The following is a 144,179-nucleotide window of genomic DNA, read 5'->3' as shown; positions in this document are numbered from 1 at the left end:
GTGCTGGGAAACAGGTGACTGGATCTGGACGGGCAGGAAAACTTGTTAGTGCTCTCTGAAGCTTTCACGTAGAAATCCCTTGGTTAATGTGGGACTTGGTAGAGGCCCTGGCTGTTTACAAAAAGAGGACAGATTCACAACATGCCAAGAAAAAAATGATTATTAAATACTTGAAAAATTCTGGTTTGAGGGCAAGTGGGAATTGCTTTTTTTTTTTTTTCTATGATACTTGAGACGATCTTAAACTGCCACTCTTTAAAGTCATGGTTAAATGGGGACACAACTAGGAAAAATATTATCTGAAAAGTTCTGTAAATGATATTACACCAAAACTAGATGAGTCCAGGTGATGACAAATGCATTTTTATTCCCATCATAAAATATGGAGGACCTTGTTAAAACTTCTTAAAGGCCTTTTCTAGATCAAAGGTTACTGAGAAAAGCCCTTTGTGATTAACTGGTTAGTGCTGAAGTAGCAATAACAGGCACAACTCTTCAGATCCTGCTAGTGGTGAGGGTCTTCCTGAAACTGAAACCATCACACTGCCAACTCCACAAAAATAAAAAACTGCATGCAGTTTGTATTTTGGGACTTTTTGGCGGAGATTATTAATTTTCCCTGTCTACTGAGGTTTTGATGGAATTAATGCAAAAGGACAATTGGTGCCACTTGTGAGTTTGAACTTGTGAGTTTTGTTTAAATTCTCTAAATTACCATCCCCAAGAAAAAAGACATCTATAGAAAAGGTTTTAATCTGTGGGGCTTCTAAGAGATTCCTGTCCAGAGATTTTGGTATGTTTTCTCCCAGTTTGGTTTGACCCCTCTTGTGGCACGGAAGTACAGTCAGACACAGGAGAAAGGATGAATACCTGTGTCTTACCTGCTGTTATTCAGGAGGAGACACAGCTTCAGTTGAGGGGTGGTGGGTACATCACACACACACACACAAAAAAAAAAAAAGAGAGAGAGATTATACCAAATGCTGACCTGTACAGAAACACTAAGTGCATGTTCCCCTAAGAAACAAACAAAACCACCTGCCAGTCAGACAAAACCACATTCCCAAGTTTCTGTGGCTGTAGTGCTCAGGACAGGCTGACTTTTAGTGGCATGGAAGAACATTCCTGTGAGGATTGACGTTGTCTGTATTCTGCTCACACAGCTGACTGCATCCAGCTGAAAGTGCCAGTGATTCAGCAGCTGTACCACTGGGACTGCGGGCTGGCCTGCTCCAGGATGGTGCTTCAGTAAGTGGCTCTCTTAGAGCAGGAAATCCCATTCCATGGGGAGGGGCAGCAGGAAGCAAATCCCAGGGAAGTGTGTTGAAACAACCAGTCTTAGGAGAGCAGCACTTTTTGAGGTACCCTTGGACAGTGACTGCAGCTTGGGCCTGGCCCAGCTCTCCAACAGGAGCAAGGGAAAATAGAAACTGAAGTGAACTTCAAACCCTTCTGAATTGTTGAATCATTAGACAGATGCAGAATACCTAATCAGCTCTGTGATTGCAGGCTGGCATGTATAAGCTCATAGAAAGTGTTGCCTCTTTCCTGCTGTTACAATTAGCTGTGACTCACCTGACTCCTTTCTGTGTTTTCAAGTGATGGGTAGGTGTATCCCAGTTTATGAGTGTGTGCTGTACCTGTACTACCTCTGTCCTGCTGAGCCCCAACCTGTGGGATGAGTGTTTGTGTTCCAGGAGTAGTTTCAGCTTCAATATTGTGTTGCCCTTTGGGGTTTTTTTTGGTTTTTTTTAATTTTGGTTTTACCTTTTTTTGAACTAGTAGCTGTCCTGCTGAACTCCTCTTTCCTTCCACAGAGGAACATGAGCTTAGGTGCAGGAGAAATACCTATTTAGATGTCCACTTAGTAGATATGAAGCAGAAGATTTTCATTTCTCTCCATCCCTTCTGCCAAGACGTTAGTCCGTGTTCTGGTAATTTCCCATCTTGACTACTGTAACCTCTATTCCCTTTACCTCTTTGCCACTCCAGTCTGCCCAAAGCTCAGCTTTCAAGATTAATCTTCTCACCCTGCTGGTGTGACCTTGTTTGCCCTGCATCCTCAATTCCAGTTGCTTTTTATTTTTCATCATTTACTTCCATTTGTTTTTTTTACTTTCACAACTCCCTGTAACTACCTTGCCCCACCTCTTTGCAGCCTGTCCCAAGCTTTCTCCTGACTTCATCTCCCCCTTTCTTCCTTTTGTGTCATCAGTGCCTAAGACAAGCTTCCTTTGAATATTTACCAAATTACTTTATGGCTCCTCCTTTTGAAATCCATCTATTGTGTGAAGGAAGTTTTAGTCTGTAACTCCTCTTTCTGTGTTGGCTCTAATACACTTGTACATTACACTGTAAACCCTTCAGGACAGAGTTCTATACCAGCTTGACTCTGGTACAGCACCTGTACACTTCTAGCACTCTAAAACAGTCAAGGCACCACATGTTTCCAATTTTAAAAAGTCAGCAATAAATCCAGTTGAATATTCCCTACTTCCTTCCCTTAAATTTCTGTCTTCTTTGTGGGTTGGTTTGGTTTTTTGGGTTTTTTTTTTTTTTGGTTATTTCTTAGCCAAGCCCATTGTTTCAGTTTTTATGTGCTGTGGTGTAGAGGCTTGGCTACAGCATGCATTTGGCTTCTCCTAAGATCTGTGCTTCCCTTCCCCTGCCTTTCTTGATACCATAGGTACCTGAATCATTTGGACAATGATGAGTTTCAGAAAGCCATCCAGGAACTCCAGTTAACAAAGAGTATCTGGACTATTGACCTGGCCTACTTAATGCGGCACTTCGGAGTTAGGCATAAATTTTGCACCCAGACACTCGGAGTGGACAAGGGCTACAAAAATCAGGTCAGTATTCTCATCTACAGGGGGAAAGCAGGAAGCTTTAAAAGCCTTGAGTCTCATGCTGTAAAAGCTCTGGTGTGTTACTGGCAGTCAACCATGGTTAATTTGACCTGCTGCCAAAACTGTCACAGATCTGTTCCAAAGGCAGTATGATCCCATATTCATTCCATCTTTTGAATTTAAAAAAGTTTGCATGTAGTGTTCATGAAAGGTTCCAACCTATTTGCCAGCCTTGGAGACTGAAGCCCTGTATTTATCTACAGAACAGGTACAGCCTGGGCAGCAGCAGTGTTTAGCTTCCACACTTTCCCCACCACCGTGCCTCAGCCTTGACCTGGAAGATCCACCTCTAGAGGTGAGAGGGGAACTCAGCCTCCCACCCAGCGAGAGCCTGGCCTCTCCAGCACTGCCAACAAGGGGCCAAGGAGGGCCTGCAGCAGCAGTGACTTCACTGCAAGCTCCTGCCCAGTTTCCCCTGGGAACAGACAGGCTTCTCTCATGTAGGCAGCTGAACAGCCACTGGATAGAAACTGCAGCAGTAACTGACCAGGAGCAATTTAATTTGTAATCCAGGGTAGAAATCCTTGTCCTGTTTGCAGTGAACTAAGGGAGACATCTTTCATCCCATAGCAAGATCTCCAATTTATCAGGCCCTTGCTAGCAGACTAAGAGGTGGATTACCCAAGGTAAACACCATTCCAGTTCAGAACTTCTGTTATTTCCCCAGTCATTTTACAGGAAGCACTTTGACACAGAAGAGAATCGAGTGAATCAGCTCTTTGCACAAGCCAAAGACTGCAAGGTGCTGGTGGAAAAATGGTAAGCTCACTGTTTTCTTTCTCTTTGGAGATTATATGGGCCCCTGCTTTTCTTGGAGGCACCAAGCTAAACTGCTGAAACAGAATGAAATCAAGCCCTAAGCTTTTTTTGCCAATTAGTGTCTTTCTGCTATATCTGTCTTTAGAAAACCCATGCACATCAAGAGCTAATATTGAAGTTTGAAGAAAAATTAGCCATGATGCACAATAAGTGACATGAAAATGGTGATAGGAGCTGACTGTGTTTTGAATTTGGTTATCCATTACACTTAGGCAGTAGGGAGTGTAATGGATAACCAAATCCAGCACTTTAATTTGCCATTGTTGGAATTAAAGGGAATGCTGTGTGGGTACAGAACTCATTGTTCCCAAAGCTGTGCAAACATGGATCTCTGTTCCCAGACAAGCATGCAAAGTACAAGTTAGCATAGGAGCTTTTGCCAAGGGGACCATGAAATAAGGAACTCCATGAAAGAACTATAAACCCAGAAGAAATGGAACAACTGCAGAATTTTCATAATCAGCAGTGAAATTCTATTGGGGAATGACTAAGCATCCAGCTTGAGCTGCATCCTTTTTTATATAGGGAAGCTGGATTTGGATGCTTGTTGTCAGAGTGGGGTAAATCAGATGGGGTAAGCAGAAAGAGGGGATATGGGGCAGCCACAATAGCATTTGAATGTAACTTACATTTAGCAGAATCAAGTGTCCTTTCTAACACATGTGGAGTCACCATCACTTCAATTACAGCTGTGACAGGACAGAAGGGACACTCAGTCCCTCTTGCTTTTGCAATGTTAAGATTGTGGCCTTGATCAAGGCAGGGACAGAGGCCATATCTACCTGTGCAGTACTGAGGCTGAGGCATCAGAGTTGGCAAGTGACACTGGGAAGGATTAAATGAAAAGCACATGAGTTCAGTCAGATGGTGCACACAGCACAGACACCTGGAACAGATCCAAGTGGTGAGTTCTCACGCGTATGGAACACACCATCTGCCTTGGTGAAGGACAGCTTTTAACAGATGAGGTTCTAGGTTATGGTTGGTGGATACTTACTCTCTGCAGAAATAAAGCCTCAAGAGTTTCAGGTGATTCAAAACTGCAGCTGAGAGAAACACAGTCCTGTGTGACACAGGCAGATTTGGGCACATCTTAATTTGGTTAGTGGTTACACAATATTTAACCACTCAGTCAATAAAGATTTGGTGTGTCAGAGATAAGCTTTTCTAACAGCAAGAGTGAACACTTCACTTACCATTTTCCCACAACAGAAGTCCCTCAAGTTACTGAGTGAGTTGCCAGCTCCTTGACTCTTCTCTGGGGCATCTCATATGCCATCTCAGAATGTGTTACTGCAGAATCCAGAGCCATTGCCCTGCGCTTCAGTAGCACCAATGAAATGAAAAGGCCTTGAGTGCTACAGGTTCTCTCAGGCTTTGTCCACAGCAAAGCCTGCAGGGTTCAACAGCAAAGAGTTTTCCTGTGATGTAGAAGTTTATCTATAGTTTATCTACAATGTATCTATACAAGTGCCAGCTGCACTGTCACCATCAGGCACTTCCTTTACACCAGCCTCTTTCAATAAGCCATGTCTCTTTTTTCCTTGCAGCACAGTAACTGTCCAAGACATCCAAAACCACCTGTCCCAGGGTCACGTAGCCATTGTCCTTGTGAATGCAGTCCTGCTACTGTGTGATCTCTGCTCAAGTCCTGTCAAGTACTGCTGCTTCCTTCCCATTGGACAGAAGTGCTTCTGCAGGAGCCCTGACTACCAGGGCCATTTCATTGTGTTATGTGGCTACAACAAAGCCTCAGGGAGTATTTACTACAACAACCCTGCCTATGCTGACCGTGAGTAGCCTTGTCCCTGTTGGATTGATTCTCAGCCAGTGCATTACTGAGTCTGACACAGAGCCACAACTGGACCTCCCCTCACAGTGCACAGGCATTTCAGCATGCACTACCCAATTTGTCAGAAGGGGTTTTGCCACATTAATTACATCAGTGCTGCATTTTGTGGTGTGATTTAGTTGAAGCATTCAGACAGGCATTCTACCAATTGGCTTGTTTGGCTTTCAGATGGGTTAGAGAGATGCTGAAATATCTACGTGCAGAATATAACAGAAAGGCCAATTTGGTACCCATTTGTAGCATTACTTCAGTGAGCTCTTCAGTAAAGCTGTAACCTAAGCTGCTGGGTGTAGTCTCTGTACTAGTTCGGTTTGTGGATGCTGTTACATCCAGTGCAAATCTTCTAAATTTTTGTAACACTTTATTCCTCCTTCCCAGGAACATGCTGCACCAGCATCAGTAACTTCGAGGAAGCCAGGACAAGTTATGGCACTGATGAAGACATTCTGTTCATCTACACAGACAGCTGACACTCAGCAAGGACACTCCTGCTCCTTCCTGCACAGCCTGCACGGCAGCTGGCTGCTCGTCTCAGGACTCCCCTGCACACACCTCGCTCCTGACCCGCAGCGGGACCTTCAGCTAGGGAGGCTTTATAGACATTGACAGGACTATATTGCAATGCTGTCTTATTTTTTTTTTTCTGATGATGTATCTGATTTTGCAATGTCTGTCTCTGTTTTCTTGGTTTTGTTTTTTTTTTTTCCCTAATTTTCAACATTGCACATTTGAACAGCAGTTTGAAATACAGCCCCCAGAGCCTGTTCACTTTCAGCTTATTTTCAAATCAAACACCTAAGAAAAAAAGCACCAAATTTATGAACTTTAACACTTAGTAATATTTGCATAGGTTTAGGTAAACAAAGAAAAAAACCCCAGAAAATACCTGTTTCTCTCTCTGTCAAAGCATCAAGGGCTGCTCTTCATCCAAACTCTATGGATTTGAAGTTCAGCAGAGTATTATAAAAGGAAAAAATGTTAACTATTTATAAATAACAAAAACTTGCTGGCTCATCAGTATTGTCTGCAATGTAGGAAACATCCCATGTACCAAATTCAGAGATTTAGCATTTATGCAACTGCAATACTGGAATTGCTCCCTTGCACTACACACTCAATCTTTTCTGGTTAAATCCTCTTGGATGACTGCTCAGAGCTCTAGATTGCTCCAGAACTTAGGTGGAAAGATTTTATTTGCACTTGAAATCTCTACTGCTCTTCACAAAAAGCTCTGAATGTTATTCCACCCACGTGTGCCAGTTTCTGCAGAATCCATTCTTAAATATGAATGTTCTAAACATTTAAACTTACTAAGCAAATGCAGAAAATTATCATCCACACTAATGGTATATATTTTGTGTGTAAAGTGTAAATATCTGACAGCATCTACTGCATTGTACTAAAATGCTGAATCATAATTTGAGCCAAATTTTGCTGTTGGTATTAGTCATTGACTTTCTAAGAAGAGCTAAAATCATGCAAGAAAAAAAGAAGTACAAACATCTCTGCTATAAGTAAGAAGGCAGGAACTTAGATTTTTCTAGCTCTTGTACTACAACTGTATTTGGATTAAGTTGTTGCTGTATTGAGACATTAAGTGAAATTGGTAGCAGCCCATTAATAACCCTTTCCTCTGTTACTAGAGGAGCACTCTGAAGTGTTAAAAAAGCCACTTCAGCTTTGTTCATCCTAACTTCTTCAACATCTCAATCTTCAGTCTTGCCTATATGAAAGTGAGTAGGAAAATCAGCACAGATGTAAAACAAGGAAAATTTGCCCTTAAGACAGAGATCCAATATCTCTGGTATGGGTTTAGGAAAAAAACTGTTGAAGTTATGGAACTATGTGGAATCACAGTAAAAGGATACTGTGACTTACTGGTGGCTATAATAAATAGGAATCTGCTTTCAGCATAGAAAGATTTTTTACCAAGATACACATTTTGTCAGTTGTTGACTAACTGAAAAGGATACAGTGTTGACTAAGTAGAATCAAGAGTGCTCCTTTGTACAAAGGCAGAAAATAGTAACAGACATGTAAAATGCAGTAACCCTTAAAAAATTCCAAACAAAAGTGCACAACAGGAAATTTTGTGTGTCAAATTTTGCTTATGATTGGTGAAGTGTAAATACATTCTGGCACTGATGAGAACAGGTAGGATGTGATTTGTGTAGAACTGGTCCATTCAGTGCCAGCAGCAGAATCCCTCCAGAAGAAAGGTACAAAACCTGTTGCAGAGAATACCTTTCAACTCCTCCAAAGGAAGGAACCAGAAGACTCCTGATCTGGGAATTTTTATGTCCAGGGCCAAAATTGTGATGCTTGATTTTGAGAAAGTGTATTAGCTCTGTTAATAATTAACAGGTATGGAAGCTACAGGCTGTTAGAGTACTTCCTTAACCCATGCATTTTCAGGTAGGTAGTTCAATACTATTAAACTGCCACAGGATTTATCTTAGAGCAGGCTTGATTAGTTTAATAAAGACAATTCTTACAAAGGCTTGTAATTGACATTTAGCATCTGCTGTTTCCATTGCCAAAAGTGAATCCTGGGCATATAGGAAATATGAATTTAAGGGCAAGCTTAGTGTTCTGAAGTGCACACACAGGTGTAACAATGTGGACTGGTAAGTGTTGGGTACCCAGGCTTTAAATGCTTCAACAGTGAAAGACAAACAAAGCTGTCTGAGCTAGTGCAGACAAAAGGAGAGGTCGCTGTTGCAACAGGATCTCACACAGCTGCCAAATGGAAGATGGATATGAGATGAAAACATGAGGAAGAAGCAAAAGCCAAGTGAAAAGACTGAGTATGACACAAATTCAGCTGAAAACTCAGCTCACTGCACAAGCATCCAGAACATCTGCATTTTCTGAAACTTTTTTTCCTATTACAAGATTGTCTATCAAAACTCTCACTCTCAAAATGTTCTGTTGCTTTGTTTCTGTCAGGATGTCAATAGCAAAGGAAGGGGATTTTACATGCAGGGATTTTATACATAAATATATTTTTATTTGTAATTAAGCCATTCTCAATAAAGTTAAACTCACAAATAACCCTGTAACATAATGTAGCAAGTGCATTTATTAACAAGTTTATTAGGAAGAATGTTTTTGAAAATCTGAAATCGTAATTCAGAAAAACAGAAACAAGAGTTCAATGTTTATTACAGCTATAAATTCATAGTTGGGGGGCTGTAAACTGTATTCAGTCTGCATTGCCTGTACACCTATTGCCATCACCCAAATCATAAGAAGCACAATTTCAGAATACAGTACTAGCTAAGAATAGCAAATGTATCATTACCAGCTTTATTCCACAGCTGGTTTGTGCACTCTGCAGCCACCACCTCTCCTGCTGGAGTGCACCCCAGAGTTTTCCTTCCCCATCCTGAGCTTTCTGTTCACAGTGACAAGCACGCAACTGCCCCAGCCTGTGCTCTGGCCAGGGTCTCTATTTCTGCTTCCCACAAGGGCACTGAGCTTTGGAAGATACCAAAGCATCTCTCTGAGCATGACTTCTCACCTTGAAGGGCCCAGCAAAGACACTGCTCCAGCTGTGGTTGTGTCAAAGGCAGCAGAACCAAAGTGGTCTTGCTTCACAGCACCACAGACCTTGGAGCAACTGGGATGTCTGGGACATGATTCAGCTGTAACAGAACTGCATCAGGCAGTTTTAAGCAGAAAAAGAAAACAACCCAGATGAAAACAATTTCTTCCTCCTTTCTCCCTAAATTATGCATTTGGGCAGAGGGTAAAAACTGGAAAGTGGAAATAGATGTACAATGCAAAGTTTAGGTAAAAATTTTCATGTCCTCTGATCTCAACTATATCACAGTGCACTCTGTGTTTCTACTCTAGGAAAACACTGGATGTACTTCTAGCAAGGAACAAAACTTTGGATCCATTACTGTAAATAACATTTCAGCCATTTTCAATTATTTTACATAATGCAGTTTTGAATCTTATTATTTAAAATTGGTTACATGAAATTAAACTGACATTAAAGAGCATTAAAAAAGCACCTTGTGATTCACAGTAATTCCAACAGTAAGTTTGAATTTGTCTTGTAACATTTGAGTGTAATGAGATGCTCTCTCTTACTCTTTGATGATATTGGGTATAAAGAAAGGCTGGATTGCTTCAGCGAGCTTTTCTGCATACATTTCGTATCTACCAGTCATCTGGGGAAAAAAAAAATCAAAGCTTCAGTTCTTTCAGTAAGCTACAGAAGTACTTCAGTAGAAAATATTTATATCCACTGGTTGTTTTTTTCTATGACAATATATGATTTAATTGTCCCAAACATCAAAACAATAATTCCCTTATAATTCAAGATCTCCAGTGCCTTAGTACAAACTATTTTTTATAAAAACCCTCCATATTATGTTGCCTAGGACTGTATTTCTATACAAAAAAGAAGCACAGTTCCATCCTGAAAGGTCAAACTTTTAAATGAACACCTTCCTGTTTTGCAGCTCTCCTTCAGTGACAGTCATGTCTGCTGACTTACTACTTATTATAGCTGTTCTGGAGAGCTGAAAGTTGAATGTGAAAGGACTTGCTTCAACAATTTTTAAAGTTATGTCAATGAAGGCAAAGGAGTGTCTCTGTGAATTAGGGCTTCATGTCATGTCCTTGACAACCAAAGAAGTCTGCTGCCAGCAGTAAGTTTGCATTTATGCCACTGACAGTGTTGGGGTTACTCTTACTTCACCCATTAATAACATGAAATATCAATGGTTTGGGCAACAGAGCAAGTGCTGGAAGTGTTGCAATGCAGCACCTGATGTAATGCTGTCAAGCTCTTCTGAAGTGCACAGCCCACAACACTGGCTCTGGGAGGGGCAAATCACATCTTTATTTAATTTGTTTAACCCCTTTGCTGCTCCAAGTTTAGCAAAGACATTCTACTGAACGTCCCTTTCAGGCATCACTGGGTGCAAGCTGCAGATACCAGATCAGGTTAAATAGGTCCCTAATGGCTGTTAAAGGTTTTCTGCAGTGGGGAACCTGTGACCACTCTCCCTCAGTCCCCTCAGCAAGAACCACCTCTGTCCCGGCCACAAGGAAAAGGAAACAGCTCTCCCCATCACATAAACAAAACCACAGCTGTGCCTGACACACCAAAACTCAACAGCACTCCACACCATCACAGGAAATGAAGGTGCTGAAAGCACAGGACTTGAAGACAACAAAAAATGCACAATTCTACACACATCAGCCAAAGGGCAGTGTTTTGCTTTTACTGCTTGTTTTTCCCAATCCATTCAATTGCTTTTGTTCAGATACCCCTCCTAAGCTGGCAGGAGCAATGCTCCATGTGCCTCCTCACACACCAAGCCTCCACTCTGCAGGAAGGGCCTCAGCCCCTGGTGGCAAAGCAAAACTCAGTGCGTGCCTGACTTAAACTAAGATTCTCTCAGCACAACTTAATTCCATTATGGCAACAACCACATGCCTAGCACAGGCATCTGTAAAACAACAAATGCAATTCTGTTCCAGATGACCTGAAATTATTTCTTGATTTTAGTCCCTCTATATGGATTAGCAGTATTAGCAAAGAAATCAAGCTCTAAATAAGAAATTACTATTTTTTTAATCAGAAAGCTTATTCAGCATTTCAAATCCACAGACTTTTCATTTTTATGTCAAACTGACATCAAAACATGTTGAGTTTTGCACCCTACTGTAATGCACAACAGGCAAATAAACCAGCTCCATAAAATAAATGTCTGCTTGCAGCTGCATGATGTTCAAAAATTGACACTCCTTGCAAATAATTACTTATTTTAAATACTAGGTGATCACTGAAGAACCTACATATATTGTACAGCTGCTAGCCAGGCATTCTGGTCTGTTTTCTTAGGATTCAAATCATGCTGATCTTAAGAGTGACTAGTAAAAAATTTAGTCTTTAGCAGAACTGAGGACTGGAACAAAAGATCTGTCTCCACAGAAGCAAGCAAGATGTTTTCTTCATCAACAAAGTCTATTACCAAAGTTGCCACTTCTTTTCTTTTTTTGTTTCAACAGGATCTTTGTGATGCTGTCATAAACTTGATCAGAACAAAAAAGGAGGTAGAATGTAATTTGTTTAAAAAAAAAAAAAATCAATCTGGTAACTTGACTAAATCAATATATAATATAGCATCCCACATAGCTTGTACTGGCCCAGCTGAAAGGTTAGTAGCAAGCTGCTATGCTGAGGCAGCCATTTCTTCAACCAGCACTGCTGCTGGACAAATTAAATCCAATTATGCCCTCTGGAAAGATGAACCAAATTAGTTTTACCTCAGAATACAAAAAAAATAGTAATAAATAAGGTTTGTTAAAGCCATATGGAGTGGCTTGCAGCTATCTTAATCTGATTTAGATAAAATCAAAAGTGTGTTAAGATGCTTCAGAGATGAATATATACAGTACACAGCTCTTTCTCTGCAGTTTCAACATATCCACAAATTCAGGAAGTCAACAATTGCAACAATTTTGCCTTCAGAAAGTTCCCAGAAGCTTGTGGGTTTGAGTTTTCACTAGTGTCACCAAAACTGACAATTAAGGCCTTTAAGAATACACCTTAGTACCATGTTAGAGAGATCCAATGCCTGGCTCAGCTCAGCACAAATGCCTGCGTTCACTGTGTAAGGAAAGCACAAACTCTTCCCCAGCAATCCTCAGAGCTGCTGGCAATCCACATTAAGGTCCCCAGGCTAAGGTTTTCATTTGAAAGCTACTGGCCTAGTTTCCCTGAATTTAGCTACTCCTTTTCCAAATCTGCTTATGCCTCTTGGCCTTCATAACATCCTGTTAAATTAATTCAACAATTTAAGCTCTGACCTGCTAAAAAAAAAAAGAAAGGCTGCCTTTTAACTAATGTAACATCACATTATCTAAGCTTGCTATAATATTGTATATTCTTTATAGTGAGGCTTACCTTAAAATTCCATTTGTCACTGACTTGCCTGCAGAGGTTGAGGTCCATCTCTGCCACCAGCAGCCCATCCTGAGTGCGAGAGAGCCCCGGGGTCCTGCTGCCGTCTGGCGCAGCCACGTAACTCGAGCCGTAGAAATGGCCCAGCTCATGGTGTGCTTAAAGAGATTTTTCAAAAGCATCTATTGCCATCTGCAAATAGGTATGGAACTTAACATACAGTGTCCCAGAAAACCTGACCCCACTTCTTGGGGACTCTCTGTCCTTTAGGCAAGATAATCATCTTGAAGAGTCACAGCAGGATCCTAAAATAACTGCAGTTTTGGCCAGTTATAATTTTCATGCACAGTACACTGTCCAATTATCAGCAAAATCTCACTGCATTGCCTTTCAAATAATGTACCATTCTGCTTTCCCATTATTAAGTCTCTGAACTAAAGGCTTTTCTTTCATTGCTTTTTACTTTAAATGAATTTTAATTGTCAAATCATACATTTTCAAAATAGTTGACAGAGATGCACCCATTCTATTTTCAATAAGAGGTCAGAGGTGAAAATACTGGGATTTGAGACACAGGAAAGATGTTATTTCATATTGCACAACTCTGAGCTGTGCCAAAAATCAATCCCATCTGTTGTACTACTAAGCAATGGATACCACTGACCTTTTTCATGCAGCTGCTAAAAACACTTAGCTCCGAAACTGGCTGAAAAAGGCTCAGGTGTTCTCTGGATGGAGCCACAAGCAGCCATGGTTTTCACAACATCAATTACTGTGTTTGAACATATAAGTGTATACAAGAAAATCTCCTCCTCCTCACTGATTGTTCTCTCACTTCCAGCAAATCTGGGAACTGGTACTGAACGTGGTTTCTGAACATACCTTTTCCACCATCTCCAGAAGTAAAAGCGTTTTTGTAGTACTCCTGTGAAACAAGAGGAATCCATAGGTGGCAGTATAATTCTGTTTCACTCAAGAAATCCTTGCTAGTCTATCATATTTGGGAAGTTTATATAAAGCTACAAGTATTTTTTTCTGGCACACGATCAGCACTGTCTAAAGGGACTCATCAGAGAGGCCTAGTTTCTGTGATGGATAGCATAGGACACAAGGCCTTTTTGTATCACTGCCTGTTGTTCATACACTTAGGGGAACATGCCTCATATCCATTTCACAAGTTCAAAGAGGCAAAAGAGGAGATATTTAACCAAACATATATTTTTGGATCACAAAAAAAGGCAAATATATTCACCTAGCAGCAAGGACAAGTCTGGAATTTTGCAGGGAATCTAATTTTAAAAATCTACACGTAGCATAATCGGACTGATCTGAAGGTAATAATGACCTATTGCATGCACTATTAAATTTGATTATAGAATTTTACAGCCCAGAAAGAGGTAGTGTCTGTGCAACAGCCACAAGATGTGTACCACTGACTCGAGGATATATTAAATTTTCAGCCATTTTGGCTAAAAGAATATTGATTTCACCAGATAAAGTGGGAAAGTTATCAAAAGGGCGGGTGCCTATTACAAAGATTCAAGGACAGGAAGCAGCTGTAGGCTGCAGCACAAGTAGGCTGCCAGCAACAGCTGTCAAACTCCTCATCACTGTACATCTTCAAATCACACCATAAAGCCCAGTACAGTGGTTACACAGCAGAGGAACCCATGCCCTCTAGTGCTACCAGGCCCTGCCTTGAGGGAAGTCATGCCCCAAGCCCTGAGTGATGGGAAGAGAAGAGACAAGGGAGACACCAACCGTTCCTACTCTGTTGATGGGACAGGTGAAGCAGTGATTGGCGATGGCCGCGTTCCTGGCTTCGATGGGCCACAGCGCCTCGCTGCAACACAAACACCCAGCAGGGATTTGTTACTTGGACACCTCAGTGCTAAAGCTGCACTTCACTGTCTCACACTGCACTTCTGCTGTCAAAGAAGCCAAAGTTAGCTTTTAGGAAATCAAGTCAGTAGGGTGCAATTAATGTTAATCTGCAGATTAATCTCAAGGGACAGTTTATGTTGGTCCAGCCTGGTTCAAGAGGCTTGATAATAATAAAACTGCCAACAGTTTTAAAAAAATGGTTCTGAAAACTGCAGTTTCATACCACACTCCTAGGCAGACAATGCAAGCTGGTAAAATAAGCCTGAATATGACCACTACCTATTATATAGAAAAAACATTACATAAAAAAATCTAAAAAAACTCTCAGTTTTCAGAACACCAGCTGGATGCTGGTTAATGCTGTCTCAAAGACAGGAGAGCTGCTGATGTACAATAAAGTTCTGAAAGAGAATCAGTTACTGAGAGGAGATTGGAGACCCAAAATTCCTGGTGGAGAAGGCAGGCTCCTTTATGAAGACAAAACAAGGAGACTACACTTCCTAGATCTCAGCAAGGTGCCTTTTAGGCCCCAGTGAGAGGCTCAGGGGTTCAGCTAACCCAGAAAGGGAGCAATGGGACAGATCAGTTTGTATTTTACCTGAGTGAGCCAATAGTGGCTGAAGGGTTAAAGATGATCTCTGCTCCATTCATGCTATACATGAGCCAGTTCAGAGGGTGGTGGCGCCCATAGCAGATGTTCACAGCAATTGTCCCAAACTGTGTCTGAAACACTGGGTGTCCTGTGTTTCCTTCCATGTAGTAAGTAGACTACAAACAAACAAAAGAAAAAACCAACAAACAAAAAACCCAACCAACCAACAAAACCCACAAAGGCAGAGTTCTTTAAAAAGCGCAAAGAAGTACTTCCAACTAAAAGCTAAAATAAGCCTTTATAAAATGCTAAAAAAGCTTTTTAATCTACAGATGGAAGGCTGAGGATAATATGATGAGATTTACAAAACCACTTAGGCAGTACAGAAATGCCAAGGCAGCAGCAGAAGTGTGTATTCACTGAAATTACACTTTTATACCTGCTTTCAAACAAAGGAGCTCTTTTTTATGCAGCAGGCAGTGCACTTCCAAAAAGTGCTGCTTTCTGACAGTACCATCACCAGGTTCAGACAGGGACAAAGACAGTGATAAATACCCACAGATAAGCAGACAAAACATGGCACTCAACATTCCTTGTACAATACTGATGATCCCAAGGGAGTACAGAGTTGCAGTGGCCAGGGTGGTTGCTGACAGTGTCCTTAGGTGTCAGTCTGAGACAAGAACAAGGGACACAATCCACCAGCCTGACACTACAGGACATGTCTCTCATCAGGGAAGCAGACTCCTCTCTATTGACACTATCTGATCCTGAAGGAAGTAAAAACACCTGAGGCCTAAAGCAAACAGGTACAGCTGAGGAACAAACCTGGGCCTCCTGTAAGTGTGGTACAGGAGGGTCACCTTCTGAAACCAATGGCTACAGGTTCAGTATGTCCAGTAAAATAATCATCTCATGTTTCTTATTTATTATCAAGTCTCATGAAATTACACAGTCCCTCGGGTACTGATTTATCTCCTTCCATGTCTGTAGACAGCAGACCACATGGTGGGTGCCTTTTTCAAAACAATTCTGCTGAATGAATATATTTCCATTTTTTCTCCTATTCTCAGTTTCTTTTCTTACAATAGGAGGAGAAAAACAAGAATGCTGTTGCTTCAGGGAATTTATCAGTTCCTATTTCTTTATTTCACACCAGAGGTCATAATCCTCTCCACAGCAATAAACTGTGATGTCTCAAGAAGGATTGATTTTTGTTTACATGGCCTCCCACACATGGCTGAATAGGCCACAGACCAATCTCTCTGCCCTTTCCATTTAGCTCTTACTGATTCAATGGACACGATTTTAACAAGGCTCCTTTCCCATGTGCCCTACAGAGAAAACCCACAAGAAACAATTTCAAATTCGATATTTCCTTGAGGTTTAACTTTGTTGATAAAGAAAACAACATTAAAGTAACACAGATGAATATAATCCTTTCCTGTAGCCTGGGTGGTTTCTGGAGTTGCTTTATCAGAATTGTTCAGCTCAGAACAGTGGACTTAACGCTTTTCTAACAAAGCCAGCTGAAGACAGGGCTGTCTTGGGTAAACACTACTTGATTCTGTACAAGATAGATACAAAAAGAAATGACAGACCATTGTAGTATATCTGGAAGCTATAAACAGATTGTTTTGTAGTAATTCTGGATTTAGGATTCTAAGAACTAACTTATTTTCATGAAAAACTCTTAATGAAACTCTGTTTATACTTCACATGATAAAGTAAAAATACTTTCTTTTTTTAGGTGTCTCTTGTTACAGTTTCATAGGTGGAAACAATGAGTTTCTTGGAATCTGATGATTCTCCACTAAACACTGTCAGGAAAACTGAAAGACATACTTTAACACAAGCAACAGGAATTTACTTTTTGTTGGATTACATAAGGAACAAATAAAATATGGAAAGTAACCAATGGATTCATAGTTACCACTTTTGCTAGCTAAAGGACTATGAATAATTTTTTTGGATAAAAAATATTAAAATAATTGTTAAAAATACAAATTAAAACAGGTGATTGACAGACTGTGCCAGAAATTCATTGTGTAGAACTCTATTAACAATCTTCTTTGGAGAAACTCAAACCAGGCTGACCAGGTCTGGCAGCAAGGTCAAAACTTCAAGAGGTCTTTAAACACAAAGTTTTAAGACCCAAAAGAACTTTTTACATTAATAAAAAAGCACTTTAGTTCTGAAGCCTCAGTCTGATGACTGGAATAGTCAGGGAACAAAAGCAACTGCAGGTATACAGCAGCCTTCAGTGCTTAGAAGAAATGCCTCTGTTAATTACTCACTTTAGCTGACAAGGAGAGATTTAGTTAGGAAAGACAATGTATTTTTAGACTTCAGTTAATTTTTAATCCTGATCTTTCTGCTTGTGATAATTCTATGGATGGATAAACACATTTCAGATCTACCAGTCACTGCCTTTACTGCCAGTTCAGTTTCTGATTCTGGAGGATGGCCCAAAACCTGCTGGGGGCTTCAGCTGCAATAATGTGGTTAGTAAACAGAATATGCCATAAACCAGCAATTCAGTCAGAGGCACAATGAATTAAGGGATTCTGCTCGAATAAACACAAGCAAAAGAGCTGTCATTTCCAAGACAACCTCACAGAGAAACAGAGAAAGGCACTAAGTAATGTTCATGCTTGAACCATGAAACAATTGCCCTGCAAATTAAAGTAAGTTCAATGTGCACACATGACAAAACTACCCAAGCCAATCATGCACAACAAACATAACACAGCTGTAACTTAAACAATTCTTTTAAAGGACACTTGATACTTCTGAAGTTTCACTGGGCCAAGGAAGAGTACCTAACAAGATTCAATGTTATTTTTCCTTTAAGACTCATCATCTCACAAAAATTATTCTCTCCTGATAAATTAACTTACTATCATTTAATCTCAGAAAAACTGATTTGACAGTAAGTAAATCACATTTTCTAGAAATACATTGCATTTCCTGCCACTGAGAGGCTGACACAACACATGCTGGCATAAACAAGAGCTGCAAGGCAAGACTAACTTGATTCTCACAATACTGCATCTTACCTCATTGAAATCTCCAACCCTTGGAATGTGATTTTTCCTACTTTTTCCAAGGAGTGCTCCAGAATTAGAAATGACCACTGCAGTATTCCACAGAATTCCACCATGCAGTTCATCTCTCTCCAGGATTGGAGACACCACAACCATATTGTACTTCTTTGCAAGCTGCACAAATGAACACAATTCCTCTATTACACACCAGCCTGCAGTGCCCCAGAATGACAGACAGCACAGCCAGCTGAAAACAGTTAATTAAAAGGTAAAACAGCATTACATGTTAACTAGAAATGCTAAATAGCACAGGTATGAGTGAGAAATACAGCAAATTCTGCCTGCCAGTTCACTGGTGTATTGTCTTTTCCTTCAAATTATATCTCTTGGTCTTCTTCTTGCTTGGTTGGTTTTTTACCTCTTGACAGAATTTTGTTGTTGGCCCATCCTCTGCTGACTCAGCAAATTCAGTCCAGGGAAGTTTCTCTCTTGTACAAAAAGCAAAGGGCATGGCTGGAAAACACCAAAGGCAAAATGTACAAAATGTTCATTGTCACTCAAGAAATACATGCTATTTTCATGAATACAGATTAAAAATTAAGCAATTAAGAATGCTTCAGCTGTTTTTCTTGTTTAAAGGCAAAAGCTATTTAAAAATATTTTAGCCAGGGCAAGGAGCTTTGAGCCCACACAGGGCCAGAAACAGAAGAGAATGGATGCACTCGGTGAAAGTCTCAGCAGGGGTAAAAAGGCAATATACCCCAGCCACTAGTGCACACTGTGAATAACCTGTTTGCACAGGTATTTAATGAGCCTTCAGATGCCCATGAAAGTGAAGGGGTTTGATTCTATTAAGCCTCAAACGCCCCATGTTAATTAAAAACAGATTTTTAAATTTTTATACCTGTCTAGGAAAAAAACCCAAAGTTTTAGGAGATAAAAAAATGAGGAAAGGATCATAAAGGATGCCATGAGGGAGCTCCAAATGGCAGCTTTCAATACAACAGACCCCTCATGTCTCTTCCATACAGCTCTGCTACCTCAGACTCTTTGGTTTTTCCTTTAGGAAGCAGATCACTACAGCCAATTGTTGTGTCTTGGAAGATTTCTACACTTTACTTACAAGACATAGTACAGGACACCTGTTAAAATAGAAGGCACTTGACATCTGACAGCCTCCAGGAAACCACAGAAAATACTCACTCCAAGCCTCCTGGAAACACACAATGTTGACCCCACACATTGCAGCCACTCCCACCATGTCCTCGATGCGTCTGTGCAGAGCAGCCACCTGATGGTGAGAAATGTCACACCACTGAAAAAGCCACGTTCCAACTCACCTCTGTGTTAGCTGCCTGCTTTTACAACCCCTGTTACATGGAGTTTATCTTGCTCTATACTTAGTGCCATTGCTTTTAGGGGGAGTAACTCGAGGTATCATTCCTGAGCACTGATAATAGAGTCAGATATAGATTTTTAAAAGCATTTAGATGCTGAAAATAGAGAAAGCATTCCAATGGGATTCTAATTCCATGGCTGCAACGTTTATATAGCTGGAAACTCACTGCTGCCTCACTTGAAAAATGCTGAAAATCTAAACAGAATCAACAAAAACTGTAACTTTGCTGCTCATTACAAACAACCTACAGGATGATATTAAGCCCTCTGCCCTAAGAGCTAAGTAATTATTACCAAGAAAAATCATCAATACTTAAAGATAAGCATAGGTGTAGTACTTTGCATTGTTACTCTGAGGTATCAAAAAAAAAAGAATAAAGACAAGACTGCAGTAACCTATGAAATCAAAAATTGTATACTGATTTACAGAAATAGTTAACTAGTTATTCATAAAGTAAAATCATTGATATAGCTGGTACTTTATTCAACAGCTGTTACAAAGAATCCACAAACTTGATCCATTTACTGAATTAATGACTTACATTTGTGATAGGTAATCCTTCCAAAACAAACTGCTTCAGAAATGTTCTGTCCTGACATTGTACAAAACCACTACTCCAGGAGATTTTATAAATGCAACATTTTCTTTCCCTTTTTAAAGCTACTCTCAGGAGTATTTCCAGATACATATAGAAATACGTACTTCTATACATTTTTGTCACTTCAGTGCCATTGTGTGCAGGATGTTAAGAGATGATGATTTCAGAATCATTAATGTTGGAATAGACCTCTAAGATCATCAACCAAGTCCAACCATTAACCCAGCACTGCCAAGTCACCACTAAACCATGTTATCTTGTAATAAGATTTCACTCACTGCTGTACAAAGAATAATGAACACAGCTTTATTAATCTGTTTCCTCTAATGGATTTTCCTGTAATGGAACATTTCTCAATTAAAACAAGAACTGCACCTGTGGTTTCCACTGGTTGCTATCCCTTTTGATTCTGTGTAAATGATTTTGTGTTTCATCTTGGAGGTAAAGGATTTTCATGTACAAAATGAGCTACTGAATATTTAGCTTTGAACAAACTGTAAGCAGGTTGAGCATGCTAGGTAAACACAAGAGATGTTTCTGAGAAACAATAAAACCAAATGTGTCATTAGAGTATCTTACAGGATGCTCTGCTGCAGTAGTGATGGGTTCTGTACTGCCAGACAACTGTTAGACATGTCATGATACAGTTCCTAAAATCAACAACTGAACTGTGTTATGTCTCAATCCAGCAGAAGAGGAGTTACAAACAGCCCCAGTCCCAGTTTGTACCTGGACTGCCACTGCTGTGTCTGTGGGAAGAGGAAGTTTATTCTGTATCAGTCCCACTCGAACAATACGTGGCCTTCTCAATTGCTCCGGAGCAGCTTCAAATCCATAGCCCTGCAGCTCAAAATCCTTTTCCTGAGCTGCTGACAGTGCAGCAGTTGGCAAATCAAGTTTTCTGGATTGAACAGGAAACAAAGACATTTCAGGATGAATGTTCTCCTTTTGTGCTGTGAATGCAATGGAACACGGGGATGACAGTTCTGTCTGACCCCAAGCTCCAGGCCCAGCGCTGACCATGAGCCCAGGACGGGCAGGTCGGGCTGGGCGCTGCTCTCACCGTGCCCCCCACACCATCTCCCACCGCCCGCTGCTCTCACCGTGCCCCCCACACCATCTCCCACTGCCCGCTGCTCTCACCGTGCCCCCCACACCATCATCTCCCACTGCCCCCCTGCCCTTCCCAGACACAACTCCTTGCTGCACAAACCAAGGAGCACATACGCACAACTTCCACCTGCCACATCTGGATTATAAGCGCTTTCCCTCCAATGTATTTCCTCAGGTTTTAACCCTACTTTTCAGGCTCCATCACCCTGATACCACCATTCCCCTCCGGTCCTCCAGCCCTGTCCGTCACCTTCTCACACTGCCCTGCTCCCCACACCTGGGTCACATCCAAAATACCCCAGTCACCTCACCGCAACACCACAAGCCCTACTCTCCCTTTTTCCCGTGTCCCGCACATCGGCCCTCACACTGATTCCTTCCCCTCACTCCCGGGCTGGCATCGCAGCGGGGCCGGGGGAGAGGAGGGACAGAGACCCACAGGGAGCGGGGGGCGAGCCCGTCCTGCTGGCGCACCTGGCCTCGCCCCCATAGAGGATCCGCTTCACCTCGGCGAGCTCCTCGGGCGGGATGTGCCGCTCCAGGCACGACTCCAGCGACTCCAGCGCTCCGGCCATGGCGGAGGGCCCGCGCAGCCCCTCAGGCGCTCGGCCGGACTCTGCCCCGGGCGGCCCCGTCGGGCACGCCCCGCTCCCCTCACGGGCTCTGGCGGGACGGGCCCGCGCTGCCCTCGGGCCGGGGCTGCGCCATGGCCCAGCCCTGCCGGAGCCTTGCCCGAGCTCTGCCCGAACGAACCATGGCCGAGCCCTGCCTGAGCCATGGCCGAGTCCTGGCCGAGCCCTGGCCGCTCCGGCAAAGGGCAGGGGGGCGGCCAGCACTCGCCAATGCTCGTGGTCCAAAGGAACCGCTAAAGTAGGGGAGTCCTCAAAAAGTCACTTGGCGTGGAAATCTGTTATGTTCGTCCCTGACCTAATATGTGAGCACAGAGTAGAAAGAAAGAGAGAAAAAGGGGGGAAAGAGGGAAAGAAAAATGGAGAGAAGAGAAGAGAAGAGAAGAGAAGAGAAGAGAAGAGAAGAGAAGAGAAGAGAAGAGAAGAGAAGAGAAGAGAAGAGAAGAGAAGAGAAGAGAAGAGAAGAGAAGAGAAGAGAAGAGAAGAGAAGAGAAGAGAAGAGAAGAGAAGAGAGGAGAGGAGAGGAGAGGAGAGGAGAGGAGAGGAGAGGAGAGGAGAGGAGAGAAAGAAGAGAAGGAGAGGTAAGGAGAAGAAAGGAAAAGGATCTCCAGCCCTGGATCCATTGGTGCAGCCTGTGGGATGTGGCCCTTCCTGGCTATTTGCCACTTCTGGACAGAACATCCTTAGGAGGTTTTTATAATGATACCTTTCCAACAAAAAGGCTTGGAAATAGGTGATAAAATGGCAGTGGTTCTCATGGATGTGCGTGTTCCCATCAAAGCTGCAGTAAAACTGAGCAGGAGCCAGTAATAAATAACTTGGAGTTTAACATGGATTTTGAGCCCCATTGTAATTGGAAATCTATCCCAAAACCAGACTTAATGTCAGATAAAGGATTGAACCAATTAAGACCTTGATCTGGGACAAAACAAAAGCGCATCAAATCAAGGGCATTTCCTTCTGCAGGTACGAGGCAGACCCCAGGTTTGATCCCCTGCACCACTGGCTGTGCCTTCTGCTTCAAAACACAGAAATTCCCAGCACAGCAACCGGCTCCTGGTTCAGAACACGGAGTCCAGGGGTGCTACACACCTCTAAATATATCCCACGGAGTTTAAGCACTGCTCTATGTATCTGCTGGAGGATGTAACAACTTTCAGCACTTAGCATTTGCAGTTGTTAGGTATTTTGAGTTAAATATTAAACCTTTTAGACTAAATTAAAAAAAGAATGTCGGGGAGAGAGTGTCTAATATTTAACTTGAGGCAGAAAGTGTCCAGCAGTAGTCTGGCTTTATCAAGGCATTTGGAGACATGTGATTCTTTCTCTCTAATTCAGCTTTTTTAACAAAAAAAAAATCAGTGAAATTACTTTTTTTCCCCAACATGTTTCTGAGGGGCAATAATAAGCAGTGACTGATATATACATTCAATTTTTCATTTGATGATCCTAATTTCCTTTAATGGCTGATTTTAAGGGTACCTATCTGTAACATTTTGTTCTGTTCATGGCAGATCTTTAAACATTGCGGGGATGGAGATCAAAAAATCAGCTGACAATATAGGGAGAAAATGAGGAGGCCAAGTAATTTCATTTCCATATCAGCACAGCCAGGATGTCAACAGATAAAGCATTTCTGGAGGATTCATAGAAACAAACAGAAGGGCCTGAGTTTCTCTGGGAACTGTTCAAGTTCTTTTCTGCCTGGACTGCAAATTGAAGGGAAAAACAGCAGGTCTATTTTGTATCCAGCTCCTGAAGAAGGTCACATAACTGAACTTTTCTCTTCAAGTTCTATTCTTAGTGTGAACTTTCACTGACTTCTCTATTGGTGCCTTGTTTATTTGTAATTTAGTAAATTGTACTACATGTAGGAAATGGACTTTGTGGCAATAAAACTGAAGCCCCTGAAAAGAATACTTAGGAACAGTGGAGACCTGAAAAAATAGAACATTTCCTGTGCACCGTATCAACCATCCTGCAACAACGCCGTGAGGTCCAGACTGCATGAATAGGAAATGACAAGCCTAGAATTACTAATAATGATGAAAGGAGATCAGCTATTCCATAGGGACTGTGTGTATATAAAGGTATAACTCCAGCCAACACAATAAACCTTCAAAGCACGAAATGTTAATGTTGAGCAGGAAAGTAACCTAATAAAGGAAGATGCCTTCCATATCCCAGACAAAGCATATTAGAGGGCTTGGATTTAAGTCTGAATGTTCTACCTCAGTCATTGCAATTATCTGTTAAGTAGGATGCTTGAATCCAGATCCCAGTTCTGATTCTGACTTCTTCAAACCTCTGCATTTAAATTTCTCCCCAGTTCTGCATTACCTGGACCAAGTAATTGTTTTGGGAAACAGCTAAACCTTTTGGCATGAACCCAAATTGTAATAACCGATTTAGAGGAAAATAAGTATTTTATGGAACAAAAGCACTTCAAAAGGAGGGAAAATTCCTGCAAAACAGTTCTGAAGTGCACATGCTTTCCATCTCTGCTGCCCTCAGTCAGGGTGGTCCCTAAAGTCAGGACTGCACAGTGCAATCTGTACAGAAACAGTTCTGAAACTGTGCTGAAACCCTGCCTTGCACAGAGCCATTGCACAGACCTCAGAGCTGAAGCTGGGCTTTGGTAGTGCTGGCCCACAGCTCTGTGCTGCAAGGCTGTTCCCAAAAGTTCCTATAAAATCCCACAATAGCACCCTGGCATTAGTCAGAAGCACCCTGGAGAATGAATTTTAAGAGCCAAATATCTGGAGTTCAGGCTAAAATTGGGAAAGACCCAAGAAAAGATTTAAACAAACAAACAAAGTCTTTCCACTGTAGCCCAAGATAGGAGGAAAGGCTGAACAGCATCACAAGTCAGTGCTCATAGGCAGGATTAGAGGCAGCATTTCTGTCTGTCCTTCCTGAGGCAGTAGCAGGTACATGTATTCCCTCTGAAACAGCCAGCTTCCTACAAACCCTGCTGCCATCATCATGTGAATCATGTTTCTGACACTTTCTTCACCTGTCAGCCCTTGAAATTGGTCAGAGTTCCCCAGAGCAGCTAAATAAAATATCTCATGTCCCTAATCCAGTAGCTGTCTCAGATATGCCCAGTGTCATGCTGTGGTCATTAACATCTATTGAGGGATTTGGGTGGACACAGATGTGTCCTACACATGATGTTGGTGCTCTGTCTAAGCTTGCTTTTTTAATGCTGCAATACCCTTTAAATTTATCTTCTACAATGTCCTTTTCCAGTGGCCACAAAATAAAGTACTGAATTCTGCTGCAATCAGGTCTCTACATTGCTTCACCTCAAATACAAATTCCCTTGCTTCATGTGGAAATATAACACAATTATCTTGAAACACACCTGATTCAAAACATTTCAAGTGTAAGAGACAGGCAGTGAAGGAGAATTAGCATAATAGAAGTGTAGGAGAGGAGAAGGTCTAAAAAAAAAAGGCAAGATAAAACACTATCTTCAGGCTCCTTAATACACAGCTAAAAGAAGGGAGTTGGTAACCTTCCTGTCTCTCCTGCTTTGGTTTAAGGGTGCTGTGATGCAGGAAAACCAAAATTCTCAATTTTAAAGTCACTCCTTTGTACCATGACCTCTTGCTAATAACATTTTACTCTGGTGAGGCTTTTGGGGGTTGGGTTTTTTGCCTTTACAGAGAAAGCTGTCTTCCTAATTCTACTTAAATCCTTACAAGCATGGTCACCAGTTTTAGAAATGAGTCTGTATGTAAACTTAAGCCAAAGTGAATTTAAGGATTTTGATATGGATGGAAAATTCCAGCCTGCATTTAGATTACCTGTCTTAAGGTGAGCTCTGCAACAGCCAGAGGTACAATCACCTGCAGAGCAGCAGAGCCAAATCATAAACCTCATCCAGTTGGCTTGGGATCCTCTGCTTTTGGCTTCCTGCTGTTCTGAAGGCTGGGTGAGGGGAAGTGGCTGAAAACTGAGGAAGTTTATTGTTGACAATACACTTTGTCTGCTCTCAGGCATGCCTGGGGCCAGAGCAGTCCCCAGGCAGCCCCAAATCTGGGCAGTGAAATCTAAGTTTTTAGCCACTCTCCCCTCCCTCCCACAGGAAAAGCCCAGCTCACAGTTTTCAGAGTTAATATATCCTTGGAAGATCCCTTCTGTATTAGTGCTGTTGTCTTTCTAGCTGGAAACATTTTCCTTGATTGCTTGGACTGAATCACACCTGAAAATGTATTTTTAAAGCAGAGGAGATTCACGAATTGGCTACTTTGCCAATTAAAAACTTCATCCTTCCCTGGAATATGGCTGTCTCCCTGGTGCACAGGAAGTGCATTAAAGAAGTAATAAAGTCTCATAAAACACATTTAGTGATCTAACATTTAAGAGCAGAGTTCTTGTTCATTACTGTAACTTTCTGCTAAATTACCACCAACAAGATTCCTCATGGGCTCAAAAGGTCAATGTTATTTTTGCTGTTGAAATCATGGAGTCTGGGAAACAACTGTGTGTAAATTGCTGATAAACTGGAACAAAGACAGAAGAGAAAAACACTGAACATATAAGAATGCAAGTAAACCAGCAGGAAAGGAGGGGAGGGGAAGAATCTCACGGACAGTTTATTAAAAGAACAAAAGAATAAAATCTGGCGCATTTGTTTTCCACGGGTTCAGGAAGCCCGGTTTTAAGCACTGCTATAAATAGTGCTCTAATCCTTTATCAAAGTGGGTAGTCTATACCAAAATGAAGGAATTTTAGGTATAATCTGGGAAGAGGAAGATGTCCCTCCCCTCGCAGGAGGAAAAAGATCTTTTGTTTCAATCCTTGAAGAAATTGGGTATTTCAAAGTGTAAGAGCTGGAGAGGTGAGGAAGAGTCTGGAACATGACCTTTCTATACTGCCTGATTCCTGTCAAGAGTGTTGTTAGATAATGGAATTAGCAAACATCTAATCTGGAATTGATTGATGTGATTTTGAGAAAGATGGGCTTGACTTTATCACAGGGCTAATTTCAAAAGCCTCAAAGAGTTCCCCTCTGAGTGTAAGCTCTATGTGAATTGTATGAACTTTGGAAAAGCTTTTGATAGAGATATCATATTGAGAGGAACTTGTCTGAAATTCCAAAAAGGACAATTTTCAGTCATTTAACCCCACATGAAGGTTATGATTGTAATGTAATCCCAACCATCTACCTCAGAGCCATCCAAGTTAAAACCAAATGCAGAATACAGGAGCCTTCTTTGCCCTGGAGGGCAAAAAAGTAATTGAAAAATTATTCCATGCAAAAAACTGCAAACTGTTCCAGGAGAGCTTATTAGGTGGCCCCAAGACCCATTATTTTCTAGGTGAGAGCTTTGGTTAATAGCTTGGTCAGTGGCAAAGTGGTATTAAATGATTCAGTACGCTGCCCTGGCTCTTAATTGCATGGTTTGGGGTTTGATTGTGTTCAAAGCCACTCAGTGAGGACCTTGAAGAGGTTTGTTTCTAGAGCTGGCCCACTGAACTGAGCACTAAATGGGTAACTTTTAGGATAGGCACTGAATATTTTTCAGGCAGGTCAAAACCTGCACAGAGCAGCCAATACAGTGCTGCATTAATCTTTAGTTTCACACTTGGCAGCACAAAAGGAACAGCAACATCTACTAACAGTTGACACCTTGCTTTTCTGGGAAGGCATTCATGCTGAGATTGAGGAAATTACAGTAAGGCTCTCTTTCACTGAGGATGAGACCCTTCCCACCACCAGAATTATTAGGGAAAATGTGTTAGATCTCTCATACAGACCCTGTATAAAAGGACCTCCAGTGCAGGCTGCACAGTCTGCCCCAAAATCAGGACATTCTCCATATTAAAATACTTCTCATTAGTCTCTCACCAAAGCCATTCAACTCACAGCTCCCACTGACCAGAAGGAACTAGACCTGCAGAGCGATTTCAGTGGCAGGAAAGGGAAGAAAAGAGGGAGTATCTGTGGGATCCATTTGCTGCACCTTGATGTGGGAGCACGATTTTGTGCTATGAAGTGACAAAAAGGCTTCAACCCTTCAACTGAATTGGAGTTGTTCCATGCCCCTGGCATCCTCTCTCAGGATTTCAGAGGTTTTATACACTGGGACTTACACTGACACTCAGCCTGGAAACTTCTGCTTGAGAATAACCTGATCTGCTGTAGAATTTATTTCTGAGTAACATACTCTTACTCCACAGTGAGAATATCTGTGGTATTGCTGAGAATACAGGGTGCTAACCAGAACCAATTTCTCACTTGAACTACAGACTCCACTGCAACCCAAATCAGTTGTTCAGTGTAAACAAGCCCTGGTTTCAGAGAAGTAGGAAGACAACAAACCTTGCCATGTTTTAAGGACAGCTCATGGAAAGGATGCTGTGAGGCCTCAACAGAACATTTGTGTAGTAAATATCTCTGGCTCAGAGCAATGTGTGGAATTGGGCTGCAGCTGCTCTTGGCAAACAAACAGTAGTAACATAAGCTTGACATTCTAAATGATGGTTATTGAACTGGTGTCTTCATGAACAGCATAGGTGCTGGCAAAAGGGCATGAGGAAGACAAAACAGAAGTATAATTAACTTAACAGGAAAGAAAAAGTCTCCTAGATAAAAGGAAAAGATCCATTTCTGAGCCAAGTGTTCACAGGGTTCTCAGACCTTCCCAGGCCAAAGAGTGTCTGTTGTAACACTGACTTCCTTCCAGCTCTGTCTGTGCCAGAAATAACTCGTCAATGGAGTATATCTTCTTAGTGTACCTTTTATCAAAGTGATTCCTGCACAGGAAAGTGATCCTTGCTGCTGACGTGCTGCTGGCACATGAGGAAGAAGGGAGGTGTGTTTATGAAGAGTGTAACACGCTCTGCTGTCCTTCCTGAGCCCATACAAATGTCTGCAGACTTGTAATGGCACAAACCAAAAACTTCCAAACGACAGACAGCACCTGTGCACCAAGGCAAGGGGGGATCTGCAAGGATTGACTTTCCTCTGCAAGATCATTTTCAGCATCTTTGAAAGGCTCACTAGCAGTTTATGTCACTGCATTGTCATCGGTGACACCTTCCCAGCCACAGCAGAGAGAACCCACAGTGGTGAGAGGGATGTCTCTGGGTCACCATGTCACACTCTGAGTGTGCCTGCCAGGTTGTGCATACAGAGACACAACCCATAACTTGAGCGACACACAAGTCGCTGGAATTTAAACCGGTTGGACAGAGATGAGAAGACAGGATGTGTTAGAAACTCAAAGGCAGTAGAAAGAAGGGAAGGAAGAGATTGTGGATGACCTACTGGTGGAGATAATTTCCCTGCTGAGCAATGGTTACCATACCAACAATTTCTGAGCAAATTTCCAACAGTAAGAAAGATTTCCAACTGTAGGAGGATTCTTTGTTTGGCTTTGGGGATTTTTCTGTTTACCAGCTTGACTCCATGGGAGACCTTTGGTCCAACCTCACAGTGCAGAGTTCTGTGGGTCCAAAGGAGATGACAGTACTAAATTTATAGCCCAAGTATCATTAAGGACGGAATGTGGTCCTTTCCAGGAACGAGTGAGACACTCTTCCCACAGCCAGAGAGGGGCTTTTATCTCTTCCCTGCTACACACAGGCACCCTCCTGCCCCCGCCACTGTGCTGCATGCATATAGCCATTTCCTGAAACATTTCAAATTTGTTTTCCTTAGGTTATTTGTGTCTACAGCCACCAGATGGTCTGTGTCAAAGCTGATATGTTCAACATATTATTCCATTATCCTATTAGGTTGAACATGTCCTTCCTCCCATGAGAGCTGTTAAGATACCACCCTTAGAGAAAAGAGGCAGCTTTAGTCCCACTGTCACCTCCTTTCTCCTTCTGAGTAACACACTCCTCAGTGATCCTGTAGCACATAGCTAACATTTTAGACTATCTTGATATTCTGTGTTCATACTTCCAAGAAATAATATCTGGCCATTAATATCCAGTTCCCTCAATGAACAAGCTGCCCACATGTATCAGGTGTGATTAAAAAAAGGCTCTGAGGCTTGAAAAAGACAGTGATGATGCTTTCTTCTTGTCAAATAAAAATCTCCCATATTGTTTTATAGGATTCTATAATTTGAAATGATCCTCCATAAAGATACCAGTTACATTTCCAAAACTGCTCTCTTGATCTTAAAAAGTCTTGGAAAACATCTGCAATTCAGGTCAATGACATTTAAACTGAGGAAATGGTCACCTTTGGTTTTCCTCTGCGGGCTCCTCATGCCCCTGGGAATGGGAGAGCAGAAATTCCTGGCTGGTTTCCATGACCCCAAGAACTGAACTTTCTTTGCTTGAGGAGCCTTCCCAACCCCTGCAACATCTACAACTAAGACAGTTTGTGTCAACAAAGATTATTCAAAAGATGTTGTTTCAAGTTGGTAGGCAGAAGGCAATGGGAGAAGAGAGAGGGAGAGGCAGAGAAAGCATCATGGATGGGGATGGAGGCAGCCAGCACACAAAGGAATGAGCCTACGTCAAAGATACACAGAATTCCTGTGGGAATTCTTAATCACTAGCAACATGAGCACTAGCTCTTGCTTTTCTCCAAGGTGCAGCTCTGGGTGAGAAATACCCTGAACAAAGGACCCTTCTTTTTACATACCAATTTTTAAAATTTTTTTTTAATGCATACCTCCCCTTTCATTTGCATGCCTGAAGATTTTTGCTATCTGCTCACTCACCCTTTGTATCCTCTGTTCCACAATGGGAAGCAGTCAGGAGCGTGTCACTCACAAACATGGACACAGTTCAGCTCCTCCTGGGCCTGGCATAATGACAGTCACCAGCATCAGCTCAGTTCCAGGAACTGAATAAAAGTAGACATTTTTTAAAAGCCTCCCTCAAGCCAGGCTGTGCCCTGGGAGGCCCCTCTAGCACAGCCTCCTCCTGTGTTAATGAGGAGCAGTGAAGAGCACAGATCTGCCTACCTACACATCCACACTCCTCGCCCTGACTCCACAGGCACTTCAGGCAGAGGGACAGATGTGTGAGTAGGGTACCTAGGGCTCCTTCAGGAGGCACCAAAATTCATGAAGAGACAGTGGTCACCTTTATTGCTGTTGCATCCCCTTCAGCTGTAGAATTTTTAGATCTTGTAACACTTGGGTTGTATGTTCTTCCCAGAGCAGTGGCAGGTGAAAATTAACCAACATACACCTAAAACATACAAAGGTAATTAATAAATTGATATTAGGGCAGAATGGTAGAGGCTGTTATCAGTAGTTCCTACTGAAAGTGGCTGATGGATCACCATGGAAGAGGAGCTCTGAGATATATTTTGGCTGAGGAGCCATCCCTGTGAGCACTGTTACTGGGGATGGAACAGCTGGGGGATGCCAGAGAGTGTCTTACATGTGCTGTAACTCAGATTACATCTAGTATCTCTTCTAATCCACAGGGGTACCACTGCTCATTCCCTTTCTTGATGGATTGCTTCTGTCACCATAAATCCAGATGTTCAGGCTTTGGGAAGGAAGGGGCAATTACACTGAAGGGCTGCTCAGCATTGCAAAACATCCGGTTAGGCTGTGGTTCTGAGGAACTGCAACTTCAGAAATTCACTTGGACCTTCCATTCAGTGTACAATAAAATGATACACTGACTATCACATCTAATGGTCTGTGCCTATCTGGTCACCTCATGTGCCTAATTTCATGTTAACTATTACAGGTCTTCAAAGCTTCCTTCTAGCATAGTGTAATTTTCCACTGCAGGCAAGATCTCTTCAGAAACCACATCACTGGGAAGCTCTGTATTTACAAAGCTGGAGTTTTCAGAGTGGAAGCTCTCCCCAAGGATATGAGCAAAATCTGAGTGGAAAGATTCCTCACTTCCTACAGGTACAAAGAGCCATGCTCTAGTCATGATGAATTACAAGATCTTGAACTCCCAGTCCTAGAGGAATGCTTACTTAAGCAGTGATTTAGCAGAATAATACAATATAAAGGTGAGAGGAGCAGCACCACACAAATACTTTCTGTCTCACCATGGTTTCAAAATCCAGCCCTTGGATTACTGGACAGAGGCTGGGAGCAGCAATAAGAGCTGCCTGCAGATGATATTCCTAAAGCTGCTGCAATTGAACCCAGCTTTCTGAAGATGGATGGACGCAGCATGCACACGTACTGCTCCACACAAGGGCTGAAATTGGGCAGGGGAGGGAAGACATGGTCCAATTTGCAAATAACTAATATGCCTGTGGCCTTCCTTCACCTCTCCATCTCCTTAAGCATTAGACAAAATATTCATATCCCAGGCAATAACCCCTCCCAGTCCTGACCTCTCCATCCACCTCTTTCTTCCTGTCTTTTATTTGCCAGTGATTCAGCTTCCCTCAGCCACATGTACTTGGCCTATAATATGTTCTCACTTACTTTCATAAACTCGAACAAAACTTCTAAAATTACCACCATTTTGTCTTTCAGCTTCCTGCTTACAATTCACAGCTTCCATATGGTCTGGATGAACTCAGATATAGGATCAGATTGCTGCTTGTTTCTGTTACTCCTTTGTCTTATTTCTATATCACTTTTTTTTAATGCTCTATTTTATTTTAGCTTGTTTAATATGCACAGCTGCTAACAAATCAAGGGCTAAACTTAACAATAAAAAAGATATTTAAGGTGACTTCCTTTCTTAAATGTACAAAACTATCTAATATCCAGCCTCACAGGATGACTTGCCTTGCTTAACAATGAGCCCTTTGGGTTATTGAACCTCTACATCTTGTGCATGCAGGGACATGTTTGCAGTTTAACCAAGGTGAAGAAAAATAGCACCTTTATTAGTTGCCAGGCCAGTGAACAATCACAGCCAGAAAACCTTGTTGCTTCTGACCACAGGTGCTCATCCTTCAGGGGCACCCGAACTGAGTGAAACACCATGACAAAGGATCTGTTAGGTTACAGAGAAACACAGGAATGTCTTCCTGAGCACAATTCCAGAATGTGGTTTGCAAACAGAGAGTGCTGAGGGGCCCAAAAAACCCACAAAGCAAGCAAACAAAGGGGGAGACCCTCCAAAAGCAAAAAGAGGCCTCATAAACATGAAATGAGAAGCCACCCAAGTCCAATGGAAGGGGAGGGGCTGGCCCCAACTTGCTGCTGCTCCCTGGCAAGGCACTGCCCCGTTCAAATAGCCAGAATGTTTTCTGTCTTCACCCAAACAAATAAGGACCAGGGTTAATAAGCTTAATAATCCCAACATTCAGAGTAATTTAGAGGCACTTCCCTCTCAAATTGCTTAATTGCTTTTTAAAATCCTTTTATGCTTGCCCCATTCCCCCTTGATTTCTTGGCATCACCCTAAGGCCTTAGTTTTGATGCTGAGTCAAGTCATGTGTCCTGGTGTGAATCTCCACCATTCTCTCCTTTAAGAGTGAAGAACCTGCCTGATAGACACCATCAGAGAAGTGCACAGAAGCAGCTGTTTTACAGACCTGAGATTTCTACCCAAAATTGAACAGGATTTTATTTCCTCTTGTCTCACACAGGATGACACATCACAGGTGTCACCTCCTCAGGTAAAACCACTTGCATGAGTGTCCCCCAGCCCAGTCCATCCTCAGCTCAGTACAAAACTGGCACATCTATCCCTTCTCATTGGGATATTACACTCGGATATAAACCCTGAATTTACAGTCACAGGCTGTGAGTCACACTGGGCCTTGCATATAAACAGCAGTAAATGTATTTGATGGGTCCTTTCCAGAGCCATCTGCAGCCCAAACAGCTTCCAGTGTCATCTGCAGCCCTGCAAATCATTTAATCTGAGCAGGGACCAGATTAGGCAGGAGCCTGAAAGAGCACAGACAGCAGAGGGAGCACTCACTGCTCCTGTCCTCAGCTCCAGCATCCTGTCCAGTTCAACAATGCAAACAAAAGCGAGAAAGACTCTGGTGGCCACCTGGAGAAATGGAGGTACCACTGTACACATGCTGCACTTGTGGTTCAAATGCTGCTGAATTATTAGACCAATTTGATGCCCAAATCAGGTGCTTAAGAAGGGCAGTGTTTGGAGGATGCACAGTGATCACAGCACACATTTAGTCCTGATTGTGGTTTGTATCCAGGGTTTCACTGGACATGTGGAGATGGAAGTGAGGTCTGGACTGGACTGCTGGAGCCCCTGGTTTTGATCCCACCTTTCCTGCAGTGCTGCTGGAATTTTCTGTGGAGGCTCCATCCCATCAGATCCCAGCATCTGTCTGGAAAGTGGAGGCAACTCTGAGCTCCCCAGTAAAGTGTGGAGACCTCTCATGACAATCATTAGAGAAGAAACGTTTTGTGAGCTGAATCCCATCGATTTAGTGGCTGAAACATTCCTGCAAGTACCAAACATTAAGCAGCTAAAACAAAGGAACACTCAGGGGTTAAATGTCAGGTCTACGCTATTGAAATGCAGGGCAGATGGTTCCTAGTCTGTTTACTGGCATGTTACTGGTGGGTTCTTGTCAGCAGTTCTGTCAATCCAGGCTTTCCAGATGTGTGAGGAAAAACCCCAATCCCTGGGCTCCAGAAGTCACCTTTCCCCCACCATGTGCTTCCCAAGGTGTAGGAACAGCAATTGGGCAAATCAAACTTATTCAGATAAAACACAAGCCCTTTATACAACCCTTTCTGCTCCCCAGCAAGCAAAAGGAAATGCTGTAAATAATTTGAAAGGGTCAATGCTGCCACTATTTCCTGACTCCCAGCACCAAATGAGAGCACAGGGGTCTGTGATCAAGGAGAATATTCCTGATGAGAAATTATCTGCAGCCTTTTGAAAATTTCTTATCACAAGGGCCCCATTTGCACACCCACCTCAGCCTCTGATGTGGTTTCTCCCAATGATGCTATTCTTTGCTCCCTCTTCCCTTCTTGCTGCTATTTGGAACATAGAAATATCAGGGAATCAGCTAAAGTCTATCCTTGGATTCCAGTGTAGAAAGCAATGGCCAGCCTCAGGCCTCTGCCTGACACACCACAGCACACAGCTTTTCAGGAAGCAGGAGAACATGAGGCAGAGGAGAAGAAAAACAGCAAATAAACAAAAAGCTAGAAATGAAAAAAGTGCAGAACAGATTCACAAGATGAAATGAAAAAGAAAAAAGTGAGGAGGAGAGGAAGAGTGCAACCACCTTCAAAACACAACACAAGCAGAACTTGGGGAGCATAAAATAAATTTTCTTCTATTCATCCCATGATCTCTGCCAGCAGTGCTGCTCTGTTGCCCCCACCCACCCATGCAGAGTCAGCTTCAATTACCTTACCTCAGGAACATTCATTACAGGAAGATGCCCTGTGTGTATCAAATTAGTGCCTTTAGAAATCCCCTTCAGGAAACATCTATGTGCTCCTGATTCAGTTAGCAGGGAGGGATGGAGTGGGGATGCCATCTGAGAAGGGGATTTTATGCAAACACAGGACTCATGGACAGGGACATGTCCTGCCTGTGCTGAGTATTGGTGCAGCCTCTTAATTGCTTTTGTGCACAAAAACAATCATATTATAGAGTTGAAAAAATTCTAATCTTAGATGGAAAGTACTGGGATGAGCAGCTGGGTACAGCTGGAGGTACCTACAAGGGATATCACCTTTTAACCTACATAGGAGACCAAGGCTGATGAGTCTTAGGTGCCTTTGGAAGGTGTTTTAATCTCAGAGTTTTGGTATGAACTTATAGCATGGAAACAAGCAGCCAAGTCACTTGGAGCAACAACAAAGACAATACCAGTCCAAAACGTTCCTCTGTAGCTGGGGTTGGGAAAAGATGAGATTTCCATGTGCAATACACAAAGGTCTTATATGCTGCAAAATCTACCAGTCAGCTATTGGAACAGCCTCTGACACACTGGTGCGAATCTTCAGCACATTTCCTAAAGTGCTGAACAGAGATCTCAGAGGACATAGCCACAGACTAACACCTCTTTCAGGGCCATGGTGTCTCACAGAAATGTCCCATTCTCCTGCTTTTGTTGCCCCAGGGAAATGGGATGTAACATGCTGCCAACAGCTGCGAGCAAACAAGACTGTCCACATGGCAGCTGGAAGGCAATGGGACTGAGGAGAGATAAATTTCTGTCTCTGACAATAGCTAATGGGCTCCAGGCAGACTGGCAGCTGCAAAGCACCCAGTTCCCTGCTCTGGTCCTGCTGACCAGGCACCTCTGGGACTGTACTTTGAGCTGGTGAAGAAAAGAGGCAGAACAAGTCTGCTTCCATCTATTTTTATACTGCAGATCCATCTGCTTCTCTCCACAGCTGGCAAGGCCTGGAGCTCAGTTTAGATCCTCCCAACAAAAGGCTCTTTATGAGGCATGGGAATCCCCCAGCACTATCAACACCATTTGGAGTGGATTGCCCAGGCATGGGCTATTTTGGGCACCACAGGTGGTTTCTCCATCTCACTGAGCACAGGGATGGAGCCAGCAGATGCCTCACCACAGCACTGCTCTGCTATTCCACCAGGGCTAAACTGAGCAGTGTGAAGGATCTGATGAGCCCATTGCATCTGGGGGGATGGGACACAAAGGGAAGAGTTCAGGGAATGGGTTTCTCAGGTGAGACAGAGCAGAATTTCCATCAACACCGAGGCTGAGAACTGCTTTTGAGACAGAAAAGCAGAGCAGAGCTGATCAGAGTCTGCCCTGAGCAAACACTAACTCACCCCACATCTAGACCCAAGATCTTCATTTCACAGATGCCATATCCCAGAGAGCAACTCCTTCTCTGTCATGGCAAAGCAGAAACCTCCTCTCCTCTCCTCTCCTCTCCTCTCCTCTCCTCTCCTCTCCTCTCCTCTCCTCTCCTCTCCTCTCCTCTCCTCTCCTCTCCTCTCCTCTCCTCTCCTCTCCTCTCCTCTCCTCTCCTCTCCTCTCCTCTCCTCTCCTCTCCTCTCCTCTCCTCTCCTCTCCTCTCCTCTCCTCCCCTCCCCTCCCCTCCCCTTCCCTTCCCTCTCCTCTCCTCTCCCACCTTCCTTTTGCTCAGGTCCAACATCTGCTTGCTCCTGTTGGAGAGAGTTCCAAGCTCTGGATTTCCCCCTACACACAAGCAGCAGAAAGCTCTCCCAGCCTCTCCTTTCTCTGTTATCTTATTGCATGGATGTTATTTCCTGTGTTTATTTTTCTTGTCTGCTTAGCTGGCCTGGAGGGTCTCACCTGCTGGAAAACTGCCATTACTTCTCTAGCTGCAACACTGGCCAAGGGTCAGCAAAAAAAAAAAGAGTTTTAGTCATTTCTAGTTTTCTTGGGATGCCTGACTACCAGCAGAGGCCAAAGGCCACAGATGCTGAGGGAGAGCAGGTTCCTGTGTGTCCTTACCTGGAAGCTGACATCAGCAGATGCATCTCCTTAGGAAGAACAGGACACATTTCCCAGCGCTGGGATTTATCTGGCGTGGGGAGAACACAGCCACCTGGAAAACACTGAATTCATGGCTCTGTCCTCAAGGAGCTCCCTTTGGAGCCTGTGAACGTGTCTGTGCAGCAGACAGAGCACAGCTCTTCCAAGACCTGACTGACACACAGGCCTCAGTGCTCAGTGTCAGCCACATGTCACTGACATCCCGACCCCAGGACGCAGCCCCGAGCTTTTGACGGGAAGAAGGCATTAAACTCTCCCAGGGAGGACTGAATGTCCCACACAGCGTTTCCAAATCAAATGCTGATGGAAAGATCCTCCTGCAAGGGAATCTGGGACTTCTGTTAGCACAGAGAGCACGTCCTCCCACAGCCACCCAGGGAAAATGGACAGGAGCAGGTTGCTGCAGTCCTTGACAGTGCAGGTGGTTCTGAACCATGGAAAGGCACAGGCAGCCCCTGCATCCTAGATAAACTTCTTGTGCATTAGGTCTGGTGTATGGCAGGAGAGGAGGGATCATCTGCAAACAGAGAGTTTAGGATGGGAGAGAAATTGCTTGGGAAGCAAGTGCTCAAAGAAAGCAGGCTAGAAGTGTTTCTGATGAAAAGACTGATTCCTATGCACTGGCTCAATCCATACGGAATGGGGGATCTTGGGTTTCATTTTGTTGCAGATAAATGCTGGCTGGGTTAGTTCAGCAGACTGGAAGGCCTCAGTGCAAGTTAGGGATATTATTGTGTATTTCCTCTGGAAGGAAACCAAAATGCTGTTTCTCATGACTTCAGAAAGGACACAGCTGTAGAACAAGCAGCTGAGTTTCAGCTTTACTTGTGGCATTGAGTTACCGATGGTGGGAGAAAAGACTATTTCTGTTTTTCCAATGCAACCTTTAGCATTTTGATCCTTCTGGAATTAGAGGAGGATCTTGAGGAGGGTCTGAGATTTTTTTTGTCTCCACCCTATTCTGTTAGTACTTTTTTGGCATGGATATAAAGAAAGGCAGGAAACACTTGGAATACTGGACTGCTCCCAAATGGCAGGCACCTCAGAAAGGAGGCAGTCAGCTCTCCTTTAAGGTGCTGGCTGCCACACAGCCCAGCACCCCTGTACTGGTGCTGGGTGCTCTCCCCTAGAGACTCTGCCTTTCAGTCAGTCACAATCCTTGTGAATTAGCTGCAGCTGTCCCCCAGTAGCCTCTCTGGGACTGGGAATGCAGATACTAGTCCTCCCCAGTGTCTTCTGGATCTGCAGAACAACTTCACAATCGGATGTGTTACCAACACAGAACAGCTTCAAGCCAGCAGCACGATCTTCAGTTGCCTGCAAGGAGCTTTGTGTATCTCAGGGCTGGATCAGGAAACCTGTGATTGCTCACAATCACATTAACAGAGAAGACAGGATGTCAGGGAGTCACTCAGCAAGTCTCAGAGCTACCATTCCTGTCACCTGTGAAACCAGTCAAATCCTCTGGATGATGGAATGGTTTAATATCACAAGATCCAGTGTGTGTGGCAGGGCTGCTCAAGACATTAACACAGGAAGCAATATTGTTCACTGTCCATTTAACTGCCTGGCAGGTTATACAATGATGTGGAAAGATGGGAGCCCACTTGGGCCCAGGACTCAGAGCCCTGCAAACAACATTTCTCCTTGGCAGGACTCTTTTTTCTAGAGCTCAGTGGTAAAAGCTTGTATGAGCACCGAGTCAAAACAGCCTTCACCCAGCCCAGGCCAACATGGGCACAGGTGCCAGGCCCAGCACACCTGTCTGCAGGAGGTTTCAGCATCTGCCACTGCTCAGCCCTTCAGCAGCTCCAAAATAGGAACTTGGCAGACAAAGCCAACAGAGTGCATTGCTAAGCAGAACATTGTGCCGAGTCCCAACACCAGGACTGCGTGTTATAGGGCACTTGCCAATTCCTGAGTCAACTTTATTTATTATACACAAGAAAGGTCATGACGAATCTCAAAAGATAAAATCTGTGTCTGTCAAGTCACCTTCCTTATTTTCATTGGCCCAGACCCTCACGTTCCACACCAACAATAACAGGACATGGGTTCAGGAGGCACCATGAGTGCAGCTTACCCTGAGATGGCCCAGGCTTGTTTTGCATTCTTCATAGAACTGATCCAGGCTGCTCAATTCTCTTTATTAGGAGGTGATTTTTTTTCTGGATGCAATCACCACACTGCAGAAGAGCCCTGCATCCATGGAAATCCCAAAGAACAGGCACAAGCTCTCACAGCCCAGATGATGCCAAATACCCAGATGATGCAGCTGCAAGCTCTCCAGCAACATGAAGTACCCGAGATATGCTTAACTCCCAATTAGAAGAAATATCCTGGAAATATTCCAGCCCAAAAAAAATCCCCATGATCTCATCAACAGCTGGGGCAGCAAGATAGCCCATGCACACAGATTTCTTCATTGTCACTATGAGCTATTACCTAGGAAAAGTAGAAGATTGGAGCTGCCTCAGGCTCTGGGTAAATCCTTGCCTAAACCCGAGCAGTTGCAGCTCCAATGCTGTCAGTGTCCAAGCTAGCAGGTTTAAAGACTTCCCTGGGATCTGTAGAAATTGAAGTCACCTCTCTGGATTGCAGCAGAACACTCCCAGAAACCACAGTCCCTGCTTTGGAGTTCAGTGTAAGAGTCTTGGACCACACAGTATGGATCTGCACTCCACATAACCTCATCTTTGTACAGCTTACTCTGAACTTTGCAGATGGAAAGTTCTTTTCCCATTCCTTGCCTTTCACTTGCTGAAAAACCACCACACTGCTCTCAGACCCAAACTTGGTTTAGATTAATTTCTTTGATGTGTTGCAAGGACTCTAATTCTTGAAATGAAATTCTGATTTTCTGAGATCTAGCCAGGACTTTCTTGACACTGCAGGATCTCAGCAGTGACTGCTGCAGTCCCAAAACAGAGAAATTACTGCATCTTACAGCCAAAACTCCTCCCACAACTCTACCCACTGAGTGATTTCTGAGGAAACCTCTCCAATATCCAGAGATGCCCCTCTTTGTTATGCAAACAACATTGGAGAGGAGATTGGGAAGTCAGGGAGGAACACAGGCACTCTTACTATTCAGTGAGACCAACCTGCAGTGAGTCACACCATCTAACCTGATGTGCTTATTTGTGGAATCAGAGAAGTTGATTCCTCAGAGCAGGCAGAAGTCTGACTCCTTCCCATGAACACACAGAGAATCTCATTTCTCACATGGTCACAGTCAAATGCAAGACTGAAGGAATCTTTCCTGTGAAAGTAAAAAGACCTCAGAGAAGGTGCTCCGAGCTTTTTACCTACCTGAAACTTCCTGAAACAATGCAGACACTTGTGTGTATTATCCTTAGCAGCAAAGTCTTCCTGTTTGGGTGCAAAAGTGACAAGGAAGATTCTGCTGCTTTAAATACTGGGAAAAAAAGCTCTTTAGCCAAAATCATTATCTCCCACTCCTATGGAAAACCTACTAATCCTCCACATCCTACTTCATCACTCAGAAATGTCAGCAGTCCCCCGTGCTGCAGCCAGCTCTTGTCTGGAGCAAAAGCCCTGCAGGGTCTGATTGCTCCAAGGTGTGGATCTCTGAGCAGAGATTTCTGATCAGGCCAATTGTGTTGTTCAGCTGGGAGCTCTCTCTGTTCTTCCAAGTTCTCTTTCTTAGGTAGGAGCATTGTTCCCCTGGGCTCCTGCAGCCCATTGTTCCGGAGCTCCCGGCCTTTGATGCTGCAGAACAAAACGCTCAGTGTTTGTGAAAGGAGGGAAAATCAAAAACTTCTCAATTACACACTTGGGTGAACAGCTGGGACAATTGGCTGCAGAGCACCAGGGTGCCAGCACCTCTCCAAAACCAGGGCTTCCCCTGTGGAGGCCTTGAGCACAGCTGCAAAGTGACCCAAAAGAGGGAATGACCAGTGGTTGATGGTATCTGGTGAACTTTCATTTCAGAACCTCCCAATTCCATCTGCTCCTGGATTGAATAGACTTCTATTAACCTCCTTAGACACACATTTAGTAGCTGCCAGCTGCAAGAAGCTGGAAATTACTCCTGCTTCAGCATCACTCAGATTTGACAGGAAAAATACCACAGCAGCATCTAAATTTCCTGCCTCCATTTCCAAACTAATTTGTCTGGCAAGAACTGGGCAGAAGCTGGAAAGGGTGATGGTCTGAGGTCCACCAGCAGGGCCACATGGAAGGAGAGCCAGCAGGGTGGGATGGCCCAGTCACAGCTGGCAAAGCTGCTGCATGGTGCAGTTATGGACCCTCAGTCCTGCTCCTTCCTGCCAGGGCAGAGGTTTGTGTCCCATACATAGCTGTGAACAATTTCCACTGCCACAATGACAGATCCTGGGATGTTAGAGAGGAATCTTCCAGTCCATTTGGGTCTGTCACTTCAGTCCATACTGATCTCTTCTGTGGAAGCACAGGCAGCACCAGGGGATGAGCTCTCCAGAAGGATCAATCAATGGAGAAAGCTAATCAGATAATAAAAAAATACTTGCACACAAGATCCAGCCAGCCGGATCTTCCTGGGACAAAGGCACTCACACTCTCTTTTACAAATATATTTTATTATTTTAATGCTTATTAAGAAATGTAACCAAGACAGACTCCGCAGCACCGGCGGCTCCTCACTGCCCAGCAGTCTGATGACTTCACAGATAAGAAAACTTCACAGATTCAAAAAAACCTTTGGTCAATGCACTTTAAATACATTTGCATGCACAGATTCTCCCACTCCCTTCCCACCCCCCTCCAATGGTAACTGACAGAGGGAAAATAACACCTATATCATAAAACATTTAAATTAAAAGAGTAATTGTTTCATACTGACAGCATGTGCAGCAGGGAGTTCATAGTGTCTTGGTTTGCAGACCACAGAGAACCTCTCCACAGGACAGGGCAGGAGCAGCTCCTGAGACTGGGATGTGAGACAGTGAAGGATGTTCTCAGATCAACGGGTTCCAGTCTTGATTTTAACACATCCTTGTGTGAACAGCCCCAGCAGGCAAGGTAGGGAGTTACACACAGCATTGCCCCAGCCTGGGAATTCTCATCTGTCAGGGATAGTCACCTCTCATGCAAACGAGGACTGGTGATTTTTGTTACTCTTTATGTGTTTTGCCATAAAGACAGCCAGAAGCTCAGGGCTGGAAACTGAAAATGCTGAAATGACTCAGTGCAATTTGATGACCAAAACAATTTGGGAGAGAACTATTAGGCAGCTGAACTCAGCAAACACCACCAGAGTATTGCATGCAGGTTTAAGGAATTGCAGCACCACTGCAGCCTGTTTGTCCTTCCACAGAACTTGGCTGGAAGGATTTGGTTTTAGGTAAGGCCCATGCTCATGAAGCAGAAGGGGATTTGTTATACCTGGATGTGCTCATGAAATGGGACAATGTATCTGGAAAGGACACAATCCATAAGAACCATCCCTCTCAGTCAATACAGCCCCTACAAAGTCAACCCAGGAAGGGCTGAGCCTTGCAGTGACCCCAGGAGGGCTGTAAGCTGCACATCCCTTCCTGAGTCCTTCCTCAGCAAGTCACACCTTGATCTCAAGCCAGCATCATCTTTACACCCCACAGCACCTCCCAGCACATTCCTGCTCCCCTGAAATCCTCCCAAGCACCTGCTTTACAAATGCTCCTTCACTAGCAAGAATTCCTGTCCATCCTGACCCTCCAGTCCCTAACCTTAAAGACTTCTCTGGATCCACCAACATCTCCTGACACCTCTTCAAAAAATGATCAAAGGCTCAGATTATTCTATATCTACCAGCAAGTCCACCCTAGCACCAGCTGGGACCAGTGATAAATCCTTTCTGTCTCCAGTATTACCAGCTGTCCCATCATGCCAAATTGCTTCTTGGTTCAAGAGCTGCAGTTCAAGCTTGCACAGAGCTTTGAAATATCACTGGTCCAAAAGGGACTCTGCAGGACACAGCTCCAAGTGCATTTATTTGCACACACCAAAAAAAGCAGTGCCCTATTGAGGAGAGAGCCCCAAGAACTCTTGGTTAAATTACTCCTGGCAACTGATCAAACTTTGCTTTCTCCCAAACTCTTATAAAGCAAATAAACTCTGGAGCCTAAGAGTCTTCAGGGAATGGTGAAATTCATGGAATGCCCTCATGCCAAATGAGGCACTACATCTCTCTATGCATCTCCAGACTTTTTTTAACAAGAAGTTCTCATTCAATGAAATTGGTCTCTGCTGACCCCAGCTCCTCCTCTCTGTGCCCCCTGCACCTGGGATTCCCAAGTCTTCTCCAGCCTCTCCTGGCAGTCACCTCATTCTTCCCTTTGTCTTGACACCATCTTTGCTTATCCAGAACAGCTGGATCAGCTAAACGTTCTCCAACTGGAATAAAAATGGGGATATGAGTGGTCCTAGGAAGTTTGAAAGGTAGGTATGTCTCTCAAGAGTGGGGAGCTGCCAGGAGAAGGAAAGAGCACACTTTGTTGATGGAACCTATTGCTTCTTCTTTTTTTTAAGGAAAACAAACCAAAAAGCAGGAAGCCCTGAAATTATGATCCCTAGGAAACAAGAAATTTGAAGTCCTAAATTCTGTTCAAAAGGCTCCTGCTCCCCTCAGCAGCTGCTTCAGAAACATTCTGTAGGGTCCATCCCAGCCATATGTTTGCCAGAAGGACTAGCTGTGTGCAGCTGCCATCCCTTCCTTCCTGTGACTGCTCACAGCCCCACAAACCACACTCTCTGTACCCTGCCCTTCCTCTGCACACCCCCTTCTCACACCCTTTTCACTTCAAGTCTGGATCACTAACATTGAAAGGGACTGGATACACGTGGGGGCAGCTCCAGCAGCAACACAAAAGCTGAATTCAAGACACCTGCAAAGTCAGTAAGCTCACTTGGTGATCTGGTTGGGCAGGAAAGTTTTCCAGAGCAACCTGGAAAGCAAAACAATCCTAAGTTTGTCAATCAACATAGATCAACTTGATTCTTGGGACAACCAAGCAAGAAACTGCCATAAGTAAATGTGGAGATGCTCAGGAAACAATAGAAAGCAACCAACCCACATCAACTATCCAAAATCTGACCCAATGCAGTGCAAACCATCCTCTCAGAATGCCAGCTAAAGCTCAACACTCATGTGTGTCCCAGCCCACGAGCAATGCTGGTATTTTCCCACACTTCCTTCCCTGCTCTGGGTCTTTGTGGACCTAATTGTTATTGACATGAGTGCCGGATGTAATCTTGTGTTATTCTTAGAAACGTTTCAGCTCCCAGCTGAGGCCTGAAGAGAACAGCCCCCCATTTTCCTGAGTTCTTCTGCCACTGTCACAGGAGGTCAGAGAAGCCATCACACAAATAACCTACAGAAATATTCCATCAAGAAGGATCAGGAGTAACGAGATCCCGAGCCGCCCTACCGAGGAGCTGCCTGTGACGTCAGCCCCAGGGAAATGGCTCAGTGCTCTCAGTGGTGCTGCAGTGATAATCCTCTCCTCTCACGTCACACTACAGGGGAAGAGCCCTGCCAAGAAAGCAGCAGTTCAATTAAACCATGAAGTCTATTGTTTTACCAACTGGCCTGTCTTTCTGCTAAGGACTGTGGTGGCAGCCACACCTTTTTATCCATCTCACAGTGAGCTTTGTGCTAAACCAGAGCAGCTACATACTCAAACACATTCAGCATCACAAACTTCTCCCCACATGTGTGTAGAGAAACTGGCAAAAAAAACCCCATTCTCTCCTCAAAATGAAACTGATTTTTCATTTCAATAGTTCACAATATATAAAATAAACATGGAATAAGGACACATAAACCTAACCTCTTCTTTCTCAAGTTTGAAAATCCAGTTTCCCTTGGCTTCTGAAATGTTAGTGGACAGATACGAGGAGGAACCAGACTGGGGGAGGATATTTCTGAAATTTTCAGCTAGGGAATAACCTTCAGATCCCTGGAATTACCAGACTTTGCATTTCCCAGTAGCACCACTACTGCCTGTCTCTCCAGAAGGCTGGTAGTGCTGGACATGGATTATTTGTCTGAAAAACAAAACCCAGACAATCTTCAGGTAGAATTCAAGCTGAAGTGATTTTTGGCTGTCCTTGATGTGTCAGACTTCCTGTGACACAGAAAATTACCAAACTGCAGTGAAACACCTCTGCAACAAACCACAGCAGTGTGTACACTTGCTGCAGCACAAATTTGCCTGTTCTCTTCAACAGAAAGTAGAAACTGTTGTTTCTAAGCTGAGTTCCAATACTACTGACACCTTTCAGCTTCCCAGAGCAAGAGCATCTTCTAACCAGCTCTGTTGGCCTCTGCACCACAGGACACATCAGGCTTCGCAGGAAAAAACTGAAATCACAGGAGAAAAGGCTCTTAATAGAGCTCATTGGAATTCCAAAATTAGGTCAAGGTATGTGTGTGGGTTGCTCTCTATCCCAAGAAAGAAGAAAAAAGTTCCTCAGCCTGTTGAGTGAGGATGAGGATGACTGACATATGGAATATTACCTCCCCTCACACACATCTGGGGCCATGGAAAGAATTTGCATTCTAGGAGCTCAGGAGGAGAAGCACAGAGACAGGGGGAAAGCAGAAAATGCCTGCAGCCTACAATGAGCTCCCACAGCCACAGCCCTTCACAGCCTTGCCCTGAGAACACAGCCACAGCCCTGGCCCACAGCACCACATCCTGCTAACAGCCCTTCTGCCAAGGGAAATCCTTGGCAAGGCTCAGCTTTGGTGATTTGTTGGACAAAGTGAGCACTGGGAGGTTATGTGTGCCATGTGGAACACTGAGCACTCAGGGAACAGATACGAGTTCTTGCCCATCTTTTATAACTTAATGTAAAGTAACCTTATCACCACGTGGAAAAAAACAACATCTGAGCAACCTGTTGCAGTATAAGCTTTAAAAACACCAACTGAAAGACAAAGTGCCATGGTTGAAAGTATCCAGAGTTCCCATCAGATAAATTCCTTCCCTCTCCAAGCAGCTCCTGGCACCCTTCCTATAGATTTTGCTATCCCCCCTTCTGCTTGTTGCAGGACCACAGTACTAAGAGGCCCTTCCCAACTGATTTTTGTTATCCAGGGAACACTTCCAGCCACGCTTCTATTTCCATTGGTAAAGACAGTGAAACCAACACTCAACCACAGGCACAGTGCAGGACAGTGTCCCGAAATCCCTGCATCAGCAGTCTCCCAGTGCTGAGCCTGCAATGCCATCCTGGACCCTGGCACTGCTCTTGGTGACAGGTCATTGATGGTAACGTGTCCCTCCTTCCTCAGTCCACTTCCGTGGTCTCTTGGCTTTTCTCCAGTCTGGTATTTAGGATCATCCAACGTCCTGCACATGGACCCCTTTCTCCACAGCCATCTGGATATACTGCTCTCCCCCCGCCCCCCAACCTCCCTTTCTGCCATGGCAGAGGTCACCAATGCAAAAAAAAAATAATTCTACCAGGAAAACTTTGAGAGTCTCATCAGGAAACATCAGCTGCAGCAAAGGCTGCTCTTTCCAGATCTGAGTAAGACACCTGGGCATCAATTAGCTCTTCACTATGAAGCTCCCTGTTCAGGCATGCATCTGAGAGAATCCCATTTTTGCAGGAATGCAGGAGATGCCCATTTGTCTCCAAGTCAAGAGCATTTCCATTCTGGTGCCATTCCAGGCCAGCTTTGCATTTGTTGAAGTCCTGCTTTTCGGGATCCCTGTGGATCTCTCCGTTGGCGTACACCTCCAGCGCGTACTCGCTGATCCGTATGCTGGCGTTCTCGGCGTCCCCGCCGTGGGTGGAAGTCCTGGAGCTGGCTGCTCCCGCCTTGAACGGCTCCTTCCGGCCCAGGATGTGCTGGCTGATGATCTTTCGGAAGGTGTAGCGGAACTCCCTGATGCGGTACGCGTAAATGAGGGGGTTGACCACCGAGTTGGCGTGAGACAGGATAATAGCCAGATACATCAGCCACAGGGGAGCGTGGGCACAGCTCGGGCAGAAGAGGGTGAAGCAGTTAATAATGTGCAGTGGAAGCCAGCAGACTGCAAAGAGCCCAACAATGATGGCTAAAGACTTGGCTGCATGGACTTCCTTCTGCAGCGTGGAGCGGGAGCGTTCCCCGTGTACCATCTTGTTCTCCATCTGCTTAAGCTGGCGCCGGGCTGCCATGAAGATTTTCAAGTAGATACCAAACATGAGAAGGAGGGGCAGGAGCACACAGGCAAAGAAGTTGTAGTAGACCATGTACTCCATGGTGACCACGGCCTCGAAGAGACACGCCACCATGCTGTTGCTGCAGTTGATGGGAGAGGACCAGTTGGACTCCGTCTCCTGGTCCTGGGCACGCTTGTGCCAGCCCAGCATGGGGGTCAGGCCGATGATGAAGGACAACACCCAGCAGATGGCAATGATGCCCTTGGCTCGAGAGCCGGTCACCAAGCCATTGTACCTGCAAAGCAGAGAGATGGGAGCTGTGTCAGTGTCATTCAACAAGCCTCTGGCACTCACGCACCCTCACCATGGCCCCATGTTCCAGAGGACAGTGAGAAAGGCCCTTGCTTCATCAGAGGGGCCTTGGCACTGATGTGCAGAACCCATGCAGCACACCAAGGACATGGGGATGCTGTCTGCCACCCACTTCCCTCCCCTTTCCTTTAAGCAGGGAGTGATTGACAGAAAAGCAAGGAAACTAATTCCATTTTCATCTGTGCTCCTTCACTCCACCATCCACCTGGGCATACACATGGATCTTGCAGCCTGGATAACCAACAGCACTGCTCTGATCCTTATAGTGGAGACCACTGTGGGTCTCTTACCAAAGACTAAGGCAGTGTCTCCTTCCTGGCAAAGGAGCAGCCTTTCAGCATGGAATTGTCAGGTCTGTCTTGCAGTAGATCTGTAAACCAAATAGCACAAAAGAACCTGGAGGCACAGTGCCACCAGCCCTGCATCCACATTCTGTGCTCCAGGAAAATCCTGCTGGCTCAGTTGCAGCAGTTTCCTGCATGGCACCTCACTCTGCTCCTCAGTGGCACTTTCAGGAAGACCAGCACCACCAACCTCCTTGAAATAACTGAGTCAAGTCAGCAGTTTTCCTCACCAGCCCAGCTAAGCCGACCTCATGTCTTTCTCAGAAAGGAGGAATTAAGCTGAGGACAATTCTCTGACTACAGGTGTGCCATGGACTGCACTGCACATACCAAAGGGACCTCAGTGGTAGCAGTATTGATGCCTGGCTGAAGCTAGAGCTCTTAAGGATAAACTCTCCAAGATCTGTTGAAAGAAACATGGTAAGACTCTGACAGTGCAGTGGAGACCTTGGTTTGTCTGAAATATCAGCCAGTTTCCAAGGCCTCACAGGTTACTGCGAGTCCTGAGCTGACTCCACCAGCTCTTCCCTCTGAAAATGTAAATTAGGGCAGCACTTTGACATTTCAATGCAATTTCCTTCCCTGGGTAGTGCTCAGCATGAGAAGTAGATGGCTGGGTTCCCACATTGTGCAGCGTGGGTCCCACACTGTGTTTGACCCCTGTGTCTGATCGGACAGCAGCGCTGGGCTCAGTGTTTACCCTGTGCTCCTTCTCCCTCTGTCCCCAGAATTCTCTCTGAAAACAAACATTACAAGAAATAATACAACAAGCCACAGAAATCTTTCCATGTCCCAGTGAAATAATTACTCCCACAGGTTCATGCTCCTATCCCAACAGAAGTTCAAGACAGTGGAGAAGAGTGGCTGCTTTTGCAGTAAAGAATGGAGATCCTGCACATGCTTTAAATCCAAGTGGGCCTTGGAAAAAAGAAGACCCATCAGGCTTGAATTTCCCTTTCTCAGTTGCATTTCGAAACCAGAAAAGAGTGAGTGGTAAGGGAGCTAACCACACAATTCCCAGCATACAAAACGCACCTAAATTGCACTTCCAGAAATGAGGAAGAAATTCAGCTGATTCTGAGGGAGAAAAAGGGTTTTTCCAGCAATTACTGGATCCTGCCAGTGCTTAAAGGATGCAAAGGGCACAGCATGAATGGTAGCAGAGAGCTGCTCCATTCAGACCTCATCAACACATCAAAACAGCATCTGTGCTTTGAAATGCACACTCAGGGAGCAAGAGAGTGCCTGGATGCTCTTAAAGCTTGGAAAAACAACAAAACAAAATAAACAAACAACACAAACAAAAAACAAACAAAAAACAGACCAAAAAACCCAAAAACCAAACAAGAACAAAAAAACCCACAAACAAACAAAAAAAAATCCAGAAAACAAAAACAAAACAAAACACCAAACAAATAAAATAAAATACAAACAAAACAACCCCAACAACCATCAAACCCCTGCAGCCCTGGAATTAGCTACATCTTGTCAGAGGAATTTTGAAACTGTGCAGCTGTTATCCCACGACTAGAGATGTCCCTTTCACTAAAAATACATTCACTACTGCTGCAGACAAACACCCCCCACACTTCCCCTCCCTCTCATCCTCTGGGATTCCTGTGGCAGGAGCTTTGCAGGCTTCAGAGCAGCGCTCATCCCCAGCAGCTCCCCAGCTGCAGTGCCCTGTGCTGCAGGGCATGCCCATAACCCCTGCTCAGGGGCTCCCAGGGCCAGGACAGAAAGCTCACAGCATCTCCTGACATGCCATGGCCCTGTGGAGCCAGGGACCCACTGAGGGGTGTTAATTGCTTGATTTCTGGGCTCCACAGGAGCACTTCTGTCTGACTTGGCTGAGGTGGTGTTGTAGTTCAGATGGGCTTTCCTGGACTCTCCTCTTATCCACTTGGACATGTCATTGAAGACTTTGTGTACATCTTTGTGTATTTTGTCTCAGGATCTTTCCAGGCTCACAGCAGCCAGGCCAAAGCCTCACACCATCCCCTCAGAGCTCTACAGGGTGAGCTCAGGGCTTCCCAGACACATCCCCTGTCCTGGCACCATGCAGGAGACACAACCTGCTGAAAGGAGATAGTCATGTACTGTTCAGCATGTCTGATGTGTCCAGACATCTGGATTGTCTGTGCACCAGCAGTTCTGCTTCCTGGAAACAACACACTTGCTGGACAAGTGAAATTCCAGACACAAAGGAAGTGAGTGCAGAGCACAGGGATGCTCATGGTGGTGCTGGGTGTGGGGATAAAGTCACCTGCCTCCTCTAGAAAGCTAAACCAACTTTTGCAAACACATGAAAATGTGCAAGTTTTCCCCAAAATAGTTTCACCTGCTCTGCTGCTCTCCCAGCCACCTAGCTGGTAAAACGACTGTGGGAGAACAGCTGCCCTTGGTGAATGCACAGCTCCTCTGGGTGCCTGCAGTAACCTGGCTGTGATGTGCCACTTCTGGGTGCTTAGACTCAGTTCTGTGCCATGAAGACAAAGATTCGTGCACAGAATCTCTGAGACTGGGTGGAGACAGAGCTGGTCTGTCCAGAGTGTCTTCAGGGAGAAGTTAAAATCTTTCAATACATTGGGTGGTTTATAGCTGGCCTAACTCACCATCAGAGTGTCCAGCCCTCCTGCTGCCTGTCTCCAAACCCTCCTTTGGTGAGCAGCCTGCACATCCTCTGTCAGGTGTGAAGCATTTTTCAGACACCTTTACTGCATCACCCAGAATGCTCAGAGGAGGGCTTTGATCTGAACTCCAGCACTGCTCAAAGGTGTTCAGCAAATCACATCCACTCAACAGCCACACCTCAGGCAGCTGCAGCCATCAGGGACAGGACCAAGCAGGATATTCAATCCCTGTTACATGAATGTGGAAATGAAAGACCTGGCAATCCCAGATCATCCAGAAAATCTGTGGCAGGGCAAGAAATCAAACTGAGACCTTCCCATGTACCAACCAAACAACCTTTCCCAAACCCCTCAGTCCAGAACCTTCCTCCTCTATTGCCAGGTACCAACTGACCTGATGCTGTCCCTGCTATGGCAATGGGGGAGGTGGGGTCCCACAGGCTGGCACAGGTGCCCAGCATTTTCTCTTCTCTAACCAGCAGAAGCAGAAATGATGGGCAGGCAGTTCTGCTCATTACCTGATCAGCTTCCTGAATAAAACCTTGGTAACAGCAGGTTCTGTGCAGGCCATGGAGGCACTGCTTTCAAAGCCATGCCCATGTTAAAAGAAGGAGGGAATTACAGGCTGAAGCTGCCCTAAATCTATTTAACATGAGCATATGTAGCAAATGCCTGCCATAAAGTCAAAAGGTTTATGGTGAGCAGGGAAAGAAATAAGTCCACATATGACTCAAAGTGACAATAAAACATTTTAACCCTGATTCACTAGTTTAGATGCTCACACATGATTATTTCAGAAGGAAACCCTGGGGAATTAAAGCAATGACTGAAACAGGCTGTTCTCAGCACAAAGGTCCCTTGCACATCCTATGCTTTATTCAGGGTCGGTGTTCATCTCCCTTATTCTTCCTAGACTTTGAGAAGCCAGTTCTTCATGTCCTCTGGCAGAAAAACCTCCCAGTGCCACCTCAGAAGTGCAGTTTAAATCACATGGGATGAATCAGTCCCAAAGCTCCAAACCTCAGGGAGCTGCACCTTGATGATTGCCCAGAGCAGCCCTGCAGCAGCAGGAACAGCTGTCAGCAGAGGAAAGGCCTGGACCCAGCACAGGGAGCCAGCAGCAACCTCAGTAACCTCAGCAAACTTTCCTGTTTGGCTGCAGGAAGGAGAAGTTCCCCTCTCTTGGCAGTGTGGTGGAGCTACCTGTCCTTCCCTGGGAATGCCTCACCCCAAAGCTGCCCAGAGCGCGCGGCTGGCACGGAGCCCACGCTGCCTCTGCAGCCTGGAAAGCAGCAATTGTTCTTGGCCCAGGCTTCATCCTGGGCTCAGACTCACAGCCAGGTTTGTTCAGAGCACCTGGGGCTTTGGCATTAGCCAGTGCAGGTTTTCAGGTACCTGCCAGTGTGGGAGACCTCATTTTGTCCAAGAGTGAACAATGGCTCGGGCTCCCTTCCTTGGGAGTGCCTTACTGCCACTTGCAGAGTGTTACATTTGTGTAAAACCTGTCAGAATCCAGCAAAATGCTCGAGAACTTGTGGAAAAGTGACCCAATTCTACAAAACAATTAAATTGTTTAAAAGGCAGAACACATGAGATATTCACAAATTAGTTTTTATCCATTTTAAAATTTTACCTACAAATGTCTTTTCTCATTGCAGTTTTTTGGAGGAAGGTCTCTTCTCCACAGAAAAATAATTTCAAAGGTAACTAATAATGTACTGAGAGGTTCAAAACCAATCAGTATCAGAAAACCCACTCACTCTTCTGCCTTCTTAATACTGATAATTTATTTCTGTAGGAATGCACATCCACATGTGCATTTACCTTCCTTAGGACAAATCAGACATGAAATATTTAAAGAGAAACAGAAGAATAAAACATGGTTTTGGCCCTCTTTGGTTTCACTAGAGTGAAAGAAGTCTAGTTTATGAATGATTCAGCTAATGAGTATTAGGAATACCTGGAGGCACCTTTCATGTCCTGTGAGGAGGAGAAGGGGCCTTCCCAGGTGTTAAAGGATGGGGTGAAAACTAACACTGTTAGTGGCAGAACTTCCCTTCAAGTTGTTTGAGAAAAACAGGTATTAGAAAAAGAAAAACGTGAGGATGTGGGCAACCTAAATTATACCACATTTCCTTCTTCAGATAACCAGCTTTCACTTTCTCAGCATGCCTGAGGGTATAAATCAATGCTTATTCACCCATAAATTCTAAAGGGGAAACACAACTGACAAGTTCCTCACTCCTGCTGTGAACAGACAAACCAGCAGAGGACAGGGAGGAGGAGGGACCCATGGATTTACCTCTGGGTTCTGCATCCAATCCGTCCCTCTGTTCCTGGGGCAGAGGAGGGTGTGCTCTGTTTTTTCCAAAACAAGATAGTGAAACCGGTGTCATGTTCTGCACTGATGTACTCTGGCTCTTTTTGAAAAGACTCTGTACCTTGGCTGTTCCAGGAAATTACATTTTCAAGACAATGTAGTTACAGTGATAGCCCAAAACGTGGGCAGAAATCCAGATTTTTAAAATCCCTTTCCTGGCAAGTCATCCTCTAGCAATGAGTGCTTAAACTGTCAGCAGACCTCCTCAGAGTCAGTTCATGAGAGATGAAATCAAGACATCAGCCCTTCTCGAAATCATTTCAGAGGCAGCTCCCAGGGGCTCCTTGACATGTTTCCTTGTACCATTTATCATTATTTTGGTTTATAAATTGAAATCATCTCCAGCAGGACTGTAGAAAAGCAGAGATATTTGAGGTTATAGGTAACTATTATCCCCAGAGTTTTCTCTGCAATGGAATGGAACAGTTATTCCTTACATCTCCATCCCAGCTAGAGGCTGTCCCAGGTATGACCAACAGGCTTTGGAAAGTACCCATTAAAGAGTTAGAGCAGCACAGACTTGCTGAGGCGAGGCTTCAGGAAAGGCTTGGCTGCCCTGGCCCACATGGAAAGGCAATTTCTGCTCTCCAGGGCTCCCATTCTGGTTTTGAACAGGAGGTTTGTGTTAATTGACAGAAGTGCTGCATGACCACAGTGCTCAGAAGAGACAGAACTAAATTGTACAGATCAGCACAAATGGTTTAAGCTCAAGAAAAGTGAGGATGTCCAAAAACTCAACAGCACAAAAATCAGAAAATTGTTGCATTTTTTCAGCCACATTGGTTGTTCAGGAGGTGAAGGGAATCTCTCCATTCCTGAGAGCATGCTGCATCCTCCTAAGGTCAAGACAGGAAGGAAGGAGAATCTTACAGCTCTCCTGCACCAGCCTCTCCAGGGGCTTCCTCTCTGGAGCTCAGTGAGTGACTCGGAGCATTGTCACAGCAATGGTGACACACACACAGCCCATCCCAACAGTGTGCTCCTGCAAAACTGAACTGGGCAGCAGCCCCTGTGTGTGGGGCAAAACTTCCCCTTGTCCCATGTCAGCCTCCCTGGTCACACACCAAGAAGCAGCCAGTCTTAGCCATTAAAATGTCCTTTTCTTTCTTTAAACTGCACAGACCACAAAATCCCCATCTGCCTCCACCTTGACCCAACCTGTGCTGTGCTTCCAGAGGCAGTGCCTGAGCCAGTCCAGATCTTCCCAAGGCCCATCTCTTTGTAGCCTGCTTCTCCCTTCACATTTAATGGACCCCTGAGAGAAAATGCCACCCAGCCCTGCTGGACAGCTTCAGGCAGAGCCCTCCTCCTCCCCATGGGGAGGGGACAAGCTGACCTCACCCCCTTTCTGCCCTCTGCCATCCTCCTGGTGCCTCTGCCTGCAGCTCAGGGCACAGTTTGCCTGAGTATGGAGTGGCAGCTCCTGGGGAGCCCCTCTGTGATGCCATGGACACCCACCAGATGAGAACAGAGAACAGCAAAAGGAAGCAGACAGAAAATCCACCAGCCAAGACTTCAGGACCTAGAAAAATTGCTTTCAAAATACAAGAGAAAAAGCACTGATCCTCCTTTAACTTTTCCCTCCTTGATTCATCTCCAGACCTGTGGATTTTAGGGATGTGTGCCCTGCCCAGCCAGGCCAGCTTACCTGAGGGGAATTCGGATGGCAATGATTCTGTCGATGGCGATAGCGAGGAGGCTGAAGATGGAGCTCTGAGTCAAGACCAGCACGAAGCAGGCAATGAAAAGGCAGCCATAGAAGAAGGCACAGAAGCCAGTGCTGATGGTGATGGCAAAGGGGATTGCCAGCACACCCACGGCAATGTCAGCAGCAGCCAGGGACACCACGAAGTAGTTGGTGACGTTCTGCAGGTTGCTGTTGAGATAGACGGCCCAGCAGACCAGGATGTTGCCCAGGATGGCCAGCACTGCGATGATCAGCTCCAGGATGATGTAGGCTATGTCTGAGAGGAAGTCGTCCTTCCCATGTACTAGCATGGTGAGAACAGCCAGGCCCAGAGCTCAGCGTTCATATCTGCAGAGCACTGAGCAGCCAGGACGCCTCAAAGCTGCCTGGGCTCCGTGCAGGGCTGGGCTGCCAGCCTGGCAAGGCTGCTCACACACACGTTTTTCTCCCCATAGCTGCTCAAGGACTTTACAGTAGCTGAGTGTCAAGAAAACAAGCCTAGGGTTTGCCAGCTCCAGCCGAGTGGATTAACCAGGTGCAGAACGATTCAAACTCCAGCGGACAAAGGGACAGGAGAATCTGTCTTGGACACAGGCAGTGCTCCCCAGGCCTCAGGGTGCAGCAGGCAGCAGGGCACAGCAGCTGTACTGTACAGCAGTGTCACATCAGCGCCGCTGCTTTGTTTCCTGTTGACAATCCCCCTTCTAGTCATGGCTTCCTGTCATCTCCATACCTACTAGCAACATCCTCTGGTCCTCTATTTCACCTTTTCCCACCAGGACTTGGGAAATATTCTCTTCAGCTGAAGCAAACATTGAACTTCTTCACTCGCAGTTTCCTCTAAAAAGAGAAGAAAACAAAACACCAACCACATACACTAAGTAATCAGCTCTGTGGAGGAGATGGAGAAAGCAAAACCTCATTAAAGCAGCACATTAAATTGATAACGGATATTAAATTGCCCTAGAAGAATACATTATTGGCAAAATTCTCACATTTTGTCTATCCTGAAAGCTGCAGGGCCAAACCCAAGTTCAGGAAGCATTTCAGAGTGGTGATGAGAAACAAGGGACGTTTTGTTTTCGAGGCTACCAACTGAGCTGGCACTTCAGCAGCTGCTCCATAGCCCGCCCTGAAACACGAGAGCCTCACTAATTATGTCCTGGCAAGTGCTGAGGCTGCACAGAGGAAAGGTGGAGGAGCCTTTCACACACACCTGTCTCACCCTGATCACAAACACCAGGTTTGAGCCATCACGTGCTGCCCACCCTCGGTGCTGTGCCACAAAACTGCAGCCCCAGCCCTGCTCTGCAAGGACAGGAGCCTCATGGACAGGAGCCACACTGCTGCTGTATGGCCACACCTGTCTGCCTGCACAGAGCCAGGCACTGCAGCAAGATCCATGCAGGGAGAAGTGTTCAAGGTGTGCCAGACAGGGACATCCTTGGGGACATTCCTGCTCACCATGCCCACTCTCTGCAAGGGTCCCCTCCTGCACCTCCATTGGTTTTGTTCGTGTAAATCTGTATCCTGTAAGCAAACCATTTGTCATTATACCTGCACTGTCCACAGTGTTTGCTGCATCCAGGAGAGCATCATCCTTTGCCTACAACCAGCCAGAAACACGTCTACCAAAACACAGAAATACACACCAGGCACAGTGCCAATGGCTCAGGGCTGCACTGGAGCTCCTGGCACAGCTCTGGGACTAAAGCTGGTGCTGCTGGTGAGGAAACAACCCTGCAGCTGCACTTCATACAGGCAGACACACATCACCTGCACGCCCTTGCAGGTCACCTTGTACCTCTGATTCAGATATGGGTGCATTTCAGCAGAGTTTCAGCTAAAAATACAGAAGGGGGAACACAGTTCCCTGAGCTTTGTGCCACAGTCAAGAGATAATTGCCTGCTGTCCTCGCCTGTCACTTCCAGAGTGGGCTGCAAACCTTATTTAGCAAGCTTTAGCAATAATATTTTCTCATTAATTTAAGAAACAGCTTGATACATCAGAGGGCTAGGAGAGAGAGGAACACAGCACTAAGTGATAAATCACTGAGCTCAGTTTTGGATGCAACATGAACCTCCAAAATACAAGATTTTTGAGCCCCATCCACTGGTGAACTGGCATGGTCTCACCCATCAGGGTTCGATGCCTTCACAGTTCACTCTGTTTTCAAGTCAGAAACCTAATTTCTCAGGATAAAATAAAAGGGTAAAGACAGTGATAATAAAAGAAAATATGATTAACTTGTGATTCACATCTGATCTCAGGAATATAATCTAATTTTAGACCTTTCATTGATTTAGAGCTCTATTGCTAATGCTGCATTTGAAAGGAAAGTGAATGATTCTTGGTGGTTTGGACGTGCTTCAAAACCCTTGCTTTTCTCTACCTTCAGCTATCTTGTTTCTGTGTTTTGTTTGGTTTTAGAGGAAGAAATCAACAGAAGAAATCAGTGTGTGATCTAGCAATTAAGAAGATGATAAAGATCATCCATTTAATCTTTTTTAAAGAAGAAAAACCCCAAGAAGTCTCTATATTGTCTATGCTCCTACAGCAAAAGCTGCAGTTTTTCAGTGACCTCCTAAAGATGGCTTTTACTTTCTTGGATTTCAGGGATGTCAGTGATATGCCCCTGCAAGCATCTGCTTGTCCATTACAAATCCCAACAGGTTTGTTTCAAAGCAGTGATATTGAAACCTCACCCCTCAGCTCAGCTTCCAGGGAAGAGGATTAGAATTAATATAAGATAGAAATAATGATCTGGAGGCAGAGAGAACAGAAGGAGCAGGATGAGAAATAAACAATGCTTTGTGCATGTGTGTGAGCAAGAAGGGAGGAAAAAAACACAGGAAAAAGCTGGTAGGAGGAAAAAAAACAACCTAACAGAGGAAGCAGTGGGTAAAACAGGCTCCTGAGAGGAAGGGGGGTGCAGGACACGTCTGTGCCTGAGACTCTGAGGTGGGTGTGAGCCCCTGAGTCCCCCAGCAGGACAGGCCAGCACAGGGTGGGAGCACACAGCTCTCCCACAGGCTCACACCTCCCATGCAGGACAAGAGCACGTTCAAACTCCACTGCCAGGCCAAGTTTAGAAAAATCTAACCATTTACTCTGACAAACTGCTGCTAAACCCACAATAATCCCCCACAGGCTCCTCTGAGATGGAGTCAGAAGAACTGAAGGAAGCCCAGTTTGAGAGGAGCCAGCCTGAGAACTGGGCACCTTCATCTTGATGCTCAGAGGACAGACCTGAAGTCTGCCATGCTGCTCTTGCCCATCATGTTCACAGCTCACACACCTCAGAGAAGAGGATCAAAGCAAAATTCCTGGATATTCTTCCCCATTTGAGAACTCCCTGGATGCATTTTGTTTAACCTGACTCTTTCAACTCTCACCTCAAACTCCAGCAGGACATGGAGGAAAAGTTACAAACTTCACTGTGGAGGTTCCACACCTCCCAATGGCTCAGCACAAAGCTGAAATTTCCTACACCTCTGCCTGAAGCTGCAAAAGCACAGTGCTGGAATCTGAAGTTTAATGACTGCATCACACAATGTGTCCTGACACAACAGGGCTTTCAACCTTCTGCAGTGACTGTTTCATGGCCTGATGTTAAATTTGAATTTTTTATCTCTGAATTTGTTTGTCCCTGGCTTCCCACCTCTCTACACAAACAGTGGCCTGATTCTTCATCCCAAGCCCCAGCCATTTACTCTGAAGCAATGGGAATGTTCTGTCCAGAAAAGGACAGCCTGTCCTCTGCTCAGACGGGCCGGAAAACACTCGGAGTTCTGCAGAGCCAGCACATCTCAGGGGAGAAATGGCTGCAGCTGAGCAGGTGTCCCAGCCACCACAAAACAACATTTTGTGTCTGCTTCAGCGCTGCTGAGCAGCCACTGGCATTGGGAAAAACAATTCCTGGCCACACAGCCCCAGCCTCACCTGCTGCTGGCAGGAGGTGCCACAGCCTAGGAGGGTTCGTGTTCAGCCTGAGCTCTCCCACCTCCCCTCACTGCTCTCCCACTGTGTCAGCTGCTGCAGTGCTCACACAACAGCTCTCCATCTCAGGAGTATTTGCAACTTGCTTTAACACAAGAACAGTCTTTCTGCTTATACAGCTAGAAATTCACTGCACAGGGACAAAATGAAATAGAGACCACCCAGAGAAGAAGACATAGACTCAGAGGCAAAATGAAATTTATGGTAGAATTGTCTACTTCATGCAAGACCCAAAGGCTCAACAATCAGGTCTAATAAGAAAAAATTAATTAACAATCTGCTTTACTCACTGGGGAAGTGTATATTTAACATCTCAGCCCTTGAGGGATCAGCATGGCAAGCTTCTTGAAACTTCAGAAAAATAACCTGCATCACCCAACAGGCTGGACAGCTACAATTAGTATTTCTTCATCAGCCCTTGTTTTATTTTGTTAATTCCTTCTTGGTACCCCGGGCTATGTTCCGGCCTTTCCCCCATTATTAAATAAACCTTTCTTGTCATTCACAAACCTGTAAACCTGGTGCTCTGTTCGTTTGTAGTGACTTGGAACACTCTGTTCTCTCTCATATTTCAGTCCCAATGAGAAACTCCTCCTTGAAAATTCAATAAAGCATCTGCACAGCACGTTCCCATGAAGCAAGGCACCAGCAGAGCCTAAGCAAGCTTTAGTTTGGCATCTCCAGTTGACTTTGGACCAAGGTGCTGCCCCTTCTCTCTCCTGAGTGCCAACAGCAACGAGCTGAGCCCTTGGCCCCTGCTGGCTTCAAATCACCCACCTGAGACAAGCTCACCTGCTGCTCTTGGCCCCTCCAGGCTGATCCATCCTGCTTTGGGAGCTTTGGCTCTGTCAGCTGCTCCAGAGCAGACACCCTGTGTGCCTGCCAGGCTCTCAGTGCCTGTGACACTTCAGTTTGACAGCTCCTCTCACGGATTAGCAGAACCTCCAGCAGACCAGCAGCCCTCAGGGCACCCAAGAGAGTCTGTGGGCACGTAGGTGACAGACTGCAGCTTCCCCAGGCCCCACAGGGCTGATTTCTGTGTCTGCTCTAGGATGGGCAGCAGGCAGCTTCAGGGGGCCAGGGGGGCTGTTCTTCAAGGCTCATTCCACAGATCACAATCTTGCATCTCCTTTAGACAACATGACCCTTCCCATGTATCAGCCACATGCAGATTACTTAATTCCCTTAGGAAAAATCCTTGAATTCACATATGGCCCTCAGCAGAAAAATTGGTGCTGCTAAATCATTTGTTTCCTACTTTCCAAAGCCTGGAGGGGGAGATGCTTGTCAGTTTTTATCCTCTCTTTGAAATCCCTTCGGCTCAAAGAGACTCTCCCTATCTTTTAAATCAAAGACTCCAAGAAATCTTGTCTCTCCCCACCACTTCAGAGGATCAAGTCACAATAAACGAGCCAATGTGCTCACAGGCAGAACACAAATTTGCAAAACAACCGGGGCTGTAAAACATGATGAAAACAGGTGTCCTTTGGGGAGAAGGACAGGGAAGGCAGCAGGAGCACTACCCTGTGTTGCTCACGGGTTTGCAGTTTGGCATTTTATGAATACTTCAGGTAGAGCAGCTTCCCCAGGTCCCTGGCTGCTCACACTCAGCTGTGGGCAGCATCCCCAGCTATCCTGTGGAAGGATGAAGAGCTGGGGCTGGGTGGGGCAGAAAGGAGGAGGAAGGAGGCATCACCCACCTGACCATACATTTTCTGATTCCTCTCTTTGCTTTATTATTGGCTGCTGCCTAAATGATCTTTTAGGTCATCTGCTTACAGTAATAGGAGGAAATTAAATATTAATAATAGACTATTTCCCTCTAGACTGCTCTTTGTTAACAAAGGATGCAAGTGAAACAAAGCAGGCAAAATTATCAGCACACCATGGCCTTGGTTTCAGGTACCTGGAGCACTTGCACTTTCCCTCAGCCCTCCTTCACCCCTGCCTGTGTGGACACCATTGCAAGTGCAGAACACAGGCAGGTGTGGAAATTTCTGTTCTATCAAGGGACTCCACAAACCAGTCTGACCCTTCCAGGCACGTTTCAGATTTTATCCAAAATATCATCTGAGCCACTGGTGCTCTGACTGCAAAAATGCAAGGCCAAGGATTTTTGGAAGCACGGACTTTGTCTCCTCTTGGGAAGTGTAGTGTGCTGTAACATAAACCTACAGTGGGTAATGAGCTCTCTGCATAAGCTTTGCAAGTTCTCCTGGAATAATAAGTAAAATGAGAGCTTCAGCTTTGCTAAATTTGGTGTCATCCCCTCTTACAGGAAAGCAACAGCCCTCCAAGATTTAAAACCTTCCCTTCACATACTTGTGAAAGGCAGAAGAAATGGCCCCTGAGAGATCTGCACTGTGCCTGAACTTTGTCTATCAGTTTAAAAACGGGAAAGAGGGGCTGCAACTCAGTTTTGCATTTCCATCCCTGCTGCAGTCCAGGCCCAGAAAGGAGGCTGTGCTCCAGCAGCAAGCATTGGGTGCAAAGCCTTGACTGATTTACCAGACACCCAGACTGCTGCCTCAGTGACAGCAGCTGAAACTGTGACAAAACCACGCCCTGCCAGCCTGTCCTGTGCCTCTCTTCTCCTCCTGTTTATGCCCATTAGAAAAAAAACTAAAAACCAAAACTGCCCCAAAAGTGAAATCCCACTGGACAGCAAGCAAAGGTTGTTTGATAACACATTGGGCTGGCTGACAGGAATGGCTAATCCCAAACCAATATTGCAGCTTTGCCTCCTGCCCTCCAAGTGCTGCAAGTGGATTAATTTTTATTGTGGTAGCGGAAGATTAGAACAGAACACATTTGACCATATTTTTTTTCCTAAGTGGATGTTATAAATGTTTAAAAGCAAGGGAAAAAAACCTCACAGTAATTATTTCAATTCTAATGGTCACAAAAATCCAAGGAGGGCAAAACCAAGTAAGGATGAATGACCCGCAGTTAAATTAGCCAGATCAAACAACAGAAGGGAAAACAGCTCCCCTCTGCTCACCAGTCTCACTGGGTAGCAGACATCATGATATATTGCCAAAAGATACCAAAATATGTTGGATTTTTGAGCAAATTATTTGTATTCAGGATGGCTGATGTTCATTTATCTCTGGTGGCATTTCTAAAAATATTTTTTTTAAAAATAGAGGATTTGGATGGGCTTTCAAAAGATAGAGAAGTTTAAAAGCCTAATTAAAACCAGGTACCATGGCCAGAAACAAGTTACTACTGCCAATCTCATCCACAATGTCTGTGAGGAGCCAGTTTTCCTTTCCTGTGTGAGGGAAGAACTCAAACTCTGCCTCCTCAAAGCCCTGCTAAAGCCAGCTGTGTTCACACACAGGGAGCATTTCCTTCAAGGACAAAATAAGAGAAATGAGGAAACAGAATATAAAGAAGAGGTGACCCACTGAGGAACACAGGCAAAGGAAGAATTTACTCTGAAGATATTTGTCTTATTGCTAATGCATCCATTCTGGTCTATTTTAAAATAATGGAGCAGACTTCACTCCAGATGTGACTCTGCCTCTTATTCCTGTACCAAGTTTCCAGACAGGCAGTTGAGAATTGGGTACATCTGTTAGTTTTCTTGCATTTTTATCCAGTTATTCCCAAACCCTATTTGCCTTCTCTTAGTACAGGTTTTCTCTCCACCATGCCCTGTGATCCCTGCTCCTGCAGCCTGCCAGGAGCGTTTGCATAAACTCTGATGGTGAAACAAAAACTCACCCCAGTGAGGGAGAGCTGTTGTGGCAAGTCACCCAACTTCCTTCCACAGCAGAAATAATGCAACTCTTACTGTCTCCTTCCATGTAACTTAAAATGATTCCCCAGCTGTCCTGATGAAAGCATGGTACAACACTGTTCATCCCAAAAGCCATAATAACAATTTTTCTGTCCCGGAGTTTGTTTCCAGCAACTTTCCCTCTCCATTTTGGAGGGTACTGATGGTACATTTTGTGGCTGCTGATGCTGATTTGCTCAGTGTCAGCCTCACCATCCTGCCAGCGCTTCTGTCGCAGCCTCAAGGCCATTAAAGACATTTTTAGGACTCTGCCACCCTCTGTGGATCAGGAGTTGATGCTCTCTGAATGATGCCCCGAGGCCTCACGTCCTCACTTTGTCGTTCTCTCTGCTCTTTGCTGTGCCTTGCACCACGCTGCTGTCACCCTTGAGAAGTGACTTGAATTTCCCTGCAAACCTTGCACTGCCACTCTCACCGACACCAGAGGTGCTCAGAGGGACTGGGTTTTCCCCCAAGTCCCTGACTACAGTGCGATTTATGAAGAATTTCCAGTATCACTGCACTGATCCCAGCGTGTCAGTGTTCAGCTGGTGCTCGGAGCACTCTCAAGTCCTTTTGTCATTTCCTCAGCCCCTGCGCTGCGGTCAGACCGCATCCGCTGCACGACAGCCCCGAGCCAGCGGGGCAGGGAGCACAGAGCTGCTGGGAAATGGCAATTCTCACTCTGGGTTCTGTCCTTCTGCATCAAACCATCACTGGATGGTGAGCTCTGAGCACAGAGCTGCTGGGAATGGCAATTTTCACCTCTGGGTTCTGCCCTCCTGCATCAAACCATCGCACTGGAGAACCAGCAGCCTTTCATAAATCAGAATTCAGAAAACATTTCACTGCATTTGCTGGCTGCTCTTGTCCAGAGGGAGCAGAAAGGAGAGAGAGCAGCTGTCAGGACCCCACTGCTGCAGACACCTCCACCAGCCTGGGAACAGGCCCTTCTGTCCTGAGAGAACTTTACATATTTTACAGTCTCTGCACAACAAGATATCATAGAAAAGGTCCATCTGTAAAGAAACTTGTGATCATTTCTCAAATGCATGACAGCCATGATCCTCACACCTTGCTAAACAAGGATAAACCAAAAAAGACCCCCAAGGCAAACTCCTTAGGGACTGTGACAATTGACTCCAAACACAAAAGATGTTAATGAAGCAGAGTGGATCCCGAGGAGGGGCTCAGAACAGAAACCCCCGAGCCTTTGGGATGGTTTCTGCCCTGTGCACTGTGTGCATCCCTTGCCTGCTGTAATCATAGCTGGGCTGTATGGTGACTACGTGGAGGAAAAGGAAGATTTCCCTCTAGGAATGGGGTAGGAAAGTTAACAAGAGCCCTAAATGAATCATAACGGTCAAGCAAAGTTTGGATCAACATTCCATAAGACACAGGATGACATAAAAGAAAGTATTAATGGTTTTTAGGTGTTTGACAAAGTTAGGGGCCTCAGTTTTAAAAAGAGGCCTGCATTTTGGGACTATCAGAAACAGTCCCAGATTAACCCTGACTAGGCAGCCATCAACACAGGTCATTTTTTTTTGCTAAAATCCAGGCTGCAGAATATTTTACAAACTTTTTAGATGTCAGAGTGCTTCCTCACATGTGCTCCAGGAGCTATAATGGTGCTGGTGCCAGCCCAGGTCAGTCTGATGTGATTTTCCACCATTCCATTGAACCTGGGCACTGATCTGTGGATTGGACGTATGTGGAAACTGTAATTATTCCAATCAATTTCAATTACGTGCCTCTCTCCTGAAAATTTTAGTAAAAAGACCTCTTAGCTGTCTTTTATCCAGTGGAATGTTTCCTATGGAAAATCCCAGTCTGTTCCCAAGTATCTGGATCTCATACTGAAACCAAAGTTGTTGTCTTCACAGAATATGACATTTAACCACCTACTTCCCTTAGGTCCTTAATCTCAACAGCTGATTCATACCAGGATCTGACAATCCTGTTCTATAGGGGGAAACTCAATAACCAAAATGATAGGGCTGTTTGTAGAGGACTTTCCCAGTACAAGAAGGGGGATTTGTATGAGAGGCCAATATAAGAGAACAGGCAGAGAGAGCAGAAACATTTCTGCTGCCCTAGTTAGGGAAAAATAAGAGGGCGGGGGGGGAGACAAGAAGCAAGAGGAGAAGAACACAACAGTGCAAACCCAAACCAAAACATCTCCAACAAAGCAAAGCCGGGAGAAAACCAGAGGAGACTCTGAAGTCTGAGTACTAAATGAGGGAAGTTCTAACAGGAAAACTGCAAACCTCACCATTCCCGAAGGGATCATTCAAAGCTCGCACTCCGCTCCGCTCCTGCCCTGCCCGGGGGATGCTCAGACGGGACCCGAGGCTCGGGCTGGGCTTCCCGAGGCTCCAGCAGCCAAATTCCCCCGGGGAGCTGTGGAACAAGGGCCACGCTGCAGCTGGGAGCCGCAGACACCGGGCACAGGGCACAGGGAATGCCTGCGGCAGATAGCACAGCCCCAGGCTGCGGTCCGGAGTGCCTTCCCCTGGAGCTGGGAGCAATCACAAATGCTAATGGACACACAGACAGGAGCCCAGCATGTCACCCGGCACGTCTCCAGGGCTCCAGGAAAACCCCCCTTTCCTCCCCGTGGATCAGAGAGGGACAGGAAGGTTCCCTCATCCCCTGCATGCCTCTCCCTCCCCCTGCCCCGGCTCGAACCATCCCTGCAAGAAGTTTCCCTCCCTGCTAACTTCGCCATTGTCTCAGATGCATTGTTTGCAAATGTTCCCTAAAAATGCTTTGTAAAGCATTCTTTATTCCTGTTTCAAGTCTTTCCACATCCCTGTGTAACACCTGGGCTTTATCTTGTTACCTGTCAGATAGTGATAAACCTACTGCAACCCCTGACTTACCATCTAAGATAAATACAATTTGTCTTGTAGCTGTCATTTCTTTTCAAACCCTGCCTTCCACAGCTGCATTTGTAGTGGTAATAAAATTACTTTATTTGGGCTTGAAATGTGTAACTTTTAAAGAAATAAAATTTTTAAAATCCCCATCAGCAAGAACCCCAGGAGGAGGAATGAAAGAGATCACCCTTTGCTCACTCACATTTACCAAATACCTGCATTTGGTGAAGTGCTTTGAAATACTCTGCAGATTGTCTGTGGGCTGCCCACTGTGGTCAGGGTGAAGAACAAGTTAAAGCACAGGAGTTTTAAGCTGGATATCTGGGTATTTCCAGCACACCAGGAAAGTGAGGAGTCCCCACTGCAGGTCTTTAGGAGCAGCATAGAGAAAGATGTCAGGAATGGCAAATCCATAGCTGGTCCTGCCTTTGGGCAGAGGTCTGGGTTAAATGACCTCCAAGTGCCTCCTAAGGATGTTTTCCATAATTGAGAATTGTATGTGCCATCTGTCCATTGCGATCTACAGAGATTTACTGCAGAAAAAAAAAGTGCAATGCAACCAATAATTATTCCTGATACAGATGCAACCTTTGTGAAGGGAGAGGCATCTTCTGACTACAGAAGGAACTGAAGCCTTCAGAGCTTAAATCACCTTCTGCATCTGCCCACACCCTCCTGCCCTCCCAAGACAGAATGCTGCCAGTTCTTCACCCCTAACAGTCCAACCTTCAGTATTCAACTACAAAAGCACCTCATTAAGTGATGCTTTAAATGCTCCCTCAGCATTTTTGTAATGAGCAGAGAGGCAAGGAACTGGTGCTGTTTTGTTCAAGTAGCTTCAGCAAGGCTGTTCAGGTGACTGTGCAAAAATCCTCAAGACGGTCCATGAAGCAACCAAACCTTCTGGTCCCAAATACCAGATATCCTGATAAAGGGGAATAACCCTCCATTGACTTGTGAGGATCTTCTCTGATTTCTTGACACACAGCTCAAGATCTCTTTCCTGTTTTTTACTTTGGAGTCCAACAAAAAAAAAAAAGTTTAATAGCCCATCTCTATTTTCAGATGGAAATCACACAATAAAGAACAACCTTGGGAGTTAATCACAATCCAGATCAAATGAGCAAATGAACAAGCAGAGCCAGAATCTGTTCGAGCTGAAGAGAAGGACAAACTCTGCAGGACACCAAGAGAGATGTTGGCACCAGCCTTTGGATGGAGAACACCTCAACCCCAGCTGTGCAGAACTCAGAGACCTCCCCACACTGTGCCTTGCCCATCTCATGTGGGCAGAAATGTCAAACCCCAGTGAAGAGCTGAAGTGCAGTGAAAATGGAGGGAAATCTGTGAAACCTTAAACATCCTGTACAGACAAGAAATCATACAGCCATCAGCCAGCCAGGCACAAAGGAAGTGGTGAAGAGAGAGGCTTTCCCTTGACACAAGATGGAAAAGCAGCCAGCCTCAAAACCAAGGGGGCACCAGACCCTTCCAAAAGACAGGACTGACAGGAAAAGATTCCCTCCAAACCTTCTGCAGGGCTGAGCTTTCCCCAGTGGTTCTTAGGAGAACTTAACCACACGGTTCTACATGAAATCCATCACTGAAGATTAAACAGAAAAGATGAAGATCTTTCAAAGTTGATCATATTCGAACACAATAGCAGCAGCAGCCCTTATGGAAACACCCTATTAAAATACCAGCAAAATCAGAAATGCAAACATGGGAGACCTGGCAGAGGCTTTCCAGACCTTTAGTGCCTTTTGCACCCACTGATAGAAGGACAGAGGCTAAAAACATCATTATTGGGCCAACATCCCTTGACCTGGTACAGGGTGATGCTGATTCTATTTTTTGTGTATAAAAATACGTATGGAAAGACACATTATATACACAAGGACATTACAAACATGGCCACCATTAAACATGAGACCTGCTTGCCTTTTTTTTTTTTTTCACACCCTGAAATAGGCCACTTTTATTTTATGCACACACATAGAGGCTTGCAGTTTGTACCCACATGTTTTCTCTAAAAACTCAGAGGTTCACAGCTTTCCTGGTTAATTCAGAATTTATTCCATTTGCCACATTAGACAGGATTTTGTTTCCATAGGTTTTTGTGGTAAGTGATTATGTTTATATTGACTTTTTTATTGAGATTCAAAATAAGGTATTTCCTCCACAGACCTAACCCAATTGAAATATTTCTCATATCCTTGCTGGTCACTTTATCTAATCTCTTTGTACCTCACTTGGGCAATGTGCTCCAGGGGCATCTCTAACTGCAGGGGCTGACCATGCTTTCTCTCTCTGTGTTAGCTTCCCTCATGCAGAAGAATGAATTTATCAATTACTTCAGTTCTTGACTTACATGTGCCTGATCCTTACAAGCCTGATAAGAAACCTGAAAACAAATACATCCAAAGACTGAGTTATCTAATAGTTGGCCATCTGCTTAGGAAAATCATTTTAAGTAGTTACAGCAATTCTATTAACTATTTACCAAGTGAGTCATGTTGTTCTCTTTAAGTTAACCCTTCCCGTCTCTGTGGGCTCAGTGCCCAGGCAGTTTTGAAGAAGGTGCTCAACCACCTTTCCTCCTTTCAGGCTATGGCAAAGCTGCGGTCCCCCTGCACTCCGGACCCCCCAAACCCACACTGTTCAGGGCACAAAACAGCAATAAAGCAACCGTGACTGTCAGACCACACGAACACCACGCAGAAAATCTCCTCGCAGGAGCATCCCCAGCACTGACACAGCGGGACGGGAGCCCTCAGGTCAGCCCAGGGCAGGGCAAATCCTGCACCCGCAGCCTGGGGACACCCCCATCCTGGGGACACCCGCAGCCCGTCCTGCTGTCCCTCAGCTGCCCCCAGCACTGCGCTCACCCCTCGGCGAGCGGCGGCTCCTGGCGGTGCCAGGGCTGAGCGCTCCGGGCACGGGGAAAGGCGCTGGGCTCGGGAACTCTCGGCAGAGATAAGGCACAGCTGGGGCTTTTGGGGGCAAGGAACGGGACATGACCGCACAGCTTTGAAGCCATCTATTCAGTCCCTGCCCTTTTCCCTTTAACACGACTGTGAAGCGCACAGAAATCTCCTTCGAAAGCACTGCAGAGAAGTTTGCAGGACGAAGGGTGCTCCTGTGGAATCACTGTTTTCTCCTTGAGCACAAATATCTGCTGAAGGGCCGAGCACGGCTGGGTGCACGGAGGCAAAGTCCAGCACCTGATGTTTGAGGGAAGATCCGTGGAGCAAACATCTTGGAGCGCGGGGGTGTGTCGAGGGACTGACAGCTGGGAATGAGCACGGAGTGAAAAGCACCGGCTCCACGGGGGAGACAAACACCGTCCGAGCCGGGCCACGAGAAAGCGGCAGCAGGGCAAAATCGCCCCGTCCTGGGGCTGGGGGCTCGGCCGCACCGAGAGGGCAGCGGGCGGCTACTTTTTAAATTCGAGAGACAGGCAGGAGGGGGAGCGGGGCTGCCGCGGACACCGTGAGGAACAGCGAGGGAAAGCGAGGGGAGGCGAGGGAGAGCGAGGGAAGGGGAGCGCACGGCCAGTGCCGGGGCCGGGGGTGCCGCGCTCGGGATGCTCCAGCGGGACGAGCCCCGCAGCCCGGCCAGGGGGTCCCGCTCCGCCCCGGAGCTGCACCCGGGCCCCGCCGCCCTCCCCGCGGGCCCGCCGGCCTCACCCACCTGGCTCGGGGCTCCGCTCCGCTCGGCCGCGCCCGGAGCCCTGCGGCGGTGCCGGCGCTGCCCCGCTCCGCTCCCGCTCCGCTCCCGCCTCCGCACAGGACGCGGCGGCCGCGGCTCCCCCTGCAGGGCGGCGCGGGGCGGCCACGGGAACGGGAATGGGAACGGGACACGCGGCCACGGGAATGGGAACGGGAATGGGAACGGGACACGCGGTTACGGGAATGGGAACGGGACACGCGGCCACGGGAATGGGAACGGGACACACGGCCACGGGAATGGGAACGGGACACGCGGCCACGGGAATGGGAACGGCACCAGGACGCGCGGCCACGGGAACGGCTCCGGCTCCCGCTCCCGGCCCCGCACCCGGCGGGATGGAACGGGATGGGATGGGACGGGATGGAACGGAACGGAACGGGACGGGACAGGCGCCCGGCAGCCCCTTGGCTTTCCCTGGCGGCCGGAGCTGAGCCGGCAGCGCGGTCTCGGTGCCAGCACGGGCAGCCCGGAGCAGCATCCCCGCAGCGGGGCTGCAGGAGAGAGGGCACTTCACTTACTTGAGAGTCCTCGCTCGCCGGGAGGGACCTGCAAGTGACAGCAGCGGGCTTTGACTGGGCTTGATCTGCATACAATGAAAGGAGGAAAGAAAGGAGAGGAGAGGAAAGGAGAGGAGAGGAAAAGAGAAGAAAGGAGAGGAGAGGGAAGAGGGAAGGGAAAAGGAGAGGGGAGAGGGCAGAGGGGAGGAGAGGAGGGCTTTCTCACTACATTATTTTAAGCATCTACTTCTTTCCAGGCTGGAAAACCCACCCAGCGAGTCGGAGCCTGCAGCTGTACCACACAGGGCTGGGTGGCTGCGGGGACAGCGGCTCAGGCTGCGCACAGAGAAACTTCACTGTCTTCTCTTCCCACTGCCACTACTGCCTACGGAGAGCAACCCTGAGCACCAGCACTCCGAAGGGTTCTCTGCAGATATTGACCCTTTGACAGCAGTTTCCCATTCCCAGCGGGTAGGCGGCTGTGGATCCCCCAGCACACAGCACATTTCCTGCCGGCGCTGCCCCTGGGGCTGCTGTCCCCTGCCAGCTCCCGCTCCTCCGAAGGACTTGGGGACAGCCGTGACTCATCTCGCAGCAATTTTGAAACAGGGACAGAACCTCTCAAGAATTTGATCCCACTGGTCTTTTTTGGCTATCTTCTAAGCTTTTTAACTTCTATTTTTCAAGTTTATCTCTTAGCAAGTAAGTAATCGACGTGTTCCTATTGGTGGACATTGCAAACAGGAAAAACCACCAGCGTGACTCCACAATTCCCACCAACTCCACGGCAGGTCCCAGCCCGTGACAGACGGATCCACCTCAGGGACAGCCAGCCCAGGCCCGTGCGTGCAGGGACTGCCACAGGTTGGGTGCTTGTGTCATGCAGCGAGGTTTTATTCTAGGATTCCCCACTCCAAGAGCATTCCCACATCACTGACACCCAGCATCACTCACCCTGCCTTCCCTGGCAGCAGCAGCACGAGTGATGCTTTACATTTCCTTGGTGTAACAAGACAGTAGGAAAGAAGGAGCAGAACTGGCACCAGTCTCTTCAGTGCTCAAAATCTATGAGCATCTAAGCATTAAAAATTCAGCACTGGCAGCAGCTGGCACCTGAGCTGTCCTCCCCTGCACTCTCACCCAGCCAGGAAGGCAGGCTGGTTCATGGGCTGGCTCAGCCACGCAGCTGGGAACTACAGAGCACAGTGAAGGCTGCTCCAAACACAATGGGAATCCTCTGGGGAGGAAAAAAAGTAATTTTTCCCAGGAAGTTACAGAAAAAGCTGGAGTAATTTACCACACAGTAACATGAAATGATTTTAAGGAACACATACACTGACTAGACAAGTCAAGAGAAAAAGCAAAGGTGGGAGATGAGAAAATGAGGAGCCTCATCAAAACATGCTGCATAAATGATAGATTTAGAAATGCCACCTGCCTACATGATGTTTACCAGAGCTTTTTTAAAAAATGCTGACACTAGGAATGGGATGCTGTTCATGTAATGGCCTCACATCTGCCCTGTACAAGAGATAGTATTTTCCCACTCCTAGTTGATATTCCATGAAATTTTATGCTGGGCAATTGTTTTTGAATTAGAGGGGCAAGTCAGAATCAGCTGCCTGCCAGGCTCTGCTGCGTCTGCTTGGTGTTGCCCCTTTCCAGGGCACTGTCTCCTGCATCTCCTCTCTCTTTGGCCCAGATCCTCAAAGCCATCCAAATTGCTCTCTCCCACTGAAATCAATGAAAGCTGGAAATCAAAATACTTTCAAGGAGCAGGGATGCAGTTTCTATTTTGTCCCTGAATACATTAAACCCAAAGCTATCACAGTCAAGCCCTTCTCTGAACTGCTAGAATGGTTTATTCTAACAATCCCATCCTCAATAGATCACCTTACCAGTTTTCCAAGTCACAAATGTTCATCACCATACCTTTGAAGGACCCCAGAAATACATCACTGGGTGTTTCTTTTCCCAGTTGCAACTCCTCGATTTTTGCAGCTAACCAATTTTATGAGTAGTTGACATAAGACTACATAGATTTTCTTTCAAATCAGCAACTCATAGAAGATCCAAAGCAAATGCCCAAGTACTTTCACAGAACAGGCTGATAATGGCTCCCTGACCAGCTTCTAAAGCTTCTTAGAAATTACTTTCCTCCCATAGAAGTGTTCTGACACCAGAAGCACCAAACCACTGGTACCTTCCCTCACTGGCCATTCCAGTTTGGATGGATATCAGATCCCTATTGTCACCTGCTGATTTTATCTGTGCAGCTGGGAACCCTGCAGTGATCCAAGACGTTAAAATCAGTATTAACATTTCCCAGAGCAACTCAGCCAGGCCCTCTATGTCTTCAGCATGCTCATTTCTCACTTCTGCACAAGTAACTGTGTTTATAATGAGCAGCTGCTGTTTTATGTCCTATTGAGCAGTTGGATAGGATAACTTCCATTACTATAATAAGATCTGAATAGATCTGTTACCTTTCTTTCAAAAATGAATTGGTTTCCTATGCCATTGTCCCTGTCAAGTATTAGACCATAATTCTTGCACATATTCCATGTGCACTGTCCTCACCTCTGGTTATTTCCACTTATGCCTCCCTTACCAGTGGTCAATGACAGTAAATTGACAGTAAGGAATACAAACAGCTTTTATATATTCTCTTTGTTTTTAATAAGAAATGCAGGGGTGGCAGCACCAGAGAATACAATTTCCCTTGGTCACTCTGGAGAATCAACCAGCATTACTGTGACTGCTGTGCCCAGGGACAGTTTGAGAAGGGATGACATGAAGAGACAAGCTGAAACCTCCTGGAAACAAAACAGCTTCCAGCAGCCCCCGCAGCCATGGCAAGGTACTGCCACACGTTCAGAGCTGGCTCTCAGCTGAAAGGAGTCCAAGACTGCAAAGACAGAAATTAAATTTTCTGATTCTCCCATGCAGAGCCAAGGAAGGCTCTCTCATTCCTGGAAAGCAGAGCTGCAGTAACATCCTGTTCACTGTCTCACTGAACAAGTCACACTCCTGAGTTTGGGCAGCTGAAAAGTAGTGATAAGAGTATTTGCACTCCTCAGACTCAGCAACTCAGCTCCAGCAGAAAACTAGAAAGCCTGTGTAGAACAACCCTTGGAATGCTTCCTTCAAAAAGGTGAGAGCAAAGCAAATAAAAACCTGATGCTCGAGACCTCACGTGAAACTCACCCTCCTCTTCCCTGGTACTGCACGAGCAACACCTTGGGCACGTCAGGGACACCCCTGGGACACAACACAGACCCAGAGCCAAACACAGCCTGCTAGCCTGGGAAGCACAAAACCACACCCAGCTACTGAGGCTGCCATGTGGAGCACTGAAAATGATCAGTCTGCCTAGAACAGAATCTGGAAGAATTAATCTCATTTTAAACAGAAAAATTATTTCTGTCTTTACAAAGAGATTAATGCTTTATCAGTTTTGAGGCTCTTCTCTGCAACGAAATTTTTCTAACCAGACTGAATTATTTAATACGTGCAAAATGACATTTAAGGGATGCATATTTTGCCAAGCACATCAAACTGAGTATTGCATTAGCACACACACTCAATGTTGTTAAACAGGACATTTAAAGTGGTTCTGACTTGTACATAATCCATTCCCACAAATACTGCCTGAATCTCCTCAAAAGCAATGAAAGACACCTGTGTTAGTCTAAAAGAATGGGTGAGGGCAGAGGTACTTGAGGTGCTTTGGATACACCAGCAAATTAAAGACAGATAAATAGATATATAGATAGAAAGAAAAATCGGTATGTGTGTTTGTATATATGTGATTATTTAACTCACATTGTTCAGCATTAAATATTTGATAGCATTTTTTAAATCAACATTGGGAAAAGCCTGATTTTTCTGGAGTGTCTCCTTTAACAAAGTTACACATGCAGAATTGTGTTGGCAATGCCCATGGCTAAAATCATAATGAAGGACACTCCTGTTTCAGAGACTGAACCTTTCTGCACAAACTGCTTAATTCCAGCACTGGAGGATTTCAACTTTTCCCCACTGGAGGATTTCAACTTTTCCCAAAGGCTTAAGGAAAAGAAGCTGAAGTCAAGGTAAGCTTTGCCCTCACAGGGAAATGCAAACCATATCCCCAACACAGTCTGAATCCAGTCTGGGTTGGGAATGAAGGGAGGATTTTCAATAATTTCATGTCAGGACTTGACTACTCTCCCTAAAAGGCACTGCCCAAACAGACTGTGGCTTTATTTCTCCCAATGCTATTCAGCATGACAGACTAGGAGATGGAATTCAATCTAAATTTAAGCACTCTCTGTAAACTATTAATAGAAGAAAAACTGGTAGCATGAATCATCATGTGGGAGCTGCAGAGCAACAGCTAAAATATAACTTACCTTTACACAATAAATGAACTGTTGGAGTTGAAAGGCCCAGCAGAAGTCACTTGATTCTTCTTCACTTGAACTATTCTCATTTTATTTTGAGGAGCAATGAGAGGGCAAACCTTATTTAACTTGACAAAATACACATTGTGCATAACCCAGCTTTGTCACAACACAAATTGGAGACAAAAAGTAGCTGCTGACCCTGCTCCCCACCACTCCCTGCTAGGGGATAGCATGTGCTGGAAACGTTGGTGCAAAATGACACAGCTTCAGAGGTTTATAGAGTTGAGCTCATGTTTTAGCACCCCATTTCAATGCCAGCTGCACCTCTGGCCAAGGGCAGAACGGCCCCAAACCTTCCTTTTACGTTTTGTCTCTGCCCAGACCCAAGTCCAGCTGTGTTAATTTCCCAGAGCAGCTGGTTTGGTGGGGATAGGGGGATTCTTTGCAGCTCCTGAACTGCAAGGCTGACAATGCAAAGCTGGGATTTTGCAGAGACAGCCCTGGCTGTGCCCGGTGCACGCTGTGCCCTGGTGCAGCCCAGGGACTCTGAGTGTGGCCCCATGGAGACACAGCCTTAACTCAACACAGTGGCATTTTGGTGCTCTATGGGATATTTATTTTTGAAAAATATGATATTGTCAACAGCCCAGTGAAGTTGTCTCCAGACTGTTATGTCTCCTTCTCAAGTTTCCTTCATTTTTAAGAGCTTAACTTTTAGGCTTCTGGCGTGAGGAAAGAGCCTAAAATGGTTTAGGAAAAGGACATAAACAAGGCAGTGAGCTATGCACAGCACTGCAGAGAAGCACAAATAGTGTCCCACACTATAGAATCAATGCAGATGTCTAAGAGCAAAAATACTGTGATGAGACACTAGTGTGTACAACCCTATTTTCATAATGAGATTAAGAAGGTTTAAAGAACTGAAAATCCTGAAGGACAAAGACCATTTAAGAAAAATCGACATTGTATTTTTCAAAGAGGGCATTTCATATACAGAAATTCATTTTATATACAGAATTTCATTTCAAAAGGGTTGAACAATAGTGACACAGGAAACAGCAGACAAAGGTTAATAAAAACCTTAGCCTGGGTTAGAATTGGTAGCAACAATTTCTCATCTGTTTCTTTAAAAATTTATAGGCAATTTTTTTTCTGAACAAAGACTTGCATGGGAGAAGTTTCCAATCAACTCTTCTAATAGAAATGAAACTAATAAAAATATTTAATTAGACATAAATGCTCTTCTAATCTTGAGCTGCCAGGAACAGAGACACTAATTGGCCAAATTGCCCACTCAAAGTGCTGGGCTGCAGCACCAAGCAGGAATTCATAGGGAAGGTACTGGAGCTTCCCCACTGTCACAACTTTATCAGCAAATTCAAAGGAGAATTCACTCAACCTTTAGTACTGAGGATGAAAAAGAAAAGCAGCTTGTGACATGAGACCATCTCAACATGAAATGCTGGGCTCAAGGAAAGATAGTGCTGAAAAAACACCAGAGACAAAGCACTGAGTGAGGGAGCTGAGAGAATTCAGCTCCCTCTGTGTTTGTGCTTTAATTCTACCAGTAGCTGCTGGCTGTAAATAGCTTCCTAGTTAAGAAGAAAGTTAAGGAAGGGGTTAACTTTCAATGATAAGGGTCTCCTCTAAAATAATTGTGTGTGGCAATAATGCACATCTTTGTGAGCCCCTCTGATCTCTGCCCTTTGTAGAACTCTGACACAGACAAGATTTAATCCAAGTCTCTGCTGTCCACCAAAGCAACTGTGAAACCCCTCAGCACAATTTCAGTTCTGTATTGTTAACTTCCTTAAGTTCCTCCACAGAATTTAACTGCAGAAAAACCATGACTCCAGTATCAGCTCTTGTGAATATTATATTGCTGTTGCTTCTGAAGTATTTATTTCACTATTCCATACAGCTTTTCATTACAGTAATATCTTAAAAATTAATGAACCAATTTTATTATATTCAACTTAGACATGCTTATGGAGCTGGTTTTACATTTTTAACAAAATTTTTTAGTGAAAGGCAATCCATGAAAATATACTGGTGAGGGAATATTATTTCAGTGGTTATGGGAAAGAAAAGTTGCAGCTCTACAGACTGTGCAGAGCCTGCAGTTTTAGCATCCCCCAGGCCTGGCCCATGTTCTGCCCTCCAGATGCCCACTGCACAGGGACAAATCCCTCCCATGGTGCTGCCATCAGCTTGCTACAGAAAAGAAAAACATCTGTTCTCTGACATGAGTCTACACTACACTTCTGAAACATTTATTTGTAAAAGAAGTATGAAAACTGAAGATCCATGCTTAAAAATGGGATATAAATCCATTTTAAGAACTAAAATGTTTTCTTAAATCAGTCATGTTCTTAAACCACACACCTCCAGCAGCTCCAGACACTGCAGGAAGGTCTGCAAGGAGCTCTCAGGGAGAATATTTCACGTCAAGAAAGGAGAAACAGGACACTTTCTTGCAGAATAACATTACTGAGACACTTCTCTGAATTGCTCAACAGTCAGAAAACACCACACAAAATCTCAAAAAAAAAAAAAAAAGGTAGAATTAAAGTACCTACACTAGCCAGTGTCTTTCAGAACAGTCTTTACAATAATTAGGAACTCAGTCCAAACCTCTGGATCCAGTTTATTCCAGAGTATTTGAAATTAAAGCTCCAAACCAGCATTTGAAAACAGTTACAATCCAGGACAATTTAAGACCAAACCAGATTTAAGGTGTTGTAAGCTTTACTTTCACATGGAAAAATTATGTTTAGGCTTCTGCTTTAAATAGCCTGAACAGTTCTAGAGATAAAGTCCCCAACCTCTCTCCAGCCCAACTCCTTTAGAGATAGAGAGTGAGCACACAATGGCCTTACTTGGGTTTGGCTAAGTAATTCTAGTCCTGCAATGCATTGCAGAAGTTGCCCAAACTGAACCTATTCTCTGCAATTTCCCTCTCTAGAACAATGCAGGCTAAGCAGATGCCTTGAACACGTCCCTCTTATCTGGGGTATTCACTGTCTTATCACTTAAAACCCTTTGGGGTGGATCCTGCAGAGGCTGCTGGTATCCCAAGAGAGATCTGATTTCCAAAGAAATTCTCAGGTTGTGTGCACACAAGCCCTTGGCACACACTCCTCACCTCCACCATTGCCTCTGCAACACTCCTGAAAAAGCAGTGCCAGAAGCAGCATGAGCACAGCCCCTTGTGCAGCCCTCACCCAAGAAAACAAACACACATTCTGCTATTTGCAACCTTTATTTCATGAATAATTAAGAAGAAAACATGGCAACATTGGCAAATTGAAGGCATACATACTAAATACTCATACAGAATACATTATGGAGAAAGTAAATGCCCAGGTCTTTAGTGGTCCTTGCAAACTGAAAGCATATTGGGTCCTCCAAAAGGTTTAGCTTAACATAGGCTTGCTGACTTCTCAAGTTCCAACCATTACCAACTTGTGCCTTTCAAACCAGAAACAGGGTGAAATACAATTGGAATACTCATTCAATTTTTCCTCAAAAAGCTCTATTTCTCCACTCTAACCAGAAGCAACCAAAATGTTTTTTCCCCCTTGCCATGTAAATATATACACTAATACACCAGCCTAAGTATTCAAGACACAAGCCCTTGCTGAAACACATTCCACATTCCTCAGAACAGGAGTACAGATGTGTACACACACACTTCTACATCTGCATGTGGGTACATCTGTACATTTATGCAAAGCCTCTCTCCATGTAAGATGTGTGTAAACTATTCAAAAGGGTTCTGGAAAAAAAACAAAGTACTTGCACTTGTTTAGAAGAATTTCTAAAGCCATACACAGACTGACATACAACAGCTGTGTTTCAAGGAAGAGTAAAACCAATACAAACCAGAAAAGCTGGATGGATGAGAAGAGCTTTTAGAATCACTGGCTTTTGTATCATTTTTAAAGGCCATGGAAAGTGAGCTTTAAATTAGCTATTCAGGGGATATCATTACTGGCTGCAGTGTCATCTCAAACAAGGTTAGTCCTTATCCAGTATAGTGCTGTGTCACACTGAGGCATCAGTAAAAGTCTGTTCTTTCACCAAGTCCAAAATTCATCACACTTCTGTCAGTTCTGCCTCACACCTGAACAGGAAGCACCCTCACCCAAGAGGTGGAGGGTACCAATTAATGCCCTTCTGGGTTTGATCAGCAGTTGTCCAGTATTAAATGGGATCACTGATTTATTTCAGATACACTGAACAACTCTTGATCATTACTGACCTAAAGTGAACTTAACAGTCTGGAGGCAAACTAGTCTGTGCCTTGTTTAGTAGTGTTATACTTTCTTCCCACTAGATAATATACAGAAAAATCACATTTCTGTTCAAAAAAACCCTTCAGATACATATAAAAGTGCTACTTATAGACAGAAAAATTAACCTTACAATACACAGAAAACCAAAGTTTCTATCAAACTGAAATGTTGTAAGTTACAAGGATTAATTACTTGAGAATGTTACATGTATTTGTGCCCTCCTAGCTGAACTGATTTCCAAATAACCATCCTAACTGAACATATGCAAAAACTGGAAACCATTAAAAACCTCCAGAGAAATTTCAACAATGGAACAACCTTCCCCACCCCCCCAAAAATACAAAAAACCCAAACCAAACAACAACAAAAACCCCACAAAACACCCTCCCAAAAAAAACCAAAACAAAAAAACAAACCCAAAACAACAACAACAACAACAAAAAAGAAGAGCCCCTTTCTCCCCATTTGTTGAAAGAGCTCAGAATGAAAAATGGACAATTCCATTATTGCAAGTGCAGTCCACAGCCAGAACAGGCCAGTGATGAGCTGTGGAACTGGGACTGCCAATGGCTCCTGTGCAGCAGGAAATGTCTGCTGGGCTCCCTCACTACCACATAAATACACCACTCACATGCAATTAAAATAATACACGGACCACTAGGGAGAAAATGCACATCACACATTGCTGTGCTGGGGCAGAGCAGGTTCCAAGCCTTGACTTCCCCAAGCAACTTCCTCATATTCTAGAACTATGCAAAATACAAAAGCCTTAGAAAAGTGCAACAAAACTAGCTTTATGACATTTTCCTTTCCATTTCCATAAATACAATCTCATAAAAATATTAAACAGAAGTATACTTCCTAGTGGAGACCTAACAGGCCACATTTCAGCTTTCAGTAAATGATTTTGCCTAAACTGAAACCCCCTGAAAATAGGGGATTAAAATGAAAGCAGCTTAATTGCATCAGGCTGCTGTAATATTCTGCCAGAAGTTTGCCCTACTGCTCTGCATCCCCAAGTCCTGCTGGGACTGATGGGAGCTTTCTGTGCAACTCTGTGGCCTTTGGGGAAGGAATAGTCCAAGCAAAAGCTAATGTCATGTGGTGTTCATAGGTTTTACTGAAGTTTCATTGGGAGGAAATAATTTTAATATCATAGAATTAATTAGCCCAAGGAGATCAGGGCAGTGGCTTTGTCAAAACGAGTTCAAGGGTGTGGCATCCAAACAACTGGCAAGTGTAGCAAAATAATAAAGAAAAAAAGACTTGTATCAATTAACAGAAACCAGAACTGCACAAACCTCGACCTTTTAAGTTATTTAGCATTAATTATCCACAGCATACTTGCTACATATTTCAGATGCTTAACATCTTGGGTTAGATAATTATAGAGTGCACTACAAGACTGATTCTAAAATCAGGGAACACAACAGAAGAACCTTAGCTGAAGGAGGGACACAGCAAGCCACACAGTAATTTAAAACCCATCCAGCCACTCTCCTGTGAAAGCAGAAACACAATTAAAGATACCTTGCTAAATAGGGACAATTAAATGTATTAAGAGATGTCTGTGTTTTGCCAGCCAACACACACTAACTTGGGAAAGCACCACGGCATGTCCAGCACTTGTGGCTGACAAAGACACTTTAACAGCACTTCTCACCAAGGAATTTCTCAAACTGGCTAATATTAGCTCAAAGAAAGGGATACACTAATGGTAGCTTAAAGAAAGGAACTGCAGAAATAGAGTTCAACAGAACTTAAAAATCAAACAGAAATAAATATTTACCAAGTCTAGGGAAGGACCACAAACAAACTCTACAGCTAACTCAGTCCATGCATGACCATGACTATTTTAAGGTCTTCTTTCTAGACCACTTCAGCACAACCCACAATAGGCAAAAAGTAGCATGAAGATGTACAACTGGATTCCTTCCCAGAAGGAGCTTAGGAGCTCCTCTTGGGGCTGTGTTAGCTGTAAGAGGTAAACAAGGAGTGAAGTCAGCACAGGAGTCACAGAACAGTTTAAAGGTGTAACTGCATCACTTCAGCCTTTGGAAGGGACTGTCACACACCACTGAACAGCAGGCAGGGTCCCAAGCCCAGGCACAGGCAGGAAGAAAAACACCCACAAGTTCTCCAAATCTCCAGCTTCCCAAATAATCTTGGGTAAAACTAGGCTGGAATAGAAATTGTGCCCTGGGCCAAATATGTACAGAAATAGAATGGAGTGAAAGTAATCTTCTGGAAATGCAAAAGAACCCAAATGTCTGGAGTGTTGCAACTGAAAAAATAAGAACTTAACACTGAGATCAGTAAGAGAAATGAGACTCCAATGTCACAGCTGCACAATTCACAAGGCAGATCCTCAGCAGCTCAAACCACTGTACTGCACCATGAAGAGGGGTCCAATTTCTTTCTCCTCATGCACCTAAAACCAGAGCACCACTGCTGCCAGGGACACTAACAGGAGTTTACACCAATAAATTAAAGCAGAGTTAATTTAGCTCTGGCAAATTAAGGGCCTTCTAAGACATGATGATGGACTTTACAGAAAAACACAAACAGTGGAAATATTTCATAAAATTGGAGACAAAAATTGTAAGAAACATTATATGTAACTTGCAAAACATGTTTTATGCAAAAGAGACAAAAATCTACCTTTAAATCAGAATATGTAATAATTATGGACTATATTCTGGATAAACCATCCACAAACACAAATTTAAAAGTGAAAATTTCACTCAGTTTTTCAGAGGCATGGAAATAAGACTTTTTTGTGAGGGGCAGAGAATCACACTGGAGACCCTAAATTAGTGTTTCTATTTAAACAGACAGCCAAATCAAACTGGATTAAACAAAACCAAGTGAAAACCAAACCAAGTGTAACACCTATGGAAGTGTTTCCAGAGGATGGCACAGCTGTACCTGCATCAGGATGTCCCACAGCTCCCTTCTGCTGCCCACCCCACAGCTGGCCATGAGTCACCCTGATGTTCTAGAGCACAGGCACTTGCAAGGCACATAGTAAAATAGAAATGGATGACAACATATTTTCAGTACATTCAGAAATATCTTCTGGATTAAAAGGAAAATAAATCAGCATAAACTTGCACTTCACATGAACAAAAAACCAGGTTGTTTCAGGATTAACTATGAAAGAAACCAAACACAACAGTGCATTTATTCCACATCCAGAAGGGCTACTGCTGTTTTTCTTCTTGAACAACTGAATGTGGTTTGCACCTTCAGAAAAGAACACATTGCAGAGTGCAGCAGGGCATTGTGTTTGCTTTAGATCTTCCATTGCTTCATTCCTTCCACTCAGCAGCTGTGCAGCACCTCACCACAAAGGCTCAGATACATCAGGACACAAAAACCTCTTCATGAAGCCCAGGGTTCTTGGGCTGGATTCACAGAGTTTTATCAGACAGATCACACCAAGAAGAAGTTTACAAAGCTCTGAAGTTCGTAACAAGATCCTTACTACAATTACTGCTAGCTTTTCTCTCTTCCTTTCTGAAGACCAGCAGCTCATGTGTTTAACAGAAAGGATGTGGCAAATGTGATTTCTCCTTTGACAAATGGCTACACTCTCAAGGTTATTGCATTTAAGGACTCCTGACAACATTCCAGGTAAATGAAGATGACCATTGAATAGAAAAAAAAAATTACCTCACCAAAACAGGTCATGAGTGAATTTAGATCCAGAAATGCTATCCTTTTCATTAGAAAAATAATTTTTTTAACTCTAAGGCAATGAATAAGACAATCATAGATAAGGATATCTGTTCATAGGATAAACAGAAGGGTTTTTTAAACACTGCTTGGTAAAATCTGGAATTTAATAATAGGAGATAGAAAGGAAGACAGCAGTAATGTATTCCCACTAAGAGTATTCTTATTGAAAGTAATGAAGTAAAAAAATTGAAGAAATATAGAGGAGAGGAAAATGTATTTCAGACTTTTATTAAAATCTGTTAATGAAGATCTTTCCCTTGAAACCTCTCTTGCAACAATTGTCTTTAGATTACACTGGCTCTTCAAATGCACCAATTAATAATCTGAAGCTCGCTACTTCTAATTCTAAGAGCTGCAAGAATGGTTGAGACAATGCTGCTCTGAAAACTTCTCCAAGGGCCCTCAGCACAGCTTAAGTAGTTATTTTGCAAAGTTCCATCATTCTCACAGGCACATATCAGTGTAAATGTGTAAATGCTAGAGACATGCTGAATTATTACTCTTCACATGGGCTATGTTCTTCAGATGATAAGGTTTGGGATTTGGCAATACTTTAGAGTTAAATCTGTGCTTTTATACCATGAAGAAGTTTCACAGATGTCAAGCACAGTTGCATTCACTGGGTTAACATCTATGACATTCAAACTGTCCTTAACAGTCGTAAGAGCACCATAGAACAGATTTATTTTCTTTACAGTGGGGTTACTGCTGAAAGAGCCTGTGCTTATAAATAGCAGCTGTTACAGAATCACTGCTCAAGTCGGCTTCTGCTTAATATTAATGAGATGCTCCGTGGCTGAACTGCTGGTAAGTGTTCAGAAAAGCAAGAGGCAGAAGCACTGAGGGAGTGAAGCCTCCCCTCGATTTGACAAACAAGATTACAACACACAGCTCGTGACAAATGGAGCCATGAAAGCCTTGGGAGCCATTAACATTCCACAGCAGGCCTGAAGTGCCAGCACGTATCAACTCAATGATCGCTAAGGCACTTAAACTCTTCTGCCCAAGAGCTGCTAAATGAATTCAGGTACATTTTCAGGGAAAAATAAAAGAAGTTGAGCAGACTAAAGTTTCTCAATTCCTTCCTTGTGACAGTGAGTCATTTCCACGCAATACTTGAGACTGCTGGGCGTACACACATTACATCAGTTCCTCCATAGTCCTTCCCAGAGAACATCTCACCTTCTGTCACTCAGATGAGGATGTGCAAGACCAATGGAAAACACACAGAAAACATGGCAAAGCTGGATTTTGAGACAAACTACTTCATTATTACATCTTATTAAGAGTATCTTCTCTGCAGAAGAAATGCTATCCCAGTTCCAAACTTCTACCACACATACCCACGACGTGTGCTCATATTGCTGTAGAGGAAAGCCAGGGGTGGCTGCATGTGCTGCACAGGCAAAGGAGGAAGGGAGCAAAGAACAAGCCAGACAAGGGGTGATCACTGATTCATTTCTGTTAGAGTGGAAGCACAGGGACTTTGCACAGATTCCTTGAAGTGTAGCGTACCCTGAAAGCCAGGAGCTCCATGTGCTAGTCTTTACAATCCATAAGATAAAGATGAAAGCCACATCACTGTGACAGAGGTAGGCTTATAATGAAGCTTTAGAATGAAGTCTTCTTCTGTGCCAGATTTTTCGAGGTATCAAGAGCACTTTTCCCCTCAATTTGTCATGGAATCAAAGCTTGTTTTCCTGGAATATTGTGCACATTTTAAAGGATGGAAAATAGCTGTATAGGCAATAACTAAGTTACCATTAAGAACTCTACTGTATTGGACTACCATATGCTGTGGGTAGAATATTCAGAGATTCAGGATGCTACAGAAAGTTCAGTAATATGATGCCATGTAATCCTTTTCCTTCTCAAAGCTTTATCTGTACATTCAGTCTCCTATATGCCAGAGGAAGCATTCACCTCACTCTCCCAGCAAAGAAAGTTTCAGGAAGTCTGACTGGAGAGGCAGCACAGAAGTAGTTCAGGCTCTTTAAGCTACATAATTAATCTGAATAGCTTAATAACTTGGGTTATTCCAAGCACTGTGGCAACAAGTTCTTGCTTTTAAACAGTTGTTTCCATGCTTAGTAGCTGAAGCATCTGAGGCAATCCAAGATAGTGTCACTGAAGTTTGAGGGGACTCAAATGTTGCCAGTTTTCAGTGAAATGGGGATTAGCATTTCAGTAAGTTTTCCATCTGGTAGCTCGTATTGGTTGTATCCCATGGATCTGTCAAACGATTAGGGTTCAGGTTTCAAAGTATTTGTAAATGGCTGTAACATACAGCATGACATTCTGCCAGTCCGGACGCTCGGTTCGCACCATTTCATTGATGTCCTGTCACAGAAAACAGATTGGTCAAAATCAGCAATGAAAACCCTGAGAGCAATGGGGCAGTGTTTTCACACATTCCTGGGAATGGTAAATCTGTCAAGTTTCCACAATTTAAAGTACTGCTGAAGAAAGCTCTGTTTTGTTCCATATATCTTGGTATTACTTACAAAATGTAATGAATAGCATATCTGTAGATAATTCTTTTGTTGATTTAAGATTGAAATGCCTGATGCCTGTGCACGCTCAAGCTGTCCCCCACTGAGCACAGCTGGTACAATAGTCAGACTTTAGTGTTCACATAACCCTGCACCAGCCTTGCAAATCAGCACAACCTACCCAGGAACTGTGAGCCACGGAATCAAGGCCCAGGTATTCATTAAAGTTCAAAACTCCCATTCAGTAAGCATCAATAAATAATTGACTCCCCTCTACCCTCTTCAGCACATATACAAAGCAAAACAGTGATGTAGCTCCTAGTAATTCCTGTTTACTGTAAGGCTCTGTTTGAAAGCTTTGGATGCAGGAATCTCCTGAATTCAAAAAAGAAGTTTTGAGTTCTTTCAGCTGAACACCTTCAGAGAATGAATAACTTCTACTTTCATTCCATACAGCAGGTTTCAAACCCTTCTTAACCCCTCACTCATGTAAATATGGATGAGGAAAAAATCCCCAAACCTACACATCACACACAGCGTGCAGGTAGGTATGTAAACAGATAGTAACTTCTCAAGATGGATACAACTTGCACTTAGACTGAATTCCATTCAATTTGCCTGTTCAGAGTATCTGTAATGAATACATCACAAAAAGGAAGGGCAGACAGCAACCATTTGGACTAAGTTTGAATTATGCAAGAATTTCTGCAGTTATTTTCCACGATCTCATTCTTACATCAGCACTTGGTAAGAAACTTCCACATCTCAAATCAGTGCCAAAGACAAAGTATGAAAGCCCAGGAGTTGCACTGCCATTGTCAGCAAACACAATGCTATGGGGGTAAAAACACTGATAAGGATCAAGGAAAGTGTTATTTTTAAAAACTCTGTTGTACTGTTAGTTGCTAACTATGGCAGCTTTGTTAGAATTTAGGTTGCAAAAGTATCACTTAATCTCATTTCTGATAATGGCCAGTTCAGCTGAGTTTTTGTGATCACTCACAAAGGTTTGCAACACTCCCAATTCCACATCTTCAGAAATACTCCTGTTCTAGTAAACATTCTACTATTGAAAGCTAATTCTTTTACTCTAAAATTTGTGTAAGATGACTTTTAAACAATCACTGAAAAAACCTTGCAACTATTTGCAATGATAACAAATTAAAACTTGAGGCAAATCTCAACTCTCACACTACACTGAGAAAAAGGAACAAATTACATTGCTTGCTTTGTGGCTCCCAAGTTCAAAAAATCCCAAATAATTTAGAAGTAGGTCAGAGACAGAACAGATTTAATGGGTTCTGGAAAATTGTATTCTCAAATTATCCTCAAATTCATTGCCATTACTAGTATTTTTTTTGATATTATTGTATTCTCAAATTATTCTCAAATTAATTGCCATTACTAATATTTATTTTGATATTATTATGTTCTCAAATTATTCTCAAATTCATTGCCATTATTAATATTTATTTTGATATTGGGAGGTAAGTGTTGGTGAATCTTTCTTTTAGAGATTAACCAGTCTGTATTTCAGTCATTATTTGGTGCAATAACCACTAGCTGAGCTCATCTGCTGCTATTTTTAAGTATAAACATCCAAATCCTTTGAGATTACAAATAGAGTAATTTTGATTTTTATAATGGGTCATAACTCATTCAATATGTATTTAAATCTTACCAGAGTAGATTTGATGCCAACACTTTCAGCTGCCTGAAAAGCCAAAGTGAAATTTCTTCTCTGCATGAGATATGAAAACATGTTAGAAAACCAGCAAATACTATTTCAAACATAAAATGGTCCTAAGAATGATCATAATAATGCTACTACTTTTGCTTCAAGTGGAGTCTATAATTTGATTACGGTAATTTAAAAGAACCATAGGAATGAATGTGTTTTAATGTCATCCAAAAATTTATAAAAATTTTTATTAATTGCCTGTTCAGAAGATAATGCTGAATATCATTGTCAGTGAAGAACAACTGAGTTATAAAATACTAAAGAAGAGATTATTTATTTTCTAAAAAGCATTAAAAAAACTCTTCATGCATTAATGAAATAATCTTTTGTTTTTAGATCATTAATTGTAGATCCTGGCAGTAGGTAGGGACTGTGGCAGACCAGAATACACAAAGATGATTTGTATTAAAACTGGGGTTTTTAGAATTCAAATTAGTTCAGTGATCATTATTAACTCAAATTAACTAAAGCACTGCAATTCTGGGAAGGGGATTTTTAATGCCTTACCTTGTCCTGGCTGTTCAGTTCTTGGTAGGGAATATGGGCTGGGAGGTAAGTGTGGAGAACTGCACAGAAAGCCAGGCCATCATTCCAGCTGCTGCTGAAGTTTGTGATGTCAATATTCTTGAAGGAAAACAAATAAAAGCAGTATTAAAATTGTAACCTAACAATTATTACATGCTACCAATTCATCAATACTTTTTAACACCTTATAAGAAATTGGCAAAGAAAGTGGACAGCCCAATATCAAAGTACTGTGGTAAGAACTGCACTACTAACAGAGGAAAACAAAACAACATAGAGATAAGAAAATCAGTTATTTTGTATCTTAATTTCAGGTAATATTGAGTCCTCCCTCAAAAAACAAGTGCAGAATGTGTGCTTGGTGTGTGTTAAAAGCTATAAAATGTTGTGCTAGAGAAGATAATGGATTTGGTGCAACTCAACACCCCAAGAGAGAAAAGCAAACAAGTCCAAGACATGTACCCCCAGTCCCTGATCACAAAATGTGCTCCTATCTCCACTCATATTCATTCTATTTTCTGTTTCTATTACATTCATACCCAGACACAATTTCTAAATGATGAGGAAAAGCATTTTCTCTTCTAGACAAACCATTTCTCTATAGAAACTGATGTGAACAAGATCACAAACAAAAGTTAACTTTCATTTGGAAACAAAGATGTTCCAGCAGATTTAGTGCTGACAGTAGCAGAGAATCTTTGGGATTGAAGCTGAAATTGAAAACTGCTGTCTTGCACTCTTGATCTTTTAGTTCCCGTAGGAAACTCAGTGGCACTGGTAAATGCATCTCCTGAGACTGTATAAATTATTGTGGAGTCAGCCCAGTCCAAAAGAGTTATGAACAAGATGCCTCAGTGACCTTTTAAATGACTGTATATTTGGCTGTTGGCAGTCAAACACTGTTAGAGAGGCTAAGTGGATAGCAGTCAGTTTAAACTTTAATTAGGAAACAACCAGTAACAACAATATATCATATGTCTTTTACACTTCCAAGGAGAAATATAAATATGCTTTAATATCTAGCTCAACTGGGCTCAAGCAGAAGCTTACAGAGTTTTCAAGATTTAAAACCTCCTGTGACAGAAGTGCAGGATCACAATCACCTGAGCCAACATTTCACCTGACAGCAATTTAGCCATCATCACCATCAGCTGTGTTGGACAAGACACTAAAACTGGTTATTCCTAAGGCAGAAAACTCCACCCAGAGCCAATGTGCTGTGCCAGGCAGTCCAGGGCACTTGGACTTCAAACGAACAACAGCCACAATCTCCTCTGACAGAGGGAAAAAACAAAACTCTGGGCAATTTCTAGAAGAATGTGAGGGAAATCTTGGTTTCCTGCTGAGCTCCAGCACTGCAGCAGTGGCTCTGGTGGCAGTGTACGTGCTGGGGCTCACAGTGCCCGCGGAAACGGCGCCGCAGACCCCCGGGCTGTGGGAACTGCTCTGCACTCTGCTTCCTCCACACTCTGCTGGGAAAATCCAAAAGCATGAAGGGAGAAAAAAAAAAAGCTGTCTCTTTTCTCCTCAAGAGAGACAGGAAATTGGATTTAAATTAATGCCTGGTTAAAACTTTCTAAATGTTACTTAAATGAAGGAGACATATGCAATGTATAGTATGAGGTTTTAAGGGATAAAAATGTCAGATTGTTAAAACCAGCAAAATTCTACATGTGTCCATTTACAGAAGTCACTTTTTGGAAAGTTCTTTCCTCCTAGCCTGTACCCAATAAGGCCTCAGGTTCACATGTGTGTCAGTAAGATGGATAAAGGTAGGGAAGAGGTTGTGTGGCAAGCTGGCTGCAATAACCAGGTGGGAGTGACCATGTTTGCTTTGCAATAGATCCACTGAGGGAGAAAAACTCCAACCTGCTTTTCACCAATGTTCTCCCTTTTTCTCTGAGATGACCAAGTCATGTGGGAAGGGGAGGAGATGTACACTGGCATTGCCACAGTGAAATTACAACAAGCAAAAATCACCTTCCCTTAAACATTACAATTGTACAAATAAAAACTTTAACTATTAGTGAGTGTCCACAGAATGCTGAATTTTTAATAGAAACACTGGGGGAAAAAGGGCCACTTAAAGTGGACTGAGAAGTTTGGTTGGTTCTCCAACAAAACCAAACTCAGAGTACCTTATTTTTCTAAATCATCTTGTAGGGTCCAGCTTTTATTATTAAGACAACAAGCAGAAAACAAACCCATCATCCAAGAATTTTAATGTATCCAGAGAAGCTGAATTAAATACAACGGAAGGAAACAATTAAAAGGGACTGGTTTCTGTTTCCAATTGCTCTAAGCATTATGAATTATTATTACCTCTCAGACTAAAAGAAGTATAATATTGGTCAGATAGTAAAAACAAATCTAGAAATGGGACCGATTGTCATTTAAACTGAAAATTTAATTTTTCATGTACAGCTTTGAGCACATAACTGGCACATTTAAATGCAGCAAATTTTATTTCCTAAATGCTTTTAACTACTTGTGGTTTTTTTGAAAAAGCTTGGTCAGTATAATGAAATCAATCTTGCATTAAGCTCTTATTTCTCAAAGAATTGATGGTAAACAGAACATCAGCCTAAAATCTCTGACATAATTTCTTCTTTGTTACTGCTTTTATTAAGTAATTGGCTCTATTAAGAGAATTCTGCTGGAATCTAATCTAGAATTATTCTTCAAGACATTTCAGACCACAAAGTATTAAAGCAACTGAAGGACATACTTTCAGATAAATTGTCAAATGAGGAATAAGCTTTTCTGGAGATAAATGAGCTAGAAGTGGATTTATCATCCCTTGTCTATTAATGATTAATAGCTAGGATGGGAGTGAACCACCTCTAGTATTTGGGGTAGATGGTTTTTTAAAAGGCAATTCTAACAAAAGTTAAGCAACAGACCATTGTCATAAAAAGATCTGTGGAAGACACTTTCCAACCAGGAGTAAACAACAGAATTAAAAATTTGTAAGAGTTTCTGGAGACAGAACCTAAAAATATAAAGTGACAAATAGATGGTAATAGAAAACCTAGTATATCCACAACCAAGAAGCATTTCAAGCATGACTCCAGCCCCTATTGAACTGGAACCTGCAGAGTAAGAGCAGTCACCACAAAATCAGATTGCCTTGAGCTCATATAGAAAAAAAAAGACTAAAACCAGTATTCTCCATGAAACTTTCTACACTGCTTAACAGACTAGGCTCTGTGTAACATCAATCTAAGACCTCTGCAAACCTATGGCTTTTCTAAAATTCACCATTTTCAACTGGTTTTAACCAGCATATTGCTAATTTAAATTTTTTTTCCTATTGCTTTTTGCAATAACTCTAAATTAATAGAGGGTCTTCTAAAGTCAGTGAAAATACTTCTAAAAAAAAACAAACCAAGAAACAGATGTTAAGTATTATAAACCAGTAACTCCTTACATTTTTTATCTCCCCCAGAAAACTTCCACAGCTAAAAAACTCCACAGACATCAAGAAACCCAAGTAAGAAACCCATGGCTTCTAACTTGCAGATACAAGTTAAGAACAAAGTAATTTTAACCACTTTTTTAGACATATCCCCCCCTTCAATATCCCTGAACTAGGGACACCAGAACCCCAGCAGAGGAGCATCCTGCACAGCAGCTATTTCTCCAGCCCTTGCTCTGCACAAGTAGAGATTCCCATCTCCAAACTTGGTTTGGCTCTCAAGAGTCAGGACATGAAGAAAAGAAAAACATGTGTCTATGTCTCTGTTGTATTAGTTAATTAAATAAGTGGGTTGAGAAAGCAAAACCATCAATAATGATTCTGTGCTATAATATATTAAATCCTTAAAACAAGATTAGAAGTTAAAGTGTACAGACCTTGGCAGGCTTCTTCCCATGGCAGAAAATTACTAGTAAAATGCTTTTAAAAGCTTTCAAAGATACATCCACAAAAGAAAAGAGTATTCATTAAAGAAGATTACAAAGGTAAACTACAACAGAACTGCCATCCACACCCTGCTGAATCAGGATTCACTGACTCTCAAATCATGGAACAAAGCCATGGCTGTCTACTTCTGGCAGTAGGTGAGAACACAAAAATATTTCTAGAATAGACCTAGCAGCAGTCCCAGCTCCTGCCTCTTCAATCCCAGCTTCTGGAAAGGCAAATATAGTCCATTAAAACCCTTAAACACTGACTAGTTTCTTTCCATACCAAACACATGTTATTTTTCAGTTTGGGCACAAAGAAGAACATAAAAGAAGGAGTCATTCTCACAAAATCCAGTAATAGCTTCAGACATTAATGCACTTAGAGGTACAGACAGCTTCATAATTTATTTTAAATTTTGTCATAATTAAGTCTAACAAGTTGACATTTTTCTTGTATCAGAATCCAATCCAAACACAAAAAGGAAGCATGTCCTTCCATAACTCAAGGATTTTGTCTAAAGCATCAGTTTAATCCAAGGAGAGAAGTGTTTTGGCACCCTGACTACTCTGATGAATCAACCAGACAGCACAAAATGCACATTTTGGAGTCAGTGTATGAACACAGGCTTACATAAGCACAGTCATGTCCTTTTCTTGTGCATTTTTAGGATCAATATAGTACTTTGAATAGAATATGACCTAGCTTAGTGTTGATAAGTTTAAATAAAAGGCAACCTGAACCATTTTTTACTTCTAGTTTTGTTATTCTACATTTATTGCTCAAGCATAAATGAAAGCATGCTTGATTTTAAGGTGCATTGAGCAGGGGATTCAATTTTTTGTAAGACATGTAGCTTTGATCTGTACAGGAGGTAAAACTCAGGTCTTTGCAGCAAAAGTCTTTCCAGAAAGCAGCACTGCATGAAATAGAGGACAGGTACTACAGGGCTACACTAAGTGTATCTGTACCTAGGAAGTGTGTAAAGCTTAAAGAAAGTTTAAAAAAACAATTAGCCTACTCTTGTTGCTATTTTGTGACAATTGCTTTTTTGGTGTCAGGCTTCTGGAAGTGAATTATCTCTCAGAATGTTGACAAAAATGGAAAATAAATTGAAATACTGGTGGAGATAAGAATGGGTAAGGATGTGTGTATCCTGTTTGTTGCTCCTCTTTTAACATGAAACATGCATGCTCACATCCTTTCTGGGACTTTTATTAGCTGTGTACTCAAAATGAAAGTAGCTGTGTTCCAGTCAGGGTAAATGCACCAGAACAGCTGGATGGGATTACTTTATGCTTTGAAGATATCTGGAATTTATGACAGTTTTATGACACTGCACATATTTTTGAGGAGCCAGGAGGATTCTCTCCTCTGAAAAATGCAGTACTTGGCTCTGTGCTGTGCAGCAGTGTCAGATCCTGAGCAAAGCTTACACACAATGAAATTTCAAGTATTTTGTGCCTGTTGATCTGAAAACTACAGGTGATTTGCTCCTCTTTTATCTAAGTGCTTATCTTGAGAGCAGCTCCCTTCTCATGGCTTGGAGATCTGTTCAGCCCAGAACACAATGCAGCTCAGGGACTTGGTGTGTGCAATTGTGTCAAGACTGAACAGGCTCTGGGTGGAAGTTAATACAGAACCTGCCTCTGCCAGTCCTGCACTGACCTTCTGCAGAGCACCACTCTCCAAACCTAAGCTCCAAGGAGAAATCCTGCCTGCAAACAACATTCAGGCAGCACCTTAAAAGCTACAATATACTAAGAGATGAAGTAATTCAGGTTTTTACCCCAGTAATTTCTCTTATTTTCATTGGCTGTATCAATCTGATTTTTTTACTGAGGTCTTGAAAAAATCACTTCGAACACAGTTAAATATTAACAACTACATTTAAAGGTGACTATTTATTCCCCTCCAAATTTGCTTAACTAAATCAAGAAAAGTGTACAATGAAATAATTTACAGGGTTTTTAAACGGGGGTTATTCCCCTATAATGGACTGAAATTAAGAGCTTCACCACACTATCATCTTTGAATTATTTAGCATTCACTAAGTTTCAAGCTCCTAAAGCAAAAATAAGTACTGAAGACTTTTAATCAAAGGCTAGAAAGCAATTTTCTAGAAGGGATAGGAAAACAGGAGTTATTTCTCTTCCTTTTCACAAAAAACCCCATACCAGTTGTACCAGACAATTCTGTGGTGCTGTATTCCACACAAGTACCTTGTGAGTAAAGAAAACCTTCTCTCTTTGAAACAGGACATACTTTGGTGCGTTTTGTTGGTTTTATTTCTTCTTTAGTATTTTATCCTGGTTTATCCTGTTGCTAAGGATAAACCAACTCCACCACACCTGGTGTTTAACAGGCTGAACCACTGGCAGCTCACCTATAACTCTGTACACCTTCAAAAACATTCTAGAAATTAGGATTTGTCTCTGGTTACTTGTGTGATTACTATTTGTAGTATTTATTAGCTACTCTCCACTGCCCAGTGCAAAATATAATGCCAGAGATGAAAGGCAAGATGAAGGAGCAAACACATCTCTCTTAGAAATGGAGCTTTAACTCAAGGTGCATGGATCCACCTTCCCTGGGAAGCACCAACAGCTGAAATAATTTTCTATAAATACCTTACATGCATTTATGCATAAAGACCTGCAGCTGTGAGACATCATCTCCAGGTGACAGGGAGAAAACAAGACCAAAAAAGTGATTACTGTTGGCAGTGGATGAAGAAAACACATCTTGAAAAATACAGGCTTACAGGGTTTTACCTAAGTATTGGTAGTTTAATATGAATAGGAGAAAATTAAGATAATAATTATTCTGAAACAAAAGGCTTCTAATCCTTTCTTTCCTTTTGCTTGTTTCCAAATGAAGGTCACAATCTTCCAGGTCATTTTAGAACTTATTACAGACTCCATTTGCAAGTATCTTCCCTTTAGCCTGCCATATTTACAGCTAATATTGGCCAAATTGATAATATTGGATAGAAATTGGTCACTGGATAGAAGGTGACCTACTGTTCAAGGCTGGGATGTTCAGGACTTGTGTTCTGTGAGGGTCCTGCAGCAGCTCAGAGACAGGAGGGCTGGGCAGGCAGCTGTACCTGCAGCTCAGAAAGCTTGTGCTGGCTCTCACCCAGGTGCTAAAGCAAACAAAACCAACAGTGGTACAGAGGAAAAGTAGATATTCTGATGATAAGAAATGCTGGGGAGAAAAGGGAACTGTGGCAGTGAGACACCAGGAAGAGCTGGAGGTAAAGAGAATATCCTGTCCATGGCTGGATGACAGGGAAGGAGAAGAGCTGAGTACTTCAGTAGGACTGAATGAGGAAAATGTTCATTACCCTGATGCTTGTTTACTGTTTGTCAGTTTGGAACACAAACAGTTTAAAAAAAAAAATTAAAATGAAGCAGAGTTTCACTGAAAATAAAAGAAGAAAAAGATCCTTATCTGTTATTGATAACATTGAGATGCCAGAAATCTGGATAAGCACTGCTCACAATGAATACAGTGCTGTATGTTTAAAACATTAGAACACCACCAACACTGTGTTCAACCTGAACTGAATTTCAGGGGATGCTGAAAATAATCAAATTCTGTACAACAAAGAGATGAAAAATGAGTGTGCCTAAAGCAAAAGCCATTCTTCTCTCAGAACTACTTAATATAACCTCCTGATACTATCTTAGAGGTTCAATGAAGGCATTGCAGTGCCTCTGCAGATGCTCTGTGCTCTCTCAGCACCATGCTGCAGGTTCTGAAGCAAGTACAGATAGTCTCAAAATCTATCCTTTCACCAGGGTTTATAAAACTCAAGGAAGCAGCAATCTGTAGAATCAGAAGCATACTCCTGAATGTGCACACAACTACAGAGTGAAAGTTTGGAATAATTTCTATCACTTTTCCTAACCAGATTAACGAAGCTGTCAAATTCATCTTTCATTCCAAGACAATATGGGAAAATATTTTTGCACTTAGTTTGAGGATTTATAAAGAAGTGTAACATCCTGCCTTTTTTAAAACGTGGGGAAGGAGAAAGGCTCTTTCCACAAAGCTGCTTATCCTCAGAAATAGCACAGTTGAGTATCAGACGTGCTACAGGAAGAGGGGGAGGGCTTATATCACAGCCTGTCCATTGTGCTGAAGGAGGACTTTTCCTATGGATGGGCCACCATCCTGTTATGTGGCTCTCAACTTCCTCCTGCATTGTGAGGCTCAAGTCATGGAAAGAGTAAAGTTCTTAAACTGAGGATTGTGTTGGGAACTCCAAACACTTTCAATACAAGTTAACCAAACAAATACATCATGGTCAGACTATTAACATCCTGGTTTAGTTTGCTGAAGCCACTATTCTTTTGAAAAAATAATGTAATCAGGAGAACTCTGGACAGTTATCTTGTTAGTTCTTTTGGCTTCTGATAATATTTGGACCAAGTGAAAAAAAAAAGTCTGCAACCACAGTGGAAAGCAAAGTTCAAAACGCAAGACAATGCCACCTTCACAAAACAAACTGTCCCTAAGAGGCTAAATGGGAGTGCATTAAAGATCCAAAGAAAACCCTATAATTGCCTATAAAAAATAAATCTCTGAAATCTGAGAAGTGGTACTCTAGCTGCATTTGGGAAACATTAATTTAAACATTGAATTGATAAAGTTTCAGCTCCAGTTTCAAAAGTGCAACCTGTGAAATGCTGATTCCCTCCTGGATGGGAGGGCAGCTGCCCCCTTAAAAAAGCTGTGGAGCAAAGTGACAGAGCAGCACTGGGAGCACAAGTTCCAAGAGGAGGGTACAGGACATGCCAGGGCACTCAGAATATGCAGTCAGGTGTGGAGCAGCCTGGCCTGTGCCATGGGCAGGCTCCACTGCCTGGCAGCCACTGAGCACAGCCTTAGCCAGCTCTGCAGGTACCTGGTAGCCCTCTGTTTTCTTCTGGCACCACTTCAGCAGGGCGTTCCTCTTGGAGCCTCCATATTCTCTTGCCAGGGCAGACAAGGGATCCTTCCTCTCTTCCCTAGGAACAAGGCCAGAAGAGTTTATAACACAACAGAAATAGGTATTTATAAAGGCTTACATAGAAGGACAAATTCTTGGCACACTGGAAGTAGCAGGATACAGCTCTTCTGACTGAAAAACAGAACACACAGGAATACCTGCAAAAGACTTGAGTTAGTTTGGAGTAATTACAGCACTTCTGACTAAAAAACAGAACACAAAGGAATACCTGCAAAAGACTTTTGAGTTAGTTTGGAGTAATTCTTTCATTAGCAAATCATCCTTGTTTTTCCTTTAAGCGTTTTTTAACTAGATCTTTCCATCTCAATGATATTTCTTTCTAAGGGTTTGAAAAATCAAACTCTCTATATAATAAGTTCCAGCCTGAACCATTAAGCTAACTCAAGTGACTTTATTTCGTATTTAGAAAGAAAATAAACTGATGCTATCTCTTTTGCATCTCGTGGCTGATTACAAATGTCACCTTGAAACAACAAGTTTGCATATGAGCAGCACAGTGCTATTAACAGAACATTTGCCTGAGACCTGGAGCTCTCAAAAAAGAAGGGGGAGATCTATGTAGGCTGATCTGCCATTTGATGAATTAGCACAATAAAAGCAGTCAATTTCAATTCCAGTTTGTCAAGCTATCTTAAGTAATTTTTTCCTTAAGAAAAGACTGGGGAAGAAAAGAACAACCTAAGTTGGCCATTTTTTTCATGAGCCTTACATTACAAGCATCTCTTTACCAGGCTTCAGAAATGAATTCTTACATTTAAAAATATATATATTATAGGGGTTAATAATTTTTTAGTGGCCTGGTTACATGATTCAAATTTCTATAGATATTATATAAACAGTCTTTGACAAAAAGAGCAAATACTACACCATTATAGATATTAGTTACCACACATGAAGTGTGCCAGCAAGTGTTCTTGGTTTTAATAATCTCCACTAGGAAAATTAAAATAAGATAGCTACCAGTGAACTGCAAAGACTTCCCCATCTGCCATTTTTAAAGAGTCCTATCAGATGTAAGCAAACTTTTCACAACATTCACAGAGATAATAACCTAAGTTACTCTTTCTGAATATTTCCCAAAAGACCTAGGGATTGTATACATTCACTCTCAAATCTTCAACTCACTGTTCTTTACAGCCCATATGGGGACTGGAAAGAGGGATGGAATGTGGAAATACATAATATCAGTGGATTTTCTGCTGCAAAGTTACAGGTAGCAATTCTCCAGCTCCTGCTAAGGGAAAAGAAAGCATCCATGGAATGTGGATTTCTTCTGTGTGTGCTATAAACAGAACACCAGAGACTCTTCCATGTATCAGCATCTCTTGGTCAATGCATAGAAGAGAATGTGGTCCAACAGACAAGGAAATGTTTTAAGGCACTGATCTTAAATACATATACTGCAATTTGCTTGGCCAGTCTTCACTGACACATGGATGGGCAGGATCTCAAAGTTACTTAGAGATAACAGTTGAAATATCCATGAAAATTTATGCCCAGCAGGACAGTAAACACAAAACAGTAACTGCTATCTTTGATGCTGAGCCTTCAAATCTAACTGCTCATCTTGATTTAACATGACAAGGAAGTCAATAATTGTGTATTTTAAATTTGAAATAAATTATCTGTACCTGAACTTCATAGGGACCACACAGCCAGAATGATGCTTCAAGAAATTCTGTACTTCAGTTCTTAAATCAGTACAAATATCAACAACTTACACTGGTGTATTTTTTCCTTTGGTGATTGAAACAAGTAACAATGGGATTGCATATTCAATCTATAATGAGGGTTACACAACAGCATGAAAACTGAAGAACAGAGATCCGGGGCAACAATAGAACTCAAATAAAAATATCCCTGTCTCTTTACACTAAACATACTGTTTAGCCATGAGGGAGCTGTACAGCCCATTCTCAAATTCCAGCAAGAGCACATGGTTTATATCAGGTTCTCACAGTTATGAAAACACTGCTGAAGAAAATAAATTAGCATTAAGTTGTATGGAGACAATGAGAAATGGCTTGACATACAAATCTTACATGTTCACATATTAGGTCGACTGCATTCCAAATCAAAGAGCTAACAAAGTTTCAACCAGAACAGGGAACTGAAAACTGCAAGTATTTATTCTAGTGAACAAGACCAATAATTTTTTATCTTTCAACAACTTTCAGAAAAAGGTAGAGGAAAACAGAAATCTGCTCATGTAACAAACTGAACTCCAGCAGCAACACTCAGAGTGGCTCCAAAGGCCACTCTCATCACCACACCCCCAGTGCTGCACAGCTCATTCAGTCTTTTGCAGGAGTGAGCATTGCAGGCAGTGGTTGGGCAGCACAGTAATGATCTCATAATTACAACTGTACAGTTTCACCCTGGAATGTCACACTATTTACTCCAGTCTGCAGACTGACACCAATACAACTCAATGTTACCAGTTCATAGTTCATACACAGGTGGTTTAGGGGTTTTTAAAAAAACTTATTTCTGGATGTACTCAGTTTAAATTTAGGTGCTAACATACACATTAATTGCTGGTAGTAAAGTAGCCACAATTAAACTCAGTTTAATTTCTGCACAATAAAAGGAGGGTAGCACTGAGACCTGTCTCAGCTGATTTCAGGAAAATCACTCTCAAAAGCAGCCACAGCTGAGAATACCTCAGAATTTTATACATATTGCAAGTGTCTCTGAATATTAAGGGTTTAATACTTAATACAAAAGCTTTGTCAGGAAGCTCTGTGAGAAAATGGTCTTGACAAAGTTATTTAACCTTTGCCTGCCAATTTCCCAATCTATGAAGCAGAGCTGAGGACATACTTCACTTGGATAACATGAGGATTAACTACTTTGAACTCCTCTGACTGATAGCACAACAGAGAGGAAAAGTTTTAAATTTAACACAGACTTACAGTAGTTTCACGAATACAAGCCGCACGGATTATAAGCCGCACCCCCGGTGCCTCGACAATGTTGCTGTCTTTGTCAATAGATAGGCCGCACCCCGAATATTAGCCGCACTTTCGTTCGTCGCGAGAATCCGTGCGCAGCTTTCACAAATTGGCCAATTAGTAACAGGATCGCGGCATAGCGGGCTTTACTGGCTCGGGGCGGGGCCAGGCAGGCTCGGCCCGCTCATGGTTGCCGACGGGGCCGGGTGGCCCAGCTCAGCGCCACGGCTCGGCGGGGCTGGCCGGGTGGTGCTGCTGCTGCCGCCGCCGCCGCCGGGCTCGCTGGCCCCCCTCTCCCGTCAGCACCGCCCCGCTGCCGCGTTCGCTCGCCCGGCTGGCAGGGCTGCCGCCGCCGGGCTCGCCGTCCGCCCCGCTGCCGCTTTCGCTCGCCCCGCGCCGCGCCTCGCGAGCGCCGCGCCCGCCCCGCGGCGCTTTCGCGGCTCGCGGCGGCGCTTTCGCGGCTCGCGGCTCGCGGCGGCGCTTTCGCGGCTCGCGGTTCGCGGCTCGCGGCGGCGCTTTCGCGGCTCGCGGTTCGCGGCTCGCGGCGGCGCTTTCGCGGCTCGCGGTTCGCGGCGGCGCTTTCGCGAGCGGCGCCGCTTTCGCTCGCCCCGCCGGCAGGGCTGCCGCCGCCGCCACCACGCTCGCCGGCCGCCCCCTCCCGTCTGCACCGCCGCCGCGTTTCCTCGCCCTGGCCGGCACTGCAGGCCCCCGCACCGCCGGGCTCCCCCACGCTGCTGGCCCCGATTATGCTGGGCTTCCCCCGCTGCCAGGCAGCCCCACCCGCCGGCCTTCCTGCTTCTGCCATGCTCCCCTGCACTGCTAGCCCCAGTTCTCCCGGGCTCCCCCGCCCTGCTGGCTCAGGCTCTGCTGCCCGCCCCCGACACTGCTGGCCCCGCCTCTGCCAGGCTTTCCCACCTCTGCCGGGGCCGGCCGGGCTCCAGCTTGGCTTGGGGCTGCCGCGGGCTCTCACTTCCGTGTTGGCAGCTTTTAGAATTTTGTTAATAGATTAGCCGCCCCGGAATATTAGCCGCACTTCCGGGTTTCCACCAAAATTTTGGTCAAATTGGTGCGGCTTGTATTCGTGAAATTACTGTATCTTTTGTCTTACTAATCAAAGGAGGTTGTCTGGCCATTTGTTGCTCAGACTTGCACTATGACCCCATCTGTGGGACAAAAAAAAGCCCATTCACTCATGGTTATTAAAGACTTGCCAGTGTCTGGGATTAAGACCTGGACATGCTGCTTTTTGTCTTCAACTGGGATTACAGAAATTAAGGTTTATCATGTTCTCCCTGGGTCCAAGGCAGTCTGCATGATCTGCTCCACGTGCTGCAAGCTCACTTCCTGAATTTGGCTTGGCGGTATTTTGAATTGGTATTATTATTTAGTGACATGACTTATAAAGTTCTGGTATTACCTCATAAGATCTAAAAAGCTTAACTTTTAGTCTAACTTTTAAAACAAGTGCTGAGCTGCAGAAAAGCCTTTCTGAAGCTCTTCCAGATTACTGAACATCATCACTGTGTGGGGCCTGCAGTCTCAGCACCAGTGTTATACACTAGAGGTACAGCTGTAGACAGACAACTGAGGAATTAACCCCAACAAAGGATTTTTACCTTATTCTGCTCCTGGTTGTAGGAGTGACTGATGCTGTAGGAGAAGATGAGAGGGACAGCTGTGGTGAGGTGGTGCCCATGGCCATGAGAGATGCTGGGGATGCTCCATCAGGGGCACTGATGTCCCGCTTGATTTCTTCACTACTTCTTCGAGACACTGAGGGGGGAATTGCCCATGCATTTATCATTTGCAAACATAAAGAGTTTCAAACTTGCTCTCAGACAAGCACTATTTCAGAAACCATGCACAGAAACCTATATTTAATAGTAGGTGTAAACATTCTTCTTGATACTTTCCACTTTGGAAATATGAAGGATTTAGACTGCACTAGAAACATTTATGATCAAACCTGTATTTTGAAGCAAAGAAAGTTTGATGGATGTATCTTAATGGAATATCATTACTTTCATTTGAAGGATTTCCTAAATGAGAAGGAATTTTAACATCAAAGCATCTCTTTTCCTCTAGTCCATACAGTTACGCTGCGAAGCTTCAAGTAATTAAGGGAAGAGAAAACCAAATCAGTTTAGAGATGACAGCTGTCTAATTTCCATTTAATTTTAATGAAGAATTGGCATGTACGTGATGCTCTGGACATTAATTAAATATCATCAACAAGAATATCAAACATTGACCTGAGACCAGTCAGCCACATTCCACAGAGTTTGCTTCATTTTATCAAAGGAAATGATTTTTTTTTCAAATGAAAGCACAAGCACTGTATTCCATAAAACCAAATTTGGAATTGGTACATATTCTCTACATGGAAGAATTTCCAGTTAAAAGTATGAGGTTTGCCTTTATACTTAAATAGTCACCATTTTTCATGTTTGTGCAAATCTAAGATTTAACTCCCTACATAAATCAGGGATTTATTTTCTAATGACCTGGGGGCAAGTACATTAATTTACAAATACCAGACTCAAGAAGGTTGGGTTCTTAAGACAAACAAATCTATCTAAAACTTGCAAGCATTTACTCACATATAGGGGTTTAAAAAAAAAATCTAAAATCAATTCTGCCTAGATTATACAAAGCATCATTTTCACAGTATCACACTATTTGTGCTATAATTCATAAAGATTTGTTTTTAGAAGCCCCTGCTGATACTGAGAGATCAGTAAATACAACTTGATAATAAACTAACACTCTGCAAAAACTTGTATTTAGCAAGTCTGGGGTTTTTTTAATGCAAAGTTAACATCAAATGTCCAGCAACTACCATCAGCAATAGTGAAGAATATCTGTGGGTTCTACCAGTCACAAAGCAGACCTGTAAGTATGTAGCTGAAATGAGAGTTGCTAATTTTCCTGCTCACCAAAGAGCTGTGGCATTACCTGAAATAGATTTGGCACTTTCCATGGCAGGGACTCTCGGCAGAGACGCCGGCCGGCTGGTGGAGGACGTTCTCAACAAATGTTCTGGACAAACAAAAAGGAGGGAGGAAGATTCCAGTCAAATGTAAGACATTCGGGTCTGAGTCACAAACATTGCCCACCAGTGCCCAAGTTAGGCTGTTTGAAGGGGGGTAGTTGATTTTATCTGGAAGACTGAGAAGCCCTAAAATTGCCCATTGCCAATGAAGCGCACTAAAATACACCATGAGCACCTTAATCCTTTTGCACTAAAGCCTCTTGCAAATCCACTTGCCCTGGTCATAAAAAATATCTTTAAACCAAAAGGCTGAGAAAGAAAACCCCATTCATCACATGGTCAAAAATATTCAGTATGTCATTCACAATGTTCAGTGGTAAAGCAGATTGCTTTGTACCTCAGGTGATTTCTTTTTTCCTCCTCTCTGGTTTGTTGGATTGACATTTTTTGGGCTTCAGGAGGGTTTTTCATTTTATTATTAAATAAAACTACACATTTTTTCCTTTCTTCCACCATGCAGTAGAGTCTAGAAGGTACTTTTACATATTGCATTGCAAGATTAGTTCTGCCTAATGCCAATGAGCAAAAAAAAAAGCTTCAACAAGATTAATTTTCTATAGCAACAAATCAAAGCAATTTCCCATTATGAAATACTGCTTCAAGTAAAAACTGCAAACAAAAGGCTTACATACTCCTACATAGAAACATTAAGAGTAATTTGAATATAAAACCTCATGGAAACAAGGATTAAGAAAAGTGAAACCCCATTTATTAATTGAAAATGGGATATAAGAAATACACACTGCTGGTGAAAGACATTAAAAATGTATTTGTAGGTTGTAAACAGGAATTCTGTCTGGCACCTCACTACTGGAACACAGTCCTGCTCCTGCATTCAGTGATTCAAAAAAATCACAAAAGCCATGTAAAACATACCATTCATTTTGTGTTTAAGCTTATGTCTACCCCTGAACTCTGTAACAATTAAAGAATCATGTATTATCTTCTTGGAAAGGCATTTCAATATTCCTAAAAATATCAAAGTTTCTAAAATTAAAACTGCAGCTGCATTGTACAAATAGCCTCAATATGGATTCAACAAAAGCAAGAAGGAAATCTGGCACATACAGACTATTATGAAGTGCTACAGAAAAAAAAAACCCAACCCTTTAGAAAACATCAGACCTCAGGAATACCAAATTGAGAGGAAATATTCAGCCTGGAGTCATATGGGGATTATCTTGAGAAACATCTACACACAAAAAGCCCCTAAAGCAGGCATAAATCAGAGAGCTACACCCAACACATGATAGCCATTCATTCTCACAGGAAGAGCACATTGTGAACAGTGTTTTGAGAGACAAAACAAAGTTCACAGAACAGGGGAATATTGGGAAATAGATAAATCAACACTCAATTCCATTCAATTTTTCATCTGGTTCCTGAAGGTTCAATACTTAATAAGTTTATTTTATTATTCACATGCAATACAATGCAAATCATCACCCTTGTTTCGTTTCAGGGGGGTTTAAAAACCCACAACCAATTACACACAAATACTGTAACCCCAGAGGTGGGGATTTTTAATATCTGGGACAGCTGCAAGATATGTCCCTGAAATTATCTTATCTTGATTTTACAAGTGATCTTAGTTTATACACACAGTGAAACTTCTCACAATAATACCAAGTTCTCAGTAGGCAATTGTGCTTCTGTTGGAAATTCAAAAAAGCATCTTTATGTTACACCACCACATGTGATGAAACACAAGAAAAAAGAACTTAAACATGAGATAGTCTATGATTCCATTAAGATTTTTTGATAATAAAAAGTATGTAACATGATAGTGGTTTGGATACTATTTTAAAAAAAACAAAATCTATCAAGAGCAGTGCTAAACCCAAAGTTTAAACCAACTTGAATCAGTACCTTGAACAGGAATTTCTGCATAGCTTGGTCTTTTGTCTGTCAGTGTAGCAAGGGGCTTTGAAGCTGAGATTGGCCCACTTATGGAATGCCTCTGAAATGGAGAAATACTTGAGTCAGACATAAGTGGAAGGTAAAAAAAAAAACCAAATGTGGAATTCCAGAATCGGCTTTAGAAATTCAGATATTACATTATTACTAATTTTTAAAAACTACAAAAATAAAGGAACCTTTGAAGATTTTTCCTTCTTTACTTTAAAAGCCTTTACTTTTGCCAACCTGACTATGCCTTGATCCTGTAACATTTACTTCTTTAAACTGAGACCTGTTTCTCAGACCAATGTTAAAAATTAAGGCTCAATGCTCTTGCAGTTTTTGTATTCATTCTCACCTTCATTTATATTTTGTTGGAACAAACCTGTTCTGGTTAAACTTGATGGGTTTATTTAAACCAACAGAACCCCCTACATAAAGCCAAGGATTTAGTGCATGATTTGTGTTACTAATATAAACCTTTACAGCTTTGTGTCTCATCTGGAAAGTTGGGAGAACGATGTCATGGGGACAGTGACCCATAGTGCTCTTTGCTAAGAAAAACACTACTGAAAAAATGGGGTTTATTCAGAATGTCAAGAGCTTTTGTCCCCACATATTTAACTGAGATGCTCTGGGAACAAATGGAGAGACACATTTTATTATTTCTTGAAGATGTAATAAAACACAATTAATTTTTTTTTTGCCTTCTCAGGTCACTTTAATTTTTGTTCTCCTCTAAAGAGCTAAGAAAATTGAGCATTTTGTTTTCAAGTTTTATATAAATATTTAGCAATATATGGCTTTTACACACAATTCAGTAAGCACTGAATAGGACTAAAACAAGCATTTTAGTCTCACACAGTGAACTGTACAAAGCAATAATTACCCCTATAGTTACTGAAACAGATTCAGTTGCTGAAGACTCATGGAAGCTCGCCCACAATTATTTCAAATTAATCATTTCAAAGAGCTTATTACAAATTATAGTTCATTCTTTATTCCCCCTGTCCTTTCTATTAGATTCCAATATTTAATCATAATCTGTCCACTAATGTGTTTATCATGAAAACTCTTTCAGATCTCCATCTGGCCCAAGGTTAAATGAGTCTTATCTTCATAAAATACTAAAGGTCAGATGTTTCTCATGCCAAATTATGTAGCCAAGACAGACAAATCTAAAAGTGTGATTAAAACAAGCTAAGAGAATATACTTTACAGCATCCCATAGCACAGGCAGGATTACAGGGGTACTTACTCATCAAACTAGAGTTATGCCTTTGTGCTAGAGAACAACTGCCAACATACAGCATGAAGAATTTCATCACTTCATATATCCAATGTCCTGCACATCCACAACAAAGATTATACCTTTAAATGTGCAGGTGAAAGTGACTGTGAGCCATGTTCAGGAATGCCCACAACAGCTTCCCCTAAGAGCTGGTACTTCACACTTACATCACCTACTTAAAAAACCCCCAAACATTTCCTAACTAAGGGACAAGAACTTTACCAAAGTGAGCCATTTCATTCCATCTTCCCACCCCAGGAAAGAGCTACAAGAGATAATGAGGCTAAGATGAAGTATTTAATTTTGGTTAGCTTTGGGACTGGCACTACAGAGACAGGGGAGTACAGAGTTTCAGTTAAGAAACACAGGTACAGAGTGGACAACCATATATGTTTATCCCTTAAAAACAAACATCCTTTATGAAAATTGTCAGAAAGTGGCTGTATCACTCAGCTGATGACTTGCTGCATATTGGTCTTGACAAACTGGTTGTCTCTTTGCTCCTGTTGGCACTGCAGACAGGGCAGTTTAGTTTAACTAAAAACTGTTTAGTTTCTTATTTGCTCTGTTTAGCTCCTTATTCCATATCTCACAGCTACCAGCAGTAACAGTGACTGATGCACTACACACCAAGGAACATGGACCAACTGATGTTTATCTATTTTCACCTGCCTTCATCTATGTAGCAGTGCACAGGTGTCTGGGACACGCTTTAAACTTGAAAGACAGCTATGTCATGATGAACTAATCCCTTCAACTCCAAATATTTGGTTCCTGGCTCATCATCCTTGTGTCTGTTGCCAGCTATGGAAGGAAGCATGACCATCACCACTACCCAGGTCCCTCTTCCTGATCCCTTTGCACCTCATGCCAGTGTACCTCACATGGCAATTGCAGAACAAACACAGTTTTTCACATATTGACTAATGAAGATGTAGGAAGTCTTTGACACTAAATTGTTGGACCCTGGAAGTTTGTAAGCTCAAAGCAAACTAGGACATTCAATGGTAACCTGTAAATCTGAAAATATCTTTTTCAGAGTCCTTCAGCATCAAAACAGAAAAAGAAAGTATTCAGGGGAAGCAGCAGATAGACTCCCTTGTCCTTATATTCCTCCCCAGACATCTGCTTTGGTCACTCCCAGTGGCATACCAGACCAGCTAAGCTTTGGGCTAACCCAGCTGGGCTGTTTTCACATTCTGAAGAGCATTCTCTTCATACCTCTCCTCCTAAATTGTTCTGCAGTACTGCTAAGAGCCATAGTAAAACACAGCTATGTTCCACTGCAGGCTTGGACCTGAAGCCAGAAAGGGTTTTGTTTGTTTGTTTGGAGTTGCAAAATATATCCAAGAATCTATCTCATTATACATACACACACAGTTGTGAAGAAAAACAAACCAAGCAAACAAAAACTCTTCAAGACTGAGGAAACTCATGACACAGTCCAAAGACAAAGCACATGGTTGTTGCATCTGTACTTGGACAATGTTTTTTACAACCAATCCATCTTGCGGAAGTATCAACACAGTGCCAGATTCTCAGTAGGTGCCCATGTAAATATTTCCCCTGTGACAGCATTTAAAGGCAACCAAGATTAATGATAATAAACACTGCAACACCCATATAGAGATCCACCTTTCCTCTAAGACCTTAAACCATAGATGACTTCTTGTTGGGGGTTAGGTTTCTTTTCTTTTGTTCCTTCCTACCTATAGAATTTTTCCCATAAGTTGCTCAGAAACCCTAACTACTTGTTATACATACTAGTAAACAAATGTTATTCCTACCTTCATACCTTTGCCTGAGAGCCTCTTAATTTCAAAATTACCATAATTCAGAGGGAGGGGGTTTACATTCTGCAATCCAAGGGAGGGTCCTGCCTTCCCTAACACTTCTATAAGGTAGGGGCCAATAGTCTAGCTCACATTGTGATTACTTATTAAAATCTTGCTTTTCAATTGCAAGAGAGCAAAACCAAAATGTTTTAAAAATTGACATAGAACACAACAGTAGAAAATGAGGCAGCAATATGAAAATAAAAAAACCTCAACCCCCTTTTCTCTTGAGCAGAAAAGACTCACATAACTGAGGTCATGAAATCCAATTGCCTTCTGGATAATTACAAGCACTTTGAAGAAAACCACCTATCTTCAGAAAGACAATAGAAGCTGTTTTCGTTTACAAACCCTCCTCTTTGTTTTCCAGGCAATGTTTCCCACTAATGAGTATCCAGCTGTTAATGACTTGGGTCTATACCAGAAGCTGAATTCAAAATTCAAGAAATTCTGGCAGATCAAGAACATCAAACAAGAGCTGTAAACCTGAGCAGTTCTATAGTATTCTGGGATGACTGGTTCATGGTTAATTTACAGGTAAATAAAGTGAGATAAGCCTTAGGCTTCACCAAAAAGCTTTCTGTCTGCCAAAGGTCTGGTTCAGCTCTTTGGAACATAAGATTAAGTCTGTCTCCTCCTACAAGACTGCAGAAATAAACAGAAATATAAAGACAGATCAATAGGAACAAAGCATCTGTCAGCGAACTCATCACATTGCACTAATTTAGAAAACTGCTGTCAAGAGTGACTGAACCACAAGAAGTAGCAGAAGCTCTCCCAAAAAACCATTTAATTCCTTCAATTCCTTCTTTTTGCTTTAAGGCTATCTATTTGTTTCATGAAATTCACTCATAAATGAATAAAAGCTGCACTAGTCTGAACAGGAGAACAGCCATTCTGTTCCAGGTATTGTTCCTTGAGGACTAAAAGCTAATATGGCTACAGAGCCCTCAGTTCAGGCAGAGAGAATGTTATTGCCAAATCATTACACTGACCTACAGTGAAAATCGAGTTTTGGAACTTTTGGATAGCAATATCTTGAAGGCAACAGGAGAATTATGGATATAAAAGGAGTAGAACAAAGTACATTATCTGATTTTTTCTTTATGAATGTGGTCTCATCTGCTTTGTCCTTAAACTCACAGCAAGTGAGATAATAAAACCAGCAAAGATCCACAGAGCTGAACATCAGAGTCCTGACAATGCCATCTCAGTGCATCCACACTGCAGCAAAAGGACAATGCTTCAGAGGGGACAGCACAAAATACACAGCATCATCACCCACTGGCCAAACTCTGTCAGTGCAAAATGAACAAAGATCAGAAATTTGCAATTATTTCAATCCTCCCTTGTCAGGCCTGCATTGAAAGATACATTTACACTGATGATTGCTGGTAGATTCTGCACAGACCTTAGTCCACTACCAAAGCAGATTACTGCTGTTTCCCTGCCAGGTACAGGACTCAGAACTGACAAACAACAACTCTAAAACCAAAGTATGCAAATAAAGTCTTCCTGTCATGCTTTTTAATAGCACAGGAATAGCAAGAGTTGCAAATATTTAACAAGAACTTCCAAATTTCCAAGGTAGTTCTCAGTGAAAGACTTGTTAGACTGAACAGTTTAGCAATTACTTACTTAAGGCAACATTTCATCATTATTTCCCCAGCAAGTCAGCCAATATTTGTATGTTACCACCTGTAGTTTCACACAATCTTCTTCACAGAGAAGGATTAAGTGCAGTCATAAAACACCCACCTGCATAGGGGATACAGCAGCAGCTGGGGGAGTTTTCATGGGACTTGGGCTCAGGGGAGTGCGAGGAATTGTGGCAGCAGCAGGGCTTGGAACTAGGAGGAACATGGAAAGGAAGCCATGGTGAGCATGACACTGTTCTGCAGTGCAACAGGAGACTGCTGCAGCCAACCCTCACCTTGTACTTTACATTACTAGTTTTACCAGATCACACTCTCAGAATTTCAATTAGCAATTGACTGAAAAGTCATTTGAAAGTATGCCTACACATTTACTCCCCTGCAATTACCTTCATTCCCTGTCTTTCTATCATCCATGGTAAAAGCCTGAGTTTGCTGGGGGTGGACAAGGCTAAGGTGCAGGATACTATTACCTTGGCAGATGTAAATCATGGCATTACTAGCTCTCTGATCTTCAGACAATTAAAGAGATAGCAGCAGGCTCCTGGCTCTGCCAGTAACACAAGAAACACAAACTATACCACCTGCTTCTCCTTTCTAGTTTCTAATCAAAGTCCACAAGCACTAGATTATTATATACCTTAAATTTTGGGATTAAACAAGTAACATTTTTAGAAAGGGATGAAAACAGAAAACTTATAAATTGGTGAATCAGTGACCTCATGATTTAACAACATGATTAGACATGAATGTTGAGGTAGAAGGCAGATACTAGCTTGAAATGAGATATTCCAAAGAAGGGAGAGGGGATTTATAATTTAACTAAACTAACTGGCAAGAAAGCACCTTCCTCCAGTAACACACTAAAAAAGCCTTCTAAATTAACTCTAGAAAAGTAAAAAACTGTAAATACCTATGAACAAAACAAGCAAGCATGGAAATAGAAGCATCCACAGAATGGTTAAATAACAGAGATGGTTCTGTATCCTAAACTTCCTGGTTCTAAGCAGTGAAAAGCAGCTTTGCTGTGCACAGCACTCTACAGTCTCTGCTAACTTAGTCTGCTTCAAGCCCTTTGACATGAGAATTATGGTGACTTTGTTGGACGTGAAAATCAAACCCAAACACTGGCAAGGGAAACATTTTAATCCATACAAGGTCTCATAAGCAGTTAAAGGTGGAACTCAAGTGTTTCTCATTTCAGAATAATTACTTGGACTCCTTATTCTGGTCACTTAGAAGAACACCACTTATTTCCACAATCAGAATCACCTTGAAGTCCACTGTCTCAAGAGTGAGACTTCTTTCATTTTAGAAATTATCTCCTATATCTTTCAATAGGTGATACTGGCTGGATCTTACTTTTAACTGTCATCAGAGCTCTGAGTATAAGTTATTAAAAGAAATAAACTCAGTTCTAGCTATTACATGGCTTTTAAAGTGCTTAATTTGGTACATTAAGTTCACATTTTAATAATCAGGCTGAAATCAGCTGTAGTCCCAGCTATAATTATGTGTCATATGTGTTTATGTATTTCTAATATACAGGAGCACTGAATCAAAGCATCCAGCATATGAGTCACGGGCAATGCGACAGCAAAGAGAAAAATAAAGACAAGACAAAAAAAGGATGCTTGCACTTAACTGCAGTGAACAATCTGTTCTGCAATCCAGTTTGGGTTGGTTTGCTGCAGCCATCAGTTGGAGGTCAGGGCAGGATAAAGCAGTTTGCCTCTGAGTTAGGTGAGCCATCATGATGAGATGACCACGTCACACATGCAGAGGGGCAGCCTGGAGCAGCTGCTGCTCTGGCTGCTGGCACTCACCTTGGGAGGAGGCACTGTCAAAGGACTTGATGAGCGTTTTCACAGTGGGAGTTGGCTCTGAGGAGGTGGAGGATCTGCGACTCAGGCCCATGCCTTGTCTCAGAGCTGCCAAATCTCTCTCTACTGCATTCATGTAATTGTACACTCGACCACGTTCTTCTTCCTGCCTGAAGTCAATGCTCATTTAGGGTATTTAAAAAACATTTTAACATGCAAAGTCTTAAAAAAATCAACACAAATTGAAGATGAATTAAAACCTATGGTCCAAATGGATCATTACATTTATCTAGTTTTCTTTCCACTGTAATTCAGAAACAGGTTATCAACCCAAATTTTCACTGTAAGTTGCTACTATTTGTCAGCAACAGAGCTCAGCATCTGGTAAAAAATCAACATTTCATGTAAATTTTAATTCCTACTCCTAGCTCACGCATACAGATGGAAAAAGTTAAGATAAAGGATTTCATCATTCCACATGAAAATAATCATCTCAGAGGGGGGAGTTTTTTTCCACCTGAATAAATGGAAAACAATTTGATACTAAGGAGGTAAGAATATATTTCTGGTATAAATCTTAAGGCAGCATCAGCTTTTCCCCGAGTTTCACAGCCTGTGCTATCTCCTATCCTTCTAGATGCTGGGCTAAATGTAATATAAATGTTAGCAAATTCCCATGATACAGAAAACAATTGTTTTATATATACACATCCCAAGCATCATTACTGTCAGCTCTATACATATCTGACCCCTAGAGGCAATGTAATCAAGATTCAAATGGTGCTGTCCAAGATGTTCCTACTGAAGACTTGAATACTTCTTAAAGATATGTAACTCAGTTTCTAAATATCTGGAGCACCTAATTCAAACCACAATACATCACAATTTGGATTGGTTTTGTTTTTATATAGAAAGCACCTCTAATTATCAGTAGAAAACAGTGTAAATTATATGCAGAACTAGATGAAGGTTTCTTCTCAGGTAAAAACCCAGCTGTGTTTTTAACCACACCAAAAGCCTTGGTTGCTAATAAGAACTACTAATGATGGTACAAAAAGCCAACGCTGCTTTTTTTCCACACTGTGGGAAACACAATCATTTTTAGCTGTTAAACTGGAAAAATCCTCCACTTCAACCTGGTTTTGTAAACCCCTGGGTAGATTAAGTATACAGTATAAAGAAACAAATACTGCTGTTGTAAGTGTAAGTGCACCTCTTTTGACCACTGGAAGCAGCATAAAGCAGCTTGCTGAAATATGGATCCTCACAGAGAGAGGATTTACAAACTTCTGGAGCCTCAATAATTAAGAACTGGGATTTGAAAGCTGCACCTCCCCTGCAGAGGTGACAGCTGCCAGCTGCATACTTGCGTGACTTGATCTCCTCCAGCTCCTTGGTGAGCTTCTCATTCTTCTCCTGCGCTTCGTGCAGCCTGCGCTTCAAGTCCCCGATCTCCTCCTGGGCCTCAGACTTGATATCGTTGGCAATGACCACTGCAGTCTGCAGGTCTGCCTGGAACTGACGCCACTCCGCTGACTCCTCCTGCAAGCACCAGTGTGGAGGTCAGAAATAAAAGTTATCCCTCATCATTCACAGTTTGGAGGTCAAAAATAAAAGTTATCCTCAATATTCACAGTTTTCCTATGCTGCTAAGGAAATGATTTAGAGGAACCACAGAGGCACCTGTCCAGTGCCAGGCACATCTAACTCACAAGTTAAATTGAAGAGATTGTGCTAGAAATAACTAGACTTTGAAAGTCATTAGTTTCTTTTCTGGAGACAAATAAAATGTCCAAAAGTGGAGGATAAAAATACTTTAATATTAAACTCCATATCAAAATACACAGAAACATTTTCTCCTAAGTCCAACATCATATCTTTGTGACACTGAGAAATTTTTTGCATTGTTTAGTGTCTGTAGGTTAATAACTATATTCTCATGATGCCTGTCTTTTAGAAATAATTATTTTATTAGCATGGTATTGAATGATATTACGCTTTCACAATTTCATATGATGATCTTATGACATGCTAAGCTTACACTTCATTGATTTTTTTGGTTTTTACCTACCCGGAGTCGCCTGTGAAGATTCTTAATCTCTCTTTCCATGTCATGCTTTTGATCCTGAAGTTTTTTAACTGTATCTGGAAAAAAGGTTAAATTCCCTGTAAGATCTTAGTCAGGGATTTATTTACTTAGAAACTAGTAACTGAAAAGACCTGCAAATGTTTCTGAAGACTTACTCAGGGAAAACATTTTTATAACCAAAGACATCTGAAGAAACTTAGCATGAGAGGTAATCATCTGCCAGAGGGTGTTAATAGGTACACACTCCTCTGTGACTGGTAAGGGGAGCAACATAAGCAAACTCAATTCTTATATAAATCCCAAATCACAATACAAAAACGACAAAGCAATAACAAAGTAAGCAATTTTACATGAAAGGAGCCTAAAACATGGATGTCTGGGGGTCTTCCCTCTTCAAACATGAGCTGCAGCTACACAAAGCCTTTTGATTCACAGTTTAATTCCTGCCACAAAGCAGCTGACATAACACTCGCAGCCGTACCTTCCACAGGGATAAAACTGAATTTGTGCCCTCAAGAATCTGACATTCTTGTCTATCAAGCTACTATTTGAGGTCAAAGCAAACTATATTTACAGCAGAAGGCCAAACAGTCTGTGAGTTCGTGTTATGAGAGAGATGGTCCCCTAAATCTGTCAGCAGCCACACAAAAGGTTCACAGCCCGAGCAGCAGTAGCTCCTGTGTGGCGTCTGACAGACTGGCTACTGCAATTATTATTCATTTGTGACTTTATTCAATACACAGGGACAATGTGATTGATTACTCCATTCTTAAAACTAGGTAACTAATGAAGAAGAACACACAGAAATTTCTAATCGGTGTGTCACTTCACTGATCCTTGGTTCCTAGGATGTTTTATTTCTATAGCATGATGTGACTGTAAAAACTGTAAAAATGATGGAGAAATGGACTAAATGCATTTTTTTGTTCAGGTTCATTATCCCAACACCTGATGGAAACAAATATTTTTCTTGTATATTAGCAATGCTCTTTCCAAAACACGACTGAAGGTTCCTAATACATTTAGGCTGTTCAATACACAAAATCTTCCTCAACAGCCCCAAGTACAGGGACTTTTAAAGTCACAGTTAATTTCTTTACAAGAATCACACAAACCTCAGCTGGCCTGAAAACATGATAACCTTCCAAACTTGGAAAAGCTGGAACATTAAAAATAGACAGACACTTCTGTATTTATCTGCTCCTTGTAAGAGTGCCCATTTTAAGCTGCACCCAGCTGATCTTTAAGCTTTGAAGATAAGCCTACAGGGTGGGCCACTCAAATCTCATGGTACCACGATACTTTAGCAAACCCCTCCAATTTTTAGCTTGTCTCTTTATGCACAACTTGTTTGAGCTAAATTCAGAACTAGGAGGTCAGCTTTAGGTCAAAGTTATAAAATTTGCTCCCCTCACCTTTTCCTTTGAATATATTTTGAAACAAACCAAGCCGTTATTCATTTCCACTTTTAAAATAATCCAAAGAAAAAATGCTTTTAAAAACAAAATTTGCAGTACTACTAAAAGCAAGCTGTCTAAAAATAACCACAAACCAGAAACCATAAATGCACCCACAGTTAAAGCTTGTGCAGTGCCATTGTTTTGAGCTTCTGTGAGTTATGAAACGCACCATTAAATTTTAGTGTATTTATGCTTTGAAGTAAAACACAATGGTCTGAATATTCTGCAGGTACCATAAATAATACAGAGCAGTTTACAGCAGTTGTTGGAAACAGTGTTCTCTCTCCTCCCCAATCAACTAAGGAGATTAAAAATACCGCCACCAAATTGCAACTGAAATTGAAATGCAGTGAGAAATCATGACTATTATAAGTGATTTCACCTCTTCCACCAACTACAGCCTGAAAATTCAAGTAGTCAAAATAGGCAGAGGCTGCCATGTGGCATCTTTCCTTTCTGCATCCTTGCAAACTCCTCATTATTCTCTAACACACACAGACCCTTCCCATGTGCCTGGACCTTCAGTATGGCAGGACAGGTACTTCTACCATTATCCAGTCTCCTTCTTCTAAGGATCACAGACAACAAAGACTGAGACAAAAGAAAAAGGTTAGGGCAAGTGAAGAACAAGGAGACTCTTCTGATGAACGAACAGGATAATCAAAAATGGATTTTTTTTTTACTGTAGGATCCAATTACATCTACATTTCACAAAATTATATTGATCTAAGCCACAGTTTCACAAGGCCTCGCCTCTACCTAAGAGGCAGAAAAAAAAAAATATTATGGGACATGCAGACTACAAATGGTAAAGTAAACCTTCACAACTAGGGCTGGGAGGAAGAGATTTGCAAGGTTACTAGAGAAAAGGTATCACAATGTTCTGTATCTGCAATTTTTACTAATTATAATATAACTAGCAGTTAGAATTTATCACCATGAAATAAAAGTGAGTATCAACATTCAATTGTTTAATTTCAATAATTTCTGGGGATTAAAAAAAGGGAATAAATACTAACAATACTCAGACATGTGCAGTAGTTTCATAAAAAATGCCAATTCTTGGGGAGGGACACTACATCAAGTAATTCTGACACAGGCAATTCCACAGTGGACACTCATAGTTTTTGTACTGGTTACCCAGGCATACCTCATACTGGGAGAACATTCTGATTCTTTAGCATAGAAATGGTTGTCCCAGCCAGCACAACCACAAATACACAGGAGTATAAGAACTAGAGCTTCCTTCTGTAAAGAAGAGGCACTGGGTACAAACACCAAGGCTCAGGCAATTTGTAGATCAATCTTGCTTTTGAGTTCATCATGTCAGATAATATATCTATGCAGCAAGAAAGGTGACTTTTTAAGGGTCCACCATTAGCTAAAAATACCCAACAGTACTAACAGTGTTAAAAAAAAAGTAGAAAAAATGAACATCCTATTGACTTTTCCAACACTTTGTTAGAAAAGGCCTAAATATGGTAATGTAAACATTTCATTTCATAACTGCTGTCAAGACCCTTTTAAAATGAGATACAGCAGAATTAAAACTGTCAGCTCCATAAAAGAGCTATTCACTGAACATTAAATATATGCACCTTCTAGCTCTATCCCTGTCCTAAAAATTTACTGAGTGACATAGTTACAGACTAGGAGAACATAGGTGCACCTGTGCTAAGAGAACATGCAAGAACTATTTTTGTGCTTCAGAAGAAACCTCTGAGAAGTGGTAAGCTAATCTACAAATACACATTTGCTGCACATCAGGAGTCAAACCTTGCCGGAAAAAATTTCCCCACAAGCTCTTATTAACTGCTTGGGAGAATAATATGTTTCTGTTTCCCCCTTGGTGACTGCAGATGACTAATGTGACAGCTGGGCTACCTGACTACTGCAAGTTTTTGGGAGTCAGAAGTGAAACTCGGAGGGAACGCGCCATCTAGTGCAGTGTGAGCCTTCCCCACTGCTGCCCTCCCTCCCCACTGCCTGTTTCAGCTCAGCACAGCAGGGAGGGTAAAAATATACTGATTATTTCCATGTTTCTTAGACTTTTTACATACACTAGAATCATAGAATATCCTCAGTTGGAAGGGATCTACCAGGACCATCCAGTCAAATGCTGGTCCTGCACAGGTCACCCCAACAATCCCCCTCTGTGCCTGAGAGCATTGTCCAAACACTCCTGGAGCTCTGGCAGCCTTGGGGCCATGACCACCTTCCTGGGGATCCTGTTCCAGTGCCCAATCACCCTGTGGGTGAAGAACCTTTTCCTGGTACCCAACCTAATCTCCCCTGACTTGGCTCCAGCCATTTCCTCCAGTCCTGTCACCAGTCACAGAGAGCAGGGATTGAAGAACACAGTGAGGTCTCCCCTCAGTCTCTTCCAGGCTGAACAAACCAAGTCCTCAGCTGCTCCTCACTAGGTTTCCCCCCCCAGGTCCTTTAAGCATTGTGCTTAAAGCTCCTCATCCCAGTATCAGCAAGCTCAGCTGCAGTGACTGCAGCTCTCACCACATCTGGATGGATGTCAGGAACATATTGTGAATTTGCATCCTGCTGCACAGAGATCCCTGTTTGTGCAGGTAGGCATATTAACAGCTAAAATGTGACAGTTCAATACCCAGATTACTGTGAAAAATGTTCCATTGTAGGTTTCTTGTGCCTATTTCAGTGTTTGAAAAGTGAAGCATGCTCTAAATACCAATGCTTGGAGTATTTCCCATTCTTGTATTACTATTTGTGTTAATTATTCATTAAATTAATCATTAAATTAATGAACATTCACCGCCTCATCTATGAGGCATTTTTCTCCTAAGTGTAAAGTCTGTCTTTAGTAAAATCTCTAAATTATAATTTTCCATTTTGTGTTTAGAATCCTATCCTTTAAATGCTGTATGTACTATCTCTAAGTCCCAGATTTTTCACGATGTTCTATGCTGCCAGTACTTAGGAGACTACCACGAAAAAACTCCTGTAAGAGGTTTAACTATGAGCCCACAATCAATAGAATTTTCAAATTGTCAGAAAAAATACAGTTTTCAAAGTTTATACAATTCTTCGGGTGCCATCCTTTCTTACTGCCACTAGATGCCACTCTCCTTCCAGCACAGAACTAAAACAACAGCTCGCTTCCCCCAAAGGATCACGTCAGGACATTGGCTGCTCCAGAAGAATTTTCCAAACTATTTCAAGACCAATAAATAACAAAGACTGTTGCAATTTTTGTTGAGAATTTCTCCTCTGGCAGAGGTTTGTCTGCCCGAATTTTTACCAGTCAAAATGAAATATCTGACAGCTGGTTTGAACCCATGAAGCAGAAGCACCTAAAAATCAGAGCTGCCTTGTAATCAGGTATTGCTAGGCAGACACCTAAATATCTACTTGACTGCTGTTTCCTGCACGAGTGTACTTCAGTTAATGGACAAAACAAAACAAGTAGAAAAGTGTTCAAACTCTTGAGCCTTTGCTCCAAAATGCTGTCTTTTAGCACAGAAAGAGAAAAAAATTCAGAATAAAAACTTAATTTGTAAAGAGAAGCAGTGATTGCCTTTCAAGATAAAGAAGGGTTGCTTAGGGAAACAACACTCACAGCCATGTCTGAAGATACTGAGCTTGAATAAACAATTTAGCTTGCCTAAGACACTAACTTTTCTTGATAGCAGACCAACTTAAAATCCTTTCTATGAGGATTTCCCTTGTTTTTAGAAGGAATCATGCTTTGGTTTTTTTGCTGTCTTGTTTCATCTCTGAATAACATGGAAGACTAACAGATATTTGAATTCTCTAAGTAGTACTGTGCAAATAACAGCTTGCCAAGGTAGAATTGCCCATGTTCTTATTTAGATGGAGACTAATTGCAGAATCCCAGCCCGTGGTAGGAATGTCTGAGCAGGTCTCCAAGATCAGAGAAGGAACTAAGGCACAGAGAGCTAGACAGCCACACAGGAAACATCTTTTCTACTACATGTTTTTCTACTTTGAAGAACAACTTGAAAACAGCAGTTTTAATATTTGCTTTCTATTCACAGGTTTTCATTCCCACACCAACTACTAACTGGGTCTGGAAAAGCTAAGCCAACTTGATTTTATTCTTCCCCTAGTGTGTGAGGATTCTGTAAAACCTAGTCTGACTTGAATTCAGACATACAAAAGACAAGTGAAAATATTTTCAATATTACAGTGTTCTACTTGAGCTTTTCTTAAATTACCCTTTCTCTCAAGAGAAATGCATAACACTTACTCTCCAAATCAGATATGATAAGATTGTCATGAAGCTTCACAGCACGGTGCTGCTCTACCTCATCCTCCAACTCAAAGATGGTTTCCTTCATGTCACTCCTCTCAGTCTCCTTTTCATCCAGTTCTGTCCGAAGCTTTTCCAGAGTCACATTGAGATCCTCAATTTGTTTCTTGGCTTCTTCTTGGAACACTCGGTATTCATCTTCAACCTAAAGAAGGATAGATCTTAGTTGCCTATTAAACACACTTTTAGTTGGGACAGAGTGGTGGGAAAACTCTTTACCCTTCCTTTCTTTTGTCAAAAGAGAAAAAGCCTGGTCTCCTGTGCATCAATTTTAGTGCTTGTTGGACCCACATGATGAGTGATTTCCTTAAGCAGGTGTTGTATTTGTGTGTGAGGTGTGTTAGTGAGTTGGAGCAGCTCACAGAGGAGTCTGTCAAACTATTAAGTTGAAAAAAAAACAAAACAGGGAAAGGAAGAAGTGGTTGACTTCTCCCTTTCAGGACAAGGGGAAAAGGCTTTTTTATCCTGCCTCAAAAACTGTAACATAAGTGACAGGCTGGGATCAGAGGCACGGGAACATTATTGACCCAACAGCAAAAACAGTGTGTCAGAAAAACAAGAGAAATTAGGTTGTGGCTTAGGGTGGGCAATGCTGGCAGGCACCAAGTTTAATAGACAAAATACCCTGCTTTTAAGTCATCTTTTTCTGTGGTTTTTATTTTAATAGCACTCTCCAAGTTTAATTATTAAAAATATTTTAGTATATTTTTCACCCCAAATTAAGGTTGATTCTAACAGGTTCGTGATCATGACTAACATGTTGATTTGCAGCTAATATATAGTTCACACATTAAATTTGGCATAAATTGTCTCTTCAGGAAGATATACCTTTAAATGCATATATAAAGTCATTAAATAAATTGTGTGACTCTAGTTTTTATATTAAATTATGTTAAATACTCTTACTAGACACAGCTACTGCATAAATTAGAAATATTTGGGTCAAAAGAGAACTGGGAATAAACATTTTGATCCGAAACCTAACCAGTACATAAAGTCTTGCAAAAGGTGTGCAATTTAAGCAGTGAATCAGTGCAGTATCTTAAATACTGCCTAAGTTTGGCCACTGAAATAAGTTGTGGAGTTTAAATATTTTGAAAAAGTAACACAACAGTTACCCTGTTGCTCAATGTATCCACATAATTTTTTCAAACGCTGACATCATTTTCATAACAGAAGTCAAAAGAAAGTAATCAGTCCTAACACTACTGGATTCCAATGGACCTCATAATTATCTTTTACTTCTGAAAGAACTACAGAGGCCAACAGGTCACTGTGTAGCTGGGGTGTCAGAATGCAATGGCATTTTAAGCACTACCTTAGCAATGGCATCTTGCAATCGATTGGCATCATTGCGGGTGTGAGCCAGCTCCTCCTGCAGCCCACTGGCCAAGGTCTCTGCTTTCTCCTTATCCAGCCTGACACTCTCCAGCAGGTCTTGTATATCTGATTTATCTCCAGAGTTGTGTATAGAATACAGCTCAGCCACTCTCTGCTTTTCATGCTCTAGCTGAGCTTTCAGCCTGTTCATCTCAATCTGGTCACTGGCGACTGTGGCTTTGTACTCCTCCAAGGTAGACGCCAGAGCTGTTTTGCTTTTCTGCTCGGACTCAATAATCCGTTCCATGTGGTGATTCCTTTCTTTTAATGCCCCTATCATTTCTTGGGCCTCCTTGTTGTCTTGTTCTGCCATCTTCAGGGTGTTGCTCAAGTGCTGCTGAACCCCCAGCAGCTGCTCCCTCTCGAAGCGAGCATTCTCCGCCAGCTCCATGTAGCGCTGCTCCAGCTCCATGTAGCGCCCGCTCTTCATGTCCTCATCAATGACATAGGAAATGTGGTGTTCATCCAACAGGGACCGGAAATACTCGATCTGACGGCTGAAGTGTTCCAGCTTGTCACTCTGCTGGCACAAAGACTCCATCAGGATTACTTTTTCCTCTCCAAGTCTTTCATTCTCGCTGTTCAGCTCTTGTGTTATCTGTTGCAGATCTGCAAGCTCTTGGAGGGTGGCTTGGAGCTCTTCAGCTGTACTGTGTTGATTCTCTTCCATCTGATGGATCCGCTCCGTCAGACAAGCTACAGATACTTCACTTGCATTGCCACTGCTTCCCTTCCTAGACCTCTCTATACTCGGTACTCCTTCAGATTCTGAAGACGATGGAGCATCTAAGGCATCATCACTTGATGTCAGTGGCTGATAAACTTCACTGCACTCACTGTCTAAATTATCCATGGAATTACTGTGTTGGTTGTCCATGAGAGTGTTTTCATCCTGACTTAACAAGTCTTCCATCGATCCAGGAGCAGAACCTTCCACTGAAGAAGTCAGAGTGCCCCCACCATCGCTGTGGCTGCCAGCTGTAATCTCTGGACTCAAAGACTGATAGCCAAAGAGTTTTTCAGAGTTGTCCAGCCTTTGTTCCAAAGAAAAGCCCAAAGCATTTAGTCTGTCTTTCAACATTCGATTCTCATTCTTCAGCTGGTTGAGCTCTTCTCGGATGGCAGTGTTTTGTTCCTGTAGCTGCAGCAGAGTAGACTCGACATCAGTTGGCTGATGGACAACAATGGCTTCTTTCTCTTCAGATTTTTCATCCCCCTCAAGATGATCATCGTTGAGTCCCAGTTGAGCACGCATGTCCCTTAATTCATTTCTCAGATGCAAGATTTCCACATCTTTAGTTTTTGCCAACGTCAGAAGATCGTTCACCTTTGCCTCCAGCGCAGCTTTGTCGCTGATCTGATTGTCTGACTTGGACTTGCTCATGCGGATGTCGGCCTCGGGGTTGGTGCGGCTGCGGGAGCGCTTTGCCAGCACCGCGTCGGGGCCCTGCCCTGCCGCCGGCAGCTTCTTGCTCTGGCTCACACGAGAGCGATCCCGGATCCTCTCCCGAGAGGAGCTTGACTCTTTATTTCCAGACGAAGTGCTACGCTTAGCTGTGGAACCTGGACCTGGATGTTTTATAAAAGTCAGGAACATGAATTTAAAATGCAGTATCTGTCACAGAAGGCAGTGTGCTTTGTATCAGCAGCACAGTGGCTGATTTTCTGAATCACACTGCTAAATACATTTCATAGAAAATACTGGAAGTAAGCATTAACCCAACATTCAGCATTTTCTGTTTTCTGTATTTTCATCTCATCGCATAAAAATGAAGATAGATTATTACTCCTTTATTTCCAGATGCTTTACAGCTTTGCAAGCATTACTGAGTCCAAAACACAGCAATGGAAGGCAAAACCTATTTCAATCCATATCAGTAACACACTAAATGATTTCACTTTTCCGAACAGTTTCTGAAAGCCCTCTTACTTTATTTCTATAAAGCAATACAAAATGTCCAAAATGTTCACTGTAACAAGTCATCTTGGAAATTTAGTGCTTGTGTCATGGATTTTTTAAACAGACAATTTTAGAAAAATCTATGATTCTGTAAATTAATGATATTATTTCATTTTATGTAATAGTTGCATAGTCAGTACTGAAAAAACTAAAAAGAACACCCTCCAAAAAAGCAATTACATTATTAAAAACGGGAAAGGAGTTCATAAGGTGTGTGATTTGACCATTTGAGCACTTCAGTAGGCAACCTGGATCCTCAATGCATTAAATGAAAATAAAAAGCCCCCAACTTCCACCTTTAAGAATCAATATATCCATTTACCTGCAATAGTTTTGGGTTTGTTTTCCAGACTGTTCATGGCTGTTCCTGGAGCTGAAGATGCTGTTGATACACAAGAGTTCTTCTTGGCCTTGACACCGTTGGTCATTGTCACTCCACCACCACCAGCCATCCCTGCTAAGAGGTCATCATTGCTCTTAGTCTGAAAGAAAGGGAAGAAGTAGCTTTAAGACAGCTGGCCCAGAAGTCTGCATAGCCAACATTTCTACTGTTAAAGATTCCTTCAGTTTAGAAAGTACATATTTGACAAGTCATGTGTCTGTGCAAGAATGCTGAAAAGTGTAAGTGCACTGCACTGTGCAGAGTCAGTTATCTGAAATGGAACTTTAACTCCTTACATATGAGTGAGCCTTGAAACTGAGTCTTCTCTCTCCTCCCAAAAATTCTTAATGTTTCAGTGCCAAAGAGAAATAAAAAACAACAAAAAACCAGTTAAAGCACAGTAACACATCATAGCATAAAACTTAAGTTTGCTTATGCATAAAAAATAAGAATGAAGGCAATTCTTAGATAATTAAACCACCAAACACCAGGAAGTTAGTATAATATCCTTCAATTGAGAATGATCAAATGTTTTCTGGTGGACAAATTCACAACAAAAAGATCAGATCAAAGAAGAACAAAAATCAATCCAACATTAGCAATATACAATTTCTAGCTCAAAATACTAAGCTACAGTTTCACTAGAAACAAGGACAGAGGTAGGGGAAAAGTCACCCTCACCATCGATCCTTGCCTTGCTTTCAAGCTCTTTTCTAGGGAGTTTTAAGAGACAGGGTATTATTTGTTTGATGGACTTTTTGTCTAACCTCATCTGATTGTTCCTGAAACTACTGTTAGCCACAAAAGCTGCCTGGAATGTGACAAGGCAGCAAGCACAGGATTCTCAACAACCAGATTCCCAAACAGAGAATATATCTTCCAGAATAAAGCAAAGTCTAGAAATACTAAGTTCTTAAGCATTAATTGGCAGGCTTTATACTCTTTAAAAATACAATTTTTCAAATGGTGAAAATCAAAATATGCTCAACATTTTTCCCATTATATGAGCAAAAAGAAAAAATTAAAAGAAAACAGCTGTGCTAGCAGCATTCCTTGAGCAACTGTATTATTATTCAGCTGGATAACACATTTGAACTGTCCTCCAACATCCCAGCTAGAAGGTAGTGCTGGAGTTAACCACTTGCTTTCCATCATGCCTGCAAGTTTGTAACTTCCAGCTCACACACCCATGCTAAAAACTACACTGCAGACATTACAATTCTATACATTTAGAATAGAAGCACACTTGCTTAATTAAAAAATTAGTAGCATGTCACTCTGTTCTCTACAGTCTGTTTGTGCAAGTGCCAATTCCAGAACAGCTAGGAGCACTGATCACAGCACTGTGGAGAGACCATGGATGGGATCTGTGCCATTTACAAAGAGCAGCTGCAAAACAAAAGGGAGCCCTGGGAGGAAAACATATCTGCTCTGCATGAAATTGGTAGAAATATAGAAAATTTACAGATAGAAACATTTAATTTTAAGGGTAAAATCCTCTAGGACAAGAATGTTTTTATTGAATCATGTCAGAAATGGTGCAGCCTTCTGTAAAGGTTTATAAAAGGTTGGAAGAAAACACATCACTGCAAGGATCCAGTCTGACGTGCATCTAAAGCTGGCTTTTCTGCTATGAAAATGCCATTGCTGTTTGCTGTGCAAACAAGGTTTTTCCAAGGGCTCCTTCCTCCCAGGACTCAGAGCAGCTCCTTGATGTGCCATGTCACACAGACATGCAAACAGGCACGGGCAGTGCAAATATAAATAGGAAAGCAGAAATCCTGGAGGGCTACAAAAGCCATGAAGCCCACCCAGCTCACGTGGGAGGACGGGCTGAGCACAAACTGCTGGTGTACAACAATCCTGGTCCAATCTAATTAGATTCTGTATCTAATTGATTTAGTGGGCATGGGGGTTCAGGGGAGGGAAACAACCCTGTGCAACTACTGCTAAATCAAGGCATTACAAAAGGAATTTTCTGCTTTGCTGCTGGATCTGCCTGCTAACGTGATAGTTCAAACAGACTGTGAGCTGTCAGCATTTTTACCCTGCTGAAAGACTGGGGAAATTAGATTAAGCTTTTAGACACTTAGAGTACAAGTACATGTTATCAAGCCAAATGGGTCAAGATGTGACTCAGCTTGAAGGAAAAAAATGCTAAGTAAAATACACACGTTCAGACATTAGTCATCTGCAGTCCTTACTGAACAAAGGAATTTCACACAGCTATTCTTCTTCTGACTTACCCATAAACTATTTCTGCTCTAGGTTGGAAGGCATTGCCTCCTCTGCAGCCAATTAGTAAACAGTTTCTCAAAGCTGTAACATTATATTCTTGGCAAAGAAAACTATTTAGCAAAGCTTTGGAAAAATTACAAACCAGCAGCTCTCTTCTTAATGCTCCACAATGGCAACCGTTCAGAACTTTTAAAATCAAAGTAATTTTGTAGCATATCTTTTTAATTGAAGTAAAAGCAATGGTGTATATTCATCAAACAACTTTGTCCCATTTACTAGGAACCATGCCATCCTGCTTAGCATTAAAACTCCTACATTAAAATATAATTAGAAAATCTCATAATTAGAAATGCTCAACCAGACCTATTTTGATTTTCTGTATAAAAAACACTTTATAATTATACAATTCATATTCTGTTTTCCTCTCACCACTTTCTTTCAGTGCAACGAAACTTGAATAATGACCTACACAATTCATTTCATCTTACTTTCTCAACAGGTATATCCTATTTACTGCATCTCATTCAAATCCCTTTATATATATATAATTATTCCTACCAAACATTTTCTTTGATGGTTCTTGTTGCTGCATTTGAGTTTTTCAAACATCAAACTTCACAACAATCTAATTAAATTACTGCATTTTGCAAACAGAATAGAAGCCCAGACACATGAATACTGAAAACACATTCTAATTTTTAATATTCAAATATTGGTCTCCAAGTCCTGGCTTTTCAGGGACACTGGATTTTGCAATTCATCTGAAGTACAGCTGCTGTCTAATTACAGCTGGGAATGTTACCAGCATCACAAGCTCGTTAGCTGAAGAAGTAAAAAAATAATGATCTTAAAACTAAGAACACATGATTTGTAGAGTATTTTTTTACTAATTAAAAATTAAAAGTGGTTGGCAGTTAAAGTTCTGTACTAGTAATGTGTGTGGGGTGCTGAACATTTATGCAAGTGCTGGGCAAAGTGGGAGACAAAAACTCCAGAGAAGGAACCGACCAAGGGCACTGGGAAGCAGCCGAACAAACAGACCCTGGGACAGCTCAGCTCTGCTGAAGGGTGGCTCCCACAGTTTCTTCCTGTGCTCATTGTCCACACACTTTGAAAACTCCACAAGAAAGGACAAATGTATGAAACAATGCAGTTAAAGAAGCCCACCCAAAGCTGAACACTGGCCTATAGTTATATCGTTAAGAGGATGCTATAATTACAAAATTATTTTCAATTTTGCAACATTATTACTGACTGAACCAAGACTGTTATAGTAGTGTATTTCCACTCTTTAACAGGGGCCTTTCACTCAATATCCAAATCAAAGGACTGAATAAATTAGTAAGCATTGCAATAAAGTTATTTAATGCCAGCTCTTTTTTTTTTTTGCCAAAGAATACTAAATTCAGAACACACACCAATTCATCAGCTCTAAGAGAACACCCTACAACCTCTGTGAGGAAAACAATATGCCAAATGTTTCATCAGCAACATCAAATATAAAATTACATGAAAAAATATATTTTTTAAAATACTACTTCTAATGATATTTTTTTCAAGTCAGAAATTACGTGATTTGCCAATACCAGTAAACAAAAAACCCCACAAACACCTAACTTTGTTATATAAGCACAGAACACTCAAAGAAGATTCATCATTATCATTAAGTCACATAGTTGGCACAACATCACCATAACAAATAAAAGACATCCAACTGTATGAGTAAGCCTGATTGGACATGGTTTGAGATAAGCCTTAGTAATCAAGAGAAAATTTTCATTGTGCCTCAAACTCATAAGTTGTCATGAATTCTAATCCCACACCAAAACATAGCCAGAAGTGTTACTAATATAAATAAAATTGTGAAAGCATACTGGGTCAAATCTGTTCAGTGTTAGATCATCCTCCTCCTTTATCTCCCTGAGAGGTATGACATAAGAAACTTGATAAGTAAACTACAAAGGACTTCAGCTGCTTTGAGAGGTTTCTAGAAATATGAAGTAAGTAGTGTCAACAAGCATCAAAAGATTATTTAAAGCTAAGAATACTGCAAGATGCATTGGGTGATGGAAGAAAGGAGGGGCACTGGGAGAAAACCTCCCTGAAACCTGGTTTGCAAGTTCATCAGCAAAAGTATTAACCATTCTTCCACAAAAGAAAAGGAAGAAGAGAAAGGGAACACACCTTTTGACTTCAGCAATCCTGCAGAGCTATTGCAGGGAGACCTCAACTCTTATACTTCTTTAATTTTGGATCTTTCTTGGCAGTAATTTAAATGGCCTTTGTGGTTTCCTGTGTGTCAGTGACAGTGGTTCAGGTCCCAGCTGGACACCCTGTTCCTTGCTCTGCTCATTTGTTCCAGGGCAGCAGCAGCACAGCACTGCACCCTGGGCTGCAGAGAGCAAAAGGAGCTGGATCCAGCTCACATCTCAGGAAAAGGAGTAAGACCAGGCAGGCTCATTCCATCCATCCAACCCAGATGTGGTTGCTCCCAGGTGAAAACTCCACACCAGCACACCTCAGTGTGTCTGATTGTTTGTTGGAAGCCATGTGCTCCTATACATACTGCCCTGTTTTGCTACTGTAACAAAAAACCTCTACCTTTGAACTTGTTCTGGGAGCAAGAATCAACTTGTGAAAATTCAGCTCAAGCAGTACTCCAGTACAAAGCAAAGGCCAAAACAGCCAGAAGAATTCTGCTGCACTGACCCAACACTGAACAAAAAAGTTCTCATGTTAGATATTTCATTAGTTCTTTCTTCAGAATTTGTAAATAACTCTTATCAAATCCTGTTAGTCACTGACACCATTCAAGCATAACAAATAACAAATAACATTGGTGAGAACACAACTTCCACTCTGCTCCTTTTGCAGAACAGCCAAGTCCTGCACAGCACACTGCTCTCCATCTCATCCTGCAGCATGAATGACACACAAGATCCTGTCACCCTGCCCAGGGCTCTGTAACTACCCAGATTCCCTCCAGCTACCCATGCAATCTCTAGTCTAAGCTGCATTAAAGACAAGTCTTGAAATTCTACCCTTTTTAAAGCTTTCTTGTAAAAAATACAAGTAATCAGAATGTTTTACTGATTATTACCTTCAAAAGAGATGCTGATGTCCCGGTTTTGGAGAGTTTTGTTACTGCAGACACTGAGGAGCCGTTTTCTGGTTTGGCTTTTTCACTTGTTTGAGCTTTATTTACTCCAGGCACTTTGGGCACTGAGCCAACACTCCTGCTTGCTTTCTTCATTCTGGGCTGTCTGTTTATGATGCATTTACAAATAAATCTACAAGCAGAAAGAAAGAGACTTTAAATATAAGATACAGATGAAAAGCAATGTCTTTTTTTATAATGTTCTATTTAAGATCAGAAATCCAGAAGAGCAGCAAAGACCACAAATTAGAGCCAAACAAAAGGCATGTGACTGACCAATGGTTTTTGCCTTTTTTTTTTAAAAGGGATTTTTGCTAAGGACTAAGCACTTCCTACAGCTCCACTCCAAATTATAACCTTTTTTTTTTTTTTTTAGTTCTTGTTCCACAAATGGCATTGAACCAAGGATATTTTATAACTGACCCATGTTGCTGAGTTCACTCGTAGCCAGTAAAAGAAAGGTTTATTAGGGAGCAATGTCCTTTATTTCTGACTGTGGGAAGGAAAACACAGTGGGAGTATTCAGGCAACAGTCTAACTACCAACAACACTGGATCTGAGAAAAGATTACCACCAGCTCAGTAACTACAGCGCTGAGAGAAAAACGGTGGTCACGGAGAAAAACTTACTCCACAAAAAAAACAAGGAAGCTGAAAAATCCAGATTCCCTCAAACCAAGTATTAAAAATCACAACAATAAACACATGGAATTTTACAAAATTCAGCATGAGTTGTGTGATTTTGAGGATTATCTGCAAAAAGAAACCAGAAGCAGCTCACTGGGCTCCACGGCCCGCAGCGAGGACACTCCCGCAGCTCAGCCCAGCCTGCAGTCCCTGACAGCAAACTGCCAGCACTGCCATTCCACACACAAGCACACACAAAAGTCCAGAAAACAAAGCTGACTTTATCCAAACCAGGAGCAGCCACAGCAAACCCAAAAACTGTAGGTATTCCAACAGCAGCTAATTCCAAGGAAGCACAGACTAACAGGAGAAAGCCACAGAGCAGCTAGGACTTGAAGCATGGGCTACCAGAAAGACGAGACACACCAGGATCATCTCCTCCTGCAAGAGTGAGAGCTGGCAGCTGTTTGCTTCATCACCCCTGAGTCTCATGTCATGGGATGGAAGATTAGGAGGACAACATCCCCACTCCACTTTCAGTCTCACAGATTCCAGGTGGAACTAAGTGATCAGGTTTATCTGAGCCCAGTACCTCACAGCTGACTGGAAACATGAAACATGTCCATGAGCACTGAAACATTTCCATCTCTTAAAAACTGAAGCATTCCAAAGGCACAAAAAGCAGATTGATGACTGTATGAATGAGATATTTGACATAACAACATAGTGGTCAGAAGTACTAGATAATTTCAGCTAACCAAACTAACACCATCCTTCCTTCTGAGAATCACCTCAGCTGCACACAAGTATATTTAAATTCTGACTTTTTAGCAAAGTCAGTAAAACTCCAGGAGTTCTTCCTCCTCAGATCCCTAAGAACTGTTAGCAGAAGCAACAGGAAGCTTCATCTTAAGACCCTGAAAATATTTGTTTATAGCTTCCAGATTTCCTTTAGCTCTGAAAGCTGCCATGAACAGACACAGAATACTTTGTTTGCTGTTGCAGTTTCATCATCACAATGTCAAAAATGCACCAGTCCTGCCATACAGCTACAAGGAATCAGAACGCCTTCACAGAAGATTAAATAACAGAGATAATTTGAAATGAGAGACTCCTTAAAAAACCAAAACCCAAACCAGAAAAGCCCCATGAAGGTAATATGTTTGCTATACACACATCATATTAAGTGGTATGACTGCCTACTAGATTCCAGCAGCAGATGGGAACACTGCTTACCAACAAAGTTCCACACTTCTATTTCTTGCCTTTTTCATGTTTATGAGTCAAACACGTACTTGTGCTTTTTGATCTTATTCAACTGAAAACTAAAACTGAAAATACTGAAGAGCATCTGTACTACTAAATGGTACTTTTGATGTTTTTTGCCCATAGCACACTTGAGGAAGAACCCAAATGAATTTTCAGAGCACAGAGCACAGTTCGTAGCAAAGTTGACTGCATTTAAAAAACGATCCCAAAAAAACCTGCACACCTGCCATAACTCCAGTCAGCCAGAACCATCCCTTTCTGACAGCTCACAAAGGGAGAAGGCCAGTGCTCTGAGGAGGGTTTGGGCACCGGCAGAGACATGACTGATACATTTGGGCAAAGCCTGGCAGTGTAAAGAGGCTCTGGCTGGCACACAAACAGCCAGCCCTGGCTACTTGCAATGCACATTTGTCAGGTCTGCAGAGCACACTCATCACCCTGACACACCTTGCCAAGCCAGACACAGCACACATGAGCTTTGCATGCACAGTAAACACAGTTGGATCTGTTTATTACAGCAAGGAAGACAATAACATAACCCACTGGATGGATGGGCTCAGAAGGAGAGGCAGCCTGACATTACCTTCTACACAACAAACATTTATACTGGTATCAGTACTTCTCAGGGTGTCAGCACTGACAAGCTCTGGGAACTCAAATGTTTCTCCTCCATGAGAAGGGCTCCTGAAAACATGCCCCAGTGTTTGCTTCAAGGACAGCAACTGCAAAGCACAGTGATGGAAGCAAGCAAAACTCTACAATGTCAGCTAAGTATAATCCTCATGTTTCATCACAGCATTACTTTAAAATAGCCATAAATTTGACACTCAAGACCACTACTACTGAAAATTAAAGATAGAACCATATTTCCAGAAACTTCAAAGATGCACAGAGGACAAGAAGGGTTAGAGACCACTGTTCCTGTTTTAATTCCAAAGAAACTAAGCCTTAGTAGTCACTTTCCTAATGAAATAAGTTTTTGTAATTTAAAAACTGAGAAAAAGATACAAACAGGTCACACAAAACAAGAACAAGACATCAATTAGCATTACAGGTTCTAAAAGCAGCTGCTCACTAAGACTCCTCAAGTGAATTTATGGCCTCTCTGTGCCAATTTCTCCCCTCCTGCCTTCCCCAGGAAGGAAAAAGGAGATGGGCTTTCAGCACTGAAAACAGAAGACATCAATACTGGAAGTACAAAAAGCCCTGCTTCACCCAGTTTCTCAAAAGGCAGGTATGGTAGATAAAAACTACTTTTGTGCTTCTGAAGAACACTACCACATTCATTAGAAAGAAACAGTATTAAGAATCAACAATAATCTTGTCTCTGCCCAACAAGAAAATTTAACAATACATTTTAAAATAAGAAATAAAAAACTCTCTGACCAAAGGAAGCTTTCTGAAGAGTAACGTACAGCACTAACAATTCAAATTAAAACTAAAATATTATTTCACTATTGTTTTAAAAAGAAAATACTGCATATAAAACTGTATTTTATATTTTGCCCTAGGGAGAAAGAAGGAATTACTGAAGACTTCCTTTCCCTTTATACACACTTCCTCCTCCTCCTCAAAAAAAAAAAAAAAAAGAAAAAAGAAAAAGGAAGAAAAAGCCACTAGTGAAGAAAACATTCATCAACAGGCACAAGACATTACTGGAAAACATTTGATTCATGATAGCACAAACAGTATCAATTAATCAAAATGGAAAAAAGCCAAAGCAGTGCCAAAGTAGCAGATAGCAAGTCTGCATTCCTAAACCAGAGTGTAACTATTGCCTCTAACCTGTATCCTTTCCCAGCCGTCTCTCTCTCCACAGCACACATAGTCCAGGAAACAGGAGAAGCTTGCTCAGGAGTGCTCTCCCTGCTCTGAGGGAGCATGTGAAACCAGTCCTGCACTTTATACCAGCTGCAAACACAACTGCATAAATAATAATTTCAAACTCTTCTGCCCAATAGCATGGCTCTGCTCCTGACTGTAAGCTGATATGATACATGCAGCCAGCCAACATGCAATGCTTTCAGCATTGCTCCTCAGAACCCTGAGCACTGAAGCAGAGCAGGGAGGGGATGATTCCTTACTGTGATTATTTTAATCTCATCCACTATTTAATATGCTTGTTTATGCTAATATTGCTGTCACAAAAGTAAAGCTCAGTTACAAGAGCACAGAATATAGTTTCTTGTGCCTGGAAGACAACAGAGGGTTAAGCAACAGAAGTCTTTTTTGAGAGGCATAAAGCAGTGCTACCTACTAAAAATTGTGAATTATTAAGAAAATTATAAATAATCTTAGACTTATCTTTTGAGAGCTTAAAATATATAGAAGCAAGCATTCCCTCAAATATGAGGACACTGAGCACTTTTGGAAAATCAAATACCCAAATTACAAAAGAAATTGCTCACATCTAAGAACAATAGAGTCAGTACACTTTCACTCTCTGCTTGTGCAAATTCTTTGGTTTTGATATATTTAGGCTGACAACTTTGTCCAAATAATTAGGGAATGACGTTTTCAGGTCACTTATACAGTCCCAAAAGGCAGAAAAGCAAAGAGATTATAAAATACAGCCTCATCAACCCCCTGTAAAATTCAGATACAGAACTTTGCCAAGTCTCTGCAGACAAGACAGCATAGACACCAAAAAGCTTCATATCTGGAATATGAAATGAGCTATACAGAAAGAGACACAGCTCTCTTCATTTCTAACTTTCAGCTGCACAAGCACTCTACAACAATGTCTCTTGCTCAATAATTCCAAAAACATGCTATATAAACCACTGGATTCCAACAGTCCAGAGCAAATAGTGCATTTCTTTTATTGCTTAAGATCAAGTTTTAGTGACTGGAAAGTTTGCTGATGCTAGTGGGTAATTTAAAATACCAAGGAGAGTCCATGGAATCACAAAGATCCTTATGAGACTAACAGGACAACAAAAACAACAAACAAAATTAAATATAGGCAAACACAAACACATCCATCTCTCAGGAGAAAGCAACCTCAGCTTTAAATATAAATGTGTTCTCAGCGTATCAATACTGCTCAGCAAGACTACAGCATTCTGATTCACAGCTCCATTAAACTACCAGTACAGTGTTTGGAATAAGAAAAAGCAAAAAAAGCAAAGCAATTGTAGAAATTATTAAAGAAAGTAACAGAGAAGGAACCATCAAACACAAATATTGCACTCAACAAATCAATTTTTTGCCCAAGTATCCACATTTTAGTTGCTATGTGCAGTTCTCTCAATCTCAAAAAAAAAAAAGTTTCTTACAGATCTTAAAATGATCAAGCAAGGGGTAAAAATAAGATCAAAGGTATATAATAGCTCCCATGAGACATCTCAGAGGGAACATGACAAAAGCCTATCAAATCTGCAATGGCATGGAGCAGGCAGACTGGGAGTGGCTGTTAATCATCTCTTCCAGCACTAAAACTAAAGACCAGCAAATGAATTTAGTCAGGTTCTGAATAAAACAAGTGAGCTGTATTTTAAATGTATATTGTGTGAGAAGATGGGGAGACTGGCCATGCACAAGGTACAGAAATTTCCTAATGGCTATTAAATATCTGAGCACAAAGGGCTCAGAAACCCCTCTGAGCCAAAACTAATAGCAAGGTGGGAAAACAGTCAGGGTAGGAGGGAAGATTTTGTGTTTGGGGTTTTTCCTAAGGCATCTGCCCACAGCTGCAGGTGGGCTGGGTCCCTGTGCCAGTGTGGGCAGTGGAAGGAAAACACAAACTGAGCAATGGAGTGCAACACAGCTGGAACATTTGGGCTGCACTCCTGGAACAAGGGCTGCAGGGAGTCACTCAGAGAGAAAACACCTTTCTGTTACTTTCTGTCTTAAAAACTCAGAAGAGTCTTCACAGATTTCAATTACAAGTTGTGGAAGTACAAAAATAGGAATTCTGCATTTAAATTATGATATCCCATCCACTGCTTTCAAGCCACATTTGCTATTGCTCCTTCTCCATCAAACAGAAGGGAGGAACGACCAGAGCTTTGGGCAAGAATTGGCTGTTACACACCTCAATTTCTCTACTCCTTCTTTGGAGAAAACTGCAGAGCTGTAGCTGCTTCGAGCAATGTGTAGCCGTTGCAATACTTAACATTCCAGACAAGTGACAGGAACATTTACAGAACTCCTGAACTCACAAACTGTGCTCTAAAAGCCTTTTCATAACAAAATTAAATTATGTAGCCTTGTTTTCAAGCTCCTATTTCAAATAACTGCTATTTCAAACCACTGCCAAGGAAAAGAAAAAACAACTGTTCATCAACTGGCATGGGGAAACTGTTTCACAGGGAAGGGGAACACTGTCCCTAACTTGGTCTCAGCATGAGCTTCTACACTGACTGCAGCTTCAGAAGATTTTTTTTAATTATAGCTTTGAAAAGCAGAATAACAGACCAGGTAAATCCATACCTTACTGGTATACATCATTGAGCTGATTAAAAAACATTCTATGTGGGCTCAGTACCCTTAGCATGCCCAATAACTCCAGCTGCTCACAGCCCAGATCAAAACACATCCACTTTACTATTAAGTAGGGTTTGTCTCCTTGGTGTTGAAAATACCAATAATTTGGTTACATTGACAGTTTTCACTCTTTTTGGTAAATATCACAGTTGCATCCAAATTTTAAGCCACACACTAAGAGATGAGGCAGCACATACCTATTTCCTGGGTAGCAATTACACTTCTGTGTCAGATTTTACATGCTTAAACAAACAGTAGACACATCAACCTTCCCTGTAAAACCCTCAGGTTAATATTTCAATAAAACAGAGCCAACTTCTACAGTGACATTTGTTCTACAAGAAAATTTTAAAAATTAACACACTAATTTTCCCAGTCAAAGGACTGACCAGCTTTAAGTACAAACCCCACTAAACTAAAAAGTGATATTTGATCAGTTAACTCCATTAAGGCAGTGCTCTTGCCTGCTATTCCAAGCACACTCTAAAGCAAGTGTTATTCCAAAAATCACCAACCTTCCAGTTACAAAGGTGTACTGAGTGTCCTATAACCTTCAGCATATACTGTATTCCTCACACAGCAATCAAAGTCCACTGGTGGAATGCTTACACTGTTAATTGCTGTGATTCCTACAGCCATGAGTCCTACTGACAAACACACACGTGGAAACTCTCCTGGCACTGCCTGGCAGTGCTTACAAAAGCAGCCATGGCAATATTAAAACCGGGGGAGTTGATAAAATAACACAGCAAAAGGTGTATGACCAACAGCTTCCTTCCTCAGAGTACAACATTTCACTGCAATGTTCTCTCTCCAGCACAGGGACTCCCAAAATTCTGCCTCCAGCAGGTGACCAGTGGTGACCTTCTCCCTTTGGTCCATTGTAAATGTTGTCAGCTGAATTCAGAGATCAACAACTGCAGCAAAGGCTTCTGCTGCATCAAGCTCCCAGGGAGGAGTAAGGCAGGCAGCAGCCAGGTGCCCATCACAGGGAGAGGACAGGAGGATGTGCAATGGCCATTTCAGGAGGCAGACCAGTGCCTGCCAGTACACATGTGTTACAGGTAAAACCTGTAAGAGAAGTGATTAACTTGCACTAGGTCTCATGCTCATCCAAAACACTCCACCAGAGCTTCAGTTCATGCAAAATCCAAACACTCCAAGTCCTGATACCAGGATGGTTATGATGCTAGATCTGCTCTTACCAGCAGCTGATTAATTCTCAGCTTGAGGATTTTCTATTGCCTGGATGTCTGGAACTGGGAGGTGACTGGGTGCTCGCTATGTCCACTTCACCACCAACCTGGTCTGACAACATTCTTGAAGGCATTGCAACAAAAAAAGGTCCCAGAGAATAGAAGAAGCAATAAAGAGGTGCATTACCTGAGGACCTTCCCACGCCCCAGGTGCTTACAGTTCTGGGATTCCCAAACCCAGAAAGGCCATCCTTGTCTCAGATGCACCAAGAGAATGGCCTGAATGGGAATGGCTCATGCACAAGTCAATCTTGCTAAGGCTGGGGGAGGGAAGTGCCTGTTGGGGATTGCTTAAATTAGTCATGAAAATAATTTAATTGTACCCTGCCACCTAAAGAGGCAGTCCCACCCCATCTCGGTCCTCTCCCTTCTCTCCATTCTAGAGATCACAGCTCATTTTTGATGAGTTGGTCTTTCAGACAGATCAGGACTGATCTGACTCACCTTGTAATTGCTAGATACTATGCAAAGGAAGCAGCGGGACTGGGAACAAGAAGGAAGTCTCATCCTTTCAGAGATGGTGCACCCCTAAATTTGTTTTAATTCAGTTTCAGGCTATTGGCTGCTCAGCAACAGCCCTGCTTTAAACAAACCTCTTAGTGCCACCAACCAAACTGCACTCTTCCAGGGCACAGATGAACTGTGCTATTTTACACCATCACCACATGACACAACGGGGCACTGAGGGGTCTGGAGCCTGGCTATCTATGGATTTCAGTTCTGTGCAGTGCCCCCCATCTTTCCTCACCTCCAAGCCCTGTCAACAGCACACTCATAACGTAGTTTAAAGTCCTTCAGGCTTGGCAGACAGAGCAGAGACAGAGCCACATGCAAATCCTTCCTAAATATCTGGTATCACTAAGGGAGGAGCAGTTACCACCCCCAGTGTGGAAGCTCAAGGACAAAATTTGAGTCACGTGGAAGAGAAGTCCTTGCAACAGGATGGAGAGCTTCCCATCTACTGGTAATTTTTTATTTCCCCAGGGAAAAAGGGTAAGACTATTTTCGCTTCCAAATTTTATTCCAAGCCTTTCAGAGAAGGGTGAATCACCAGACAGTTTATGGAGTCACTGTTCCCTGGGACAGTTTGGTTGTTACAGCAACCCAGGGCTCTACATGGGACAAAGCCTGGGACAGCACTAACAGCCCAGTACAGCATCCCCAGCTGATATAGCTGCTGATGTGCTGATATCCTCATGGAATGCCAAGTGCAATGCAGGATTCCACACGGGACAAAGCCTGGGAAAGCACTAAAAGCCCAGTACAGCATCCTCAGCTGATGTAGCTGCTGATGTGCTGATATCCTCATGGAATGCCAAGTGCACTTTCCACTGTGAAACACTTTTAAAGTATTTCTTTGAAAAGCTCCTGTATCTCCAGGTTTCCTAGCACGCCTTTGATGTGTGACTGAAGGCCTCAGAACAGTTTTTCCTCCAGAAAAATGTAATCTTTCTATTAAAGGCTATACTGAAGTCCTTTTCTTTCAACAGTTGTATTACAACACTAATGTCCATAACTGATAGGCTTAATTTCTGTAGATAAACCTTATTTATTTTTTACAAGTGTGTAGATCAGAAGGATTTTCAGGAAACTATCAAGTTTTTGTAACACATATTTATATGATTTCATGTTTTGAACACAGCAAATATAGTTCTGAATATGAAATAGACTGAAATTTCATCTGCACACTTGGATCTATACCCTTTAAAATAGCTTTACTATTTTTCCTGAGTTTTCACAATCAGAATTTACATTGTTTACAGTAATATCTATCCCAGCAAGCTTTCAAAACCTTTGGAGAACAGCATGATGCTATCTTTAAACTTTTTCAAAGTCACAGGCATGCCCATTCTACAGGTTGAGGAAACCCTCTTCTGTAGTTTTGTATAAAACTAGAAAAAACAGCAACAGTAATGGGGGAGAAATTCAGGTCACAAAGTTTTCATTTTAACATGCTAATTCTTGATACATTCTCGGTACAGTTAAATACAATGATATTGCCACATTGAAGAATGCATCTCAGATTTACAAATCCTAAGTGAAGAATAATTTGATGGTAACTACCAGCAACTGTATGTATTTAAGAAGTTCATAATTTCCAAAATAGACATTAATTGTCCATCTCATACAAGCAAGTGCAGGTACAAAGCAGCTTTGCACGATTCTGTCACTTAAAGAAAGAAGTTTGTTTTTTTTTTTTGTTACAGAAAGAAATATAAACAAAACTAAAACTTAAAGTGCACACAGTTACTCAGATTTGTGGAAGGAATCATGTCTATAAGTAGCTTTAATTTTCCTTTTCCAGAAAAGCCTATATTCCTTCTGGGACTTGAAGGAAATGTTTGCCATTAACCATTTAAAGTGCTGGTCACTTGTTAGGGAAGAGCAAATTGAAGCAGGCAAGACCATTGTCTGAAAAGATTGCACAGCAGATGCTACTGTAAATGCACACCCATTATCAACCCTCAGTGTCATTTACTTTACTAAATAAAATTTTAGTTCAGTAGAACACGACAATTCAGTTAAAAAAAAAAAAAAAAGATTAAAAATCCTATGGCTAAACAGAGAAAGTCAAACTCTAGCAGATCATTTTTATAAACTTGCCCATGTCACTCAGGACCTGTCCATACACAGCCAGCCAACATTCTAGCAGTGAAATACATTGAAGGAGCCTCTCCTGCACCAACCTCCACACAGCGAGGAAATTCTGCAGCCGAAACTTCAAGAAGGCTCCATCTGCCAAAACCACTGTGTGCTTTTAATTAAGAACATCCACAGAAATGTATTAAGCAGAACACAGAAAGTTTCAGGGAGCAGCAAGGCCAGCCTCCTGGTCATGCTTTCCACCCACCTCCCCCAACACAGATCCCACACAAAGTCATTACTCACTGCAGGTACCTGTGCAGAACATGTATCCCACACTGGCCAAATGACCAAAGCCAAGGAAATGCTTTCAGCATCCAAAAAATACAAATACTTTTAGACTGATGTCATCAAACACATCACTTGAGTACTTCTACTCTACCTTAACTCTTTTTTACTATTATTTAAATACTACATGTTAGGTGCTCAGTTTATTTTCCTTAATAAAACTGCATATCTAACAATTAGTTGCAACCAATCATTACCTTGGCTCCACTCCAGCACAAAGTGATGGAAAATAACATTTATGCAAGATTTATCTTTCAAAAATGTTAAACCAAGTTTTGAAGTAAGTAAAAATTTGCTATTTACTCTTCTAAAATTTGCTTTAGTGGCTTTATAATCATTTAATACGCAATGAGTGACTAGTTCTAAATTATTTTTTTTTGGTACCGAAACCTTGTGGATTGAAGCCTGCTTTCACCTAACTTCAGAATTTATTCTTGGATTATTTTTTCCTGCAATTTGGGAAGCTACTAGTTCTGCCACTGATTTGCAGCACAGTGTCAGTTCTTTGCAAAACTGAAGTACCCCAAGACATTTAGTTACAAATGCAAAGATCAAAAGTTGCAGTGCCTCCTAGGTGTAGGACAGTAAAGTTGTCTTTCCCAAAGAAAACCATGCACGTATGTGTGAAAACTCGACTAATGAATTATTTATGTTTAAAGATAGTATCCTGTGATTGCTTCCAGGCTGCACTGCTGCTAAGTGCTCCAAATGGTGGCTTCTCTGATCATTCCAGCTGGAATAAGCTCAAAAGAAACAACTAATAGGTTTCTTGTAACCAGTCACGTAAGGCTACCATTACATAAACCAGCTTCCAACACTTGCTCTTTCTCCCTTTTTCAGTATAAAGACCAAAAATAAGACTAAATGGGCTGATTTTTTTAAGCCAGGAAGTACAAGCCTAACATTTCTTATGCTGTTTTTCCCAATGAGCAACAGTGATTCAGTCCCATTAATAGCAAGCATTACACACTGCTAGGACTGGATCGCTGTTGGCAAGACAGGCTCCATCATCTCAAGGTCAAAAAAGAGCTTCTGAATTATGTTAGTGAAAAAGCTCTGAAGGAGTTTCCACAGCCTCCACCCACTGAGAATCTATTTTCCACTTTTATGCCAATAGTAAAGCAAAAATTGCACAAATTTGACTTCAAAATGTTACTTCTAAGTATATATCTATTAATACATAAAATGTTGACGGCACATCAGATTTATTTTGTACAATTAAACCTTTGCAGCATAAAAATATCCATCCCAACATGTGCTTAGACAGAAACTTCCAAAACTCAAGAAGTTTTAGACCTGGCATTTGCCCTTTAAATGATGTCCAGGTATCACTCAGGAGAATGCCAATGCCCATGCTGACAGTGATGTGGCCAAGCATGTGCCAGACCTCAGCCTAACACCCAAGTTGTCTTTGATTTGCTGCTATGGACACACTGTCCATTGAGGGAAACCTTAGCTCCAGCCTGATGCACAAGACACCTTTGGCAGATGCCTGGAAGGCCACAGAGACCACACCAGCCTGGAGCACAGAGGGAAAGGGAAAACACTCCTGAGCTGCAAATCACCACAGAAGGTAGCAGTCCATGACACCGGAAATCTCTGCACAGAGGTTTTCCCACTGTGATGCTCCAGCATCATCAGACTTTAATATAACAAACCCTCACACAATCTAAGAGAGAAGGCAGATCTTTACCAATGATCACACTAAAGCATATGTAACAATCAGCTTGAGCAGATAACTGGGAAAATGTGGGCTGCATTATCTAACTAGATGGCACTTTATTTAACAGAAATAAAAGAATACATTAAAAATATTTGAGATGTTTTATTCCCAATAATGTATCATATTCAAAAAAGAAAGAAAAAGTATCTTCAGCCATACAAAAACATCTGAGAAATCAAGGGACTTTTTCCTTACTTCACCTAGTTCACCAGCCTGGAATCTGGTTTTTCCATTAGCTGAAAGTGAAGTGGCAGTGTTACAAGAAACATGAGACTACTCCCGTCTCAGTTTCCCAGTTTTAATCTCAGACTATTTACAATGACCTTCTCTTTTCATTTTTGTTAGCAACTACCTAACAACACTCAAGTAGGCTGGAGACGGAGAAGAAACTGCTTCTCTTCTTCTGAGCTCCTGCAGCACTATATTGTGATTCACGGTGTTCAAAGCAGCCCCTGGCTTTAATCTGCCTATCTTTCAGCAGCCAAAGTCCACAACATTAATGAAGCAGGAAGCAGCTCCAGAAGGTTTATGTTTGCTTTTGGGGTGAGCACAGCTTGCACAGACTGTGCCCTTCAACAGAACCCATGGCTCCTTAGGGCATTTTTCAGCCCGCAGAACCACTTACGTGCCACATTTTCTGCTACAAGAGAACTGTGTTCCCCAGATCCCAGCACACAGACACTTCATGCAATCACAGACAGTGAGATGCTGTTGTGGAGAGAAGGGTGCAGTTTGCTGAGCATCAGCACAGCACTGCATTGTTTTTCTCTCTGAAGACACAGCGTACAGAACCTCTCAGAACAGCTGGTGACTGGTTTGGCCCAGCTATAGGAACCTGCCTTCCTACATAAGAGGTCGTGACAGACCTGAAACCTAAAATAGCGTGAAGCATAGGAGGGCAGACACAAAACTGGAACTCAGATGCTCTTTCAGCTCTGAAAAGGCAGAAAAACCACGCTCCAGAGAAGTATGCGACCAGAACCCAGACAAAGGTGCTCCCAAACACACCAAAACCCAGCCAGAAAGCTGCAGAACGCGGGCACTCCGCCTTTCTCCTCGGGAGCCCCACACGCACCCACCACCCCTCTCGCAGGCAGCAGCGTGCAGCGAGCGGTTCCCCGCGGGATGCGAGCGCGGGCCGCTCTGCCCGCAGGGACAAGATGGGTGACAGCGGGGACGGGCAGCGCGGCCGGACGGTGCGGGAGTCGCGGGGGGACCCGGGGCGGGCGCGGGGCGGTGTCACCGCCGCGGGGTGACAGCGCGGCCCCTCGGGGGGCGCCGGTGAGGAGGGGCCGAGCCCGGGGCATCCCGCGGCCGTGAGGCGCTGCGGCCGGGGCGCGGGACACAGGCCCTGCCGGAGCCTGCGCGGCCGAGGGCGACCCCCCAGCGGGCGGGCGGGCGGGGGTCGGGGCCGGGCTGTGCCCGCCGGCGCTCGGCGCTTACCGGGGCAGCCGCCGCCTCCTTCCCGCTGCTTCGCAGCCCCGGGTCCGGGGGCGCCGCGCGGGCCGGGCCGGCGGGAGGGGGGGCGCGGAGGGGCGCGCGCACGGCAGGGACCCCTCCGCCCGCCTCCGCCCCGCCCCCTGGCGGCACCGCGCACGCGCACCCCGCGCGCCCGCCCCGCGGCTGTGAGGGGGAAAGGGCGGGGCGCGGGCGGCGCGTGCGCGGGGCGGCTCCTCCCTCAGGGCGGGGCTGCTGCACACCTGAGTCCCGGGAGCGCGGGATGCCGGCCGCAGGTAGGGAGGGAAAAGCCCTGAGGCGGTCGAGTCCAGCCTGTGACCACCAACGGGTCACCTAGAACATGGCCGTGAGCTGAGCGCCACGTTCAGTCTTTCCTTAAATGCCTCGGTGATTCCATCGCCTCTCAGGACAGCCCGTTCCTATGTCTGATCAACCCTTCTGTGGAGAAATTACTCCTCGTGTCCTACCTGAACCTCCCCTGGCGCAGCTTGAGGCCGTTTCCTCTCATCCTGGTTCCCGGGATCCCTCACGGCCTGGCAGGGATTGTGCAGGGACAGAATTCCCCCCTGAGCTCCTCCTGTCCCGGCCGAGCCCCCTCAGCCGCTCCCCTCACTCCTGTGCTCCAGGCCCTTCCCAGCTCCGCGGCCCGGCTGAGGGCGGCAGCAGCCCCGGCCCAGGACCCGCATCTGGCACGGGTGAAAAAATCAATTATTTGGTGGGGGTTTTGGGCGGGGGAACAAGCATGAGTGTTTTAAGCTCTGGCACCAAGCACGCACAGTGCAGGAAACATAAGTGTGAGTGAGGGGGCTGTGTCTTCTAAACCTGTGTCTTACTCTCCAGATCTATAGTTGTAGCATCTCATTCAAGTGAGAAGGCGATGTTTAAATGTGTGTCGTGGCTTAAATGGACGAGTTTTCTTCACTGTGTTCAGCACAAACCCAAAATATAGCCCGTAACTCTACTCCAGCCAAAACCAGGACATTGTGGTAGGAAGTATCTTTGCCCTTTTAGGTTACAAGAACTCATGTGCACACAAGCTTTCAGAGTCTGAGCTCCCTTCAAATGCACTAAACTAAGCTCAGCTTTGTAGCCCATCGCTGTACAGGATGTTTGACTTGTCACAACCAACCAGAGACTGAAGTTAATAACCCCAGATTGCAGCGTGGGTGCTTTGGTGGGAGGCACAGCAGTTTGTACTTACAGGCACTGGCTGTGAACACAGTAATGAAGAAAATGTGCTGATTTGACACATCCCTGTAAAAGTTTCCCTCTGTTTAGATTAAAGCTTCTCTCCCAACAGCAGCTCAGCTGTTCTAGCAAAAGAAACATTTCAGTGTAAGAGTGAGTTGTGTGCTCTCCCTTGAGGTACATTCCTTCCTAGAATTCACAGGAATAGAATTCATAGAAATATGGAATTTGTAGGTTGCAGACTGGTAGGGCAAGTATGATTTACAGTCCTGCATTATCTTTAGTAAAGTTAAATTTTTAATATTATAAATCAAAGTAAATGATATCTCTATTTTGTCAGAATTCACTTTAAAACTGGCAGGATGTGTGTTGTCAGATATTGCAACATAGTTTGATTTACATGGTGGGAAAATTTTTGTTTACGTGTCTTACAAAGGCAATTTCATTGAGATGTCCTTCCCTGTCCATATCTTTGTCACTCTGCTTGTTCCTACCTGGTGGGGATTCCCCTGGCAGGTGGCTGCACTGGTTTGACAGTGAAATGCTGCTTTATGCTGAAGTAACAATCCTGATGTTTATTTTCCTACAGCATGACCAATGTCATTCTGCTAGTTCTGCTCCGTGACACCTTCAGCACAATGTCCCTGTGTTTCTACCTTTGGATTGATTTTTGAGTTATCAGCTAAAAATGGCATTTCAATGGCACTGTTTCTGTATTAAGGATGTGAAAAGTGACTGCGTTTGTTTTGTACAATGTACTTCTCAGGGTAGCCCACAAAGGGCTCAGCTTTCTGTTTTGCAGCAGGAAGGAGTCACTCAGCTCAGTCAGTGAATGAACAAGCTGCTAGCTGACAGTGCATATGCCTTGGATCTTGCTTCTGGAACTCAAAAGGTCACTGAAAAAAGCGTGATAAATTTTAGTATTGTGTGCTGTAATGTGTGCGAGAGTGGCTCAGCTGTCTGCTAGGAAAGCTTTCTCATTGTGGTTACCCTGGGTTAGACTGCCCCAGAGGATTACAGAATCTCCATAACTGGAGGCTGCTAACAAAGAGCAGACAAACGTCTCTCCAGAGCCAGGCAGGGAGGCTGATCCTGCCTCACACTCACAGCTGTATCCCCGAGGCCACAGGGGAGCTGCTGCCCCAGGGCAGCCCATCCACGCCTCAGGGCTGTCTGGAAAATGGAAAGACACCTGCTCAGGTGGAGCAATTTGTACAGAACATCTGTGGGTATTATATTCATGTTCTTTCTCATCCTGCTCCAGCCTTAGGTTTCATTCTCTTCTCTCCTTCCAGGTGCTGCAGGTGTGTGCTGCCTGCTTTGCTCAGGCCTGCACACCAGGCTCACCTCGAGCCCGGGGCAGCTTTGCTCTCTGGGGCCTTGAGTCGGGGAAAAGCACCCAAGGAGGAGTGGCTGGGAGGCTCCAGGCTGGCAGCAGAGAGCTGGTTGTGGGTGCAGAACATGATCCCTTCCAGGCTCACCCAGGGGCTGCTGTTCCCCGTGGTTACACTTCAAGGGTTCACTTTCTGGGACAGGGAGAACCATTTGGTAGGAGAATTCCACACTGAAGCCACTGGAAAACTATTTTGTATTATACAGGCACAGCACTGGTCTGAAGTATCTGTAAGAGTCATTGAGTTTCCCCTTTGCCCAGCTCAGGGGTGAGCATGATAACACAGTGTAGTTTTAAACACTGCACTCAGTTACGTTTTATCTACTCCCAATGGAGCCCTGTAATCTTTGTGATCCACACTTAATGAAATGGGCTAGAGAGCTTTGAAGCAGGTATCTTTTTATTGTAGAAAGGTTTATATATTATATTAAATTTGGACTATATTCAAACATAAATGTACTTTAATTACATTAATAATTTAAACAATATTTAAATAAAGCACCAAGTTAACTTGATTTAAGTAACTGATTCAGTTTCCACACTGATTCCTACAAAATCCCACTAATTTCATGCAGTGTTTGAAGAACTGGAGGCCAGAGCTGATTTCTTAGTAAATACAAACTACAGTTCAAGTGCTCTGCACACAAATGGAAAGTTGACAGAGTCTGAGACGGGCTG

General features: G+C 42.9%; 4 protein-coding genes across 5 annotated transcripts in view; 1 reads left to right on the top strand and 3 right to left on the bottom strand.

The window, feature by feature from the left end:
- Positions 1–8,644, top strand: part of GUCD1 (guanylyl cyclase domain containing 1) — a 9,023-nt gene extending 379 nt beyond the window's left edge. The window contains exons 2-6 of the mRNA XM_033075938.1: positions 1,164–1,248; positions 2,687–2,852; positions 3,577–3,668; positions 5,279–5,520; positions 5,959–8,644. Coding sequence (XP_032931829.1) covers positions 1,164–1,248; positions 2,687–2,852; positions 3,577–3,668; positions 5,279–5,520; positions 5,959–6,050 — 677 coding nt within the window. The 3' untranslated portion in view covers positions 6,051–8,644. The remainder of the gene's footprint in view (positions 1–1,163; positions 1,249–2,686; positions 2,853–3,576; positions 3,669–5,278; positions 5,521–5,958) is intronic.
- On the bottom strand, positions 6,210–21,716 carry UPB1 (beta-ureidopropionase 1). The gene is made up of 10 exons (XM_033075937.2): positions 21,616–21,716; positions 20,758–20,929; positions 19,235–19,322; positions 18,450–18,544; positions 18,044–18,205; positions 14,991–15,160; positions 14,270–14,351; positions 13,391–13,433; positions 12,512–12,666; positions 6,210–9,761 (listed from the first exon to the last, which is right to left on the bottom strand). The coding sequence occupies exons 1-10, from the start codon at positions 21,714–21,716 to the stop codon at positions 9,678–9,680; spliced, it is 1,152 nt and encodes a 383-aa protein (XP_032931828.1). The 3' UTR covers positions 6,210–9,677.
- Positions 21,717–44,734: 23,018 nt separating this feature from the next.
- ADORA2A (adenosine A2a receptor) lies at positions 44,735–69,722 on the bottom strand. 2 transcript variants are annotated; one of them, XM_033076144.1, is made up of 3 exons: positions 69,601–69,722; positions 54,646–55,524; positions 44,735–47,563 (listed from the first exon to the last, which is right to left on the bottom strand). In XM_033076144.1, the coding sequence occupies exons 2-3, from the start codon at positions 54,993–54,995 to the stop codon at positions 46,603–46,605; spliced, it is 1,311 nt and encodes a 436-aa protein (XP_032932035.1). In that variant the 5' UTR covers positions 54,996–55,524; positions 69,601–69,722; the 3' UTR covers positions 44,735–46,602. The 2 variants fall into 2 exon arrangements, with proteins under 2 accessions (XP_032932035.1, XP_032932034.1); XM_033076143.1 differs by lacking the exon at positions 69,601–69,722 and adding an exon at positions 69,044–69,115.
- A 7,488-nt stretch (positions 69,723–77,210) lies between these two features.
- Positions 77,211–140,981, bottom strand: SPECC1L (sperm antigen with calponin homology and coiled-coil domains 1 like). Its single transcript, XM_033075659.1, has 16 exons — positions 140,906–140,981; positions 127,113–127,302; positions 121,715–121,874; positions 119,371–121,001; positions 117,990–118,197; positions 112,272–112,345; positions 111,567–111,742; positions 110,204–110,370; positions 108,481–108,572; positions 103,567–103,657; positions 101,601–101,684; positions 100,262–100,418; positions 95,587–95,689; positions 86,747–86,863; positions 86,180–86,239; positions 77,211–84,346 (listed from the first exon to the last, which is right to left on the bottom strand). Exons 2-16 carry the CDS (start codon positions 127,263–127,265, stop codon positions 84,257–84,259), a joined length of 3,363 nt encoding a protein of 1,120 aa, XP_032931550.1. The 5' UTR covers positions 127,266–127,302; positions 140,906–140,981; the 3' UTR covers positions 77,211–84,256.
- Positions 140,982–144,179: the final 3,198 nt, after the last annotated feature.

The sequence above is a fragment of the Catharus ustulatus genome, chromosome 18, assembly GCF_009819885.2.
Source record: "Catharus ustulatus isolate bCatUst1 chromosome 18, bCatUst1.pri.v2, whole genome shotgun sequence".
In the NCBI taxonomy this organism is placed as follows: Eukaryota; Metazoa; Chordata; class Aves; order Passeriformes; family Turdidae; genus Catharus; species Catharus ustulatus.
This window is presented reverse-complemented; position numbering and strand designations above follow the sequence as displayed.

Bases quoted from the DNA above. Each gene is read 5' to 3' on its own strand.
- SPECC1L (XM_033075659.1), bottom strand. From the start codon at position 127,265: ATGAAGAAAGCAAGCAGGAGTGTTGGCTCAGTGCCCAAAGTGCCTGGA. The intron at 121,002-121,714 runs GTAAATGGATAT...TAAAACATCCAG, and splicing joins CAAACCCAAAACTATTGCAG to GTCCAGGTTCCACAGCTAAG. The intron at 118,198-119,370 runs GTAGTGCTTAAA...ATCCTTCTTTAG, and splicing joins TGCAAGATGCCATTGCTAAG to GTTGAAGATGAATACCGAGT.
- UPB1 (XM_033075937.2), bottom strand. From the start codon at position 21,716: ATGGCCGGAGCGCTGGAGTCGCTGGAGTCGTGCCTGGAGCGGCACATC. The intron at 18,545-19,234 runs GTGAGTATTTTC...GGTGTTTTCCAG, and splicing joins GTGTTTCCAGGAGGCTTGGA to CCATGCCCTTTGCTTTTTGT. The intron at 15,161-18,043 runs GTAAGATGCAGT...GTTTGTTTGTAG, and splicing joins GGGTTGGAGATTTCAATGAG to TCTACTTACTACATGGAAGG.
- ADORA2A (XM_033076144.1), bottom strand. From the start codon at position 54,995: ATGCTAGTACATGGGAAGGACGACTTCCTCTCAGACATAGCCTACATC. The intron at 47,564-54,645 runs GTAAGCTGGCCT...TCTGCTTTGCAG, and splicing joins GCCATCCGAATTCCCCTCAG to GTACAATGGCTTGGTGACCG.